We start from the raw sequence: 143,796 nt of genomic DNA on the forward strand, positions 1-143,796 counted from the left end.
AACAACTGGGATCACCTCACCCATCTGTTATTTTTGTGATAATTTCATCTAATTCCATTATTTTAAGAAATAGTGTTCTAAGAGTTAGATATTTATCAAATGTTAAAGGGTGTAACCGTTTTATTCAACCATTTTTCCAGTTAATATTAATACGATTAATTAATATAAGATTCATAAGTTTAAAACGCATTCATATCGATTATTGGTGAAGCCAAAGCGATTCATACTATTTATTTATTTTAGCTGATCATTTAGTTGAATTGGTAGGACTGACAACCGATTCATTGATGCATCGCATGAATCGTTACACTACTATATTTTATATATAAATATTGGTTGGTGTTCTTCAGCGGGCAATACTTCTGTCTTCAGGGCCGAGCAACATTCAAGTGTGGGTGCATGGCAGAGTTTACTCATGCTAGCAGAATTTGCAGGCCGAACCTCATCACTGTGGTTTTCTTTAAATCGAAGACTCGCGTGGTGCATGCAGCTCTGTGTTCGTTGTGTGTGGATAGTCGGAGTGTGTCTGTCTGATAGTGACTGACTGATTATAAGAGCATAGATGGGTGAGGCCAAATGTTGGAGGTTTAAGGATGCCTTCTTTCATCAGGAAGCAGAACGTACATTTTTCTTTATTTGGATCTCAACACAAGCAAAAAATTACAATAATCTGAATTGTTTAAATGATCTTCTTCATATTATAAGCTTTGTTAAATGCTATTATCATTTTGGACTCCTCACTGCTTCGGTTTGTGGCTGCCTGGTGCTGAAACGCTGCAGGGAGGGGAGGGGGGGCTGCTCGGCCAACCACGCACCTATCACAGTACAGGTTGTGTTTCTTGTGTTTTTTTAAAGTTGCGATTCGGAACGCTGATGCTCTGACAGCAAAAGCAGCATTCAAAAAACGTTTAAAAATGCATGTGGTAATATTTTGTATGTTCTGAGCTAGTCTGTCAAGTACTCGTATATTATACTTGTCCTTGTACTCATCTTACTCTCCCTTATTCTGGTACTCATCTTACTTTCCCTTGTCCTGGTACTCTCCTTCCTCTCCCTTATTCTGGTACTCATCTTACTTTCCCTTGTCCTGGTATTCTCCTTCCTCTCCCTTGTCCTGGTACTCATCTTACTCTCCCTTGTCCTGGTATTCTCCTTCCTCTCCCTTGTCCTGGTACTCATCTTACTTTCCCTTGTCCTGGTATTCTCCTTCCTCTCCCTTGTCCTGGTACTCATCTTACTCTCCCTTGTCCTGGTATTCTCCTTCCTCTCCCTTGTCCTGGTATGCGTCTTCCTCTCCCTTGTCCTTGTACTCATCTTACTCTCCCTTATTCTGGTACTCATCTTACTTTCCCTTGTCCTGGTATTCTCCTTCCTCTCCCTTGTCCTGGTACTCATCTTACTCTCCCTTGTCCTGGTATTCTCCTTCCTCTCCCTTGTCCTGGTATGCGTCTTCCTCTCCCTTGTCCTTGTACTCATCTTACTCTCCCTTATTCTGGTACTCATCTTACTTTCCCTTGTCCTGGTACTCTCCTTCCTCTCCCTTGTCCTGGTATGCGTCTTCCTCTCCCATGCCCTGGTACTCGTATATCTCGTACATATATTTGTGTTTGTATCTAATCAAATATGAACAGCTGTTCACTTTGACTTTAGCCTATATGTTGTTGAACATGATGTTATCTGTTCTGACATACTGTATGAAAGCATTTGTAAATTTGTGGCTTGTGGCCGAAGGCTATGGAGCCACGGCTAGTATAACATGCACATAAATGGCTGACTGAAATGTTGGCTGGGCGATTGGCATTATTAATGTGACTACTAGCTAACTTTAACATTGCTATTATTATTGGGTCAGAACTACAAGTTGTCCAATACTTTGACTTGCAAAACGAATGGCACTCCCCTCAGCCTCAGCTGTAGGTTACATGTGCTTATGTCTGCATGCTAACATGTTAAAACAAGAAGCCAAACATTATATGTGCCAAATAGCATATCAAATCGCATGTTACCATGGTGACATTGGCATTTTTGCTGTGACTAAGTACAGTCTCACAGAGACAAGTACAGTCTCACAGGAATCTTACCTGAGCAATTCTGGCTGACAGAGCCAGTTTCCTTATTTGAAGAGCTGCTGTTGATGCTGCTGTTAGGTGGGCTGGTTGTGGACATGGTTGGTGTAGTCTGGATCACAGAGGTTGCATCTGACCCTGAAGTTGAGTGAGATGGTGGGATGGAAGATGCTTGAACTGAGGAGGAGTCCACTGGTGATGAAGCTGGATCGTTGACAGTGCTGGTGGTGCTGGTTTCTCCCATCCTGCCTGTCACTCGGTTGGTGGATTGAGCAGGTACTGTAAAGTTGCCATCAGCATCACTGGTGGACTGAGCTGAATTTGTAGCGGTTACCTCAGCATGTGACGGGGTAGGTCGGGTGGATGAGTACTGGAGAGTTGTGGCCGGTATGACTTGTGAGGCATCCTCTGTCACCTGTTTGGTTGTGTGTTCAAAGTCTGTATCAGCTGTGGGAGTAAGAGAGGTTTGTCGTCCTCTTGCAAATTCTGATGGTGTTGTTTGGACGTTGGAAGCTGCATTCTGTCCCATTGGGGCACGGCACAACAGCAGCCCTGCAAAGTCAAGAGATATCTGTTGATCACAACATTGAAACTCTAGATTGGATGGCTTAATGCAGAAAAAATAAAAAAGAACAGCATATTTTTCAAGGTTTTCAGGTTTCAGGTTTGTGAGAGAGGTAGAATTTGAATCCCAAGGTATTAGATTAATCCAAACACTTATGATGAGCAATCTTATTGTGCAGCTCGCTAACTTTAACAGTGCTAGTGTTTTATCATTAAACTAGTACTGTAAACACAGGCGGTATTAGACGAGGACTGTACTTCTTGAATTGGTGGCTTAACAGTTAATACACAGGAAGCAGCATTACAGTGTTGCTTGCTCCTTTTGTCCAGATTCAAATACCTTGACAACTACTGAGATGGTAGGTCACATCCCTTCCTGTGTCCCCCATAGAACCATATTTGGAAAAATATGTACAGTAATATTTGAACAGTAGTCAACGGTAAGACACACTTTTTTTTTTTTGGATCTTTAAGAAAAAAAATTGAATAACTCCAGCTTTGTCCTTTATGTTTCATAGAAAGAGATTTCCAACATTAATCTTCAGGATGCTTTCATCAGTCACCACAGTGGACAGTGTGGACAGGGTCAAGCTGCTGTTTTAATTTACAGATCACTTAAATCATCATATTTCTTCCATCGACGTGACAGATCTTATTCCTAGCAACCACTACTGCAGCGTTGTTGTCAATTGATACTGATGGCGCCATGGATATATCACTCTCGACTGATTGGTTGGGGCAAAATACCCCAACGGCGTTAATGAACACAAACAATGTAAGACTGAATAACGAAGCGAACAAAATGGCAATTGTGAATAAAATGAACATGTATCACATTAATGTAGGTTCACTTACATTACAAGGAATACTACAGTTGCATGAGACTCATATTTGAACGTATCAACTGGAAATAAAAATTGTGACAGAGGAGAAGGGTGTGTGTTTTTTTTTAAGATGGGGAGGAGGATGTGTGTGTGTGCCAGTTTAGGGTGGAGGGGGGGGGGGCGGGGTAGTAGTTCCTATGAAGTCCCAAGAGTATTTTTAAAATATATATCAGCAGTATTAGAAGTTGGATTTTTTGTTTTAAATGGCAACGTAAGTAACTAATAGTTTACAAAGTACAAAGTACAAACTTGCTTTATGTTTTTTTGCATGTATACTATTTAATTATTAGTATTATATTTCTTGCAGAATATTACATTATTAAGTGCTCAGAAATGTGTGCACAAATCTATAAATATATATTATTTTTCTTTAACATTATTTTCGGTAACAAAACTGAAATGTACCTGCAAAGTAATACTTTAATTGTTAATGGGAATTTATTCAATTGTAGTTTTCATCATAATTTCCTAATACTGGCCCATTTATCTGTAATTCCACCGAAACAAAACTGAAATCAAACTGTGGTTGTGTGGTTTAAAAAGATAAAAGTGAAACTCAATTATAAACAGATAATAGATAAAGATAATTTTACTTGTTTCTTAGCCAAGAAGTGTGAATCGACATGTCAAATAAACAACTGGGATCACCTCACCCATCTGTTATTTTTGTGATAATTTCATCTAATTCCATTATTTTAAGAAATAGTGTTCTAAGAGTTAGATATTTATCAAATGTTAAAGGGTGTAACCGTTTTATTCAACCATTTTTCCAGTTAATATTAATACGATTAATTAATATAAGATTCATAAGTTTAAACGCATTCATATCGATTATTGGTGAAGCCAAAGCGATTCATACTATTTATTTATTTTAGCTGATCAATTTAGTTGAATTGGTAGGACTGACAACCGATTCATTGATGCATCGCATGAATCGTTACACTACTATATTTTATATATAAATATTGGTTGGTGTTCTTCAGCGGGCAATACTTCTGTCTTCAGGGCCGAGCAACATTCAAGTGTGGGTGCATGGCAGAGTTTACTCACATGCTAGCAGAATTTGCAGGCTGAACCTCATCACTGTGGTTTTCTTTAAATCGAAGACTCGCGTGGTGCATGCAGCTCTGTGTTCGTTGTGTGTGGATAGTCGGAGTGTGTCTGTCTGATAGTGACTGACTGATTATAAGAGCATAGATGGGTGAGGCCAAATGTTGGAGGTTTAAGGATGCCTTCTTTCATCAGGGAGCAGAACGTACATTTTTCTTTATTTGGATCTCAACACAAGCAAAAAATTACAATAATCTGAATTGTTTAAATGATCTTCTTCATATTATAAGCTTTGTTAAATGTTATTATCATTTTGGACTCCTCACTGCTTCGGTTTGTGGCTGCCTGGTGCTGAAACGCTGCAGGGAGGGGAGGGGGGGCTGCTCGGCCAACCACGCACCTATCACAGTACAGGTTGTGTTTCTTGTGTTTTTTTAAAGTTGCGATTCGGAACGCTGATGCTCTGACAGCAAAAGCAGCATTCAAAAAACGTTTAAAAATGCATGTGGTAATATTTTGTATGTTCTGAGCTAGTCTGTCAATGGGAGCGTACCTATGTTCCCCGGGTTCTATGTTCCCCTTTTGTTTTAAAAAAGGTCCTATGTTCCCCGTTTTTTCCAAAAAAGCTCCTATGTTCCCCGGTTTGTATGGAACCGGGGAACATAGGACCCTTTATTTAAAAAGAAGGTCCTATGTTCCCCGCTGTTGCCGGGGAACATAGGACCTTCTTTTTAAATAAGGGTCCTATGTTCCCCGCTGTTGCCGGTTGACACACACGCACGTTTTAAGACATGCGTACAGATGTGATACAGTCAGTGGAAGCTTAATAAATAAACACAAAGTCTCCCCCCCGTGTGCAGGTGTGTGTGTGTGTGTGTTGGCGCGTGGTGAGGGCGAGTGAGGGAGAGTTTGTTGGTCTGTCCACACGAGAGACGCCGAGGTGACCACGCCAATCCTCTCCCTCGTCCCGCTTGGCTGCAGACGGACCCGGCCGTGCTGCGTCCAGACGGGCCTTTACAGGGTAACAACACACCATAAATAATCCACTATGATGCTTTGGAATCGCCCCCACACCAGCCGTCCAAACGCCGACTGCCACGGTCCCATTAATGCACCTGTGCGCATTACGCACACAACTTACGGCAAAAAAACAAACAAAACATTCATTCATTCATTCATTACAGGTCCGCACATCCCCGTGCGCAAACGCCAAGGATAATTGATCATGAAAAAAACCTGGGGAGCAAAGCTGCAAATCAACGAGCCCATAGCTCCAACAGACTATAGGCAAAACCCAGTGGATCACTACAAGTTGTTGCAACTTTGGGGAATTTCCTCCGGATAAAAAAGGCTTACAAACAGGGACCAGGACAGCTTTATAATATGCACAAAGATCCAAAGGAAACGAAAGGTAAAGAAAAAACAAACAAACAAACAAACAAAAAAAGCAACAGCACGAAGTAGTTAAAATGTGTGTTTTACGCATGCCTCTGTGTGTCTGCCTGTTCAGCTCCACCTACACGTAAAATGACATTTGGCTCAGCCAAGACGTCCATTGTCTATGCTCACAACCATTACAACAAACAAAATTATTCCAAGCAAATCATTTGGTGATTTGAAAGCCTAACAAATTGACATTTTCATTCTTTAAGATGAAGAAACTTTGTCTTGAGCAAAACTTCTTTCCTGCCACTTCTTTCTGTCATTTTACTGCACGTTTGTTACCAGTTTCCATCATATTTGTATCACAATAAATCCTGAGAAAATGTTTATTATAGCAGCAAAAGGAAATGTGCAATAGTAAATCATATGCATTAGGTTCTCAAATCAGCTGTTAATCTGCAGGGAGGGCAGGAGTCATAAACTGAAAAACAAATGTGTAGACGAACAGGAGGGCTGGTAGGAAGAAAGAAAAGAAAGAGTCAGAGCGCAGCGCATCCTGTGGATAAAGATGCATCCGCCGCGATCTCCGTCTCTCTCTCTCTCTCAGTGACGCGCTGTCATTCATTTCAGCACCGAGACAGCGGACAGCGCGCTTGGTCACAGTTCAGCACTAGACAAAAGATATCAGTAGTTCACTCTGTGGCAAATACATCCATGGCACTGTCCATAAGGCAGAAAGAGAACTCAACACTGTCTTCTCCACAAGTAGAAAAATATAATAATAAAATAATAATATAACGCATTTTATAATGGGCTGGGTTGAGGGTGAGGAAGACAGAGTCCTGTCTGTCTGTGTGTGCCTGTAGGTGTGTGAGTGGGGAGGAGCAGAAGAGGTGAGAGCTGTCAGATAAGTTTGTGTTATGTTGTAGTTACGTCGGTTGGGACGCTACTGCGGAGCGGAGCCAATTTCATTTCTGTGCCGATTGTGCCAGTTGCGCCAGAGCGCGCACCTCTGTGCCAGGCTCGCGCTCTGCGGCGATTTGTGTTTATTCATTTTAACAGAGATGCTGACCAGAGAGGGATTAATACACACATTCACAGGCTACGCACACACGGGCTACCCACAGACTGAGGGGCCGATGCGCAGCACGGAGAATGCCTCTCACTGATAATAAGTCCCTGCAATGCCAGGCTTCGTAGTTCAGCGACTGTTCCTGTTTGAGAAGGTGCACTCGATTTTCTTGTCCAGCTGTCCAAGAATAGTAGCCTATGCTTTATTATTTCGTGCGCACGTTATACCTATTTCGTGGCCACAAATTACTATTTTGTGGGAACTAATTCATATTTCGTGGCCACAACTTTTTCTTATTTTTTGCATGTCATATCTGGGGATCCGTACAAACAGCTCCATAATACACACAAAATTCAAAAGAAACGAAAATTAACCAAAAAAAATAAACTAAACAGCATGGAGTTGTCAAAATTCCTCTGTGCGTCAGGCGTGCCAGACGCACAAACACACCATGTCGAATATAAATAAACTTGAATCATAATGTTTGTAGATCTGACTTGGTTACTTCAAAAGTAGCTCTTAGGCTTAAACAGTGTTAATTTGTTGGTGACAAAATTGTTTGACAAAAAGTGTTGAGAACATGTCATCTATTGAATAATCACTTGGTACACTTTCTTTCAAAAACAATAATTTAATAGTGAACTTGTAAAGGACCATAAATAGTTATTATAACAATAACAATAAAATACGAGTCAAAAACTGGAAACTCCACTTAAAAGTTTTTTTTTCCAAAAAGAAAGAGGGGAAAAACGTCCTCACCAAAAATGAAGGAGGGGCTAAAATGCCTAATGAAATTTTCTGCATCAAAAACTGCAAACTCCACTTAAAAGTTTTTTTGTTTTGTTTTTTCAAAAAAGAAAGAAGAGGGGGAAAACGTCCTCACCAAAAAAATGAAAGAGGGGCAAAGCTGCCTAATGGAAAAATCAGCATCCAAAACGGAAAACTCTCCTTCAAGTTTTTTTCCTTTTTTTTCAAAAAAGTTTTTTAAAAAAGTGATTAAAAAAAAGAATGGGAAAACGTCCGTTTATCACCAAAAAAGAAAAGGGTGGCTTAACTGCCTAATGGAAAATGCTGCGGCTGACAGCCTTCCAATATGATTCCAGATCTCTGTGACCTGCAATGTACTGCCCTCTGAGCCTCTGGAGACGGGCCTCCAACTCCCTCCACTTGCGTCTCCTTGTTGGAGGAGCATCACCCCGGTCTGCCATCTCCAGCTTCTCCTCAGCAAGCTGCTGCTGGTCTTTCAGGTGGCGAAGAAACATCCATAGCGATGGGTGGCGCACTTGAACGGCATCGTTCAGAGTGCGATGATAAGCTAAAAACAAAAAACAACTTGTTTAAAAAATGTTAAAGGGTATTGATTATGCTGATTGTGGCTTTATAAACATGAAAATACATAGGCCTAGCTTTTTTTTTTTTTTTTAGGTGTTTAGGCCGAGATGACGCACAAAAATTAAACTCTCTGTTCATCTGATTATTAGATATAGTTTATTATAAAAGTGCTTTGAGATTGAATGAGCCGCGTTCGATCCTGTTCTGTTTTTTTCATACTGTTTTATACGAATAAATTAAAATAAATAAATAGCCTAAATAAATCCAATCAAATCAATTAATCAGAAAATCAGTCTTAATCACTTACATTCAACATGGTTGTTGGTCCTTTGTTCCATGTTTCTCTCAAACACATTCCACATTGCAGGGGGGAAGGCTGCTCCAGAGTGGACGTAGGTGTTGCGGACATATTGCAAGAAGTCCTGCAGCTCTGGGTGGTCCCGCTGGGCGCGCCTGGTGTTACGTTGATGAACCAGCAGATCAAAGTTGTTTTGGACCAGGGCCAGTGGCAGGTGGCCCAGTGCCATCACTTTACGGATGACTGCTGTCAAACGATTGTTACCGCGAAATGCAGGAGCCAGTCCAAGTCCCTGTACCCTCTTCCACAGGGCCTGGTTAAAATGGAAATAGCATCCACACACTCGAGACCTCGGAAACTCTGTTTCCAGCGCAGTTATCAGTGCCTGTTCAAAGTCGCAGATGACTTTGCGAGGTCTCCAGTGGTGGTGCGTAATTCTCCTGGTTGCTCTCTTAACACAGTTGAACACTTGGCGGTAGTGTCCAATCGTGCGCTGGCTCATGAGGACATGTACCAGAGGGACGACAAAGCCATGCACGTCCCCTAGTACCGTGAAAACCTGGTTGTAGGGGCGTGGGCAGGACTTGAATGTCGCGTCCATGTATACAGTTCTACAGTGTCGCAGCTTCTTCAAGTTGTCGTCTGTGGCAAAGACTGCAATGCCCCAGTCGTCATCTTTGTGGCAGAGAAATTGGTCCCTGCCCCATGTTTCCCCCCATGGCCCTTCAATTCTGACCTCCTCAATTGTAGCTGAGATGGGAGGCATCACGGCTGTACGGGCTCTGGACATGACAGACCTCACTGAGAGGAAGCCCTGAGGTGGTGCGATGTCACCTCCACCCTGGAGTCGACGTTGCCGCCTCTGACGCCGCTGCAGGTCTACTCTTTGGGCGTTGTAGACCCTTCGGATTGGGACCGTGGGTTCTCTCTGCTGTAAGCACTTGCCGGCAACCTGCATTGTGCAACATTTGTCGGTCAGGGGGATGCACGTGCTCTCCAACGTCCTGCACAATGATATGAGGATCGTCCTCATCCACATCGAAGATGTTCGTCCTCAATACTGCCCTGCAGTTTAATCTCCAACATCTCCATCTGATATTTTCTAGGTTGGTGCGGTGCCTGTGGTACCTAAAGTTTTCAAAAACCAACACTTTACCCCCTCGATCTCCAGTGATTAACGTAGCCATCATCTACTCATTGGTAATAAACCATGGCCACAGGAAGTAGGGGTGCTGGGAGTGATGCAGCACCCCTAGTGGCCTGAGTAAATTGAAAAAAGAGAGAAATGTTTCAAATAATTATAAATATGCAGCCTATAATTTATGTTGAGTGTTTTGACTAATTAGATCTTCCATGTTGAACTCTTTTTATAGGCCTAGACCTATGTAATCTTCTTAGTTTTCCCACTGAGAGAAACAGAGCGCACCCTGGCAACTCTCAGTGAGCTGCAGGTGAGTAGGGAGGAGAGCGCAGCACCTTTTTTTTTTTTTTTTTACGGAAGCATCCATAGTTTTCTTTGTTTGATATTCCCACTAGTTTGCACCATGCAGGTACTGGCTTTATAAAACGAATTTCGTCTTTCTTTAGATATCATGTAGCCTACTGGACATACTGTTATGTCGACGCAAATCGGTGATTTCTCTGGTGGTCTAATGAATGAACGTGCATTTCTACACGATAGAGGCTATGTGTAAACGTGCATGGTAGGCCTATGTGTAAAAATTATAAAACATGAACGATTTTTTTTGTGTGTGTGAATTATATTTATTGTATTTGCTGCCCAACATCATTTTAGGAAAAGTCACAGAGTGAGAGCGCCGTTTGTCAAGCTGGATAGACCAGATCGTACCAGACAGGAGGTCGGGCACCGAGGCGAGAGAATCCGGTCGATTTTCAAAATAAAATAAATTAAATTATGATTAATTTATTTGTTGCTTGTCCATCTGTAGCCTAAATATTTGTCAGGTTCGTCTGCACACGACACACACACACACACACACACACACACACACACACACCAGCTGATCCATTTTTTTCCTCATGTTCTTAGTCCAAAGTTTGCACTGCGATGATGCGCGTGCATTTGTGCGTGTGTGTGTGTGTGTGTGTGTGTGTGTGTGTGGGGGGGGGGGGGGGGGGGGTTCGTGTGGGTGTCATAGTGCAGTGGTACTTGACTGGAGTTGAAATATTATCATCAGAAGCTGTAAAACCAGAACCAGTCCCAGAAGCTCCAGGCCCGGAGACCCAGAGAGGGGACCCTCCCAAAGCGCTCAACGAGAATGGTGCATTGCCGCCCGCGTAAAATACGTGAGGGAGAGGGCTGGAAGATTTGACGCTTTTTTCAAAACTCCGATCTAAAATATCAGATTATACCAATTTTCCTTGGTCGATTGAGTCCAGTAAAAAGTATGAGAGAGAGAGAGAGAGAGAGAGAGAGAGAGAGAGAGAGAGAGAGATTCTCCGCGTCCGTCAACCGGCAACGGTGGGGAACATAGGACCCTTTATTTAAAAAAGGGTCCTATGTTTCATAGGGATGATCCCCTGTCAATGCTAGTCACTGGTAAGACTCAGGACTCAGCTGGGTTTGTTGGAAAGTGTTTGAGCCCCTCGGTGCCACTGTGCAGACAGGATTACTCCTTTGCAGTCGCCGTCCTGCAGAGCTTTCCATTTTGGTTTATTGTGATAGTAAAATGACTTCAGATTTGACATGATCAAAGTCGGGCCATTCCGAACAGGATTTCATCACTCTCAGCCTTGTGCATATTGGTAACTCATATTGGTACTCTAAAGGATTCATCAGTCTTATTATTTGACCCCGTGGTGTGCTGGTTAGGCTTCAGACTTTAAAAAAAAAATCATCGGTAGTTCATATTGTTAACCAGAAGAGAGCAGCCTATTCATTTACAATGACTGGCTTGTGATCACAACCAGTGAAGTCATAGGCGATCAAACCCCTCTGTTTTGGTCGCTATAGTATTATCCCCAATGTAAAGACTGATACATTCATAATCTCTCTCAATTATCATTCATGAGGAAAGTCTGTGTGTATGGTGTATCTGTAGGGACCCTGCCCTATGCCTTTATTTTCACTTCTCCCGTTCTTATTCCCAGGTCGAACACTTTACATTTACATTTACATTTAGGTCATTTAGCAGACGCTTTTGTCCAAAGCGACTTACAATAAGTACATTTGTCAAAAGAAGGAAACAAAGAAACCACGACGTATCATTGCCGATGCAGTAAGAGCTAAAAATAGAACAAGTGTTAGGTCCTCATCTGAGTAAAGTAGTACTTCAAGAGTAACAGTGCTACGATCCGAGTTTTTTTTTTTTTTTTTTTTTTTTTTTTGCGGGGGGGGGGGGGGGGGGGTCGAGGGAGGGTGTTAGTGGGTCATGCTATGTAGAGTCGAGGTGAAGTCTGAACAGGTGAGTCTTGAGCCTTTTTCGGAAGATGGCAAATGACTCTGCTGTCCTGACATTGGTCGGGAGTTCGTTCCACCACTGAGGCGCCAGAACAGAGAAGAGTCTGGACTTTGCTGAGCGACATTTGTTTGATTTCAGCGATGGTGGTACCAGCCGGCCAGCTGAAGTAGAGGAGCGGAGTGCTCGCTTCGGGGCATGAGGTTTGACCAGTGTTTGAAGGTAGGCAGGTGCCGTTCCATTGATGGCCCTGAAGGCCAGTGTCATCGTCTTGAATTGGATGCGTGCTGCAACAGGGAGCCAGTGGAGGTCACGGAGGAGGGGGGTCACGTGGGAGAATTTGGGTAGATTGAAGATAAGGCGTGCTGCAGCGTTCTGGATACGCTGCAATGGTTTAATCGCATAGGCCGGGAGTCCGGCCAGGAGAGAGTTGCAGTAGTCAAGGCGGGAGATGACCAGTGCTTGGACCAAGAGCTGCGTTGCATCCTTTGTGAGGAAGGTCCGAATCCTGCGGATATTGTAGAGGGCAAATCTGCAGGATCGGGCCACAGCAGTGATGTTGGGGGTGCAGGATAGTTGGTCATCGAGGATTACACCCAGGTTCCTCGCAGTTGAGGAAGGAAATACTGTGATGCCCTCAACAGTGACCGACAGGTCCATGCGAGGGCAGTCTTTCCCTGGGATGAAGAGGAGTTCGGTTTTATTCAGGTTAAGCTTGAGGTGATGCGCAGTTGTCCAGACAGAGATGTCAGCCAGACAGTCCGAGATGCGAGTTGCAATGTGGGTGTCAGAGGACGGGGGAAAAGAGAGGAACAGCTGGGTGTCATCAGCGTAGCAATGGTAGGAGAATCCATGCGATGTGATAACAGAACCTAGTGATCTGGTGTATAGTGAGAACAGAAGCGGTCCTAATACTGAGCCTTGAGGGACACCCGTGTCCAGAGAGCAGGGTTTGGACATAGAGCCATTCCATGTGACCTGAAAGGTGCGGTTTGTCAGGTATGATGTAAACCAGGTGAGAGCAGAGTCGGTTATGCCAAGTTCAGCCAGAGTGGAGAGGAGAATTTGGTGGTTGACTGTGTCGAATGCAGCAGATAGGTCAAGGAGAATGAGAACGGAGGAGTTGGATGATGTTTTGGCGTCTCGCAGGGACTCGGTCACAGTGAGGAGGGCCGTCTCAGTGGAGTGGGCAGTCCTGAATCCTGATTGGTTAGGGTCTAGGAGGTTCTTCCGCAAGAGATAGGATGACAGTTGGTTGTAGGCAGCACGTTCCAAGGTTTTAGAGAGGAATGAAAGAAGAGATACAGGTCTGTAGCTTTGGATGTCAGTAGCGTCAAGGGTGGGTTTTTTCAGGAGAGGCTTCACGATAGCGGTCTTAAAATCCGCTGGAATGACACCTGAGGTGAGGGAGGAGTTGATCAGGGTGGTGAGGAATGGCAAGATGTCGTGTGAGATGTCCTGGAGAAGAGAGGAGGGAATCGGGTCAAGGGAGCAGGTGGTGGCACGGTTAGATGTAACAAGTGCGTGAACGTCTTCAGAGGTGATGGGGCTAAAGCTGGTAAGACCATCCGAGTTGAGAGTTGGGGGAGATGTCTTCTGGGAGGGAATAGGCGTGAATGAGGAGCTGATGTCATTTACTTTCTTGGTAAAGTAAGTTGCAAAGTCATCGGCAGTAAGGAAGGAAGGGGGCGGAGGGGTAGGAGGGGTGAGGAGGGATGAGAACATGGAGAAGAGTTTCCTGGGGTTGGAGGCAGAAGAGTTGATCTTTGCCAGGTAGAAGGCAGATTTAGCTGCCGAAACAGTTGAGGTGAAGTCAGAGAGGAGGAGGTGGTAGTGAGCAAGGTCCTCGTGCTGTCCCGATTTCTTCCATTTTCTCTCTGACGCTCGCAACAATGATCTGTTGGTTCGCAGAGGTTCAGACAGCCAGGGAGGGGGGGGAGATGATCGCGCCGGTCGTGCGATTGGGGGACAGAGAGTGTCCAAAGAAGAGGCGAGTGAGGACATCAGGATAGAGGAGGCTTCCTCAGTAGGCATTAAGGAGAACTGTTCCGAGGATGGGAGCGAGGAGATAACAGTTGAGGAGAGAGCGGAGGGAGTGAGGGATTTCAGGTTGCGGCGGCTGGTGACCATTCGAGGCGTAGAGGGGAGGGATGTGGTGGGCTTCATGGGGAGGGAGAAAGTCACAAAGTGGTGGTCGGACACAGTGAGCGGGGTAACAGAGATTGCCGAGATGCCACAGGATCTTGTGAAGACAAGGTCAAGTTGGTTCCCGGCCCGGTGAGTTGGTGGAGAGGGGGAGAGCGTAAGGTCAAATGCGGAAAAGAAGTCGATGAATTCAGATGAGTGCAGCTTTCCCGAGTGGATGTTGAAGTCACCGAGGACGACGAGCGGTGTGCCATCATCAGGGGAGCAGCTCAGGAGGGCATCCATCTCATCCAAAAAGTCACCAAGAGGACCGGTTGGGCGATAGATCACTATGATGTTGAGTTTGAAAGGAATGGTGACAGCGACGGCGTGAAATTCAAGCGTAGATCGGGGTAGGTGGTCGAGAGGAAGGACCTGGTAGGACCATGTGGGTGAGATGAGGAGCCCAGTTCCTCCTCCTCGCCCTGTTCGTCTTGGGGAGTGTGAAAATGAGTAGGCAGTTGAAAGGGCAGCTGGAGTGGCAGTGTTTTCTGGGGTGATCCAGGTCTCTGTGAGGGCCAGGAAGTGGAAAGACTGCAGGGAGGCATAGGCTGAGATGGTGTCCGCCTTCTTGACTGCAGACTGGCAGTTCCACAGCCCCCCTAGTACTTCAAGTTCCTTACCGGTGGAGATTGGTGGGTAGCAGAGATTGGATGGGTTACAGCCTCGAATGAAGGGACTTCGGTAAAATCTTCTCCAGTGCGATGTCCTGACTGGGATAAGACACATGGCTGCGAGGGGGGGGGGGTTGAGATGTTATACCTACCTCAATGGGCTTCCTCGATGGACTCCCACAGATAGACTCCCTTGTCTTTGTTCAGCTGTCTTCGTTCTGATGGCCCGACGCTGCAGCTGACGCTGTAGTGACAGCCTTTTGTGCTCAATTTACCGCAAGTTCTGACTGTGGCTCCTCCTTCCCTCTAATCAAGTCTATTCACTTTGTCACGCCCCTCGGAGTACTGAGGCCCACAGACCTCCCAGAGGCTCACAGACAGGCCACGGCAGGGTGAAGCGTGCCTTGGCTGTGTGGATGTATGTGCTTTAGAACGTAACCACCATGTAACAATCATGGTCACACTCTTTCACTCTCTAACTCGTTTCACCACTTCTGTTCTCTCTCTCTCTCTCTCTCTCTCTCTCTCTCTCTCTCTCTCTCTCTAGCTTGTTGAGGAGGGGTGATTGTTGAAAGTGTTAACACAGCAACCCACAGTGTAATTTCTATGCAGATCTATGGAAAAGTTGACCCTTAGGGGTTTGCAGTGCGATGTTAAGTGCATCGCCGTGGACACATGCAGCCACTTTCCCACAAAGTCTTCACCGCAGCAATTTGTTTCTGGTGTGTGTCTGTCAGGTATACCTTAATTACCACCATGGCCCTGTGCATCGTAGCCACTGCTACTGCAACAGCTTGCTCTGTTGGTAAGAGGGCCAAATCAGAGGGCCAAACTCAATGTCCCAAAACAGGTTGCCTATCTGCATGTTACATTAACTATTTACAGTATGTTTGTCTTTTGCTTTGCATGCTCATCAGCGGATTCAACAAATATTTTCTATTGCCGAAACAAAATGCTTACGACCTAACAAGTCCATATACAAAATTAAGCAACAGTTATTTTAGTAATTGATTAATAGATTCTTCCGGAATGTCTAGAGAAAAAATGCCCCGAATTTCCACAAGTAAGACCGGCACTACAATCCTTAAATGCACAGTAATTGTAGGACAATTTGTGCTGCGGGTTAGTATTGTTTTCACTGATAAAGACCAACAATAAAGAGTTTAAATACACCTCAGCGGGAGATGGGAATAATGGACCCCATACAGTGACCTTCCTGTGACAAACTCCCTCTGCTCCCGACCGATTGCCTAATTAACCGGCCTAGCTGCTGATAGCACTGAATTAGTTTGCAAAACAAATGAGGACGGCTGCCGTGCCACTGAAACCTCTGTGGGGAAGGGCAGTGAAGGAGAGGCTGGCTTGGATGAATAACTCCATATTTCTTTCTGTGTTTCATAGTCGTAGAAGGCAGCCTAGATGATGATGACTTTGTTGCATTGATATTTTTATAGGGCAGTGAAGCAGTGGTTGGAGTTTCAGGGTTTGACACCGGTGGACATTTGGTTCTTCCGGAGGTTAAAACGGTACACTACCCGTCATTGCTTTTTTTTTTTTTTTTACTTTTTGCCTAATGCAGCACAAGAGGTGTGGTGCTGCTCCAAAATACAAAGAGGGTAAAACATTAAAGGGATTTTTCAGGTGCCACTTCATCAATGGAATAATGAGAGTAATTATCCCTGGAGTGGAGAAAAGGTCTGCAATGTAAATGGACTGTTTGATTGAGGCTGGAGTTGAGCCATCACTAGATTAAGTGGTGGTGTGTGTGCCCAAACATGCCCCCCATTGAAATCGCTTCCCTATTAGATTTAGACTTTTCTTGAAGCCAAGGTAACGAGACATCATCAACAGCAGGATTCAAATCGAGAAGTCCATTTTAAGAAAGTCGTGCTAAAGATAAAAACAAAATTTCCAGTCTATATGAAAACTGAATCAAATGACAAAAGGTCACATAATTCTGTGCGCGGGACATCATACAGCTGCAGTCTGAGCTGCGAGCATCTTAAAATGATCTGGCAATATTGTTGCTCTTTACAGTCTACGGATGTGTCAACTCACCCTCTTGTGGTTGCTGTTCCGGTCATGGCAATCGCCCCAACTTAATGAGCCAGTGACCTTTCACAGCATCGTTTTGCACAGGCGGTCCTACTCCGAAGTCATAATCCACACAGCCTTACCAGATTGTTTGATTTGCATTTATATTGACGGGAGAAATGTGTTGATTGATGCAGTGGTGGTTGCAGCAGCTGCAGCCTGCACACAGTCAGATAAATTGACATATTGGATCATCTGGGTGGCGTTTGGTCAGCCCAAGTTGAATCCAAACAACTTCATTTTTTTCTGTTTCACACATTGTTCATGATGAAGTCCCAAAGGTCGGTGTGAAGATTGAGGTCGATGGCGATAATCGATCAATAGCTGCTGGGAGAAGAATCCAATAGGAGGGATTGTAGGGACATTTTTGAAGAGTTGTGCTCTTTTTAGCATTTCTAATGGGAAATCAAAAAACGCTTTTGATCAGAAACACAGCAACTTCATAAGAGCACTAATACGGCAGCTTTACAGAGCTTATAGCAAGTTTCAGCTCATTGTTCAGCTGTCTACTACAATGTACTGTTGTGGTTTTATCAATCTCACCGGTCATAGTTTTCTCATTTCATGTTGAAAACATAATGTTTATCCCACATCTGAGTAGCTTGTGTGTTCTTCTGTCACAATTTCACGCTCTCCTGTCAGGCTTTTAGTGGATATTATTTTGTCTGGCATTTAGCATTTAGAGGCATTCATTTTTCACGTATCCAGTGAAGTATCAAATCTGCACTAAATTCTGTACAGATATCCATGCTTCCCCAACGGACAATTCCTCAAGACTTTGGTGAGCCACAGACTTGTGCAGGTCAAATACTAAAATAAATATTGCAAGCTTGTTTTGGTCCAACAATAACGCCAAACCAATTAGAGGATTTATTTTGCTTTTCTCTGTTTAATATTGTTTTAAATTGATTTTGGTTTTTAAATGTACAAAACTAGTTCCTGTTCAATATAAAGTGTGATAAACTGTGATATTTATGAAAAGAAATGTCATGGCTCAAACCTGTTTGTGAAGGTTTCTGAGGTGAAATGCCATGTCAGGATCGTAAATCTAACAATCTAACCTAAAAGAAATAAACACTCACAGGATGTGGGTGATACTTCAGATTTATTTACTTAAATAATGGTTAAACATGACGATTCATTTTGGCCTGCTATTTCACAACCGCTATCAAGAAAGTATATGTAAAAAATAATTAATAATGAACATAAACCCCAAAGCCCTGGGAGCATACTAAGCAGAGGGTTTAAATGTTATCAAATTCAAAATGTAATGTAATTTAAAATGTGTATATGTTTTGTTTTGTTTTGTGCTGCATGTTCATTCTGGTATGCTCAACAGACCATGCGGGTAAAGTGGGGAAAGTCTACATCTGCCCCATTCCATGTGAACAATGGTGTCCGCCAAGGCGGGATTTTGTCACCTTTATTGTTCAATATTTATATGGACGATCTCTTCAAGAGTCTCAATGCATGTCGTACTGGCTGTATGGTCGGTGATTGTCTAATCAATCATCTAATGTACGCAGATGATTTGGTCGTCTTCGGCCCGTGCACTGCTGGGCTACAACAGCTGCTAAGCCTCTGCACCCAATATGGGATGGAGTATGATATTACATATAATGCTAAGAAGAGCAATATTTTGATTGTGCGCAGTAGAGATGATCACCAGTCGAGGTTTCCAGCTTTTTATTTATCTGGCTCTGCCCTCATGGAATGCAATGAAGTTAAATACCTTGGACACGTTATTTCAAATGATCTTTCTGATGATAAGGACATGTATAGACAGTGTCGTAAATTGTACGCACAAGCGAACATGTTGTGCCGCAAATTCAGTATGTGCTCTGTTCCTGTTAAAGTTGCTCTATTCAAGACATTCTGTACTCCCCTCTATACTGCACACCTCTGGTCCAGTTATAGAGTAAGTAGCCTGAGACGACTCACTGTGGCCTATAATGATAGTATGAGGCTGCTGCTCAGAGCACCTAGATGCTCTAGTGCTAGTCAAATGTTTGTTAATGTTGGTGTTCCCACCTGCCCTGCTGTTCTGCGTAATTTAATGTACAAAATGATATGCAGAATTGATGCTTCTGACAATGACATAATATCCGTTATTGTCAACCCAGGACGAAGTTCTGTAAAGTATTCCTCGAGAATGTGGAGGCACTGGCGCTTATGTCTATATTAGGTTTGTCTCGTCTGTTGTCTTTTGTTTTGCTTTTATCTTGTTGTATGTGTGGTTTGTATTATGGACCTCCCAGTGGGTGAGTCTGAAATAAAGCTTCAATCATCATTAATTTGACCTCCATTATGCCAATGACAGTCCTGTTTTATCTGTAGCTATACAATTCTATATGAATGTCATTATCTCTATCAGCGATGTCTGATATTTAATTAAGGTCCCATATTGTCGTATCAGTCGAGCCAAATTACTACTAATTATAACAAACAAGTCCTGTATGCCTACTGGTATGGATACACACACACACACACACACACACACACACACACACACACACACTGCAGTGTTATTTTTACTTTCCCTTTTAATTACTCTGACAGTGTTCTCACATAGCCCATAAAAACTTTACTTTCTTGAATTCCCAGCTTGGGATCAATAAAGGATATCTATCTATCTATCTATCTATCTATCTATCTATCTATCTATCTATCTATCTATCTATCTATCTATCTATCTATCTATCTATCTATCTATCTATCTAATCCATCTGCTTAACAGGAATTCTGTTCAGGAAGAGATTGAATCTGTATAAGGCCGTGTATATAACTCAAATTTTGTGCAAATCATTCGGTAACCATGGTGTGTGCAATGAGCACGGCTGTTTTCTCTGATTAATAGGTCAAACGCTGTTAAAGCTGCCGTGCTTGTATCCGACTTCACTCTGTCAGTTCAACTACTAATCTGCATAAGGCTCAGATGATCGCTCTGTTTGTTTTGCTTCCATATGGAAGTAGATAGGTCTTGCGGGTTTAATGTGAAAACCTGCTTTCCCGTGTCAGGCCGGGTGCAGACCGCCAGATGGTAGCAGTATGTGATACAGTCTGTTTCCCACTTTAGAAATGACTGGAAGGCATCGGGGAGCAGGATATCTTTGAATGACAGGAAGTGGCATTTTAAGCTTATGAGAAGGTCAGGCTTTCTTGCAGCGAAGGAAGAATTTCATGGCAGGTAATCACACTTTTCTTTAGAATAATATAAATTTGAGTACCTGCACAACTTGGGAAAGTTCAGACCTGGAAAATGCCACCGACGGAAGAGGCTTTTGTCTCTCCTTTTTATGCCTTAAGTGGACATGTGTACTTGAGGATGATTCTGTGTCACACAGTCCTTTAGTGGTGCACAAAGGGACAGAATATGAAGAAATTCATAACTTTTTGCTCTTGACAATATTGTAGATGATTTAAAATGATTCAAAACTATATAAAAAAAATGGCAGATCATCTTAATGTCTGATGTTAACTTCTGGGATTGGCCTTTGATTATTTGGGATGTAGTGGAGGCTTAATCCAAGAGTTTCGATGGTGTTGAAATGCAGGTCATTTTTTGGGGGAATCCCCTTAGACCCCTCTGCCAATGATGTATCTTTCCAGCTTTTCTCCCCTATTTTAAAACATAACCAGGGTCCCGTGAGCAGCAGCATGTATGAAGCTGAAAGTAACATAATGTACAACCTCTGTAGTAGATATGAGACGGTGTTACACTCACTCAAAGAGAAAGGAACAATAACAACCTGTCCTGAGTCCTCCCTTGAGCCCCAAAACATGAAAGACACAGTCTGTATCCAGATCAAAGCACTAAACAAATGGAGATATGTATTTCCTCTTGTACAACCAAAGTGATTCCAATGTCCTTTGAACATGTAGCCTACATGTAAGAAGCTGTGACTCTGTTGGTTACCTGCATCATCACGCCACTTGTTGTGGCCGCATTTATGTGCTCATTGTTTGTGCTGAGAAATAAAAGCAACATTCAATAGCAAGGCAAAGCAATTTTATTGATAGAGCACTGTGCAGACTCCAGGCAATTCAAAGTGCTTTACGGGGGCTTAACATATATTCAACGTAAAGTCTTGAAGACAGAAAGCGAGAAAAAGCAAAAAAAGTAGTTAAAGGTTAGAAAAAAAAATGTTTGAAAAAGCAATAGAAATAGAAAGCAAGCAAATAAATAGTTACAGATAAAGAACACGGTATGTATTTATTGGAAAGCCACAGTAAAGCATTATGTTTTAAGCCCTGGTTTAACTTAGCTGACAGTTTCAGCAGACCTCAGGTATTCAGGAAGACTGCTTTACAGGTGGGCATAGAATAATTTCCTAAATAGAGCATTCAATACATTTCACTCCAGTGCAGATTATGTTGACATAGGTCGAGGTGATAGATCCATTGACAGTATGTATGAATTAACACAGAATAAGCTTCATAATAAAACTGAAAAAAAAAATTGTTACTGACCCAAATGTGCTAGAATTCACATTTCATTTTCCTGACCTTTGTCAAGGAACTGTCTGGTATTGAGCATTTAGCACCCTATGATATCTGTGGTCCTTTTATGTACTCTAGAGTGACTTTTAGTCACAAAGACAAAACGTGCCCACAAGAGTATGTTTGCCTAAAATGATCTTGACCAAACTTAATATGCTGGTCAACGCAATTTAGAGAAAAGATCAACAAGCCGTTTTCACTCACAATCATCAAATTCCAATGCTTGGTCAGTAGCCCTCGACATCTGATATCGACGCTCACGGCATCTGTATGACATGCATCAGGCCTCCAACTAACTCCAATGCAAACCCATCCATGTCAGTATTAGACAGATCAACAGACATATCATAAAGGGCGAGAGAAAGAGAAAATCCACTTAGCCAGGTCAGGCTTTACATTTGGGTCGAACACAGGACTTTGAGCAAGGAGAACTCTGTTCATGTTCTGTGTAAATCCATGTCCAGTGTTCACTTATTTTACTGTAGTTTTGTTATGTTACGAACACCATGTGCGTAGGTTACATAACAAACACACCTCATATGTAACAAGCGTTATTTTAACTTAAACCATGATTTCAGAAACCTAAAGAAGCAGTTACCCAAACCCTAACGTTAACCATCGTTGGGAGTTTCTTTTGAAAAGAGACTGTATGCATGTAACGGGCAGAAACTGTACACTTCCTGTAAACACAGAAGTTTATTTTCATAAGGCACTACTACTGTAACGAGTGGACAGTGACACGGCATCCCTGAGTCCACATGTGAACCTAGAGGCCCACCTAGATCATCATTGTGTGAAGCGTAGGGCCACTGACCTATTTGATGAGTTGGGAGAGAGATCTTGTTGTCCTAAGAGCTTTGCAACTTGCATCCAATAAGTTGTCATTGAACAGGAACTAGTTTTTGTATAGCATTTTACAGTGCGGTTCTTTCTCCATGCCATAGCATAAGATGATCTCAACCCTGCGGCCATGATGGATGGCTCTAATGAGCAAGGTCAAACAGTCATTAGTGTGTGATCAATACCAGCAAGTTATGTTAAAAAATACAAGAATAAGAGAGAGAGAGAGAGAGAGAGAGAGAGAGAGAGAGAGAGAGAGAGAGAGAGAGAGAGAGAAGTAGGCTCTGCCTCTGGCTGCTCGATTTGCAGTTTAAAGAGAATGCATTGAACCTGAATCAGGAGTAGAGTTATAATGATAAGAATAACAGTATTAGAAATGTGAGTCATAGTACTGACGCAGCACTCAATGATGCTCTGAAGTATCTTTAGTTGCTCAGAGCTCTAAGAAAATGCCAGATTGAAAAAGAACACACAAATCATATATATATATATATATATATATATATATATATATATATATATATATATATATATATATATATATCATTCTTATTATTCTTGTAGCCATAATTATTGAGGTAATATTCACTAACAGTAAACCTGAAAGAATATCTCAACAGAACAGTTGCAAATATCAAAAAATCTGACCAGATTCAATGGAAAGATTTTTCAGATTAATATAGTTCAACTATTGGAATATCGGTCCAGTGTGAAACAGAGGCTTAAGAGAGCCCGGCAGGTTCATATTCCAAGGCCAAAGTGAGTTGCAGGCTTTTTTTCTCCACAGGCAGACCCCAACGATCACCAGCTGGGCTCTGACTTGAAACGGCAAGAAATAGTCACCTGCCAGGATTAATGTGCTTTAAAAAATACACAAAGAAATCAAATTTACCAACAAACAAAAAAACGGAATTAGGCCTTTGAAAAGTAGTAAGGGAGCAGGATATACTAATTCAGCACACACATATGTCACATATGACAACATCAAAATTAGGATGGCCTTGGTCATCTGCATATGATCGCTTGCAGCACGCACAGCTGGTTTAGACCTACGTTTTGACAGCTGCATTCTGCCAAAGAGCATTCTGGGAAACCGGGAACATGCTGCGAGTCAAAAAACACCAGATAGCCACTTCCATTAACTATAGTGGAAATAAGGCTGCCGCAAACAGTAGCACTCAAAAGAGATGGAAGTTGTGTATCTCTGCACAGTGGTTTTTCATGGTTTGGTCCCGTTAGTTTCAGTGACGTTCAATCTATAAGTTTAACAGTGTGTTTCTAACTTTGTGGCCTGGATTTATCTTCCAGGGGAGAGAAGTATTACAGCTGCACCTCATCAATATTTGTATAATAAGAATGGATCAAATCACCACATGTAATGTGAGGGCTGGTTGGGATTTGAATTGCCCCAGAGGATATTTAGTCTTACAAAGCTGTAATTCCTTAGCCAATAAAAGTAAACAACTCAAGCACTTGAGTGTCATAATCTATCTATATTATCTTTCTGGTATCTACAGCAGATGCAATGAATGCCTCACTGTGCCAAATATCAAACTGCATTTCATTTGTTTTGGGGGGGTTGGTTTGTTTCTTAGATGTAGAACACGCCTTTTCTCTGGTAGTTCTTGAAGGCTGCCACTGGCTGATACATCACTTGCCAGAGAGCTAGCAAGTCAGCTTTCATTTTAGTATTTGGCTCATAGCTTCTTCGTAGTTTTAATATAACAATAGCAAAAGGATTGAAACTTGATTATTTTCTCAGCTGCAATATAGCCGAGGGCGCCCATACATGTGAAAGTAATACAATAACAAGGCTCTGTAGTCTGAAACAAGCCAGCAACTCTTATTGCTCCCAGCAGTTTCACTCTTCCTGTTCTTATCTTTCACAACTTAAGCCCTATAGACATACACATTGCATCACTGCTCACTAGAGGTAACTGAAATTCACTTAGTGGCAAATCTAAGAAACGACTTATTAATGGAAGAGGAGGAGGCAAATCAAGTGGTGTGGTTGGCATTGAAATAACTAAACTGTAAAATATTTAAGTCCCACAACAGCCCCTGAAACAGGGATAAGGCAACCATTTCTCAATCACAAAAGTTTCCTAGGCAATTTCCAGGTAATTGTCAATTTGACTGGAAGAAGTATGTTTACCGTGTTAATGGATTCACTCTAAATCCCTCTAAATTGCAGCCTCAGCGAACACAGACAATGTAAATTCAGATGTCTGGTATCTCTTTTCCCTGCAGCCCTTGTTTTTGCATTCACATTTTATCCCACATGACATTAGATTGAATCTCTTGATGGAGGTCGATCGGCCGTGTCGTGTTTACATTTTCCCGCGCGAGTTCTTGAATTAGACAAACACTCTCACATCCTCGCTTTCTCCCCCCCCCCCCCACCTCCCCTCGCTCCGACCAACGCACACATATGAATACAGAATACAGGGATCCTCAGACAACACACCCAGACAAGCACTGTGGCCGAGATGACTATCATTACAGTGCATCTTCTAAGTATTCCAACTCAATCAGAGGTGATACAAAAAGGCCTTATCGGAGCTGACGAGCTGCCCTCTCGAGTCCCCTTCTTCCTTCTTCTGCTGATTGCAGCTATCAGCGTCTGTGTGGGGGCGAGATGCCGCCTGATAACTCCCCACTCTCAAATGTGCCCATCTTCCCCATTTATGCTGGGAGAGGTAAGGTCCCCGGTTGGTGCCATAGCAAAAAAACGCCCTGTGTGGTGTGCACATGTAGAAGGTGAATTTTAAACACAGTGCACTTTATGGATGGATGTCGTATGCCGGTGGGCTGAGAAATCAGTTTCATCCCATTTCAAATTACTGTTTATATGTACATTTATTGTTTTTGGTGGTTAATCATTTAGAAGGAAATAGGTTGACCTCAGCAAGCTATTATTAATGTATCCATAGGGCATAAACACAACCTTTGATGCCAGATTGATTGTTGCTGTTTCTCAATGTCTAAGAGCCTGAAAAGCTGAACTGAGTCTTCTGACGTTTTTATAAATCAAGTTTTATTGGCCCTCGATCTGAGTAATACTGGTGTCCATAAAACGGCTGGCATAAAGCACTTACCAAAACATGAAGCACATGGATTTAGCAATAATATGTACTAGGGATTGCTGAGGCGCTAAATATTATAACTCAGCTGGTAAAACTAAATTTTATGACACTGGTGCAGAAAATGTAATGTCACATCTGGCCAATACCTGATCCGATCAATAAGGTCACCGTCAGCGATGTTCCAGTTTTATTTATTAATCTCTTCTCCCAGTAAATACGTCACCAGTTCTCAATGTACCTAAACAGAGATGTATGGGACGTAATTACTGTGCACATGTTTATGGCAGTGTTCGTTTCTTTGTCACTTCCGATCGAACCGTCCTGTATGTGATCAAGTGGCGGACGCTGTCATCGGTGATGACAGATAATTAGCAGCCAGTGGGTTTAACAAACCATAGCGATTTTTTAACCTGAGGGTAATGAAAATGATCATAATCATGTTGTCATCGAGTATTGTCCACACAGACAGCGTTGCTGCTGGGTTAGGGTTATTCTTTCACCTTTCATAACGACCAGAATTGTTCATTTTATTTCATTATAAATGTAATTTCTATTTATTTGAGACAGAAAAAAGAATTAAGAATTATGTGTTAATGTAAACAAAAAGAAGAAACTCAGCCTGTTATTTGGCAATCTTTTCGGATTAAGAGCTCAAAGAAATACACTGATGTACATTCGCACATTTAATGACTCCATGTGTGACCACACATCTTGCATTCAGTTGGTTGCTGGATACTCTTCCTTAAATACTTTCTTACTTTTAAATACTTACACTTTTATTTTGTCTTTCATAACAAGTGTTACACAACCCTCTCCAGGCCTCTAATCAGCTCGATCTTTCATGATTGCCAGATCGTTTGAAATTCAGCAGAGGAGGCTTTATCTTCCTCTTCCACCACAACATAGGGTGGCAGCCATTTTTGTATGAACCATTGCCATTGCAAAGAACTGTGACCGTTGTATCGGGCAAACTTCAAACTTCCGACAAGTCACGGTCTGAGGTATGGTTTTGCATTAAAGACCAAATGAGCAGTGGAGTTGTAAGAATCATGGAGAGTCTTTTGTGGCAACTTTCTCTGTTGTCTTGCTGCAAGAGAGGGATTGATTGGTTGATTGATTGATTGATTGATATAGGCATAGATAGAAGAAAGATGTGTAATGTGTGTGTCAGAAACAGTACCCAATAAACACAAATTAGCAAAAAGACTAAAAGGTGTTCATTCATGAGGCCAGAAAGGGGTCGAGTGGGTCATGGAAAATGTCTGGCCCCCAGACCCTTAGTACACTGATAAGGAGGCCCCCTGAACAATATAGTTGACTGCCCAAGCGTCAGGATTTGACACCCTGGAGCTGACAGGAAACCTAAAACATCTCTCGATTCAGTTATCATTTGAACATTCATTCACATTAATTTCAATTGCAATGAAAAATTGCCTCATGCAGCCACTGTCTATATTTTCTGTTACTGCTTTAAAACCCATCAGTCGTCTCTTCTTAATGAGATGTCAAATGTTTCTTTTGCACATCGGTAATTGATCCAGCTCATCTCTTCTTTCACTAATTGACCACATTCATCTTGGTGTGACTTTAAATCAATGGAAACTGATTTTACTATTTTCTTTGGCATCCATAGTCACTATTCATGAGTCTAAGTAGATGGCTTTACTTTTTAATGGATTGTCTCCGTAGATATAGAATATTTGACTGAATGTATAATTTCTCTCTTAAATCAGAAATGTAGTAGCTGAAAACAAGCAAGAGGAAAAATAATTGGTCCTGTTGCCTCCATTTTATCAGTATCATTTAGCAAACTAATTTCACCGATACATAATGGTAAAGTCATAGGATTAAACTAAATTATTTTTTATTTGGGTGACTAAACATGTATGGTAAAGGTCAATTCTCTTTGTATTATTAATTATTGCTAACATTTTTGAAAGAAAACTCTTATTCAATAAAGAAACAATGTAGATCAAAGTAGAAGTTCAGGAGCTACTGTGACTGGATTGCTAGAATTTTCACGCTGGCTAGTGTAAAAGCACCTTTCAATTGTAAAAGAAGATATAAACCAACTCACGTCAAATTCTGCTCAATATTTCATCAGCGCTGCTGCACCCCGAGGGCAGAGAAGAGCGCCGGACTCCTGACACTCGTGGTCAGCCGCAATCAGCTGTGGAGTGCGCCGCAACTGATGAATTTTCATCATCACTCATAGAAATCAAAGACATAAAATAGCATTAAATAATTGCTGAAAAAAGGTCGATAGAGTTCAATAATATCTTCTAATACCACAAGCACCTCAATTTGTGCTGGAACATTCCTTCTCCTTCCTCTCGATGGTAGTGTCTCACCCTAAAGACCCGCTGCTCAGCAGGCTCATCTCTATGCATGAACGTTCAAGAGTTGCTTTGCATCGACCATGTGGTCGAATGAGGGCGGTTTATGAGGCTGAATCACGTGCGGACATTTCCAAGTGGATTCGGGATTCATAACAGGAAATTGCAACACTGGCAGGTGTAGGATAATCAAGAGTATTGTTTTGGTGTACATACATTTCCTCATTTCTACATACGCAAGCCTTTAGAGTAGAATCTGTGCACCGTTTTATAAATGATACCCGCCGGCCGAGCTTTTCACTGCAGCTCCATGTAGACTGATGAGATGGAGCAAGAGATTATTGGACTGTCAAAAAAAAGCAGCCTCACACTCAAGGCAATGTCCCTCACACACTGCATTGCCAGGGTTGCGCTCCTCCCCATGGCATGGCTTATTAGACGCACAGACACACAGAGGGACAGGGGTTAAGGCTGGGGAGGCGGGTCTTTGCCAGGGGCGCCATTTGTCCGACGAACCTCTGTGGGATACAGTTCTACATGGCAGCCGATGAGTCACTTTCATCATTGGCTTGTTGGACTCAGCGACCACACAGGACAAGAAAGCCACTGCAGGTCCTTCTCACTCTATTTGCACAATGCATTTGAACATCTCCCCTAAGAATGAACTACACCTAATGTTTTTCCCCATCAGCCATCATGCATTTGTGTTGTCTGCTGCCATTGCGCCTTCATTTCCCTATAATCTAATCCAGCAGTCTGCAACCCTTTTTGCCCTTGTAATTATGTGCAAGAGCATTATACTAGAAGGCTACATCCTTATGAGAACATTCACACCTGAGTTAAAATCATTCAACCTAGAACAACCTCCCACCAATCGGCAGCTATAAACGTAAGAAATACTGCAAAGAAAGTGTACTACCCAATCAGAGGCTTGCACATGTATTGCTTGTGTGCCATTGACTTACAATGCAGAGTGTATATACAGTACATCTCCCTCTGCATTATTGAATATAACTGCGCATGTGGCCATATCTATATATAATTTATTGTACAGTCCATACACTATTTACTTTAGGCTTTTCTTTATAATAACAGCTCTATATTGATTTATCAGCACAATATTTGCCCCAAACCCCTCACTCTAATTCTGAGTTTATCCATCTTCAATCTGGGCTTTCTTTTGCCCTCTTTGTCTTTCACTCTAGCTAACTCCTCCTGAGCTCATCCTCAGACTACATCTCCATTATATTTCCCCTCACTGTCTACTTACAAGTGTTGTTGAGGCCATGTATGTATGCCCCTAGTGGCCAAATGATCTTAACTGGATGCACATAACATGTTTTCCCACTTGGCCCATGTTTGTCAGACACATTACCATTCTGAACATTTTAAACCACATGACCAAAATCTCACTAAATATCTGTTTCCACGTCAGTTTCAGTGGCATAATCACACCATTCACTGTAACCATAGCGACTAAAAGCATATGACATTTTCTCTCTGTCAGAGCGTTTACATTCCCACTCCTTACAGGACAAAGAATATATATTTTAAGATTACCAAGTCTGTCTGAATAGAAATTATTAAATGGTAGGTTGGACCACTCACTGCCTCGTCCAATCACAGGGTACAAGACCTTTTTACCCTTTGCATAGGGACACATGGAGCCTTGACACTGCTAGACAAACAGTACCTATTGTACATCCCCATCTCTTCCTAGTTTATTTTACTCATGAAATTTGGACACTGGTCAAGTGCAAGTTCAACACCATGCTGCACTATTAACTTCAAACTTTGGCTTTCACTTGTTTTAGTTGCACCATTGCTCCCTTATGGAAGAAGGCAGCTGTAGGCCAATAGAATCCATTATAATGGATTCTATTGGCGACTCATATTCATGACAGAAAATATATCTGCCCCTCAAACAATATTAATATTATACTAGAGACCATCGTGCGATGGAATCACACTAGTCACAATGCCAAGTAGGACCCGGGGTGTAAATAATAATAATAATAAATTGAATTTCTATAGTGCCTTTCAAGGAACCCGTCGTACACAGTCATACACCAAAGAACATAAAAAAATCTAGGGGCCAAAGGCCTCGGTGACCAGAAACCTTTTGAGTGCTGTTTTGAATGTGACCAGGGTGGGTATGTTGCAGATGTCTGTGGGGAGGGAGTGATGGGGCCAATGGCTCCTTGCCCAATTCCCACCCTCACTTCCGGTACTCTTGTTCGGACACCCACCTGCATGGTTATTGTATATTCCAACAGAGGCGGTATTCTGAATTTAACACCTACGGTAGATTCAGAGAAACTGATTGAGTTTGCTCCCAATCACACGTTAGATTCAGAATAGAGTGCCCATCATATTTTTACCTGAAGATGGGCATCTTTTGGTCTACTAACAGAGATGGAGATTTACAAGACAGAATGTAAAAAGTGACCTGTTGGTTTGTTGTATTTGTGACCATAGTACTCACAGTACCTTGTAAAACTATGAATATATGTGTGATAAAGAAAAGCTTTAAAGAGACTAGTTATACTGCAGATGAACAGGTAAATAAAAATCTTGCACTTTATTATTCTCCACAAAAAAAATCATACGTATAGTATGTGTGTGTGTGTGTGTTTGCGTGTGTGTGTGTGTGTGTGTGTGTGTGCGTGTGTGTGTTACTGCATACAAAAGGAGCCGACAGGGTGCTTGCCTGACTGAAAGTGCATCTGAAGTTCTGAAAGTCAGATCAACAGAAAGCCATTTGATTCAGAGCGTTTCAGTTCATTCAGTGAGAAGGATGCGTCTGGCTGGAAATGAGAACGTTAATTGTTTTTTGGTGAAGGTGACTGCAGGTCGGCAGACAGCCTCACCTCGGTGAAACGCAGTCACATGTAGACGCTAGGTGGAAGTGATAAGGTGATCAGGTGATGCATACGCTACACAACGCCATCTACAAGGTAGTTTGGAAAGATTGAACGTAAAGTTCCTTCTTTGTCAGGCATTGCTAATGTAGCCAATTCTCACAGCTTTACAAGTAAAAGCAAAGCTAATAATAATTGATAATGACGGTAAAAGGCCATTTTTTGGCCTGAATGAGCTGCAATTTGATGTCATATATATCCTGTATATTTTACTAGATCCACAAACTTGAGCATAATGATGACGAGTAAAAACATCAACCAGTTCAAAGGAACCTTGACGATAAATTAAACTCTTGACCTCTGCATCACCGCCATGAAATGTGACGCATTTATTAAGCAATTGGATGAGAGGCTAATAAAGGCCTCTTAACCCTCATCTCATCTCCACATTCACGCTAAACCAAGTCTGACACTAACGTCCACTTTGAATCACAAGTCTTGAAACGCGATCCGAAAATACGCACTCCGATCTCTGAAGGTTTCAAGTGACGGAACGATGTGGCATCTTTGACTTTGACCTGATCGTGAGTTAACGATGGATGCTCCCATTTGTAAATGTGGGTTTTCGTACTTCCTCATACTTCCATATATCCTCATTGCAATCATTATGAAGCACGCTAATGACAAAAAGAGAGCAACACTGCACCACAACTAATGTTTCACGTCACAGATTTAATCTCTATTGTCTAAGAAATGGCGACCCTGGCCTCAATGTGTCATGGTGGAGATGTGTTACCACTGCAGTCTTGTGCTCATGGGAAATGGTGTTCATTAAATGCAGCTAAATAAAAAAACTTCAAAATAGAATGACCACCCATCACAGAGAAATCATTCACATCCGTTTTTCCTAATCACTGCTTATTGATAGTGAGTTAGGGAGTTGTTGTAAACCACTTAATAAGAATAAGCTAATAAGAAACTAGTTCATGGTTAATATGTGTTCCCTAATCTAAAGTGTTACCCATTTTTCTTTAGAGGCAGACTTACAAACTTTCTCCGTGTCCAATTACCATCATCTTAAAAATTCTTCTGCAAATGAGCAGATGACGACAAATTACAGCGGGGCAACAAATTTGATGCCCCAAGTGGCATCAAATTTCTGCCAACCACTCTCAATGCCAAAGCTTTGGCCGTGCGTACTGTTGTTTTCCCACACTTGGGGCACTTGGCATTGCGAGTGTGGGGCCTTCTTCACATAGCAGCCTCTTGAGACGAATGCAATTTAAACAGCATTTTAAAACTATTATATCAATCTACTGAATTTAAATTGTAGAAAAATTATAGACATAGGATTTTTTTCTCATAATATTATCTTCTACATAACCCAGTAACACTAAAACTTTTCCTCTGGAAGGTGGATTTTCTGCACTTTCCTCAAATGACGTACTGCATTTTCATTTGTGTACACATATATGCATGTGGAGATGCTTTGGTCACTTAAAGTGGTCATATGTGTTGTTCAAATGTTAATTGAAGATAATTATTATTAATCTAGCTAAGCTATTTTTATACACATAATCCATTGGAACATTTTACTGTTTCTGATGAAACCAGGCACATCCGTACATGTGTGACAGCACTTTTCAATCCTACTGACTTACTGTCTTCTTACTTGTTTTCGTTTTTTTTTTTATTGTATCCGCTCTTATTATTTACACCGTATCACTGATGGAACCCAATTCCATTCCCCTGCATTCAGTATTGTGGATTGAGTGAATGACAATAGATTCCACTTTGAACCTTCCTCATATTGCGTCTCATCTTCGGGCGTAATGACCAGAGCAGCCTCTTGGGGACATTAGCAGGCCGTCTGATCATGTGTCTGTGTGCCTGTGTGGGTTATTTGCTGCGAGTTGAAGTGTTTGGAAGGTGAAACTCTTCAGCGACACGAACGCACATTAAACAGCGGCACCAATTTCCACCCAAGCTGTCCAATGATTGCCATCAAGGGTCCAAACAGCTCCATTCGTTTATTAAGACATTGTCAAGCCATGTTTTGTTTCTTGGTGGGGGGGTGGGGGGTTGATCAGAGATGGACTCTTCACTGCTGCTGACGTCTCCATGACGGACAATTACCTCAAACAACTCCATTCACATCTCGCTTGTCTTTTTTATCCATCTTTACTTCTTCCACTGTTTTCCTCCCTCCTTTATTTCCAATACACTGTAAAAGCGTTGCTGTGAATTTTATTTACTGGCAGCTGGATACCAGACAAAAAAAGCAACTTGGCGGATACAATCTTCAAATGTATCAATAAGGAAAATAATTTGTTACAGTCCTATGTTAGAGAACTGGCAAATCCATACTCCCACTGAACTGCCTGACACTCAGAGATGAATACTAAATATCAATGTCTAGCAAATCAGTGAATCTCCCAAAATGTCAGGAGGGGCTTTTAGATGGAGATATTTAGCTGTGAGCGTGTTTGTGTGGCGGCAGAGCGGTGGCACCCTGACGGCTGGTATGAGCGCAGGACGCTGACTGACAATGAATGTGGACAGTTGAGCGACTGCGGGGAAGCCCCAGACCAGGGTCGTCGTCTGATGACCTTGTGCTGTCTGCCGTGGAAAGCTGATCTGACAGCACGCGGCTCGAGGCGGCAGACGCACATGTGGGGAGTGCAGATGGCTGCCAGGACGCAGACTGGCTGACGGACAGACTTGGTGTCAGAAGGACCGGAAGGCGTCGGGCCGCTGCAAACGACGCTTTCACGTCAATTAAACAATTAGTGTTCTCTTTGAATCGGCAGTCCGGTGAGCAGTCGAGAGACGGCGACGTATTAGTCAAGTCCCTGCAGTCGGTCAGATTTGAGATGGCCAGGAGTGAGATATTGAACTCCGGAGGGGTTAACCATGACTGTGCCTGCAGATGGCTTTAGACCTGCAGATATGTATCTGTTAGCCTTGTGCTGTGTTATTGGGCTCAACATTAACAGACACTTTGCTCATGAGCTGTCTGAGCTCCAGCAATGGCTTTGATTTCCTGATAGCAATGTAACAAATGTATCACAGAGTTTATCATTTCCTTCCATGAACACCTTCTCCATCTATGAAATGCACTTGAAGTATTGACAATTAAAACTCAGCTTGCTGGGGTTGATGCTATTTTAAGGTGGAATTTACAGGGAAATGTCACGTCACCCTGACCCCCTCTCATATATGACAATTACCCCAATTACCCCAATGAAGCACACTGAATTGAGTCTTCTTTCATGGAAAATACTGTATATGCCAGATTATGCAGGCAACTCAAAACATAGGTTTTTTTTTTCCAAAAGCTGTAGGTATCACCTTTGTTTTCAAGCAAACAGTAAAAACCTGTTGAACCAACAAAGCTCCCTATAACATCCATAACAGCAGTAATAGATGAGAATGGGATGCCAGATGAATAAGGCCACAAATTGTGCTAGAAGAGTAATATATTCAATGAAAACAAAAGATCCATTGTTTGTGCCGTTGGATTGCATCTAATTTTATCATTAAATGGTAGAAATTATTTGGAAGCATCATTAAATGTATTAAATATTCATCAGATGGAAGCAGGGCTGTAGCCCCCTCCATTAAGAAATATTTCCCTGGACACCAAATGTGCATTCTAGTTATTAATTTAACCTTTCAGTTACATTTTCTGTATATTTTTGTGATGCTCAAACAATTCTCCACACTCCCACTGTGACAAAAAACAGTTGATTATAAAGCATATTATTATCTTATGACAAGAAAACTAAAGACCAAACATTTGTTGCTACAGACACATAAATCTTACACACTAGAAAATAACTGTTCCTGTAAAGTGACACGTTTTTCTTATACATCGCTGTTTTCTCTATAAGAAAGATGGACGTATCTTTTTTGTTCACTCCCAACCAGAAAAAAGAAACTAACTGCTGCTGCTGCTACTGCACTCTCTCTCTCCTCCTGTCCACTCTTACCTTGCAACCTTGCACGGCAGCTGGATTCTCACGGTGTCACCAGGTGACACCATAATTGCGGGATCACATATCACAAGAAAATCTCAGCAAGCCAGTGACTGGATTGTTTGTTCAAAGCATCAACGGAGGCTCCCGAAGAGCTATAGATGCTGCAATAGCATCAGTTCTGTCAGAATTGGAGAGTGAAGAGAACGGACACTGAATGCTTTCTTCAATAGAGAAGATGTTTTATGCTCTTTTCCTGACTGATTTTTGTAAATGGTGTCTACATTCACCCATTCACACACTGATAATGTAACTCATTCTCACGCCGATGGCACGGCCTCTGAATGGAGCAGAATAGACAACTGTATTCAATGTGGATGGATGACGTCTTGTTCAATATCAGATCCTCTTAATAAGCCCCTTAATGTGCCGTACCAATGGGTCACTTCCATATACCTCCATATTTTGTGATTCTCTTAAACAGCCTCCACACTGTCAGACTTTCGAATGTGATTGTAGTGAGCAGTGTGTAGGGAACAGTGTTGTATTTACCAGTGTAGGCTAATAGTGGATGGCCAGTCAAAGAGCACTTAACAGCTCCCATGGTCGTCTTTAATCATAGACGAAGAAAGACAAAAGTCCAATCACTGAACTCCTACTTCAGCCACATGAAGAGCTCACAGATGGACTGATCATCATTAAGTGGACGACTCTCTCAACTGCTGTCTTTAAAACACTCACAATCAGGTTTAAAGCGTCATCTCCATCCTCATCATCAGCCTTCTCTTCGTCGTTGTCGTCACATCATCATCACACAGAAGATTAATCCCAAACAATAATAATACAAGGATTTATTGCGCTTCGTCCTCAACCTTGAAAGTAGCCAGTTCCAGGTGGAGTGACCTTTAAGGTAGACTAGCTGTTGCAATTTTAGTGAAAAACCACTCCTCCCAGTGTTCATTGTTTCCTTGGAGAATAAAATGCTAATTAATTTAAATAAAAGGAACAATAATCAACACACTAGCCAGAGTCACAGAACAAAACACAGGAACAAAATCACAGAGCCACAGCTGCTTTTTGACTACAAAGCTCAAGGTCCAGTTAAAATTTGACTACAGGATGTTGTCTGGGACCCTGAAAACAATGGCATTGTACTTCTGACTTCTTTGAAAAAAAAATTTGTTTTGCTATTAATGATGATTTGGTATTATGATTTAAACACAACAGGTTCCTTTTCATCCATGAAAACTATACAGCTGCTTGTTGTTTAAAATATGGGGGGAAATGACTGTTAATGCAGGAAAACAAAACGTTCATCCCCTGTCCTTACAACCTCCGAATACCTGAATTTAAAAGGATATTAAGATTATATATATTAAATAAATTAACTGAAGGCACCAGCATGAAGACACTCTATTATTGCCTTTGTGTTTTTAAGAAGAGTAGATCCTGAATCCATTTCTAGAAGGTTGTCTGGGCGGATCACCTCCCTCCCCGAACTACAATTGGGCTTCTGATAACAGATCTTTTAATATTACTCTCCTCTCCAATATCGGAGGAGTGTGAGGAAGCCAGGCAGGGATATTGAGTGAGAGCTAAGAGTTTCTCCCTTTCGGCTTGGCCAGCCATCAAAACTTATTAGACAGATAAATGAGAGCTGGTCTTGCGTCGGAGCGGGCCTCTTTCTGCGCCCGCGTGTCATTTATATGTCCCCTGAATGCCGGCTCAATCAGATAGCAGCCAGCCTTTCACTGCAGCCACCATCTCTCTGCATCTGTTGACCTGCACTGGCACAGCCGGACTAATGTGGGCTGGCTCGTTGGCACTAAAAAACAGACGTTTCCCTTTCACTTTTCAATGCTTTGTTTGTTCATATTTTTCCTCCAGATAACACTCCTATCTGAGGGTCAGATCTGTATATGTGGCTCTACTACTCTCCAGACACTATTTGCTACTTTGTTTTGTGCCTCAACATTTGTCCTACCACTCCAGCTGATATGTGATGGATTTTGTATCCTCCATGATGTGCAATAATATTAGCAGGGATTACAGCCTGTTTGAGAGACAGAGAATAATAAATATCTTTTTTGTTTACCTCATTCCTGAGTTTGTGCTGAAATGAAGCCCTTAAAAAAAAAAAAAGACATCCGTGACCAGTTTCCTGTATCCCTGGCAATAGGAAGTTCTCTCCAATCACATCTCTGTATACTGTGTCAGGGAAGTGCACTGTTTCCTGCTGTTTTCACTGGCTTCCTCCCACTGGTGTTTTGCACTTGGTCCTGGAAATCAACACAGCTTTTAACCAGCGCTCTTGTCGTGTTCAGTTTTTTTACTACACCGCCATCGGATTTGAATGAGGTAGGTTGCAAATTCTTAGTAGCACTTCCAGACAAACATTGAGTTAGTTGCCGTTTCAAGGCAGGTTTTCTTTACAAGTAGCATATTTCTTCTTGTCTTTCTTATATTTTTCCACTAATGATACGCAGTTAATTTGGTCAATTTTGGTCATGAGCTGAATCTGACTCTCATAGCATCGTTTTCAGCCACGGCAGGCAGCTTAGGAAAAAAGCTCTTAAAACCCACTGCCTGCACCAAACTCCAAACAAAAATGTCTGTTTTTAACACTGGGTAATATAAGCAAAATCCTGGGAATAAAGATGGGAAATTACGACATTTTTCTTTATCTGAAGTTAGAAGCTTCATTTGGAAACACGCAGTGATTGAGAGCCTTTTATTTTACAGAGCATCTGACACTTAAAGCCAGCAGGAGACACCTGCCTCACACTTCTCAGAGTGTGTTCAACATGTGGAAGTAATTTACACCAAACAACACTCTTCCCTGCTGGATCCAAACCTGGCAGCGATGCAGGTTGGTCCTCAGGTGACCAGCAGCACGTCTCTCCAGATCCCGCCCCAGCCTGAGACTGCTGGACTCAGGAACCTGGTGCAGGCCATCGTCAATCCTAAGCGAGGCATGGAGGAACCCCTCCAGACACCGCAGCCCGCCAGGACCTGCAGCTCACCTTCTGGGAAATCATGCTGGAGTTTGGATGCCAGGGTGGCCGTGCTTCTGGTGACTCTGGCTGGAGCTGTAATCCTGCTGCTGCTGTACAAACTCTTACAGCTGAGACACAGGTGTGTACATGTCCCAGAGCAATACGTGATATAACGAACCAATATCCCATGAGATCAAACCCCTTTCTCATCAATCAAACAACTTTGTTGTGATCTAATTGCTATAAACAGATAAAGATTTTGCCGAAGTAATGACGATTGGTAAATAGTCAAAAGTCATATGTTGTTAAATCTGTCCACAAGACGATACGCAAATAACTTTTAAAATGCTTGTTTTGGCAATGTCTGTCCGATCGGCAATGCTGACACTGTTGCTGCTCCATAAACACAGAAAATAACGTACATATGGCAGCAACCTTGTTGTTTGTACCACAGACAGTCGGTCACACCAGCCGCAAATTTGAGCCAGATCGCGTCTTTGCATTGACTTCACGTGTAATTTGGTCGCACTTATAATTTGCGTTGCGTTTGGTGTGAACACCAAATTTGAACTTAGCTTCAGCCTCTCGTATGACTTCTGGTTGCAAAAAACCAAGATGGTGACAATCAAAAACCAAGATACAGTCTATTGTTTGAGTCAAGGAAAACCAACTTGCTGCTGGCTTGTGTCACCTTGCTTTGTGTTGTGTCCTGCAGGCTAAGGGTGGCCAGGGCAAGGCACGCACTAGAGTACTACAGCTTCTACCACACAGCAACCTACACGCTCAAACACTCTGCTTCCTGTCAGGAGCTGCCAGCCAAGAACGGGACGGTCCCCGAAGCTACACCACCTGTCCAAACTGTCACCCCGGTGACACCCACCGTCATCACCCCGCTTCCTCCCCCGCCACTGCCTTCTCCACCCCCACTGCCACTCCCCCCACCTCCTGTCCTGCCTCCACCACTGCTCCACACTCCCACACCTCCTGTCCTGGCCTGTCCTCTAGCCCTGCCTGCAATCCACACCACCCCGCCCAGCCCTCACCTGTCGTGGGGCGCCTGCTCGGATGCAGACGTGTACTCCCGGATCGGTGCTTTCAGGCCCTCCAGGCTCTCCAGCCTGTCCAACCATTCGAAAGTCATTCTTTTTGAACACTCGTCTCTCTGACTGGAGATGTCAAAATGGGGGAAGACAGCAGTGACCAAAAACACTTCTGACGGACCCATAATCACCCAGGAATATTCAAGTTTTGATGACTGTATCCTTTACATACGCAGTATGCTGCGTACTATCCTCCCTTCCCCTGCCAGCCTTTGGAGAGTGGGGTTGTTTCTTAATCCAGACTTGTGATGGTCCAGCACTGTGTGAGGGTCCCACTGTGGGTCTTTCTCTCCCAAAATAACTTTTACAACCTCACATCTATTGTGAACCTCGTTTTGGAGGTAAATGAGAAAGTTAAACTTGAAGAAAGGTTGATTTTGAATGCACTGTCTCATCATCATGTCTGGTTTGTCTTTTGGTATTGAAAACTTTACAGACACTGTCAACATTAAGACATTGGGGGAACAATGAAGCTTATTAAGGCATCAGGTTTGGATGACTATGTAGACACATTTCTGCCTTTGAGATTTTCAAATTTAGAATTAGCATTTTGGTTAAAGAGTTTATTGTAAAGCAGTAAAAAGCGAAATCATCATCAGACAGTCAAGATTACATTTCAGTCAATGCATTTCACCTCTTACTCTCCACACGGACTGTTCACCTGCATTCAAAGCTGCTCAAACACGATTGGTCAACACTACTCTGAATATGGTGGTTCATATGGCACCTGGGGCTTTAACGTCTTGTGTGTAAAGACTACGAGGATGAAGTGAATAGATACTAATCTTCATCATTGTTTGTTTAAGTTTGGATCAAAGATCAAGTAACCTCCACCGTGTAACCTTCAAATTAGAGTACACAAGGTTCTCTAGAGAACTTGAACCACAATACAGTTCTTGCTGGGAAGTATGTTAATTAGCTAACAACGTTTTTAACATCTTAATTTGATGAATACAATGATCAGTTGTCGTCTCATTATTTTGAAGGAATAGTTTGGATTCTGGAGGAGATTTAAATGAGAAGAGATTAGATGTGAAGGCAGTTGCCAGGCAACCAACGGGGGACTCCAGGAAGTTACTGGTCATGGTCAAACAACAGCTCGGTGCATAACCACATGTAAATTGGCAAATAACAGTTTTATACTTTGGTTGTTGTTGCCAGAGAGTTGACAGAGAGAGGCAACCTGTTGCAGGATTGTATGAGAGTTCAATCTTCTCATGTAATTCTCCACCAGGAAGCAAATTTACCAAAACAAGACTAAACTGCTGAAGAGAAACCCTGAAAGGGCTCTTGAAAGCGACAATCATATCTAATTACAAAGTAAGAGTAAGTGATGGAAAATGAATGATGAATTACTGAATATATGATTATTACACAAGGCACTGTGAGAGAAACCTGATATAAAGTTATTATGGTGTGAACTAAAAAACAAAAGTTAACTGAACTTTCTGACCAAATACATTAACTGTGAGAGAGTGTGGTCTGTTTTATTCCCTAATTTATTATTTAATGATGAACATTTTTATTCCTAAAATACAACATCTTCCTTTTGACAGTGTACTTGTTGAGAGCTGTTGTTTCCCCAAATGGGAGGCATTTCCTTGGCCAGTTTTCCATGGTGTGGTCCCTCCCTGTTTCACACCATTGTCTTTGCTTCCTCTGAGTCTCTCTCTTTGTAGCTCTTACTTTGCATTTCCCTCACTTACACTCCTATATTATGACTCTGAAGATGCCTTTTTATTCAAACACATGTCACAATTTCAGACACAAGTTTCAAATTGTCCATCTGTCTCTTTAACACATTCAACATCATAGTATAGCGACGCTGTAATTAGTTCAGCAACATCTGAATGAATTGTTCCTGCGTGACCAGACTAAGATATTTTCAGATGAGCATAGATGGATCGTTGTCCGCGGTAGCCCTGTCAACCCGCAGGTAACATCCGTCTGTTGTTGAGCATCCACCTGGGCCCGAACCAGCTTTTAAGATATATTTTCCTTTCAATATTTAACAATGTTTTCCCGACAGGCCTCTCATTTATAATTCATCGGTAGTTTGTAAATTCATGAGGGAAGCCGTTTGAGTTGATGCTTGTTTGTTGCTGCTGAAAACCCGAGACCTTGTGTGCCTTGCCTCCTTTGTCTTTTATCTAAGACTTTTATCTAAGTGTGGCCGCCGTCTCCATACTAAAAGCCAGTTAATTCAATCTGTGCATGTACCGCAGCGTTGTCTCTTAATTGGTTGTAAGCTGAGCAGGAAAGACATTTGTAACAATATACCGCTGCTGCAATTAAATAAATGAATGGTAGGTCATGCGAGGATGATTATGAATTCTGTTCTGGATCTGATTTATATTAATTCAAGGTTTTCATCTCAAAATGTTATTTATGCATTTTAGAATGTGAAATGCTTCACACAGCAGTAAAAAGGCCGCTGTCATCGTATCGGTTATTGCGTGCAAATTTAATCTTTTATTTCATATTGATTTTTTTCTCTTTAAGAATAGGTTGGGATGTCAATTTTCTGTTTTTTGGGCACATTTAAGGCAGTAGCTCATATCCTACAGCCGTCTTGTCAAGCTGTGATGAAATAGTGCACTAGAAGTGCAAAGTTACATCAAATTGAAGTGCTCAATCCAAGAACCTCTAAGCTGTACTTGAATAGATCAACTGAACTTAGTTACATTCCACCACTGCTAGAACGAGAGGAACTTCATAGATTTGGCCTCTTCATTTTCCTCTCAATGCGCACCAGAATGATGTATTCAACCTTAAAATGTACAAAATGATCATCACCCACCAGTCTCACAAAATCCTGCGCATGGTTGACAGTCTGCTGGCTCATAGATCTGTCCCTGACTCCCTGTAAATGACTCTTTATCCCAGAAGCCCTTGACTCAAATTGCACATTCCTGCTAATTGCATCCGCTTCTCATGTCCGCGGCGACAGTGAGAGGAAATGGTCATCTTTCCAGTTGCCCTCAGTGTCGTCACCTCTGCATGCTGAACCAAGTCCTTAACTTGTAAAACAGGGGAGGCAAGTGTGGTGAGGTGGAGACTAATCATCTTCTGATGACTTCAATTAAAAACAGAATGTAGGTTGTTTAATCATTTTGTCTATTCAGGAGAAGAGCTTCCTTTCAAACTATATACAATGTTCATGTTAAATGTCAATAAATGTTGAGATGCACAACCAGATATTGTCTTATTTTCTCATAATAATAATAATAAAAATAGTACTTTTTATAAATGCATAAACCCACTAATTAATCTCTCTCCTGACGCATTATAAGATAAAACGATTTTAAGAATCCAGACCTAAATGTAATGACGTCACTATATTCACATAATCCTCACAACAAGGCAAGGCAGATCTCAGATATGGGTGGAATCATGCAGTCAAAATCTTTGAATTTTGAACAACAAAAATAGACGTCCAACATCAGAATGTCACATAGTGTCTTTCCCGACAGATTCAAGAGATAGATGGAAAATGTCCCGACTCCATCCATCATTAATAACTTTCAGTGAGGACATCTGGAAATTGCTCTGCCACGCGACACACCTCGCCCCTGTTTTTACAAATGATCCTGCTTTCAGCGTTTTAAAATGAGTGGTGGGAGTTTAACATTACAAATCTAGACCATAATGAATGAACAAATCGACTGTGGGATGGATGGTCACTGTATTCATTTGTCTGCATTAGATACATAGTCCAACAAGATGACAACTTTTAAGCCCCACTAGAGTCCCCTAGAGGCTGCAATATTCATTACACCCATGATTAATGGGTACTATATGTTGGATATGAAAAACATACTGATGATTTAACTGCTCTATAGGCGTGTTCGGCAAATTCATGAGATGATTATTTATAAAATCAGTGGTAAGGGACGCGTGGACACTCATTTGCCCAAGACGGTGCAAATTGACACATTAACACAATAAAAAAAATGTTTCATCAGCTAAAATATTGGTTCTGCTCTCAATGCTTTATAACTCCAATTCATTAATATACAAAAGAGCGAAGATGGAGGAAAATAACGCTAATTGGAGTTATGCAATATAAAAAAGTAAAACAATAAAACACCGTTGTAATGATGAATTCGGCATAAATTGCATGTGTTTTATGCCTTTTCATTTGCAACTCCCTTTTGACTCTCAATCAGACCAACTGATGAAGTTGTTTGGAACTTTTATCTTCTTGTGCTTAAATCACCTTGAGAAGAGGAAGAACACCTGCAGAAGGTAAAAAACACCAAGACAATAAACAATGAGCCTCTGCTTGATGCATCACTGACACCTGCAAAGGTTAGGTAGGGTTTAGGAGCCACAAAAGGGAACATGATTTAAGATTTGGACTGGAAAGAGGAGGGAAAGCAGCTTCTGAATTAACAAAAAACATTGAACAATAAACAAAAATCAAAATAATGAAGCCAGTGAACCATACTTGCCTTACTTCACCACAGTTGAAATGAAGGACCCCAAACCGCCCCTTGGTGAAGTTAATTTAATAAAGATGCAAACGCGACCAGTCGTGGCTTCTTTATTTTTGGAAGAACCCTGCGAAGCATCACACAGCAGAGCCTTCACTGACTTGTTTGTAGCTCCAGGACTAGACTAGCAACCACGTCATATACCATCCCATCAATACAACAAGTTACACTTTCAAAACCACATCAATTACATCAAGTTTGCAGAGTTACTTAAAGATATGAATTGTGTTTTAGAGGAGCAAAGTATTAATCATTTTTGATCATTTTTTATTAGAGCCTTTATTCTCTCTATGTATTGAATTATTTTTTGTCGTTCCCCCTATAATGATAAAATACATATAATTACTATTTTAAATGTTAATATTGTTAGGAGAATCATCTGCCACTCCACTCTGCTTTTTTTTCTTTAAGCTTGTTAACAACAACAGTTCTAAGAAGAATACAAAAAAAAAAGACACGGCGGGTTGATCCCTGTGAGGCTGTGGAAGCCCGTAACATAATTCCTCTGACAGCAGAATGCCATCGGCGCCTCTGCGAGGGGAAAATGACTGAACAGTTCAAGAGTGTATGGATGAAATGGAATCCACACTCTTCACCTCCTCCAGTACGCAGGCTGATTCACAGCTAAGGGCACTCGGCAGCCGTCTCGGAGGAAACCTGGGCAACACCTCCAAGTGTTTTCCCTGTTATTTAGTGGTGTAAACAACTGCATTCTCAATACAGTTAAACAGCAATTAATTAACAAAAACAGATGAGCAGCCTGTATCATTCAGCAATATGTCAGTTTTCCCGCATTGAGTCAGTCTACTGGTGTGAGTCGACCTACATTCTGATCACATTCACGGTTAATGAACGACTCACAGATGAAGAACAGACTGAGACTGTCTTCAGAAAAATAAATACGCCAATACGTCTCAGTCTCATTACAACAGATCGCAGTGGATCTACGAGACTCGAAACATTCGTCACATGCATTTTGGAACCGAAGTCAAGTCAAGTGGGCCAGATTTGACACTTTGTCGGTCCAGACGGGCTTTAGAAGTTTAAGAATCGTGCTAATTTCAGGTGACTTCATGGAATTTGAAAGGTTTAACGCACTTAATGTTTGTCCTTAAGCTGTTGCTCTCTGTTGTTTTGAGAAATTATGTTTTGAAATGTCACTTGTCAAAAGAACAAATGTAACTGACAAATACTTTTGTCTGGAGGGAATAAAACTTCAGACAGCATAAAAATTATGTTGTGGGGGAGAAATGCATCAATATGGAATTTGATGTTTTTAGTTTTAGTTTTTGTCTCAGTGTGACAGTTAATAATAATATGGCACCATACTGCAGGGGAATAAGCATTGTTTGACTAATAAACACAATCTGGAAGTCTGAAAATGATCTTTGTAACTGATTTCTCTGTGATGTTGGAGAATTTACAGACGGTGTGAGCAGACAGGCTCAGTGCAATGCTCACTTCTTACACTGAAGTCACATATTTAATCCGCACGAAAAAAAAGGTGATTTATCACGACAATGGGAAAACTGAGGAACAAGTGAAAGCTGTCATCCTGTCAGTGAACCTATAAGATGTTATCACAAAATGGTTCACATCATTCATTGGTATCGCTTAAACACTTCATTTGAGAGCACAGTATATTAAACTATGCACACATTTTTTTCTGTGACACCTTTAACCTTTTTACAATGAAGGTTGCTAAAACCCTGTATGTCCCAGAATAAAAGCATGAAGATATCAGCCTTATTATTTAACCTGTGACCTTTTAGCAGGACAGCACTCAAAGTGTCGTTCAAAGCCACAGAATGTTATTTTAAGTGGACATCCCAATGTGCCCAATGGTGCCAAATATGTAATTTTTCCATTTGTGGCCAAAATTATAACATGGAGTCTGTGGTTTTAATATTTCATTGAGAAATAGAAGATATGTAACAGGATAACAGTCATTATAATATTATATAATAAATATAATATAATTATATTTTATTATAATACGGTAATGCGTAGTAAAGGGAAAAACCAACTTTAAAAAAATGATGTCACTCTTTTTGAGGAGGGTTGCCGGACAAAGAGCTAGTGTACAGCAGTCACTGTGTAACACTGTAAGCCAAGTAAAAGAATAAAAACCACACCTGCTTATTGTCTGCGGTCGCTGCCAGCTGTTGGCCCCTCACACGCACCTCTGTATTGCTGCGTCGCAGCCGGCCTTTGATCAGGTAATTGCCCCTTCGGCCCCCGGAGTTGCAGCCACCATACGTCGCTATGGCGACCACCTCTCGAGCATCCATCTGTATGCCCCCTTCACCGCCTTTTTAAGATAGACTTATATGCTATGAGGCTGTGATTGATGGAGGGAAAGTGCAAAGGCAACCACAAAAAGCACCCGACCACTTCAACAGCAACCTTTTGAAGATTGCTCGTGTCTGTTGACTTTCTGTCTGTCTGTCTGTCTGTTACCCCACCGCCCTCCCCCAGAATGACGAAATGCTTTTTTTCAAATGTAATAAGGATCATATTTGTTTCAAAATCATCCCTGAGATAGCAGCAGATCCGCACATGCATGTTATGAGAGGATCAGAGTGCGGGTGCTGCTCAGGGGGGACACTCCGGGGCTCAAGGTGTTGTTTGAAGACACGTTGAGGAGGGTGACAGACTTCTGTTGCTGCAGATCCAATTCTATGAAGAATTTAAGATGATATAACTATAAGGGCCCACTGTGGTTTATTTAAATTCACAAATACAACACAAGGATTAACCTCTTCATCTTCCCTTCAAGTAACGCCAATTCTTTCCATGCACACCTTTCCATCCAATTGACATATTGTAGCTGTATTGAGCTTCAGTTTTAGATTATTTCCTCCCCAAAATTGGGCTTGAAATATTTGATATGTTAGAACAATCACGTTGCGTTGGTTTAATCAATGCTTACCTGCATGACTTTGAGCTTGTAGCCGCCCCACCAATAGATCAATGGGGGTGAAGAGGTTAATAAAAATCCACATGTGGAAGCAACAAGGCCACATCCGTCACTCTTGACAGTTGCCACAGGAAAAAAAAGAAGTGTCACATTGTGGGCCTTGCTTGAGAGCAATGCCGTGGTGATGGCCAGATTTTCAATGCCATAATTTCGTTCCACATCCATAAGGACGTGGGTGACAATCATGTGCAAAGAAAGAAGAGCAATCCGGAAGAATCACAGACATCGAATAAAAGATTTAAGATTAAAGTTGTAGGTTTTTTTTCATATTTATATGCAGATCTTGAACGGCCTATTCTTTTAATGAGACGATATATTGAATGGATGGAGGAGCTTTGGAATGTGACAAATACGCCTGCCAGGTGCTGCTGCTTTGGATCCTTAATTTGTCAGTTTCTAATTAGCACATTTACAGTATTATGTATTTGAACACGTAGAGTGAAATGTAATGGCAGAGTCGGGCTGCAACTTAGTCATTGTCTATAAATATCTTTATTTCAATCGATGGACTGTGACTTTGGCTGTCAAATTTAGTTCGAAAATAATGAAAAATACTTCCCAAGAGCCCACTGTGACGTCATCGAATGTCTCACATTTTCTGACCTACACTCCCTAATCCAAAGATACTCTCAATGTACACTCATGGAAAAGACATTTTAACTGATTGATTAACCGATTATCGAAACATTCATCGGATCAAGTTCTGAGTATGAGACAGGTTTTCTTTCCCCCCTCATTTTGTCACATATATATATATATATATATATATATATATATATATATATATATATATATATATATATATATATATATATATATATATATATGTATATATATATATATATATATATATATATATATATATATATATATATATATATATATATATATATATATAATTAACAGATCTTTAAAAAAAGTAGCCTATACATTTTAAAATCACGACTTCTGAGGAATGATGAAAAAGATATCTCTTTATTGAGCATTACAGGATGAGGAACAGCTTCAATCCAACGATCACAGCTTTATTACTTATATGCATATACGGACATCTGTGGGAATATTTCAGTACTGATGACGATGGTGATGATCAATAGTAATAATCATTATGAGCCCTCTTTTCAGCTTTAGCATTCTGTACTCAGAACAATCTCTTTGTGCCGCTTTTATAGGCTTGTTGGGGTTTTTTAGAGGTGCGCCTCTTTTCACCTGCTTGAGCGTTTACGGTCTGCAGAAATGACACTTGATTATTTTCTTGAAAGCGCTCTGGAAGTCTTTGTTGAAGTACGCGTAAATGATGGGGTTGAGTAAAGAGTTGGAGTAGCCCAGCCAGTTAAAGACATCCTCCAGCCAGCGGGGCATGTAGCACGACCTCTGGCAAAAAGGCATGACCAGGGCGACGATGAAGAAGGGCAGCCAGCAGAGGATGAAGGTGCCCATGATGATGCCCAGGGTCTTCACCGTTTTGCGTTCCCGCGCCATCGCGATCTTCCTCTTCGCCTCCGTCGCCTTCTCGTGCCTGCTCTCGAACAGCGGCACGGAGCTCGGCGTGTTGGGCAGCGGCAGGTTGCCCTTGGAGTTGCTGTGAACTTCGATGATCTCCAGAGACTCGCCGTCCTCCGCGTGTTTCACCGCGCCGTTGGCGCTCGGCAGCGGCCGGGGCTCCACGCTCCTTTTCCAGGACTTGGCCTGCGCGTCTCCGGGAGACTTCTTGTGGAACAGGGCGGGGGACAACGCCAAGCAGGAGTCGGACACTTTCTTCTTCTCCGTTTTACGCACCGTCCTCCTGATGCGAAACCTGGCAGCTTTGAATATCCGCCCGTATAAAACCAGCATTAGCGTCAGCGGGATGTAAAAAGCCCCGAAGGTTGAGTATATTGTGTACCAGGGGTCTTGCCTGATCTTACACTGCTTGGGGTTCGCCCTGTTCTCTGCCATGCTGCTGGGCTGCGAGCGCATGATTAACATCGGCGGCACCGAGATGGAGAATCCGACGAGCCAGGTGACGCTGATGAGGACGGCGGCTCTCCGCGGCGTCCTCTTCTTCATGTACTCTATGGGCTCGGTTATCGCCCAGTACCTGTCCAGCGCGATGGCGCACAGGTGCAGGATGGACGACGTGCAGCACAGCACGTCCAGGGAGATGAAGATGTCACACGGAATCTCCCCGAGTGTCCACCGGTTCAACACCTGGTAGAGCGCCGCCATGGGCAGCACCAGCACGGACACCGTCAGGTCGGTGACAGCCAGAGAGCCGATCAGGTAGTTGGCCACATTCTGGAGAGAGCGCTCCAAGGCGATGGCTGCAACGACGCACAGGTTCCCAAATATTGCGCACAGAATGAGCGCGCCAAGCAGGAACGAGGTGACCACTTGATAACTCAGCTTCACCTCCTCGTCTTCGGGTTTGGGGGTTTTGCTGGATGAGTTGTCAAACTGCGCCCAGGCCGTGGTGTTGTTTGTGTCCTCCATTGTCGGTGAACTCGGAAGTGTGTTTGGAGAGCCTCCGTTACTCGGCGGGGAGCCTGGCGCGCATCACACAGCTGCACCTCCAAGAGCGCATAGTGGACTGTTGGACCGTCTCGTGCAGCAGAGAGAGTATGAACTGCGAGTGTCGGCTGCTGACGGAGAATGACACTGCGTATTTATACCAGTGATGGAAAATGCGTCATTTGTCTTTGAGGATGTAACGGAGTGGCAGTTTGAGTCTGTGTGTAGTCGACAGCCAAGGCCGTGAAGATGGAGGAGTTATGAAATAGACATGTTTAAAAACTTTAAAATATGTTAATTTATGTATTTATTGCTCCTCAGGCTACAAGTTAAATCAGTTCAAATTTCTTGAAACAAGTGGATTTTGCCATTTTGGTGAGAAAAGAAAAGTGTATTTTGCGTGAAATGGCACTTTGTGACTCGCACATCGACAAACTCCTATTTCTCCTTAATAATAAGGATACTAATTATAACAATATAATAATAATGATAAAAATAAATAAATCATACATGAATTTGAGTATGGAACTACTAAAAGAAAAGAAGAGGATTTCAGTTTACCTTGTTAGCAGGTAATAGGCTGTTGATTATTCTCAAAGTGGTATGACTTTAATCCCATTTAACTTTATATTAAAAAGCGTTGGGGCGTTATTTTCAGCACCATGGTCAGCGCTCTGAAGCTGCCAGGTGTGTCGCTGCCACCTGGCGTTGGTCTGCTTTACTAACAATTATTAAATGGTGATGCAATCCTTCATTATTTTAACTTGCATAAACATTGTAAACTGAATATAGAAATGCAAGGACAGAGCACTATGTCCCAGCATTATGCAACACACACATTTGAGAAAAGTGACAGGGTGATGGAAAATTGTAATGAAATAAAATGAAAGCTTACAAATCTCCTTTCTCTTTTAACTGACAGCTTTTCTTCTTCGGCAATTCATATATTAATATAATATAGCAGTTACAGTTAAATGGTACTTCTACTGTACATTTTCTATTTACAGTAAACATGTATTGTGGATTGATATTTTTTGTTTTAATAAATGTGAATTTTCTAACATGCATGAACATATATTAAAAGTCACAGTTCTGTCTGGTTCATCATGGCTGGATTAACCTGTTAGGCTGCTCAAAAGAAGAAGAAAAAAAGATTTAAAAAAAATCTGTTCCCATTAAGTACAGTGCAAATCCATACAGAACAAGCCAATTAACATTGTTTTTAGTGGTGCAAATCCATTTAAACATCTGGTCCAAAATACAACTCAATAATGTTTGCATCAAAGATATAGTTTGAAATGTTGAAATTAATTTTCCCCGGTTAAATTTAGATCAGAACAAGATGTCTCTTAATTCAAATCTGTTTAATTCATTACTTTTTGGGGTTTTGTTCTTTCCAAGATATGCTTTAGGATCTCTCACAATATTGGTGAACTGTCCCTTTAAGATCTTAATGTTGTAGGGCGCCGCGTGTTTTGGTCTGTTGGACTTTCCGTAGTGTCCCGGTTGACATGACGTCAGAGCGTCGCCAAGTGCTTTTTTGAGCGGAGGATTTCTTCGTATCCACGACACAGAAAGTGTTTCCAGCTGTCGGGTAGGCGAGTGTGTGTCATAAGAATACTCGCATGCTGAATGTCAATATCTTCAAAACGTTATTTGTTGGTGAAAACTCCACAATAGCCTGTTGTTGTGCTTCGCCGAGCTAAGTTAGCAAGACGTGGTTTGTATGCCGCCACCGTGACTGTTAGCTGTGTGTACTGTACAGGCTATGAGAACATGTATGTCACTGTTGTGATTTCAACGGGAAACCTCCTCAACCTCCTATAATATCAATAACTCAACACTTTAACCCGTGCATTTTCACTTCTTAGCCGGTCATTGGAGATACAACAGTGTTATGAGTATCGTACTAAACGTTAATTACTTCCAATGAAGGTAACGATCATATCTAAAAGGAACCTTTGTTTAGCAGTTTCACTGTAAATAAGTGGCTCACAGCAATAGCTGGTCTTGTGCCTGTTAAATGCAACAGAGGTCCAGCCAATATTTAAACATGCTCCAATAATTTAAAGTTGATTAAGAGTTTTCCTGTGCTTTATGGATTCAAAATAAATACACCCTAAACTTTAAAAAAGGAACAAGAAGAAGGACAAGTACTTTTTGCCAGAGTCGATCCTATTGTGTTTTCAGTCGTGTCTTAACTGAACTATTGTCATCAACAACAGCTTGACTGAAAAGACTGAAGAGAAGGAGCCATGCTCCGCTGCAGGAGATGTCGGAAAGGCATCATAGACTCAACACGTTTGTCATTGGTGAGAATTATCTGTATCTTTGTTTGTTTAGTCATTTGCATCTAAAGTTGTTACAGATCTTGCTTTTGAGGATTTATTTACTTTGTTTGTCATAGTTATGCAAGTTTGCAACAACAAATTGTGTCATTCACCAGGAAATTAATTGGCAATGATTTTGACAGTTGTTTTAACATATTTTCATGCAAAAATATGAAACTTTCTGTGTTTCTAGCTTCTTCAATGTATGGATTTACGCTTTTCTCTGTTTTATGTTACTACAAAATGACTAGCCTATATTAATTGTGATGGCCAATTTTAACTATTATGTCACGTTTTTAGGGCTAAATAATCATCAATAAATGCCCCCCCAAATTGAGAGTGATTATGGAAAATATCATTAGTTGCAGCCCTACTCATAGCGAATAGTCTATAAAGTTGTTAGGGGACATCTGGGTCGGGGAAATGTGAAGAGAACAGCTGGAGTTTCAGTCATAAAAATGCATAGCTGCTATCAGTGTTAGGGAAACTGGGTCTAAAGGGAGCTGTTCTCGCTGATTGTGTGACCTTTATTTGGAAGCAGGATGAAGCCACAGATGAAGGCTCAGCTGCTGTTTGCAGTATTTGGCACTTGAACGTTGACACACTGCCAGAGTGGATACTGACCTCAGTTCACCAGGTAAGTGTCTCAGCTCAGTACTTTTTGTCTAATGTACACTTTCACATCCATCCATTGTCTACCGCTTATCCTGTATTCAGGGTCACGGGGGGGCTGGAGCCGATCCCAGCTGTCATTGGGCGAAGGCAGGGTTCACCTGGACAGGACGCCAGTCTATCACAGGGCCGACATGTAGAGACAGACAACCATTCACACTCACATTCACACCTACGGGCAATTTAGAGTCACCAATTAACCTATCCCCATCCTGCATGTCTTTGGACTGTGGGAGGAAGCCGGAGAACCCAGAGAGAACCCACGCTTACACGGGGAGAACATGCAAACTCCACACAGAAGGAGCCCGGGCCAACCGACACTTTCACATTTTTAAGTCGAATTAGTAGAATCTAGTATTAGAAGTTGTACACAGCTTTCAACTTTTGAAACATATAATGATACAGAATAAATCTTATTCACATATTTTACTTACATTTGAATTACATTAGAAACAAAAACGTTTATATATGTACTGTGTGTGTGTGTGTGTTCCTGTTCGCAATAAATTAATCAACCAGTCTGTTTTTATATCGTTGTAAAGTGTCATATTCTCAGTCATCCATGTCCTGGTAATCTCTGAAAACTTTCTTGTAGGCAACTGGACTTGATTTAGGTTTTTGGAGACCAAGAGGCTTCTTCAGTTCAAGCTGGTTTGGATGAGAAGCGAAACGTCTTTAAAAACCTAAAGCAAGTCCAGCTGCCTACGATAAAGCTTTTAAAGGTCATTGTAAAGTGAATGTATGGGGGTTGTGGACTGTTTGGCAAGCAATGTGAAGATGTATGTGTCTGGTTTCTGTCCAGGCTCAGTGGACTGTAGGAAAACTGAACTGCCAGAACTGTGGAGGTCGTTTGGGAGGCTTCAACTTTATTAACAGCAGTGAGTGTCCCTGTGGCCGAGATGCCACCATCCACCTCAACAAAAGCCGCGTGGATCGTGACCACAAACACTACGTTCTCATTGTCCAGCCGAGGAGGATGAGGCCTGGTCTGCTGACAGACGGCCCTCAGAGCGGAAAGCAGAGACCTGAACTCAACAGGACCGCACTGGACGGTTTACAGCTTAACTGTGCTGCTGTCTTGTCCAACATCAGTCCCGCTGAGGCCTCCACTTCACTGAGTGAAAACTCCCAGTCGTTTACTTTCAGTCCTCTGTACTGCATCTCTCATAGGAGACGATGCAGTTTGGAAGATGATGCAACCACCATCAGGTCGTCATGTTTTTGCCGTGCAGGCCCTTCAGTCAAGTCTGCCGTTGAGAGTTTAGTGATGGAAACAAATGACTCTGCATCATCACCTGTCTCGTATCCCATGCGTCAGCAGTTTGACATTGATGATGAAGCCTCATTTGTTTCTGGAAGGACACAGTCACTTCTGGATGGACGGCTGCTGCAAAGTGTGGAGGACATTGAGTCTTCTCCCGTGACCGCAGCTGTCTATGAGCCTGCTTCTGCCCAGTTCCTCAGAGGGAGTTGGATATCTGACAATGTGGCCGAGCAGGATGAGCAAGTTGTGGTATGTTGCTGGAATTTGCAGTTCTACAATTTAGAAAAATCAGCTTTAATTAGGACTGAAGCTAATGATTATTTTCATACATTATGACATCTTAACATCTAACCTTTTCTTTAACCTTTCTATCGTAACACATAAAGAGACATCATGACTGTATATTCTGAAGGAGCCAAAAAACCAGCATATTCAGGGTTTCCTGCAGTGTTTGGACCTGTTGAATCAGTTGGTATCAGGACTCTTGATATGTGTGCATCTCTTACCCTCTCAGCCTCAAGCCATTATGGCCTCTCCGGCCGCAAACAGACTGAGCAAAAGAGAGAAGAACCGTCTTCGGAGGAAACAGAGGAGGAGAGAGCGATGGCTGCTCAGCCAGCAGGAGCAGGTGAGAGAGCAGAATTCTCACTGCAGGATTTATTCAAAAATAAATAATAATAAATTATAAATAATAATAAATAAACTACTTACTGTTCTTAGAAAGTGTTGCACAGAAAACATAAAAAGGTACCATGGGAGTCATTTTATAATTAAAAAAAAGCATTTATATATAATATAATATAATAAATAATATTATACATGGTAAGAATTTTAGGTTTCTGAAATTAAGGAGAGGGTGTGAGGATTTGATGCAATTGTAGCAACATTTGGAGGATGGACACTAAATCAAGGGTTGTAGAAAATCATCAGAAAAAATACGTTTTCAGAAAAACAAATATACCATCAAGATCAAAATCAAAGTATTTGCCTCAACATTACTGAAGTATTGCCACATTGAAGCAAAATGTTACTCTTTCAAAAGGGGGAAAACATTTGTATAGCCTGCTTGTACTGTGAATAAATACCAGGTTAGTGGATCGGAGTTGTTGTTTAATGTGTGTGTCTCCAGGCTGAGAGTGTGAGCGGTTCACTGTTGGACAGTGAGGAGGAGGACAGAGAGGGCCTCACCTGTGCCGTGTGTCTCGAGGTCTACTTCAGCCCGTTCAGCTGTCAGCCCTGCGCTCACATCTTCTGTGAGCCGTGTCTCCGCACAATTGCCAAGAACCAGCCGACAAACACGCCCTGCCCTCTCTGCCGCTCCCTCATCTCACACACCACCTTCCACAGAGGTAAGCTCCTCCCAGGACTTCTGTGACACCGTCTTTTTCCTTGAAATAATCATATTGTTAAATGAGGGACTAGTTTCTTGAATGTGAGGATTTGCTGTTTTTCTCTGCTTGATATTATTGTAAATTAGGTATCTTTGGCTTGTTAGACAAAATGAGATGTCACCTTGGAGTCTGTGAAACTGTGATGTGTATTTTTTACAGTTATATGACATTTTATAGACTAAATGATGAGTTGTTGTGCCCATACTTACAGTCCAAAACATGCCAGAGACTGAATTCTCTGAAGGTGTGAATGTAAGTGTGAATAGTTGTTACACCTGGACAGGTTCCTCTGCCTCCCTGCACGGGATACGTGGGTATAGATAATGGAATTCAAGAAAACTATTGTTTTCTTGAATTCTTGATAGAAATGATCTAGAGTTGAGTAATAAGGAAAAATGGCCTTCAACAAACAGACTCACATCGTGACTGGTCTGTATGTTCTCATTCTTCTTCAGAGCTCAACCAAACAGCGAAGACCTTCTTCCCGAAAGTCTACTCCTCTCGCAAACAGAATTTCCAGAGTGCTTCGTGTGCAAAATGGCCTCTGCCCAACTGTCACAAACGCTTTCGTAACTTCTGGGGTGAGAAAGGGATGAAGTGAAAAAGTGATTGATTTCTGATGCTATGTCCTCCTTTTTACCCGTTCCTCACGTTGGGCCATGACATCGTTTTCTTAGAAAGCAGAACTTTTTATTGCTTTTTCCCTACAATGTATTGTCAATAATACACTTCATCTCTACAGCAGTTGACAGATAAAGATTATTGCATAATAAACGTTTTGTAAACGGTATGGAGATGTCCTACAGTAAAACTAGCCACAGCCATTTAAGACAATGACAGCACAATGAAATTCCAAATAAAAATGTTAGCCTCATAATCTGTGGAGATGCTAATCTTAAAAGGAAAACGTTTAATAAATCATTCCCAAAATGAAAAGTGTGATTTAAAAACTGCAATGGGCAATGTGCAAACTACACTGGAATTTTTAAACCTCAAACTGGACTTTTTATTTGAATTATGTCCATATTTTAGATAATTATAAAGGAACTATTATTTTAAAACAAGGACCAATTCTGCCAATCAGACCTTGTTCCCCCTCACATTTTTCTTTGCTTCAGAAATGGTAACAAAATAATGTAATTTAGCTCTCGGTTAAATTATGTTTTCGGGTAAAAAATGTTGCGATCACTGAAAATCAATCAATTTTTTAAATAAATTCAAATTTTAAATAAATAATTGTGTTGAATTGCTTTGAATACAGATGCTAATTGAATATGTCTATCTTCAGCAGAACAGAGACAGGCGGCGGCGGCCGCAGGGAGACGCTGGCACTTTGCCAACGGAGGTTTCACGCTGGACGCTCTGGACTTCACCGACATGCGCGGCTGGCTCTTTGACGTCGGCCTGGTCATCGTCTACATTCACTCAGTCAACTGGATCCTGGCTTTCCTGTTCCTCTGTTTCCTCATGTACTACTACTTCTTTTGAGATGCTGAGGAGCGTCGAGAGTTTGCAGTGCAAGTTTGTTTTATGTTTCAAGTTTACAATATGTGTTAACTGACTACAAATGAACTTTTCAATGTGATGAAGGTTTATGATGAGTCAAGTACCCATAGTGCAAGTGCAATAATACGCTGTGAGATGTCCTCAAAATACAGGACACGACTGAAGCACAGTAAAATGCCAGTGCCTGAAGCAAAGTGGAATTTCTTCTGTCAATTCTGTTACTTTGGACATCAGGAAAACCTCGTCAAATGCAGGCAGGTTGGAAGTGAAACCTTTGGGTTTTGTGGTAGAACTATCTGGTTATAATGGTAGTGATGATCAGAACAAGGAATAGCTGGACCTTTTTTTTTGGAATTATGCTTGTTTCTTTCCTTTCTTTCATAAAGAAATTGATACTACTACCGTGTGTTAAAAACGGTACAGGAGCCCCAGGGGCGATAAGCATACAGACAAATAATTAGCAGAAAAACAAACAGACAAACAACAAAGTGACTGTGGAGCTTCCTGAAATGTTGTTGTCACCATCACAGGTTTGGTACTAATCTATTTGTATAGAGACCAAAACGCTCACCCAACCGCCAGAGGAATTTCAACTAAGTTCAAGTCTAATTTAATTTAAATTTATTTTAATTGTAAAACACAGGGTTGCACAACGAAATGCAATGTGGAGGGTGAGTCTCACACTCTGAGGAAAGGTGTTGATCTGCAGTCTATTGGTATGGCAGAGGACACTTCTGTATCACTTACCAGATGGCAGCAGGGTGAGCAGGCGGTGGCTGCGGTGGTGAGTGTTGTCTTTTAATATCCTTTGGGCTCAATCCAAGGCATCTCATCGATATCGGTGTCGCTCATAGATTCAGTAGATTTCATCACCTGTGGCAAAGCCCACCTGGACGTGCAAGTCCCATCCCAGTTTGTCACAGTTTTTCCATTCAGGATGCTTTTGATTGCTTCTCTTTATACGTTAACAAAAACTTTGCATTGGAATTTAGCCTTCTTAAGTTTAACCTTTTTTTTTCACCCAGATAGAGATTTTGAGTTTGATGAGCCCAGTATGCAAATGGATAAACTTGTTTGTCAATAAATAATATCGGCATAGAACCAATGAGATGTGTTTTTATTAGTGAGCTTCAGCTGTGTGTTTTTTTTTTAAAACTGAACAGACACTGAACCCCTCCCTGCCTCTTTCCAGTCGTTATGGTAACCATGTCTGACTCAAGCTCTGTACTTGATTCATGAATGGTGGATCTCATCTAACTCTTTAAATGAAGCAAATAAGTGTACTCCCCCCCCCCCCAAAAAATGATTTTTTTTTAATTGAGCACAGACTCAGGAGAGAAACTGGCACTTTACTGAAAAAAATGAAGGGAGAGAAAGTTAAGTCTTTGTGTTTTTTAGAGTGATGCTCATTAAAATGATATAGATGTAAGATACAGTTTGAAGAGAGTTTATCATTTACAAAGTAGAAGGATGTTTATCCTTGCTTGGGATTGCTAACGTGTTAGCTTTATATGATGATAATTATGTTAGGGGTTGGTTGTCTCTTAGGCTACGTTCACACCGCAGGTCTTAATGCACAATTCCGATTTATGGCTCAAATCCGATTTTTTGTTTGGCTGTTCACATTACCTCTTTAAATGCGGCCTGTCTACGGATTGCTGTGTGAACAGCTCACGCTCCTGAAGTGACCCGCATGCGCAGTTGATCATTGATGACATCACGCCACAGCGGTGTTTACGGAAGCGAACATGGCAACGGCAACCGGTAACGTGGGACTGTATGGCTTCATGCTAAAAACAGTGTGTGGCGGCAGCCGGCAAATTTGCTTCGCTGCTGTCCTCCATGTTTGTTTTGGCTCCCGCCCGCTTTTCAATCAACTTTATTTGTCATTCATTTACAAAACAGTGCAGCGCGGGTCAGAATGACGTCAAAGTCGCATTAAATGCGACCTGGCTGTTCAGACTGCGGTCGCATTCAAAAAAATCCGATACGTATCCGATTCAGTACCACATTTAAATGTGGCCTGAATCTGATTAGAAAATGTCAGATTCAATGCGACTTGTGCTGTTCACATTGTCAAAAGCAAATCAGATATGGGTCACATATGAGCGAAAAAATCAGATTCAGGTCACTTGTAACTGCGGTGTGAACGTTGCCTATGTGTATTCTCCCCCTAGTGGCCAAAATAATTCATCAGCTGTTCAGTGTACTTAAATCTGTACACTTCTCCAGAAGAACAAAAACTACGGCTATTTTCTAAATTCCTACATGTTATGTGTGTGTTCTGACAGTTAAAAAATATAATCAAATGTGTGATGTCATCAAGGTGAAAGTGTCAAACTGCTCTAACAGAATGAATTGAGAAAGAAGTTCCTGATGACAGTGAGAGCACCCAGGTGGATGTCCTGAGTAAATGTGAAGATCTTCAGTTTCACAACTGAGAACACTTGTTTGATAACACTCAATTTGATAAAAAAAAACAAAAACATTCTGTGGTTTCACACATAGGCTACAGTATATATTGAACGTCATAACATATTGGATTGGATCTTTAAAGGCTGTAAAAGCCCCAAATGCCCTCCATCATTCTTGATAAAGTCACGTTAATGCTCCTAAACAGTTAATTGTCAGTCGGAGGGTGACGACTTGTTTTGCAGTTGGCTCGTTCTGAATCCTCCTCACACGTGAGCGCGCGCGGCGGAAGACGGAGGAGCCTCCCTCTCGGCCTTCAGGAGGGGCTGAAGGTGACTCTACTCTCGGCTGGGATGCAGAGCGACTTGCTGGGGGTCCGTCCGGCCCGCGACAAGGTCCTGCTCCGGGAATAGCGACACAAAACCTGCTGGAGGTGAGGCTGCAAGCATTCACCAAACCGCGAATCTGCAGCGTCTCGGCGGGTCATTTTCTTTTTTTTTTTATAGAGGACATACGAGGGGCATCTATCTCTCTCTCTCCCCCTCCTCCTCCCCCATCTCCGTCTCCCTCTCTCTCCGTGTGACTGCGTCTGGCTGGGCTCCGGTGGTGGCTGTGCATGCATGTGTTCTGCACCGTACGGGCGGAAAAAGCGCCCAAGATCTGCAGGGAGCATTTTCCCCTCCAGCAAAGTGGCGCAGACGGAGCCGGAGCGCCGGGAGAGCACGGAGGGGGCCGTGTTCGGCAGCAGGATGGTGAGTACAAGAATAAGCCCTTGTCAATGCTGCCCTCCGTGTATTTAGCGTAGCTCTGCACCAAAGGACGGGCTTCTTGTATTTACATGTATACCAAATAGCCGATGTATTATCAGGTGCAGCAGTGTCGCAAAGGGGCAAAAACATAACTGCTGTTGTTTTTTTTTATTCTCGCCTTCCTTCGAAGACGCAGAATGTTCGGTTTGCACAGGTTTTAAACGACAGTCGGTGGTTTGTTTTTCTCCAGACAGTGCAGGAATTCAACACCCTCGTAGCGCTGTACCGGGAGCAGGTGATATCTGTCGGGGAGATCTCGGCAGACTGTCCGTCTCTGCGGGCGCAGATGCACCACACACGGTCCAAAGGTTGTTCCATGGCCCGGGCTGCGCACCAGGACCTCACCGTCATCTCGGTGTCAGGGTAAGAAGGAAACGTGGTCGGATTATTATCATTATCCATCCATTCGTTGTTATTATTTCAAGATGTCCCTCATTAGCTTCCAAGCACGTTTTTAAACCCCCGACAATGAACACGCATTAACATTTTATTCCAAGAAACGATACTAAGTGACGTTCAGTGAAACAGCAGAATGCAACAGATAGAGAACGTATTAATATAAAAATAATAATAATGAGATAACAAGACTGGAAAGGTATGAAAGTTAAAAGATGACTAAATAAAAACAACAAAATGAGGCACAAAACACTGAACAATAAATACAGTGAAACCTGTGTTTTTAAATGGCAAACACTGGCATCTAAATTTAAAGGTGTACACAATGTAAGTCATGTTAAAGTGGATGTTATTAGTGTTTGCAGCACAGACGTTTCAAATAAACCCAGCCACCTTGAAAAAAGTTCCCTCTGCAGGTTAATTGTGTTAATTTGTAACAAACGGAATGAAAAGAAAGTGTTCAAACCTGTGTTCAAGTTGCGGAACTTGAATGTAAACCCTCCTCTGTATCTCTGATTGTATCTTTCTCTCTGTTTCCTTCCTCCCTTTCATCCCCTCTTCATCTCACTCCTCCTCCTCCTCTTCATGCTGCAGTCTGGAGGATGGAGAGATCCACCCTGAGATCTGCCGGCTCTTCATCCAGCTGCAGTGCTGCCTGGAGATGTTCATAACGGAGATGCTCAAATCCATGTGCCTGCTGGGGGTGCTGCAGCTGCACAGAAAAAGTACCATCACAGAATTATCACTACATTATGACCCTGCAACATTTCAAGAAAAGTACTTTTACTGCACTTTTAAAGCCAGTTTCAATATCAGCTTAAGCAGATGTTAATACATTTTTAAACTCTGCAATATTTTGAAACTTTATTGATCAAAATGGATACATAATCAGATAAACAACATTTGTTTTGTATTTGTACGGAAATCCAAAAATCCAGTTATAGGTTCCTTCGTTGGATTTTGTTGAAAGTAGAGCTGTAATCTAAAAAAGTACACGTGTGTAAATACAGCATCCATCTGTTTGGGCAGTAGGCAAGCTGTAGGGGAGCCACGGATCTGGAACCACAGAGCTGAAAACCTGTCTATGTGGACTTCAACATTCTTTTCCCTATTTTTGACTTAAAGTCCAATGGACAATACAATCTAAATATGGTGAAAATGCAGTGTGGCAATAAAATCTCCACTTATGTTTGTTTCCCATTTGGGTCGTCAATGATATTGAAATAAATCAGAGTTCAGTTGAAACACCAGGTGGCAGTAGAGAGTAGTCAATACGGTCAACGTGTACAGATAGGCTTGGATTCATATCTATGTATTTTTAATAAGATATAATTAAAAAATAAATAAATTAAACTTACATTTAATTTAAAAAATCATGTTATTTTCCTGTGTGAAGATATTTTGCCTTTTGAAGAATGTTTTAATCAACACAATAAGAGAAGAAACCATCCATTGCTTTAAAGATGTAGTTGCTTTGAATGTGTTTGAGTTGTCGTTGTTGACGATGCCTCTGTGCTGCTGTTTCCTTTCCGACCTGAAGGAATGGACTCTGAGCCGAGGTTGGACTTCAGGGTGGATGAAAGCTCGGACGTTCCCATCCTGGAAGACCGATCCTCCTCCCCCATCGACTTTCCTCATGAGCAGTGGCTGGTGGGAATGGATATTCAAAATATAGAGAGGTACACAACTAATTTAAGAATTAGTTAAGAATTCTTACGCTGTTCAACTATATTTTCCCACCGCGGTGAATCCAGAGCGATTCATCCAAACTTGTTTTTGTCGTTTCCTTGTTTTCATAGAGATATGCAAGAGATGCGAAACCTACTCAGCAAACTCAGGGACACGATGCCATTGCCACTGAAAAACCAAGGTATGTTTGTGAGGGAGGAAATTCATAACATAATACGTGTTGCAGTCGTGAATACCTTTTGCAGCACGATACCTTCCATGAGTGTTTCTTAAGTTTTCCATTTCTGGATCCATGAAAGAACAGAGAGGTGATGAGCAACTGTGGTTGTTGTTGGATGTTTGGAAAATGAATGTTGTTTAACACGTTCAAGATCTGAAACGAAAGCTCTGTGTTTCCACCATTAAGTGTTTTTCTTTGTTGCAGACGACAGCAGCCTGTTGAATCTGACTCCACATCCGCTGGTCAGACAGAGGAAGAGACGCTTCCCTGGACTCTGCTGCATGGTGTCTGGCTGAGAGTCCGAAGGCAGCACGGCAGGCAACACATAGGAAAGGACATTTGCTTTATTTTATTTTGTAATATATTTTCAATAAGAGATTTACTAATCATATATCATTCTAGTATTTATTTATTTACAGTACCCCCTCCTCCCCCCCACCATATGATCTGAAATTGTAATCTTGCAGTACCTGTTATCTACTTCTATGTCGTTCGTCTTTTTCATCGTGATCTTAACTTCTTTTTTTTTAGTAGCGAAGCCAAAGTATTACATTAACCTGGCGAGCTAACAGTCAGTAAAAGATACAATAAGATACTGTGCAGGTGAGTCATCTTTGCAATTTATTTATTTTTCTTTCTGACATATTCAATCATCCCTCTTTATTGTTTCTGTGTTGTGCCATTTAACATAATGGCAGAATAAAAATGTACATATGCAGACTATGCACTGGCATTTCCGATTTTCAGCTGTCTCACTGTGCTTGCGTCACGCCTCCACGTCTGAATGTGTCACAGAGTGAGATGTTTTAGTCCAAACAGCCTCCTGATATATTTCAACCGATCATTCAGTCGAGTCTTAACTTGCTTGCGTGGTGTGACACCCCATTAACTGAGCAATTCATCTACAGTGTTATGATGCATACACTTCACTGGCTCCTATAATTATGACATTTACTTTTTCTATAAAAGAAAAATAAATTATTTTTGACTTTATTCAACAGTGCCGTGTGAAAATGTGTCAAATTAAACATAATGCCAGATGTGTAAATCTGCTACGGCGCTTTTAGATATTTTAGAGATTGCCAGCCGTCAAATACGTTGGTATAGACTGAGATATTCATCAGCCATCTGGCCAGATTACTATGAAATTTAGTCTGGAGAGAGGATTAAACCCCCCATTATGGATGCTTGTTCAGGACCCCCTTGGCATCAGTACTGTTGCAGTTTTAAACATGTGGTTTACATTGTAAACTTAAACAAAACTACTTGGTTAGGTTCAGGAAAACATTGTGGTTTGGGTTAAAGTCTGTGTTTACATAAGTAAGTAAAAGTATATTTCAATGACCAACAGTCACCTGGGTGAAAGTCATGTGTTTGCCCCTCACCCGACTCACAGTTGCTCTGAGCATCTCATGTTGCAGAGGGCTGTGACAAAGGGTCAGTATTGGGACAACCTAGGAATGAGACCAGCTTGTCTATACTATATGGTATTTTGATTAATTTTGCTGTGGATATTCATGGTCCCTAGAGGCTGAATGATAATAATTCTACTGGCATTAGCATCAACAGCCATAAACTTCCATTTGTACCAGTAAAATGAAAAACGAACTAACATTAATATCTAGAAAATAGTGGACAGATTTACCAAACGCAAGCCTACTCCCCAGAGGATTAACCCCTTTCATTTGAATGACACTATTATGTTATCCTTCAGGACAGGACATCAGAGAATTAGAGTCACTGCAAGAGGGGGAAAGAGTCCTAAAAAAAGAGAATAAAGTTGTAAATGATGTACATTCTTTTAATGCTCCATTACAGTTAAAAAGAAAAGAAAAGAAAAGGGAGGGCATGTATTCTACCCAATCATAACATGATATTTTCTTGATATATAATCTTTTTCTTTGACCTTCTTTGTCATCTCATCAAGACTTTGTCTTGTGGAGTTCCAACTTGTGACTCCAGGTCCCATGAAGAATAGCTGAATCATTTTGTTTAACATTTTAAAGGTTCTTTATACGACATTCAGAGGATTGACATGGAAGCAAACAACTATTTGCTATGTAAAGATATAGTGACGTGATGTCTACCTGAGCAGAGAATGAAGTCACTCTCCCTATGTGTGTTGTAATCTGAGCTTCTCTGTGCTTTGTTTAAAGGCCAGCTGCGTGTGCCTTTTAGTGCATGTGGACTCTAGCTAGCTCATGGCTGCAACTCGCAGTTACAGCTGATAATGTCATCCCGACTGCGGTGCTGTCGAGGAAGCATAGTGCCCACTCTCCTGTCCCCCCTAAGGCTAACACTGTTACTGCTCTGTCAGCACTGTTGCAGTTGTTTGCACTGTTAGCTGCGAGCGGCTGGCTCAGCCGTTGCCCTGTTGAAAGCCACTGAGAAGCGATAGATATACTCTGAATTTCGTATATTGCACCTTTAAAATGTAAGGGTGTTTTGATCATTGAAGGGGGCTTTTAGTCTTGTTGTATACAAATGTTCTCTATCACGAGGGCTTTGCCGATGTTCCACACAAAGAAACAAAACAATTAAAAACCAACACACAAGAAACAAATTGAAATCCACTCATTCATCTGAAGTGCTTCACTAGAGACATTTCCCATTGAATGTAAGTGTAATGTAATTTGTAAATTCGTATTTGTGATGTTTTTTTCTTTCTTTAACGTAATCTAGAGTGGTGATGTCTACATTCCTAAATTCTTTGTTTTGGCATGTATATGACTCAGAGTATGCCATGTGTAGTTAGTGTGTCCTGCAAGTGTAGAGAATCCACAGCTAAACATACAGCTTAGGAAATTTTATAATGTGAATAAAGTTTTATATACAAGAAAGATGATATTTAATTTTCTTCATTGTTTTTGAAATACAGTTATTTACTTTATTTCCAAGAGTGAGATGAGAGGATCAATTTTGGAAAGGTATAATGGTATTAATTGAACTATTCCTTTAAGTTATCATACAAAAGCAGTACACACAAATAAATCATTTACTTGTGAATTCAATATTAATCTAACTTTTCCTTCCAGTGAAGTATTAATTATTGTTAATGAAGTTTAATGTTAAATATTTTTCCATGAAGATGTATTTAATATTTTAACTCTGTTTGTCCCATTTTGCAGAATTACATTTAAAATAATTAATTTGTTAAATTTCAAAATGAATGCACAGCTTTTGAGCATTTCATGTGTGCATACCTTTTGTAAAACTTTGTATACCTTTTTCCTGTATCCCAAAGTATTTGAAAAAATAAGTAACAACACCAAACCAAATAACAATGTTTCATTCAGTTAGTGTGATATATGTCAAAATGTGACAATTAGATAGTTTGCAACAAGCTGTACCACTCACTAATTCACTAATGTGTCTTTTACAACATGGCCAAGCTGTAATTGTGTCGTGCCAGATTGTGCAAATACTTGGACAACTAAAGAAAGTTTTCTCCCCCTCGGTATCTCTAACTGTCAAACACAAAACATCTGGTTTACATCTCAGCAGCCAGGAAACTCCAGAGGTCTTTACTTCCCGTAACAATGAGGGACACGAGGGTTGTGTAAGCACATTATGTGCTGCTATGCTTTGTGATTATTGTTGTTATTAACAAAAAAGCCTGATATTTTTGAACACAGATTGGGCAATTTGAGTCAAGAGGCTACTGGATTCCCAAGAGAGATCACAGAGGGAGGTTTTTATTTTGCTGCTATAAACCCCTCAAGTCAGATTCAGTTCTGCCTCAGTGAGAGGAACTGCTAAATTATATTCTTGACTATCTTCTGAAGAGGACCTCCCTATATGTGGTAAGCATGTTAACTGAACATCACCCTTCATTGCTTTGTACTATTTTATTTCTTTATGATGTTGTTGTTGGTCTTATTCTTATTAATTGCCTTTGTATGCATTTTGTAAATGTTATCAGTATAATACAAATCCCCCTAAAATTTAAAATAATTTAAAAAAAGTAATTTTCATTTTGGTCATTAAATTCTTTTCAGAGCAGTTTGAAGCTCCCTGATGGCTCCTTCTCACCGGTTTGTCCTGCTGCTGCAGCTGCTCAGCTGGATGTCAGTTGGCCTGGCCTGTTTCTGTGATCGCTACCCCTGGGGATCCTGGTCTGCCTGCTCCAAGACCTGCAATCATGGTACACAGCACAGATACAGGTGAGACAGTACAGACGATACATGACATACTCTGATGCAGGTGAGACATCGTAGATAAAGGTTAGACGGTGCACACCACAAACAGTTATGAATGTTGCAAATTGAATGGGTTGTGAAAATAGCCAAAGCAATTGTGAAATACTGTAATCAAGAACTATTTGTCTTCCATCCACTGCTGTATTCACTTATTGTTGTGAAATACAAACAATGTGGATGATGCCTCCAGCTGCTGTATGTAAAAGTGATGTTCATACTTTTTTGATAGGAACAATAATTATAAGGACGATTATTACTGGAAGAGCAGCTGTCATCAGCTGTGTGAGAGACATGACATGAGAGCTTGTAACGAGCAGAGCTGTCCAATCAACTGCCTGCTGACAGACTTCGGGCTTTGGTCTGACTGCTCGCCCTGTGCCAACAAACAGGCAAGAAACCTTGATATGTTCCCTGTAGTAGCTGTGTCTTCATTCTATGCTGAAAACACATTTTTTTGCAGGATTTATACTCCGTGATGTATTTAGACTGGAAAAGTGACCGAAATATCCTGAAACAGTGGCTGTTTTAGGGGCAGGAGTGAAAATGTAAAAAAAAATGGCACCAGCTGTGGTGGAGCACCGTCACCAAGCGCAGTTGGATTTTTTTGTATAAATTTGAGCAGCATTTCTTTTCTTTCATATTTTTAGAAAACGCAAATTTCTTCTGTCTTTTCCAACCATTATTTTCTGTTGTTTCAACCAATTACCACTAAGTTGCTAACATTTTAAACAGTTCAGTGTTTTAAATTAATCAAACATCTTTAATCAGTCTCTCTCTTGTCGGCACAGCTTCGGGCGCGGGCTGTCCAGAGGCCGTCCCAGTTCGCTGGGTTGGCCTGCAGCGCGGAGCTGACAGAGGAGAGGCCCTGTCACCCCTCCACCGAGTGCAAGTTGGCACCTATCGACTGCAGAGGCGACTTCAAGTGTGATAATGGTAAACAAATATGTCAAATACACAACTGACGCCAAGCTCTATATGTGCCGTCCTCTAAATGTGGAGCTGATTTTATTAAATTTTTTTGCATTTGTTTTATAATGTGCAAATATAGATAATTTGTGCTCGTAGTGACTGTAATGTGACCTTAATCTCCTTTTCTAACCACAAACAATCGCTCTCAGTTTGGTGAGTAAAGTAGATAGAAGTGACTCACAGGTTGATACGCTGTGTTTGATATATAATTTAAACGAGTCCACCGAGACGAGAAGAATCCAGGCCAGAATGTGATCAAACACATGTGGGACTGCAGGGCAGAGCGTCGCAACGAGCTCCAAAACTTGGATGCAAATTCATGAACAACACAAGCAAAAAAACACGTGGAACTTTCTTATAAAATTTAATGTTTAATGTAACAAAGTGAACAAGAGAAGGACAATAACAACGGGAATAGTGAGCTGTTTTTAATTTTCACAGCTAATTGAGGGAAGCAAATCATCATTTGTTTTCTGCCCACAGTTTAATCACTGATCTGTTTTCACAACACACACAGAGATAAAGAGAGAGCGAGACACAAACCAACATTTTATCTTTGACAAAACATCCTTTCTGCTGCAGGGCGCTGCATCAACTCGACACTAACATGCAACAGGCAGAACGACTGTGGCGATAACTCCGATGAGAGGGACTGTGGCGATTTAAAAATAGTGTGTCCAGTGGAGAAGAGAGTGGCCCCTGGGGCCGACCTGGTGGGAAACGGGTAAGCTGAAGGTCAAAAGGTCACTACTGCTTTTTCTTAACATTCCTATCCTGCTGTGTTCATCAATTAGCCTACATTCTATTCTGCCAAGTGCTCCTAATGTTTCTCCTGTTAAAAACACATCAGAAATATTGAGTTTGATATCCTTTTAGGAGTATTGTTGTACAACTATTGCAAAGACAAAAAACAATTTTTTTTATTGATTAGAGCCTTAATTTTTTGTTGTTGTTTAAAATAAACAATTGGTGACAAAGGTGTCTTACTTGAGATAATACAGCAGAATAAACAATAAATCAGTAGTATCAAAGGTCACGGAATTGAAATAATTTAAGATAAAAGAAAATTTAAACATAAATCTATATTAACCTCCTAAGACCTGAGCTCTTTTTTTGGTATGCATTTTTAATTTCTCTTTGCTATTTGGGCTTATTTGGACCTGATAAGTCAAAAAACTAAGCATCATCTTTTGACATGATGTAGTTTTATAAGTGTCCACAAATGTGGACATCGGGCCCCTGCAGAATTAAGTATTACGGTATAGAAAACCCCAAATGTGATGTCCACGCATGGGGACACCAGGTCTTAAGAGGTTAAATGCTGCCAAGAAAACATGTCTTGCTCCTCTTAACTGCTCTGCCATTTCTTATTATATAGACGTAATAAACCAGTATATAGCAATATCCAATAATATCCATCTTCTTTTGTATTGTTGGGTTTTCGTGCTCATTGTTGAGAATGAGAGTTGACTTTTCACTGATTTGTGTTTGTCAGGTTTGATGCTCTAGCCGAGGAGCCAAGGGGAGCGGTGCTGGATAACATGTTCATGGGAGGAAGTTGTGTCATCAGGAGGCCTCCGACCACGCAGCTCTACCACCGCATCCCTCACAACTTTGAGAGCTTTGACATTAAGGCAGGATTATTGTCACGAATATGTCATTGTACAAAGCTAGCCTGGGTTCAGACCTCTGACATTTTCGCGTCATACACACAGAGCCTTCAACATTATAATTTGAAGAAAACCATCAGTGGTTTGCAGAGTGTTGGTGATTCTATTGCTGTTCTTCTATGATAGACCTTGATTCAAATATGTGGTTGTGGTTGTGGTTGTAAAGGTTGGTGATTTGGAGGACTTCAACACCGAGCCCAAGCCGCTGCACACCGAGAATTGGAGACCTAAAAAGGAAGCTTTTGAAGCTTCAAAAAAATCGGTGAGTGACTCAAACAACATTTGTAGTGATCCTCTTTTGATGACCTTCTTTCATGATATGTATTCCCTTATCCCCTAATCATAACCTTCACATAAAGAAGTGTGTATCAGATAAAATGTCCTCACTTTGAAGGTCTGAAACACGGTCCCCACATACAAGAGCACACACACACACACACACACACACACACACACATGCACAAGCATGGAGTCTTTCCATTATTCTTCTTCATTCCTTGTCTTTCCTTCTCCAAGGACTCCAAGTTTTTCCGGGTGCACCAGGTTCTGCCTGTATGCACGTTCAAGCTGAGGGACCCCGGAGGCCTCGTCCTGTCACTGCCTTTCCTCCAGTTCCTTCACGCTCTTCCTCTTGAGTACAACTACGCCCTCTACAGGGACATCTTCCAGCGCTTCGGGACTCACTACTACGGCTCAGGGAAACTGGGAGGCCACTATGACCTGTTGTACCAGTACAGCCGACAAGAGATGATCAGTTCAGGTACAACAGCACAGCCGGTGGTCTAAATTCAGATTGACACCTGCAGCGGTATAAAGTCTGGACTGCTTTTTGATCTTGCTTAGATGTTAAACTGGCATTTATTCTTACGTAAATCAGACTCATGTTATATTGTGAGTGCATTGTGATAAAGGTCAGTTAAAAGTTTTTGGAGCTGTCAGTTTAGTGCAGTCAAAATATTCCTTAGTACCACCACCTTTTTATATTACGTCTATATTTAAAGATGTTTTTTATATCAGTGTTTAAGTCCAGCATTTATATGGTCACAGATGAGGTTAAATGTTCCCCTGGTATTAAAACATTACATTCAATGTTTTCTATATGCAAATAGAAAGGTTTTCTTGCATAAAACTAATAATATTAAAATCAAATTCTTGAAATCAAAATCACACTCGAAATCTTAAAATCACAAAGCATTGTTAGCATAAAATTGAATTTTAGAGCATTGTGGTCACTTTCTCTGAACGTTCTATGAAAAATAACATAGAGTAGAAGAACATTTAGTGTACCTGTAATATTTAAATATAAAAGGCCGCTCATATAATGCTACACAATGCTTTGTTGTCAGTTCCTTTGTTTCTGTGCCATGGTGCTTTACTCTTCTCCTCTTCCACAGGTGAAACAGAAGAGCGCATCATAGGCTGCCTTACCAAAGAGACTGCCTGGTCCGTTGTCCTCTATGCACATCGCGGAGCTTTAACTCCATGCACCGACAGAAGGATGACTCAGAAATATCAAGGTTCTTTTTTCATAATTATTTTACTAAAGCAAATCTTCATTATTCCCTATAGCGCATGGCTTAATGACTGTGAAAAAGACATGGTTTTATTCTAAACATGTTCTTTCCTACATTCATTCCATTTCTTCGGCCCAGGCTCGTACATTCAGGCTGCGGAGAAGTCTTTCTCCATGGTGAAAGGAGGTCGCGCCAGAGAGGCAGCTGCTCTGGCCTGGGAGAGGCAGGGCCCTGCTCCGGATCGCACATCCTACAAGAACTGGGCCAAGTCTGTTCTCGACAACCCGGCTGTGGTCGAATCCGAGGTTAAATCAAACACCACTGAAATGTCATCAAAAAAATATATATACTGTATATTTTATTTTTTTTTACAAAAAACAAATATTACTTTCACGTATGTGTGTTTTTCCAGGTGCTTCCCATCATAGATCTGGTTTTGGGGATCCCATGTGCTGCCACCAAGAGGAGACACCTGAGGAAGGCCCTGCTTCAGTACCTAGAGGAGTTTGATGCCTGCAAGTGCGCACCCTGCCCAAACAACGCCAGGCCAGTTCTCTCCAGCACAGAGTGCAAGTGTGTTTGCCAGACTGGCACATTTGGCTTTAACTGTGAGAGACGAGCCCCTGACTACACTTCAGGTACAGCAGGATGGCTGCAGAACACAATTAGCAGACGAGCGAGAAAACGGTAGACAGCAAAAGTGCATGTTCAATGTTTTCTTTTAATGATCTCCTCAGTGATTCTCCTGGATCATTTAACAATACAGAGTTTTATGTTATGACTTTCAGTTTTAATTACTTAATCTTTAGATAACCATGAGCCTCAGCCCTCAGCAACCGTTGCTATGGAGAAGAAGCTCATCTGAATGCTTTACTGTTGTTGGAGCTGGGACCAGAACATAACTTCATAGTTACTGCATTAATCCAAAACTTGAATTTGAAAGTGACTTAAAGTGATTTAAAGGGGACACATCATAAAAATCTCTTTCTTCAGGAGGAGGAAACAAAAAATGTGTAGCTCTTTCACCAGATTTGATCATGGTTCTTTCATACATTAAGATGTGAGGAGCCCTGGAGCCTGTAGTTACTTTAGATATTGAAGCTAAAATGTAAAATCACACAGTGCATATTGATTCTAACTGGGTTTAGTTTTGTTCACATAGAAATGTGGTGTGGTGTGGTTATACCCACAGAGGCGGTGGATGGTTACTGGAGCTGCTGGGGGCCATGGAGTCGCTGCGGAGCCTCAATGAAGAGATACCGGAGTAGGCGGTGTAACAACCCCGTCCCCCTCAGAGGAGGCCAACCCTGCAAGGGTGCTGACAGACAGGAGGATACATGTCACATCTCCATCTTTGAAAAGTAGGATGATCTGTTTGCTTAAAATATGCAACACAGTCACGGAAAGTCAAGTTATTTCCTACGGTTTTCATTTCATACACTCCCATTGAAGAAAGTACTTCAACTCAACACTGTATGATGGCATTCTAGTCCTAAGACTGGGATCTGTATTTGATATCTGTATCAGCCAAAATAACCTATCAAGTAGTATCCAGTCAAATGATATTGCGATTAATCCATTTTGTGCCCCTATTAAATATATTATTTGTTTTATTTGGCATCACAGCAAGCGTTCTTTGATTTAATACGACATGCAGCTAAAACCGTTTCTGATTCTGATTCTAAAAACTACCGGGATTGCCATGCTCATGGCTGTCAAAACGGATTTGTGCTCCGTGTTCATGTTTCCTGTCCAGACAGGAGACCTGTGACAACGACGACGACTTCACTGTAGGCTGGAGAGACGAGCTGCCTCCTGGTGTGGAGGGCTGTCTGAGGCCACAGAGGCCGGCCAACAGCTTCCTCAGGGTAAACACTGACTGTAGCATGACTGAAATGTTCAGGATAAGAGAAACAGGAATACTGTAGTTCATTGCTTATCACTGATAAAAATGTAAGATAACGGACCGAAATATTTCGAAATACTCACTTAAGTTAACTGAAGTTAATTGCTGTCAAAGTTAATGTGTTGTAGTGGAGGGTGTCACTGTATAAAACACCTCTTCATTCATTCATTCATTCATTCATTCATTCATTCATTCATTATTAGATATAAAATATTCCAAAGGCTACATTGTAATTGCATTTAAAATATGCAAAAACATGCTGAGCAAAATAGAAATAAATAAGTAATAAATAATAGGAGGAATGAAGGAAACCACCAAAAAGGAAGGAGCAGTTCAGGGAAAAAAGAGTGAGTTGTAGAAGAGTGGAAGGAGGATGACAAGTTATATTTGTACCCTTCCTCATTTTTCTGGCATTTGTTCCTCCTCCGACAGAAAGCGAAGCAGTACTATACCTTTGGTGAAGATGAGGAGTTCCAGTGCTTCACTGGATTTGATCTGGAGGGTTTTCAGTTCATCAACTGTCTCCCTGATGGGACTTGGAGTCAACCGAAAGGAAGCTGCATCAGTAAGTTTTGTTTTCTCATCAGACAAGTGAAGAGTGATCTGGGAAGGAGGAAAGAGAAGAAACTAATTTGGTACCCACATCCCTGATAACTTTATTATCTGTCCTTTAGGGAAACTGTGCCTTCCTCTTGATATCCCCGATGACATGACGCTGTTCCCCAACAAAGACCAGTACAAAGTGGGGGAATCGGTGGGATTGAACTGTAATGACACCAGCCTGATGCCGCTGCCGTCGGGCTTCTACAAATGCAGCGACAGTCTCACCTGGGAGCCTCCGCTACCTGCTGACCTACGCTGCACTGACGGTAAAGTCGATTGTTCCTTTTGTTTTGTTTTTTAGCAAATAAGGATTCTAACCCTAATACGTTTCATGCAGCTGTGTCAGATTGGAGATTGAAATCTTGACCAAATGTTAACCACAAACATATTTGTGAATCAGTTGCTCCCATGAAATGTGATGGAAGCAGCTGTGTGAAGCTAGAGTCCAAACCCCGGCTGCTTTCTCATCTCCACACAGCTGGCCAATCACAGCGTGAAGTGGCTGTAAATGTCTGATTGTCAGATTCAGAAACAGTCAGACACAACCTCTCCTTATAGGAAAGCTGTTCAAGCCGTTTACCAAATAAGCAGTTCTGAAGAACGCTGACAGCTTTGGTCCTCATACTTGAAGTCTTTTATTCCTTCTTGTAAATAGTTTTTAAAAAAAGCACAAATCTCACCTTCAAGAATGTTGACCTCAATTTGGTTTGCCGAGGTGCAATGGGCTCCACTGCATCTGAATTTGTGGAGAACTCTGGTTGTTGTGGCTGTTTTTTCCATACTGGCCACAAGAGGCAGCATTGAGCTTATTCCTCACATGGATGAGACACCGCAATGGGGATGTTTAATATGAAAAATGCTCATTATGAAGGAAATGACAAATGGTGTGTCTTGCTACTGTGTATTTCCTGTATGCAGAAGAACCATTTGTTCCTGGGGGTCAGTGTGGTCCAGGGGAGGAACTGCAGAATGCTAAATGTGTCTGTATTCAACGGGAGAAATGTCTGTAAGTTTTTGAAAATAATTTTATTGTGTTTCTTCTATTGTTAGTAAACTACTATAATCATGTTATTTCTCAAAATTGGAAATATTTGTACCTTAGTTGTTGTGTTTATCATAAATCAACTCTCAGTTATTGAATATATGTGGAATTTACTTGTAAAAAGTTCAATACATTACTCTTTTTTTACCAGCAGCTGTCTGACGTGTGCGTGTGTGTGTGTGTGTGTGTGCAGTTCACAGCCAGAGACTCTCTGCATCCTGAACGTAGCCGTCGGTGTCACCGTGTCAACGTCCCTCTGCTCCTTCCACGCTGGCCGTTGCCACGGTGATCCGCTCTTCTATGTCAGTGATGGTGCATGTGACGGGGTCGATTTGGCCAAACTGGAGTGGGCCAAGTTCAGAGCCAACATGTCCTCTAAGAGCTCCGTTCAGGAGCCCTGTGATCTTGACACTTGTTATGAATGGGAGACCTGCTCTGGTGAGTTTGTCACCTATGAAACCACATTTGCTTTCAGTTTGCTCTTTGATTAGGTTCATCGTTTTTGTTTAAATTATTTATTACAGAGTATGAAATTATATTTCTTTTAACAGTGATTCTGATCAGTTATAACTTAGATTGCTATAAAGAGAGTCACTGACCCCAGCCTATGGAGGTATTAAAGGCCCAGAGTTTGGAGGACTTATTGACAGATATATAATATAATATACATGTTTTCACTAGTTTTCCTATTAGCTTAAAATTAGTCATTTCTACACGCCAACACTAAGCCTGTTCTACAAGCTATCTTGGAGTCTGGTATGGTATCATCGGAAATAACCCACTACCAAGTAGCACACTTCAGATACATCCACAGAGCAGCCAAGGTGAGACTTTGTATGCGTTACATCTAATTATTTTCCTAATGTTAACTCATATTTGTCCTCAGCATCTAAGAAGTGCGAGTGCAGAGCTGCTCGGGACTGTCCCAGGGTTGAAGAGCACATGTTCTGCATGAAGCTGACCAGGACCCAGAGGAATCGCAGCATGAACCTTTGTTCTATGGCGGCCCTCAAATGTGCCAGCTATCAGTTTGAGATTCTCAATGAAGGCTCCTGTGAGTCCAGATGATCCTTCAACAGCTTTTCTGTATCAATGCACTCAACCCTCTGGATTCATGTAACATCTGAAATAGTAGACATTAGTACTTTTTGCACTACATTATTCTTTAAAAATGTACATCTAGAAAAGAAAACTAGATTGGCAAGCAGGTAAACTGGGGTACAATCTTGGAGCGATGGAAAAGCCAGGAGGATCATTAAATTGTGCTAAAACTGGTGGTTAAGGATGAACTTGTTTGCTTGGAATGGCTGCAGTTCATCTAATACACTTTCAGAGCATTTTTTTCCCCTGAAAAGCACTAGAAGGCAGCAGGAGACCATGGATAAAGGTTTTCTTTGATTTAGTTCCTCAACTTAAGTAGTACCAAGTCCAGACAGGAGATTTTCGCATCGCTTCAGACACATCAGACATGCTAAATATATTTTTGGAGCAACATATTTCTGAGACACTATACGTTGCCCTAACAAAAAAATAAATAAATATATACAAAGTTAAACTAGACCTACTATAAACGAAAGAAAAGTCAGGTTCCAAAGTATGTTTTGACACCGAATTTGTCCAAAAATGACTCCTTTGCAAAAGTTGGTTTCACATAGTCCGCAAAATTGTTCACCGTAAGTGTGTCCACCCCTCAAAAAACCTTAACATGTCACAGACAAACTCATGAAAGCACACAAGTCTTTAATCTTGTGGAAACTGAAGAAGGGAAGCACAATGACAATACTTTTAAAGCTCTGTAGGTCCTGATCTGACGCACTCCTACCCAAAGGTGGGGAAGGCAGTCAAGTCTCATTACAGGCACAGATCGGAATAGTTACACTTGCTTAATGTGATAAATGTAATACAAAATGGAGGATACAGGAAACCAATACAATAATCACTTCAAAAATATGTTTCTTATCGAGTCATTGAGTCATTAGGTTGTAATATTCTCGCAGCACTGACTGATTTAATTTGTTTAAGGACAATAATCAGTTGAATAAGTGTTACATGTTGCAAGTAGTGTGTTCTCCTAATGCTTTCTTCATTTTACGAAAACAGTGGTGCGCAACGGTCCAGGTCCTAGTGCCGGACTGTTTATGCTAAAAACAGTCCATAAAAAGTAATTTAATATTTTGTCAATCCTTTAGAGGTTGCTCCCTTAAGTGCAATTCATTGGCGCATCTACAAGTGATTGATATGTTTGCTAATGCACTTAATGCAGCATTAGCTTGAAACACCACTTGGATGTGCCAATAAATTACACTAAAGGGAGAAACAGTGTGCTGCAATTTGATATATTATATTTTCATTGCTACTGTGGAACAGTTTTTGGATGTACAGGACAAACATATTTTCATAATTGAAAAAAAAATGTTGATTCTATTTACAAGAAAGAGGAAAAAAAACAAGCCGTTCCTCCTTTATGAACAGTGTGAGACTGCTCAGTAAAATAAGAGAACAGCCATCTTTATTCTGCACAAGCTTCAATACTGACAACATGGACCTTCTCCCCACCACACCGTCTGGTCCCCACCTCACATTCGGTCATCACCGTGGCAACGCTGCCCACACTGGAGCTCACGCACAAGGGGGCGGAGTCGTGAGGGCACTCTGACGTATTCTGACATATGCACTTCGAATCTAGAATTTAAAAAATGATTGATGATTATATTGCCATTAAAAATGTATTTACTTTTTTCAATGCCACTGTTCCCATTCTCTGGTCAGGTTTTATTTCCAATGCCAAAATCTGAAAATCACTACATAGTAATCTGGCTAAACTGTTACTTGTGTTTCTTGCCCCCAATTGCACTTTGTTGTGGAGATTGGTACGGTTTTAATAAAAAAAAGGTCAAAACAACATGAATGAAAACCAAGTTGTAATAAATCAAAATAATCCTTTAACAACGGTGCAGCAGACTCACCCTGACAGATTGTCCCTGGTTTGCAGTCGTCGCAGGACGTGGACGTCTCCTCTGGCCAGTTACAGTCGCTGTCGTTGACCAGCTGGAAGCTCCGGCCGATACACTGCAGAGCTCCAAGCTGACAAACGCTAAGCAAACGGGTTTGGCTTGAGCCGAGTCTGGCACACAACAGCAGAGAAGTCCTAAATGAAGGCGAAATGTACAGAAAAACTCAGTTTTTACATTTTTCTGTACTTTCATGCAAGGCATTTCCTGTGTGTGGTGTGGACATTTTTATCAAAAATCATACTCACGGGCACTGAGATGGCATTTTACACACACACTCAGTTTTTCCTAAGTTCTCCCATAGCTTACACTGCAGGCCAGGTGGAGGAGTGGCAGCTGAGGGTGCTGAGAAGAAAAGATATAAACAGGATTCATGTTTTGTTAAATTAAAAACACAACCTTAATGAGACTATAATCAACATTTTACAATAGACTATAACAGATCACATGACAGTACTGTATTGTATAACCTATTATAACTTGACTCCACCTCTCTATGGAGCTTTATAGCCATTTCAGCTCATTGATTAAAGTTTCTGCTCTCATAAACCGACTGTCGGCTACCTGCCAAGCACCGACAAAGTTGGCAACTAGCCGGTGAACATAATGGAGCATTTAGCAGCTAAAGAGCCAGATATTTCCCTCAGGAGTTGGTGGAGGCCAAAAACAGAGATAAAAAAGAATGAATACGGTACTAATATTCACGGTTCATCCCCAAATGAATTAAAAATATTGCTCCATAACAGCTGGAGCTGCGGTAAACCATTAGCTTAGGCATAATTTTGATTAAAGCTGCAATAATTGATTTTTTTTGCCTCAACATTCAAAAAAGCTGACAGAGTCTAAAAAAAAAAAAAAAGCTTGGAGCTGCACAGTTGGTCAAATTTGTATATAGCAACCTGTTGAACATACAAAGCTTTATAACAACAACATACCGGCATTACAATGAGCGCTGGCTGGTGACGGAGACCACTGCAGACTGGGACTGCACATGATCTCTGACACCTCGGCATCCAGCACTGACCCTGCAGGACAGGACAGGGACACTCTGTTTCCAATCTGATAGGATGCATTCATGGGCGTTGCTATAACTGCACTGTTGAGTGGAGGAATCCCACACGTGGAACCTGGGGCAGAGAGAGGGGAGATTTTGAGCAGGAAGAAGTGATTCCTAGACTAACTGAGAGTGAATGTATAATCTGCATTCTGCAAAATTAAAAGAAATGATGATGATGAAATCTGTGACAATGAATCGCTCCTGAGATTTCCTGCTAATGACCAAACATGCATAACATCCCTGGCAGAGTCAACAGAGAAGACATACTTTTACAAACCATCTCTCCTGTCCTCCACTTCTGGGTTTCTGTGCATTCAGCCATAGCGCCTCCACTGAGGTAGTGACCATGTATGCAGGAGTACTCCACCGTGTTTCCAACCAGGTAAAAGTCTCTGGGAGTCTGAGAAAAAAATATGTACTTCATCACCTTCTTTAATATTTGCACGAAAAAAGAGCAACACGTTGAGTACAGTTTTACAACCTTTAGTTTACATACAGCATCAATCACGCAAACACACCTGAATGAATCCGTTCCTGAGGTTTGGAGGCGCTCCGCATGTCTTTGGTGGAGTTACAGAGAGACTGAAGCACTGAGGCTCCATCATCCTGCACACAGTTTACAGTGAGAAAAACGAAAGTACTGCAGACCCCTGCTGCTTATTAAGCATTACGAGTGTACCGTAGTAATCAATCACTTTCAAATCTGTATCTAGAATCAAATCATACAGTATAGCACAAAAAAAGTCTTATACACGTTTGTGGGTGCATGTGTCCTTACTGTAAGTACTGGATGTCTGTGTCCTCACAAGGCTTTTGCTCCACCTGCAGTCCGGAGCAGTGGTGGCCCCCTCTACTGGGGGCAGGGTTGTTGCAGCTTCGGCTCCTCGACCTTTGACCTCCAGAGCAGGATCCCCAGGAGGACCAGCAGCTCCAGCTGCCATGAATCACCCCTGAAAGAGGGAGAGAGAGAAATAAATGTTTGTTGTTTTGTCACTGACCGACCGGCATGGTAACATTAAAATTACATTTTGGATATATTTGACATTTACATGTTAAACAGAACTGATTTTGAATTGTTTGTTTTTCAACCCGAACTAAGACTCTTTTGTCCATTTACCTGGTTGTTCTCCGATCACAGCTCCCACCTCGCAGGCCGGTCCTGAGGTTCCCGGACGGCAGATGCATCGACAGGTGGAGCCTGTCAGAAGAGACCGGCCGTTGTTCCGACAGGGCCGGCAGTGACAGGGATGCTCCTCCGCCAGGTACTCCTCAGTGGCTCTTTTCATGTGGAGCTTCTTCAAACCTGCACACTGTACTTCCTTCACCAGCTCATACAAGGGACGCAGCTGGAAAACAAGTTTATGCTTCATAAATGTGAATGCATAGAGAAAGAAAGAAATACATAGAATACTACACTTCAAACCAGGGATGCCAGGGTGAAATTGGACAGGGGGCCAGATTTTTTTCAAGTGAGACCTCAGGGGGCCGGATTACACTTTCGGACTGAAAAGGCCAAACATTGACTCAACACATGGATAGGTAGGCTATTTGAAATTATTCATGAAGGCCTACACATCAAAAAGAAATTGCATTGGCACCAAAATAGCCTCACAATGAGGCCTAAATGACATACATTACAAAGGAGGATGATTGACAGGCGCTCTCCTTCATACAATCACGTGCACACTTCATGGCTGCACCTGATTGGACGATCGCTTTCACAGCTGTCCTGTCTGCTCCCGGATTTCAAACCGACCAACATGGCGGCTCGTTTGGAAACTTTCTCTTATTTTACGACAATAGTTCACCGAAACGTGTTTCTGAAAACATTTTAGGAGAGAAAGAAGCTATGCAGTTGCTGAATCTGTCTTTATTTTACATGGACAACATTCAGTTTAAAAGATTTTCGAGAGCTTGCGGGAGGCAGCGGCGCACCGTCTGTCCACACTCGCCGTGAGTCGAATGCTTTGCAGGGCATACCGTAAATCCTTTAATATAGCCTCAGCCAAAATCATCGCGACGCGAACCTGACAATGAATGGGAAGGTTGGAAATAACGCTCACTGTCGACACTTGCCCCGGCCAATGTGACTGGCCGGTAATAGAATACAGGCCAGTATCAGAGGATTTACGGTATATATATATATATTTTTTTTTTTAAATATATAAAATAATAATTTAAAAAAATATTCTCCCCTTATCACCCGCGGGCCGGATGTGACGTACAGTCGGGCCGGGCCGTAACCCTGGCATCCCTGCTTTAAAGGGACAGTTCATCCCCAAATCCAAAACACATTTTTGTTCCTGTTACCTGTGGTGCTAATGTCTGCCTTCTCTAGAATATATGTATGAAACTCCCCAAAACAAGGTCTGTGGATTATCTTGAGTAATTGGGTCATGATTATTGGAAAGCGACATTACTTTTGAGTTTTTCAAATGTATTTTTTGGTGCTTTGACTGCCATCTTGTCTCATTGAATTTGAGAGAAAGCAGACCCTGGTTGTCACTTTAAAATTTTGTATCAAGGATTGTTTAAAAAAATAACTGACTTAGTGAATGGTAAATCTGCCACTGTTATCATTGGAAACGCCGACCCTGCCATGGTAAAATAATAATAATAATTAAAAAAAAGACATCCATAGCAACAGTAACTAAAGGGGTGACGGGACATAGAAAAGGGTCAGTTGAAAGCAATGGGAAGCAAAAGGAATCCCCTCCAAAAAGACTTTTATATCAACAAACACTAAGATACGACCAGCTGTGTACCGGCCGACTGTCATACCTTCTGGTCTACAACTTCAGGGAAGTCTTTGACAGAGGAGGCCCAGTTGTGATAGATCTCTCCGTTAGCTTCTGGGTTATCCAGATCCAGAAGAGATAGAGCTCCTATAAAGGCTGGATTTCCTCCAAAAACGTTGACCTTAATGGGCATATTTTTTACTTTGTGGCCTGCAGGCAAATGACAAATTTATTTTTATTTTATTTTATCCAAACTTGACAAAATCCAATTGTACAACTGATTTATTTTACCATCCAGGACCCACTGTGTAGTTTGAAGTTGTAAATAAGAAAGCTTTCACTCACCACCCCTGTATGCAAAAGATTTTGCAAATTTATCACAGCCAGTCTTGACTCTCTTCCAGAAGAGAAAGCGTTTCACCTTCCTCCAACACCTCTGGTAATCTATAGTTGTTGAACCTTTACACAAATAATGAAGGAGCAAAAGATTTAAAAACGGCACCAAATTTCATTCCACTGATATTTAGATACATAATATTTTAGGAGATATTCTAAAGGTTTTATTGGTATTAAACTCATATGCTCATCAATGTAGTTGGAAACTAATATTAATAGCAACATTATTATTACTAGAAACGTTCTTACTGGTCCATGCGAATGCTTGCTGGTCCAACTCCAACAAGGCTTGGTATTCGCCCCCGAGCGAGCCCTTGGAGAGGTAGTGTGTGCCGTACCTCTCAAACAGCTGGCGGTAGGCAGAGTAGTCATACGTGTATGGCAGCGAGGACAAGGCCTTCCAGAAGCCTTCAGACAGAGTCAGATATTGAGGGGCAGAGTTTTGGAACTGGGCCAGCTCCACTTTATTCTTCATGATCAGAAGTCTATAGGCCTGCACCACGAATGTAAAAAGACTGGGATGTCATTCTCAGCAAGTTTGTGAATAGAAACCTTTTTCATCAGGCAACATCAATACCTTATTGTCGGTGACCTCTTTGTGGAAAGTGCGATGGTCATGTCCCGACAAAGCGTTGGCCGTGATGTGCTGCACGTAGGACCAGGAGCTCTCATAGGATTCGTCGCTCTCTTCGTTGTTTACTGTCACCTGGAGCGTGAACGAAAGGCAACGCTTGGTTGTGAGAAGAGCTCTCCCTCATTTACTTTACCAAACACCAATTTCTCGTTCGACTCACCTCAAAGCTGTACCTGAGGATGTTCTGTGGCAGCCTGTAGAAGATTTTATGGTCGCCACTGAACACCTTCCTGCACTGCCCTCCGAAGCTAAGGGTGTTGATCACACCTGCCCTCAGTTTGCCTGTCAACAAGTTGTACCTGTGAAGTGTGATACAACCAATCCATTTGATGCTGTTTTATAGTTAGGACGCAGATGCTTGGTGTTGGACTTAGTAGCTGCTCACCCTCTGCCTGTGATGTCAGAGTTGGGAGGTGTTTTGTCCAGGTCACACGAGTACCCGCTGCCATCCTGATCACAGCCTCTTTCATCCAGGCCGTCCTCACAGTCATGGTCGCCGTTACACACCAGAGACTGGCTGATACACTGGCCTGTTTCAGGGTTTCAATAAAGAGTTTTCATTCCACATTGCAATTTCAGAAAAAAAAGAGGAAGACAAGTCCCTTCTTTTTTTATCTGTAAAGTAATATGTAATCAAATATTGAGAAAACAGACATATCAAGTCGAAAAAAGCACAAATAAATTGGTACCAGAATATTATGTTTTGATTTAAAAAAATGTAATTCATAGTAATGCTATGAAAAAATAACATATGCACATTTTATAACATATGCCGCACCATACCAGTGATGCAGCGGAATCTGTCTCCACAGTCTGTTGCCAGAGGACATCCTTTCTGTGGGACACATGTTTCTGTTTGAGCGGCTTCTCCTGAACATGGCATGCCCCCAAACTGGGCGTACACGTCCACATGGCGAGTCCGCACCTGAAAGGCAAGCCACCGTAAAGGTGAAATTAATTCCAGATGTGATTAAATTAAACGATTTGCAGATTCTGAGTTTATTAATTTTTTACATTTATTTTTTATATTTATATAGGCCCAGTCACACCAGCATTTGAAACCACCATATGATAGTGTCAAGTTCAATGTTTTACTTGTCTATACATGTCATCATAAGTACAGCAGGAGTATTTGTGTGCTTTGAAGTACCTTTGTACTGGAGCAGCCATCACACTCCGTCCACTCTCCATATGGGCCCCATCTGCAGTTCACAGGCTGCTGACAGCTGAGAGGAATGGGAATTTATATTTTTAAAAATGATTTATGTTATATCCCTATCCATATTTTAAGAAAAAGATACACTCTTCCAGTACATTATTATCCAAGTGATAACATTGGAGTAAGACTTAAAGATAGCTTGTGTGGTTCATGTACCTACCGAACCGGAGACAGAAAGACGACCGACAATGCCAAAGACAAAACTGCAGCCAAATCCAGCTGCACACAAATAAGCAAGATACCTGTTAATTTATTCTTCATCGTTTTTGTGTTTTAAGCACACACACACACACACACACACACACACACACACACACACACACACACGCACACAAAGATACTGGCAGCAGTTATCATGCCATAGAAGAAATGACTTGTTTATTTAATTGTTTCAACAAGAGTGAGGGAGCTCTGATATCTTTGAATTGTAATCTGTGATTCATTACAAAACAAGAATGTTCCATAAACTCTTTAGTTGTGAAATGCAGGAAAACCCATTTTCACTCCATGTTTACTTTATCCATTGCACTGTCGAATCTCATAAGTTATAAAAGTTATAAACAAATGTTTTTTTCTTTTTTTTATCAACTCCGTCTGATTAGATAAGTGTGTAATTTTCAAGTTTAAATTGTTTAATAAATGGGTTAACAAAATGCCCAGTGGATCTTTGCACTTTGACCTTCACATCTTCTGCAAACCTGCTTCTAACAAGTATGCAACAACAAATAATTAAAGCAATTCTATCAATCAGAGATTGAGCATTACTCGTGCATACCCTCATATTATCATGCCTGGACTATTGCAATGCTTTATTTCTCTTGTTTCAGTCAAACAGCCCAGTTTGTCCTCCAACTCAACTGTTGAATCCAACCATAGATCCCTTATCACACCAAACATTTACACCACATCTCGACCACAAAGATTATTCTGAATCATACCCATTCTTAATTCAAGTTATCAATAAACAAGATTAGCCTTTTTACATATAATTCCCAGCATGCTTTGCATTAATGTTAAATTCTTCAGAACTCTTTCTTTTTCTGATATGTAGAAAGTTGCATTATGGAGGATGAAATGGCCATCTCTCTGATTGAAATTCAAATAATAATAATAATGAAGAAAAGACACTTCCTGAACTTCAAACATGCATAACATGCATTCCATTTGCTCAATGGCAAAGAGTGATGCAGTTTGGCACAATGAATGACGCATTAAAAGAAATTAGAATCAAAACTAATCTAATTTGACAGCTGGATTTGATTTATATATGGTATAGCATAGATATTTAAAAAAAATCATATTCTAAATTTTAGAATTTAAGATCAATCACCTGACATAAAATGCCTTTTTTTTTCGAGGCATTGAAATTATACTGTGCATTTCTTATATTATAGCATCACCAAATGTGAATGCATGTGGGGTTTACAGTACCTTCATGATGTGCTCCTCAGACTCTGGCCCAGCACTCGAGCACTCAGTTCATATAATCAGCAGTGCAGAGACTATCCCAAAGTTCAGGAATTTCCCTGTTGAAGAAATTCTCATCAATCAAATCTGAATAACCAGATTTTTACTGCCACTGTCCACTCGAGTCATGAACCCAGTGTTGTTGCTTCACCACAAGTTTTGCTCCTCTATCTCCTCTGCCTGGTTGTTCCCAACAACACTTTGAGTTCATTTCCTGTATAAAGTTGGATAATACTGTTTGCGTTGAGTGAGGAAAGTACAAGAAGGCGCATGATGAAATGTTTTTTTTCCTCTTTATTTTGTCTTTTTGGAGTGTGACAGGACAAGTTGCATCACAACTGTTTATCCTGGATAAGGTCACCAGTTGCATCACAACTGTTTATCCTGGATAAGGTCACCAGAAGCTGAGTCAGCATGATTTGGGCAAAGGTAAAAAAAAAGTCTTCATTTGGCCCACATTTAAAATGATTTGTAAAAGTAGGGTTAGGGTTAGAGGATAAGGGGGTAAATGCCACCCCTGAAATGCTTGCTCATTTTGCTGTGAATAAGTGCAAGACTTGAAACTTCGGCTCCCCCCCCCATGTCGGGTACGCTGAGTCCGCCCATACCAGTTTCATTCTGATTGGACGTTGGGAACCCTTCGATCTCAAACAATCAGGTGCTCATTTTTCCCCTTAGGTGCTCATTTGTTGAAACTTCGGCTACCCCTCCATTTGTGGCCACGCGCTTTCCATTGGTACCAGAATGGAGTTTGTACGACACTCCTATCAAATTTAAAATTCTCCATTCAAGTGAATGGGAAACCTTTGATTGGGTGCTCATTGTTTTTCCTTAAGTGCTGATTTGTTAACACTTCGGCTAACCCCCTATTTCGGGTACGCTGAGTCCACTGGTGTCACCCCCAGGTCGCTATGAGTTACGGTTCCTGAGATATAACGGGAAATAAGTTTGATTTGGCTGTATCTCCAGAACGGAAGGTCGTAGAGACACGGTTTAAAGTATGGCGTGTTCAGAATGGTCGAATTATGTCTGACGCGACCACTTTCCAAGTGGCTGCGACCTTCCGTTGTTGAGATATAGAGCAAAACGTGTTCCCCATTGAAATGAATGGGAGCGAAAATGTTGAGGCCAAAATCATTCCCACAGAAAGTGCATAGGAGTACATTTCAGACCATTTGGAGTCGATTAGCATTTATCATTAGCATAATTAGCATGGTTAGCATTAGCATAGTTAGCATTAGCATTATTAGCATTAGTGACTGACTAACTGACTGACACAACTTACTACTGTAGCCCAGAGGTGTCAGGCCAAATACAAAAGCCACAACAAATACAAAAGCCACAACACAAATACAAAAGCCACAACACAAATACAAAAGCCACAACACAAATACAAAAGCCACAACACAAATACAAAAGCCACAACGGAAGTGACCTCAAACACATCTCATACTTCTTTATTGACATCTCGTCCTCATCTTCTCTCACGTAACTGAATCGATTTCGATCCTAGGTCCCGTTTAATGGACATTAATTATCAAAATATAAAGCATGATTAGTATTACACTTAATTAAATATTTCAAAATATTTTTTCAGTCAAATTACCATTGTCAAATGTTTTCTACAGATTTTTATATATGCGCACTCTCACGCTTTCTTCCTCTTACCCGAGTAGCTGCTTTCACTCGCCATCGATCGCGACTATTAAGCAACTATTATCGATCATTAATGTTCATAGATTGTATTATTCCTCTGATCACGCCGCACCAGCACCTTCACCGCGGAGACGACGGAGGAAATCGGCCGTCGGAGGAGCTACATTATTCACATACATGGAATTTGGATTTCCCTCTGAAGTAAGTAATATCACTTATCTGGTTTAAATAAGTTCTTTGATTATTTGATTATCAATAGACAGGCATATGCATGCATAAACAAAATCAACAGACATGTAGGCTAATATAAGCCGTTTTAATATCATGTATGAGTTTAGTGGGATAAAAAAAACAAGTAGTGGGCTATTAGTGAATCATTTATTAGACAAATAATCCATGTTATATATACAGGTTGCAATACGTGTATGATAAGAAATAAGTACTGCTTATCAACAAATTAATAGGAAAACATTCAGAATGAATGTAATATCTTGTGTTTTCAATTAATGTAATATCTTGTGTTTTCTGTTACAGGTTGGTGCCAGAGGTCTGTACTGTATGGGATTAGATTTGTGCCAAAAGAAACAAACAAAAAATAGGAATGTGAGAGAACATAAAACTAATTTCAAACAAAAAATAGGAATTTGAGAGAACATAAAACTAATTTAAAAAATAAAACATCCATCCATCCATCCATCCATTTTCTTCCGCTTTATCCGGGACCGGGTCGCGGGGGCAGCTGCCTGAGCAGGGCCGCCCAGACTTCCCTCTCCCCGGACACTTCCCCAAGCTCCTCCGGGAGGACCCCAAGGCGTTCCCAGGCCAGCCGGGTGACATAGTCACTCCAGCGTGTCCTGGGTCTTCCTCGGGGTCTCCTCCCGGTGGGGCATGCCTGGAACACCTCCCGAGGGAGGCGTCCAGGGGGCATCCGATACAGATGCCCGAGCCACCTCAACTGGCTCCTCTCGATGTGGAGGAGCAGCGCCTCTACTCCGAGCTCCTCCCGTGTGACGGAGCTCCTCACCCTATCTCTAAGGGAGCGCCCCGCCACCCTGCGGAGGAAGCTCATTTCGGCCGCTTGTATCCGGGATCTTATTCTTTCGGTCATGACCCAAAGTTCATGACCATAGGTGAGGGTAGGAACGTAGATTGACCGGTAAATTGAGAGCTTCGCCTTTCGGCTCAGCTCTCTCTTTACCACGACGGACCGATACAACGACCGCATTACTGCAGCCGCTGCACCGATCCGCCTGTCAATCTCACGTTCCATCCTTCCCTCACTCGTGAACAAGACCCCAAGATACTTAAACTCCTCCACTTGAGGCAGGAACTCCCCCCCGACCTGGAGGGAGCAAGCCACCTTTTTCCGGTCGAGAACCATGGCCTCAGATTTGGAGGTGCTAATCCTCATCCCGGCTGCTTCACACTCGGCTGCAAACCGCCCCAGGGCATGCTGGAGGTCCTGGCTCGAAGGAGCCAACAGGACCACATCGTCTGCAAAAAGCAGGGATGAAATCCAGTGGCTCCCGAACCAGATCCCCTCCGGCCCACGGCTGCGCCTAGAAATCCTGTCCATAAAAATAATGAATAAAGGACCGGTGACAAAGGGCAGCCCTGCCGGAGTCCAACATGCACCTGAAACAGGTCTGACTTACTGCCGGCAATGCGAACCAAGCTCCTGCTCCGGTCATACAGGGACCGAACAGCCCTTAGCAGAGGGCCCCCGACCCCGTACTCCCGAAGTACCTCCCACAGAATGCCACGAGGAACACGGTCGAATGCCTTCTCCAAGTCCACAAAACACATGTGGACTGGTTGGGCAAACTCCCATGAACCCTCGAGCACCCTGCAGAGGGTATAGAGCTGGTCCAGTGTTCCACGGCCAGGACGAAAACCGCATTGTTCCTCCTGAATCTGAGGTTCGACTATCGGCCGAATTTTCCTCTCCAGTACCCTGGAATAGACTTTCCCGGGGAGGCTGAGAAGTGTGATCCCCCGATAGTTGGAACACACCCTCCGGTCCCCCTTTTTGAATAGAGGGACCACCACCCCGGTCTGCCAGTCCAGAGGCACTGTCCCCGACTGCCACGCGATGTTGCAGAGACGTGTCAGCCACGACAGCCCCACAGCATCCAGAGACTTGAGGTACTCAGGGCGGATCTCATCCACCCCCGGTGCCTTGCCACCGGGGAGCTTCTTAACTACCTCGGTGACTTCAGCCCGGGTAATGGGTGGATGAACCTCCGAGTCTCCAGCCTCTGCTTCCTCAATGGAAGACGTGTCAGTGGGGTTGAGGAGATCCTCGAAGTATTCCTTCCACCGCCCGACGATATCCCCAGTTGAAGTCAGCAGCTCCCCACCTCCACCGTAAACAGTGTTGGTGGAGGGCTGCTTCCCCTTCCTGAGGCGCCGGATGGTTTGCCAGAATTTCCTCGAGGCCGACCGATAGTCCTCCTCCATGGCCTCCCCGAACTCTTCCCAGACCCGAACCTTTGCTTCAGCGACTACCCGCGCTGCAGCACGCTTGGCCTGCCGGTACCCGTCAGCTGCCTCGGGAGTCCCCCGAGCCAACCAGGTTCGGTAGGACTCCTTCTTCAGCTTGACAGCATCCCTTACTTCCGGTGTCCACCACCGGGTTCGGGGATTGCCACCACGACAGGCACCGGAGACCTTACGGCCACAGCTTCGAACAGCCGCGTCCACAATGGAAGCAGAGAACAAGGTCCATTCGGACTCAATGTCCCCAGCCTCCCTCGGGATCTGGTCAAAGCTCTCCCGGAGGTGGGAGTTGAAGACCTCCCTGACAGGGGGTTCCACCAGATGTTCCCAGCAGACCCTCACAACACGTTTAGGTCTGCCAAGTCTGTCCAGCTTCCTCCCCTGCCAGCGGATCCAACTCACCACCAGGTGGTGATCAGTTGACAGCTCAGCCCCTCTCTTCACCCGAGTGTCCAAGACATACGGCCGGAGGTCAGATGACACAACCATAAAGTCGATCATTGACCTCCGGCCTAGGGTGTCCTGGTGCCACGTGCACTGATGGACACCCTTATGCTTGAACATGGTGTTCGTTATGGACAAACTGTGACTAGCACAGAAGTCCAATAACAGAACCCCACTCGGGTTCTGATCGGGGAGGCCGTTCCTCCCAATCACGCCCCTCCAGGTAACACTGTCATTGCCCACGTGAGCGTTGAAGTCCCCCAGTAAAACAATGGAGTCCCCGGTTGGAGCACTCTCAAGTACCCCTCCCAAGGACTCCTTAAAACATATAACTTGCAATCAAATAATTTGTCAAATAATGTAAAATATTGACATTATTTTGTTTACGGTTCCCTCTGCTTCTCTCTCTAAGCTCAGACCTTTGCGCTGACTCGGCTTTGCGGTCTCTCTGCTGCTCTCTCTCGTTTGCGCTCCCTGATTTTTTGTTTGCAGTTTTGGCACAAACCTCTCGGGTGGGCGGGCTTTCTGAGCAGAGTGTCCCCATTGGCTGATTAGTTTTTGACTGACACAGATCAGTAGGCTCAGTGACCCGGAAGTTAAATGTAGGTAGCTGGTGCGCAAACGGAGAGAAGGAGAAGAACAACAACAAGAGTGACAAGAAGAACAAGAAGAAGAACTAATTAAATGTAAGTATTTATTACATACATATATTGTCTGTGAGTAACATTTTGTTGTGTTATAAGTTATAAGTAAAGCAAAGCAAGGTCTCGGAGAGGAAAGAGGGATTTAATTTAGCTTTCCTGTCAGAAAAGGCTGTATAACGGCAAGGTAAAGCACTGAGTGAGTGAGATTAGTTGAGATACTAAACGTTATGGTGCTTTTTATTCAGAGAGACGCCAGCTCCTCTACTTTTTACTCCCTTACTAGTATTTGTTTACAGGGCTGTATGCCCCTGATCCAATGTAGCGCCGACGGACAATGCGGTGTCTACGGTTACACACGCAAGTGTGATGATGTCATTTGTTAAAAATCACATAATTTACCCTGTGAATCAGGGGAGACTGATGGAGCTGCCTTGTTAATACCTTAACTGTCACCTTCTCTCTGTTGAACAGTGTAACACTGTGGGACCTGATCAGGACCAAACAGGGGGCTACATGCAGTCCCAGTGGGGTTACTGGCCTAGGTTTGTCTCTCTGAGCAGTATTGGTCTAACTTGTTATAACTTACTGTCTTTCAGCCAATGGAGGATCTTTTCAGGGATCAATGTGTTGATGCTGACCCAGATGATGGAGTGGTAGTGTCACAGATCGCCTGCCCCCTGTCAGACCTGAACCTTGCTGTCCTTCAGGGATTAATATATCCCATGACATCGACATTGAGTCATCGGGAGCTTTATATTCAGACACTTCATCTTGTGCACAGACTATGTTCCTGCAGTTGAACTCCCAAAAACATGTAGTTTTTGTATTTTGTATTTTATTTTTTTCCTTTTGTACAATGTAAGGCATATAGAGTTACAACTGACCCTAACTCTAAGTTGAAATGAAAAACTAAACTGCATTAAACATCAAGTTTGTGGCTATGCAAAGTTGTTGCAAAAGTTAATAACTAGATATATCAAAAACAAATCTTAGAAGTTTGGAAAAACACATTAAAATCAAACAGAGTTCACATACCCTTCAGTTTTAACAGTGAACAAAAAATGTAATATACCTTAGATTCTATAAAAGCCTGCACCACATTTGATAGCAGTTTCCATATTTGCCTTGAAATCACAGTAATCAAGACAATGTGCAGTGGGGAATGTGATTGTCTGTGTGCATGCACTAACAACTGGGTAACAAATTGTGTGGTTTGGCATCCGTTCCACACATGTGTGGTCAAAGTGGACAGTGACAGCAAATGTCTCTCTCTCTGAGAGAAGTAGATGTCTGTGTGACTGTCCTGTCAACCACTGCATCACGTCCGGGACAGTGAGTGCATCCTCATCCTCTGCAGTTCCATCTGAGGACATTCAAAATGAGACAATGTCAAAATAGCTGAATCCAATCGAACAAAACCAGACAGACATGATATTACTTTGCAGCATCTATTTTGGGTCTGCAAAATTGCGAGATCCTGTTTACAAACTGGGAAAGGATACATTTTCTCAGCAGCGATCCAGTGGGTGTCAAGAGTTTTATTAAGTAAGTTATGTGCATGCTACAGTATTAAAGATTAATTTATTTAACTGGCTTCATCATTTGAAGCTTCAACAATTTTGTAGTGGTTGACAATAGTAATAGCAGTAATGCTGTACTAGTAAGGTTAATAATAGTAGTATTACTGGCAGCAGCAGACCAAATAATGTAATGGCACAGTGGCTGTAAAAAATATGCTGGATGTAGTTAGGCAAATTGAGAAGCACTGATTTAACCAAAGTGGGGTCTAGGAACCCCCAGGTGCAGCTATACAAAATTTAAGTGGAAGGTGGCACAACAATAAAAAAGTAAATTACAGTGTAAAGGTGCTTTGCTAAGCACACTCACACCCCCTCCTCAATTCTAAGAAGTGTCTGTCCTTTGCTGTATATTCTTCATACAAATGACTGTATAAGTCTCAAACATTTATCTCCCAGTTTTTTCTTATGGTGTAAACACTTGCCTTCAAGCTCATGCAGGAAATCCTGGAAGTTATTTAGGATCTGTGCCTCTCATGCATTCTTCATGGTACCACTTTCACTCACACACATGCAGCTGCAGTCTGCTTCACACCAGATCAACAGTCATGCCACTTTTAATTCCTTTTTTTAAATTCCTCTCATGAATTCTAAAATCTAAAAGCCACACCTGATTTTTTAAAACTAATTCCTCTCATCTCACCTTGCAAGGAGGACACAGGGAGAGGAGGAGAGATGTCACACAGGGGGAGGAGGAGAGATGTCATGAAGGCATGAACATGTGTGTGAGCTCTGTGACTAAAATGTAGTTTCACTTTGGATCACACCAGATCAACAGTCATGCCACTTTTAATTCCTTTTTTAAAATTCCTCTCATTTCAGCCTGGACACAGAGAGGAGGAGAGATGACACACTTTACATGCATCTCACACTGCTGTCAGCTGAACTAACATCCAAACTATTATAACTTCAGTGTTTGTTCTCTGATCTGCTCCAAACTGTGCACACTTGATAAGAGTTCCTTCCTGAACACATCTGCACGTTGATATTCACTCACAGTCAGAGCGCCACCTACTGGTGACAGGAACTGTCATTGATTTAGTCACTTTTTCCAAGTTAAAGCCATTTTTTATAACTAATTCCTCTCATTTCAGCTTGCAAGGAGGACACAGGGGGAGGAGGAGAGGTCACACTAGGGAGAGGAGGAGAGATGTCAGGAAGCAATGAACATGTGTGTATGTGACAGACAGATGGCTTTAAATGTCAATCACTTGTGTCTAAACTCACGCCACGAGGAGGTGGCTGCTGCACAGGTAGGTGGCTGCCACGCGTGTGAATGCAGGCACTCCACGACCGCACGTGAGAGACGGATGCCTTTCGGTGTCCATCGCTTGTGTCTCGACTTGCGCCAGGAGAGGCGGCCGCGCCAAGGGCAGCGTCCACGACACTGCCCTGTGACCGCAGGCACTCCAGGACCGCATATGAGCTCGGGCCCATCACGATACTGCTAGCAGTTTTAATTATCAGTACTCTTACAGTAGCTATCAGTACACTTACTGCAGTTATCAGTACTCTTACAGTAGTTATCAGTACTCTTACAGTAGTTATCAGTACTATTACTGCAGTTATCAGTACTCTTACAGTAGTTATCAGTACACTTACTACAGTTATCAGTACTCTTACAGTAGTTATCAGTACTCTTACAGTAGTTATCAGTACACTTACTGCAGTTATCAGTACTCTTACAGTAGTTATCAGTACTCTTACTGTAGTTATCAGTACTCTTACAGTAGTTATCAGTACACTTACTGCAGTTATCAGTACACTTACAGTAGTTATCAGTACTCTTACTGCAGTTATCAGTACTCTTACAGTAGTTATCAGTACACTTACCGCAGTTATCAGTACTCTTACTGTTGTGACGACCCCACCACTCCACTAGGGGCCTCTGTGTTCTTTGCTGCTTTGCTCTCCCTTTGCAGGTTCCAGGTCGTGGGAGGGTCATTTTCTTGATGAGACACCTGGCTGGTGTGCTGTCTATATAATGCTCACCCTTCTGCAGATCTGGGCTGGCTCTTGCTGCTGCAGCCATTGCTTTGTTCTATTTGTTTGCCACACACTCACACACATGCTTACACTACTGATTACTGACATTTATATATGTTCTGTTGTTTATGGTCTTGGTTGGTTGTGAATAAATGTTAAGTTAATTTCACTCGATAGTCTGGTCTCCCATCTTTGCCACAGTCAAAAGCCGGGCTGTGACAAGTGGGGGCTCGTCGGTTTTCTTGATGACCGGGTTGTATTAGTGTAGTTGGTAAGATCTGCTAGGTGTGACGTCAGTGAGCGGTTGTACCTTGTTAAGTTCAGTGATTGGTGAATGACTTCACATTCTGTTGACGCGGGAGACTTGGACTAGAGTGGTAAGCAAGGCATTTTTTTTGGTTAATTTAAGTGGCTGTAACAGGAGGAAATTGTGCTAATGTTTTCTGTGTTTTGTCCTATGTGTGATCACTAGAGTTGCCGTTGTTTTGTCCCTGATAGGTGAAGAGCAACTTCCCTTGGAAGATTGCTGGGGGGTTTTGTAGTGTGGTGTTAAATGTGGCTGGAGCAGTAGTCTCGGGAGCACGTCCCAAGCTGCTGGTGGGGTCGGCATTTACTGCTTGCTCCACCGGGCTTGCGGGTTTCAGTGCGTAAATACCCACCGCAAAAACGCCTGAAGACTAGGGGGGGGAGTTAGTTAATTTTGATTAGGCAGTTAGAGGGACAAGACCACGGTAAGGTTTTTGTTGTGCTGGAGCTGAGTGATGGCTAGTGTGGAGGATTTTTTGCGGGCTCCATCAGAGGAGTGGTTGGAGCGCTGCTCACGGGAACAGTTAGTGAAAATTGCTGAGTATTATGAGTTGGATGTTGGGGATAAAAGAATGAAGGAAAAATTTAAGGCAATTGTGAAAGCTAATCTGTTTGAAACAGGGGTTCTCAGACCCAAGTTGCATGTTGCTGGTGCCGGGCTGGATGTTTCGGATGCGCTTGTTAGTGAAGTTGGTTTGACGTTTGAGCAGAGGAGGGAATTGCTTCTGCTGGAAACGGAACGGGAGAGAGCGAAAACGGAACGAGAGAAATTTGTTGTGGAGAGGAAGCGACTTGAGTTGGAGGAGCGTAGGCTGAGTTTGGGTGGATCTGAGACAGGGGTGAGTTTTTCTCCTAGGATCTCTGGTGTATTTGATGTTGTGGGTAGCTTGCGGTTGGTTCCTCAGTTCTGTGAGCGTGACCCAGACATTTTTTTTTCACTCTTCGAGCGTGTGGCCGAGGGTAGGGGGTGGTCCGACTCTGATCGCACGTTACTTTTGCAGTGTGTGTTGACGGGTAAAGCACAGGAAGCGTACTCTGCTCTAACTATAGTTGAGAGTAGAGAATATGCGACAGTTAAAGCTGCAGTGTTGCGCTCATATGAGCTTGTACCTGAGGCATATAGGCAGAGGTTCCGGACATGGGAGAAGTCGAGTAGGCAGACACATGTTGAGTTTGCGAGAGAGCAGTGTACTCATTTCAGTCGCTGGTGTTCTGCTGTGAAGGTGGATACTTATGGTGCTCTATGTGATCTAATTGTTTTGGAACAATTTAAAAACTCTGTTCCTAGTCATATTGCTGTGTATATCAGTGAGCATAAAGTGAAGACTGCCGCAGAAGCTGCCACCCTAGCAGATGAGTATGTGCTCACACACAGGATGGAACATGAGTATAGCGGTAGAGATAGCAGGAGCGATGCCGGGTTGCTCAGTACTGCAAGTAAGTGGGAGGAAACGCATTATCATGGCCTGAGTAGACCAGGGCGTTCTGTGCAGGGTCGAGTGCCAGTGGACTTAGGGAAGGTGTGCCACTTCTGCAAAGGCCAGGGGCATTGGAAGAGTATTGATAACTGCAGTAAGAGTATTGATAACTGCAGTAAGAGTACTGATAACTGCAGTAAGAGTATTGATAACTACTGTAAGAGTATTGATAACTACTGTAAGAGTATTGATAACTGCAGTAAGAGTATTGATAACTGCAGTAAGAGTACTGATAACTGCAGTAAGAGTACTGATAACTGCAGTAAGAGTATTGATAACTGCAGTAAGAGTACTGATAACTGCAGTAAGAGTATTGATAACTACTGTAAGAGTATTGATAACTGCAGTAAGAGTACTGATAACTACTGTAAGAGTATTGATAACTGCAGTAAGAGTATTGATAACTACTGTAAGAGTATTGATAACTGCAGTAAGAGTATTGATAACTACTGTAAGAGTATTGATAACTGCAGTAAGAGTATTGATAACTGCAGTAAGAGTATTGATAACTACTGTAAGATAATTGATAACTGCAGTAAGAGTATTGATAACTACTGTAAGAGTATTGATAACTGCAGTAAGAGTACTGATAACTGCAGTAAGAGTATTGATAACTACTGTAAGAGTACTGATAACTGCAGTAAGAGTATTGATAACTACTGTAAGAGTATTGATAACTACTGAAAGAGTACTGATAACTGCAGTAAGAGTATTGATAACTACTGTAAGAGTATTGATAACTGCAGTAAGAGTATTGATAACTGCAGTAAGAGTATTGATAACTACTGTAAGAGTATTGATGACTGCAGTAAGAGTATTGATAACTACTGTAAGAGTATTGATAATTGCAGTAAGAGTATTGATAACTGCAGTAAGAGTATTGATAACTACTGTAAGAGTATTGATAACTGCAGTAAGAGTATTGATAACTACTGTAAGAGTACTGATAACTGCAGTAAGAGTATTGATAACTACTGTAAGAGTATTGATAACTACTGTAAGAGTACTGATAACTGCAGTAAGAGTATTGATAACTACTGTAAGAGTATTGATAACTGCAGTAAGAGTATTGATAACTGCAGTAAGAGTATTGATAACTACTGTAAGAGTATTGATAACTGCAGTAAGAGTATTGATAACTGCAGTAAGAGTACTGATAACTGCAGTAAGAGTATTGATAACTGCAGTAAGAGTATTGATAACTACTGTAAGAGTACTGATAACTGCAGTAAGAGTATTGATAACTGCAGTAAGAGTATTGATAACTGCAGTAAGAGTATTGATAACTACTGTAAGAGTACTGATAACTGCAGTAAGAGTATTGATAACTGCAGTAAGAGTATTGATAACTACTGTAAGAGTATTGATAACTGCAGTAAGAGTATTGATAACTACTGTAAGTGTACTGATAACTGCAGTAAGAGTATTGATAACTGCAGTAAGAGTATTGATAACTACTGTAAGAGTATTGATAACTGCAGTAAGAGTATTGATAACTGCAGTAAGAGTATTGATAACTACTGTAAGAGTATTGATAACTGCAGTAAGAGTACTGATAACTGCTGTAAGAGTATTGATAACTGCAGTAAGAGTACTGATAACTACTGTAAGAGTATTGATAACTACTGTAAGAGTATTGATAACTGCAGTAAGAGTATTGATAACTGCAGTAAGAGTATTGATAACTACTGTAAGAGTATTGATAATTGCAGTAAGAGTATTGATAACTGCAGTAAGAGTATTGATAACTGCAGTAAGAGTATTGATAACTACTGTAAGAGTACTGAGTACCGTTGGCGAGATATCGCTAGATGTCGCACCCCTATAGACTCCCATGTTAAATGCGTGTCCCCCTTGAAAAACTCCTAAGTGTTTTGTCGTTGTATGGAAAGACAACATCCCAGAAACCACTTAGGAGCATGAATCAGGCAATTTCCTTTCCTTGGAAAACGCGGACCGGAAGTGGCCCGGGGAGGGTCCGCGAGCCTCATGTTGGGTGTCCACGTGTAGGTCTGGCCGAGACGAATCCATAGATGCCTGAACCATCCCCGTGGCATGTACCGTTGGCGAGATATCGCGAGATGTCGCTCCATGTCCAGGTGTAATAAGAAAATGAGTGAATCAAGGGATGATAAGTTCCTAACTTTGGACAGGAAGGTGCTAGACTCATGAAACCAACGTGTCTGGATAGCTGAGGACCTGCGCTTTCCGACGACATCAAGTCCGACGCAACTTTCTCAAGATAAGGGGGCGTGGCCTCGAAAAGAAGGCGAAATCGGCTGTATCTCAAGAACGGTAAGTCTGAAAAATACGCGACACACACCATCGTGTTCAGCGTGGTCGAATTATGGGGGAAAGACGTCGGATCCGACAGTGTCCGACCTTCCCTTGGCTAGTTATGGCCGAAAACGCACCTATGCGGTCCAAATAGGACCAAAATTGGTCTTCATATCTCTGGCTAGGAATGTGCTAGAGACGTGGGGAATAGTTCTACGGAAAGCTGAGGACCTAAGCTTTACAACGATACCTCAAGAACGGTAAGTCGGTAAGTCAGCGGCGGCAGCTTAGAGAGTCGCTTCACTGCACTGAAGTACACGAACGAGGTGTCGGGCATGCTGGCCACAGCCTTCAGTGAAGCTCTGGGCAGCATCCCAGTCGAAGAGAGGTACAGGCCCTCCATTCAAAAAAATAATTTGATGGAGCTAGACACCTTCCGTGTCTGCAGGGAGGACCAGTTGTTCATCCTGCAGCTGCTGGATGAAGCTTTGGCAGCTGTCCAGCTTGAGCCGGGGCTGTCTTTTTTCATTACCCTTGGCCAGTTTGGCCAGAAGGACATCGAGCCGCTGTTTGTCAATGACCTTGTGACAGATCTTGGCCAAATCCACAAAATGAGTGTGCACGTTGCCACCAGCATTTACCACGCCGACCCATTAGTGGACCTCATGTGGTCACGTTATGCCATCAATAGACTGTGTGGCCTGAATGCCAACATTTATACTAACATGTCACTGCACGAGGCTGCCAACTACCAGTCATTGTTGGATGGCAAACCAATTGACGTCCACCAGAAGTTGTGGCAGGTAATCCGGGTGCATGAGGGCAACAAGGTGAATTTCCTGCAAATGTATTGCGATGCAACCCACCAGCACCAAACCCCCTTCTACTCCCACCCAGTGAGTGGTGCCATCGCCACCTGTGGGCTCCTTCATCATAACACCACCAAGGAGCTCCTAAAATGGGCCAAGCGGTATGGGCGGCACATGGCAGACCTTGCCAGCAAGGGTGGATATCAGCTGCCAGCCCGTATTGAGGCGGTCATCCTGATGGAGGGCAAGAGGCTGCAAAAGACCCTCACGGCATTGGCGTATTTCCGCATTGAGCGGCTTCAGGAGCTCCTGAGGGAGGAGCCAATGCTCGTGCCTTTCAGGGAGTTGGAGGGTGGGGGTCTGCGGTCGGTGGTCCACATGGTGTTGGAGGAGCTGACCACTGCACTGGAGGCCATGTTGCTGTCGGCCAGAAGCCAGGGTGGTTACGACCCGTCCTGGAAGGCCTACCAGTTAGAATTAGCTCTGGAGGAGTTCTTCCATGGCCAGCCCCGCAGCATACTGAGCCGCCAGTATAGTGTGAGCTTGGGCACAAGCTCGGTCCACATTGAAAGCCTAAGTCGGCGGCGTGGCTTCCTCGGGCTTGCCCCATGGAGCTCAGCGAGTGCGGGGACAGTGCCCCCACCGCTGTACCTTTGGAACAAAGTCCCTCTGCAACAGCTCAGGGTGGAGCGGCTGTTCCCCCTGACTGAATGCATGAGTGCAAATCCGGCAGTCCTGGGCACAGAGCTGGTGCTTGTTCTCCTCAAGGACATATTCCAGACCAACCAATATCTGCCGATCACCCAGCTGCAGGGCAAGAGTGATGAGAAGATCAGACCCAAAGACTCCCTAGAGTACGGGGAGTGTGCGAAGCAGGTGGTGGAGCACATCAGCCACTTCCGCTACCCCTGTGTGCTCCCCCGGGCCATGGAGCTAATGGAGTTGGCCGAGGAGGAGGATCACACCATCTCTCTGGTGGCAGGCTTCGCAGCACTCGAGCTGCAGTACTTCCCGGCCTTGAGGTACCGCACCTTTAAAGGCACCAAAAGGGTTAGGGTTAGGTGGTTAGGGTTAGGTATAGAGGTCAGGGTGATGGTTAGGGTAAGGTTAGAGGTCAGGGTGAGGGATAGGAGTTAAGGCTCCTCTGGGGCCCTCCCCGTCCCCTCCAGCCGAGGAGCGGAGGAGGGGCAGGAGGGCGATGTGACGAGAATGTGAGATGTGAAGACCTAAGAAGCTAAGCCAGAGATAAAGAGGGGTGATGTGTTTACATCAAGAACCCTCCCCCGCCCGTTTAGGCGCCTCTGGGGCCCTACGCGCACCCTCCAGCCGAGGAGCGGACGAGGGGCGTGAGGGCGATGTGATGAGAATGTGAGATGTGAAGACCTAAGAAGCTAAACCAGAGACCATGTTCTGATGTAGCTGGACACATCACTCTTCACACGAGGCCAGAAAAAGTAACGCAAAATATATACATATGTTTTACGCACTCCCAAATGCCCACAGTGATCATGGGCGGCCTTCAGAACCTCAGTGCGAAATTTAGTCGGGACAACAACCTGCAACACTGGATCACCAACAAAATTGTCACCATGTGGCATCCACTTCCTCACCAACAATCCATCCTGCACAAAATAACCATTAGCAGTGCTCCTTCCATCTGCAACAGTGACAACTGTTGCTCTCTGTTCTGCCATGAGGTCACTGCAGGAAACAGACAAAAGAGGATCAGGAAAGGACACCGGGAATGTCTCCTTGTCACCCTTTTCAATCTGGTCAAGGTCCCGTTCAGCATGGCACATGGCCCGTGTTACTGCACAAGCTGTAAACACCTCAGGAAACCCCCGAGCACCTCCATCCAGCTCTCCTGTAACCAAGGGTGAAGTAGTCACAATTGGCGGTGGTGAACTCTTAGCCCACACACAACTGCCTGCCAGATCATTCCCTAGAATGATACCTACGCCATCAATAGGCAATGCGGGGCGCACCGCCATAGCAACCTCACCCTGGACCAACCCACAGTTTAACACAAATTTGTGCAATGGAACAGGTGACACTGTCAAACTCATGCCTCTCATGAGGACATAATCTCCTGTATCAGATTGATGAGAAAATGGCAACACCAGCAACACTGCAGGCAGCTGAAGCACTCACATCAGTAGCAAATGAAACATGTCTAACATTAACCCCTGCAACCACAGGCATTTGACACATCAAATGAAGTCAGTGTTTGAGACACAAACCTGCTGCTTAGCCATCGTCGTCTTGGAAGGAGCTGCCTTCCCACGGCATGCCACCCTCTGAATATTACAAAAACACACACACACACACACACAGTTTGTTCAGAATCAAATTAACAACAACAATAATAACAAATATTATACACAAGACATAACTAAACATTATAATTTTTTTGTAATTACCCTTCTGCTTGCTGGAAGTGCAGTGCACCCCACAGGACTACCGAGGTCCGCCGGCAGGATCACGTCCATCTTCTCCAACATGGCCGGGCTGAAACGAGTGAGTGAAACGAAACACTCCTCCAACTGCACCTGTCAACAAATAAACACACGGAACTATTCACGACAATGTTCAACAAAACCATCTACTACATATAAAAACATAACTGAATCTATTAAATAAGCCACATATTAATATTAAAAACACAAACCCCAGGAACCGCCCTCCTCTTAGACGTATCAGGGGACACGCCATGGTCCGCAGATCGCCGCCTCTGTAATATCAACAGGAACACCTCCTTCATTATTACATTAAACTACTTTAAAATATCAAATTTTATAAATAATCTCAACTGGCCAAGTCCTACCTTCCTGGCTCCTCCAATCACAGTCCAGCGTTGTTCCAGCGAGCAAGCGACGTCTGCCATCACAACAGGGTTGGTGGGTGATGGCAGAGCTGGAGACGCCACTGGCACCGACGGCAACGGAGGAGACACCGGCGGCGACGTAGGAGACACCGGTGGCGACGTTGTCTCCAGCTGCTGGAAGGAGAAGTTCCACATCAGCTGCACCAAGATGCCCATCCCATGGCTGTCGCTCAGGTGGACCTGACAAAAACAAGAAAACACAGATGATTCACAGAACACACAATTTACTGTCATAAAATTCTGCAATGCACTGATTTAATCATTACACGTACACCATCCCTGCTCCACAGCTCACGACGACTCGTAGGGAAGTGCTCAGCAATGCAGAAGTAGCGCACCCCTGAACACACAAATGACATGACATTCTATGAAAACATCAATATATACACTTACATAATACATCATTTAGGTATTAACTATGCATAACGTTTAACCAAACATACATGGCATATACATAACACAACTCTCTCCAAACATACCCATACGAGCAGCAACACGTCGAAACTCCTGCCTGAAGTGGTCCTGCAGATCCACGTCGACAGTCAGGCGAGGAACGAAGTCCAGGACGAACACCTACAACATAAATAATTTATATACAACAAAATGTTACGTGAATAAATATCACTACCATAAACAACATTTCATTAAATAACATAATGCATCTAAAATATGACTATAATCTTACCTTTGGCCATCGGCTGCATGCACTTCTGATGAGCTCACCAAAGTCCTCCCCTGCCTGCTCAACAGTCCTGCTGGCCGTCAGGTTGTTGCTGGGGGCAAGAACACAGACAACATCAGGTGCATTCCTTCCTTGCTCCACATTTTGTCTGGAGCAAGGAAGGAAGCTGCTTTGTCTGTTGTTGGTAAGTCAGAAACTAATTGTAGATTTGGGTTCAGGCATTGTGTGAGTAAAGCTAGTGCAACATTAGTCGTGTGCTGATAGCTTGTTGTTGAAATCGTGGTGAAACTGCATATGTTAAGTGAGTAATCAACTAAGTTTGAGCCATCTCAGGTGTACTGAATAGACTTGATTAGAGGGAGGGCTCACACACAGTACTTACGGTAAACTGAGCACTTAAAAGGCTGTCACTACAGCGTCAGCTGCAGCGTCTAGCCATCTGAACGAAGACAGCTGAACAAAGACAAGGGAGTCTATCTGCGGGAGTCAAGACAGCTGAACAAAGACAAGGGAGTCTATCTGCGGGAGTCAAGACAGCTGAACAAAGACAAGGGAGTCTATCTGCGGGAGTCAAGACAGCTGAACAAAGACAAGGGAGTCTATCTGCGGGTTAGGGTTAGGTATAGAGAAAGAACACATGGAGCTCCCCGCGTCGTCCAACGACTTCGCAGTTGAATGGAGCACCAAGGCATGGCACTGGCCGGCGCTTGTCGTTCAAGTCTCCCCAGCCAGCTGAACTTAGACCTGAGGAGTGAGTGAGGTGTTAAGGACAGGCATGGTGGTGGAATGCTGAGGGTCAGACCACGTTATTGGATGTTGGCATCATACAAGAGGAGTTAGGTTTAGGGTCAGGTGGTTAGGGTTAGGATTAGAGGTCAGGGTGATGGTTAGGATTAGAGGTCAGGGTCAGGGTTAGGAGTTAAGGCTCCTCTGTGGCCCTCCAGCCGAGGAGCGGAGGAGGGGTGGGAGGGAGATGTGACGAAGTTCCCGAGAGGAATGTGAGGTGTGGAGTGTGAGGACCTAAGAAGCTAAACCAGAGATGAGGAGGGGTGATGTGGTTACATCAAGAACCCTCCCCCACCCGTTGAGGCGCCTCTGGGGCCCTACGCGCACCCTCCAGCCGAGGAGCGGAGGAGGGGCGGTAGGGCGATGTGACGTGAATGTGAGATGTGACATGTGAAGACCTAAGAAGCTAAACCAGAGATAAGGAGGGGTGATGTGGTTACATCAAGAACCCTCCCCCACCCGTTGAGGCGCCTCTGGGGCCCTACGCGCACCCTCCAGCCGAGGAGCGGAGGAGGGGCGGGAGGGCGTGAAATGTGCGGGATGTGGTGAAGCAGTGGCTAGGTGAGCGTGCGTGTGTGTGTGTGTGCGCGTGTGTGTGTTCCAGGTCCGTAGTGAGGATGATGAGTAACAGATCCTGCCTTTCCAGATCCAGATGTCCCAGTCCGAGTCCCTCGTGCAGTGATTCCAGAAGAGCAGAGCAGTCATGATTGTGGTTTCCTGTTTGAGCTGCTTTTTCAACCTTTTGGAGGGAATTTACTTGAAGGATTGTTATAAAAATTAATTAAATAAATAATCAATTAAACACTCAATTGAATAATGAATTAAATTAACCTAATGCCATAATCACTACTCAGCAACCGTGCCGACCTGAAAACTGGAGCAACAGAGACGAGCTCTTCGCGGCAGCCGAGCTGACCACGGCCCAGATCCGACATGAACACCCAAGCAACAGAGATTACCTCTTCGCGGCAGCCAAGCTGACCACGGCTGGACGGTGTTTAACCGGAAGCTGAACAGGACGGAAAGTGCTGTATTAACTTAATAATAAATAAAATACACAATTGAATAATAAGCCAATTACTTAAATAACTCTCTTTTTGTTTTGTTGTCATTATTGTTGTTGTTGTCTTTCAGGTTGTTAAGGGTTAGTGTCTCTTCAGACCTGTTAAATAAATCCATTTTTGGTTTTGTTATTGGTTATTGTTGTCTTTAGGGTCGTTCAGTAGTTTTGTTCCTGTAAGCTTGTTGTCCTTTAGTTTTTTCAAATGTTGTCGGGATTGAGTTTTCCTGTTGAATAATTATATAATTTTGGACACATCATCAGTAGTGGATCCCAGGATCATTGGGTTAAGGTTAGGGTTAGGTATAGAGGTCAGGGTGAGGGATAGAGATCCAGATCCAGATGTCCCAATCCGAGTCCCTCGTGCAGTGATTCCAGAAGAGCAGAGCAGCCATGATTGTGGTTTCCTGTTTGAACTGACTTTTAAGTCTTTTTGAAGGATTTTTCTTGAAAGAGATTTTAATGAAATCTGTTATTATTATTATTATTATTATTATTATTATTATGCTTATTATTATTCTCGTTTTCTTTAAACTTGTTGTCCTTTAGTTTTTTCAAATGTTGGGATTGAGTTTTCCTGTTGAATAATTATATGATTTCGGACACATCATCAGTAGTGGTCCCCGGGATCATTGGGCGTTTCGGCCATTTATCACTAGACACCCTCACCCAGGGGTGGCCCTCCCCAGATTGATCAGTTCCGGAGAGTGTGTCTGTCTTATTGCCAATCAGGTGTTATTCTGCTTTTCCTTTTATCCAGAATTAATCATTAAATAATTATTTATTTATTTATTTTTTATAGTTATTTATTAATTGATTTGTTTATTATTATATTATTTTATGATTATATTTTTTATATATTTTATTATAATATTTTTATTTATTTATTATTATTTAGTAATTAATTATTTATTTATTTTTTATTATTTCATAAACGAATAATAGATAGTAGATAAATAAATAAGCCGGGTTGGCGTTAGGCTTTCTGAATCCCATCCCTCCCCACCTGCAGGCCTGTGCAGGAGGGGCGGTAATGTTATGAAGAGTGGCCAGGTGAGTGTGTTCCAGGTCCGTAGTGAGGATGATGAGTAGCAGATCCTGCCTTTCCAGATCCAGATGTCCCAGTCCGAGTCCCTCGTGCAGTGATTTCAGAAGCGCCGAGCAGCCATGATTGTGGTTTCCTGTTTGAACTGACGTTTTTCCTTCATATCCGGAATTAATCATTAATTAATTAATTAATTAATTAATTATTATTTATCATTTCATAAATGAGTAACAGGTAGAAGATAAATAAATAAATAAGTCGGGTTGGTTTTAGGCTTGCAGTCAGGTTATCATCAGTCTGGTGTTTAAACCTCATTTTTAACTGTATATTTAATCTAATTTAAATTGACTTTAATTTAGATTTATTCAGTCTAGTATAAATAGGGGAGAAAAGCTAAATGGAGGTGAATACTTACCTACTGTTTAAACCAGACCAGTTGTTAACACCGCTAGGTAGCCCCGGCCTGGCTGAACAGAGTTGAAGTCTGTTTATTCTCAATGATCCCCATGTGTCCCATACACCGCACGACCACCAGAGGATGCTGTTGATCCATGTCCACTCCAGTGCTTAGTTTCCTTAGGTCAAGTTCTGCAACGTTGATTACAGTCATGGTGCAAGCAGGAAAAATTAGTTTTCTGTTATTTTTTGCAGTTGGTATAAAAGTATTCTTACTTTGTTGAGAGTAGTTTATTTAGCAGTGTAATTGAGGTTTTTTAAATCAACAAATGGTGGTAAAATAAGGGGAAATTAGCGTTTTTGTTGTTTACCCAGCATGCTTTGCTGTTGAAATCTGCATTTTGGGAATAACTTGCTTTCTGAAGGTGCTAGAGGGTTAGAATCAACGCCCACTTGGTATTATGAGGTCCCGTGCATCCAATAGTGTCCGGCTCGTCCTCTTCAGGTTCACCAGAAGTACATTATTCATTGCAGTTGGTATAAAAGTATTCTTACTTTGTTGAGAGTAGTTTATTTAACAGTCTTAATGAGGTTTTTAATCATCAAATGGTGGTAAAATAAGGAGAAATGAGCGTTTTTGTTATTTACCCAGCATGCTTTGCTGTTAAAATGTGTGTTTTGGGAATAACTTGCCTTCTGAAGGTGCTAGAGGGTTCAGATCAAAGCCAACTTGATATTATGAGGTCCCGTGCATCCAGGAGTGTCCGGCTCGTCCTCTTCAGGTTCACCAGAAGTACATATAATGGTCATACAGGGAGTGTTTTACCTTAATAATCTGGGGTAGGTGGACCCTTAAGAGAACCAGGATGGAGTATGTGTCCCAGAAGAGGAGAGTAATGCCAGGTCTAAGTCATTTAGGATTGCAAGGAGACAAGTCAGTCCGAAGGCTCTGGCTGGTTAGGTATAGAGAAAGAACACATGGAGCTCCCCGCGTCGTCCAACGACTTCGCAGTTGAATGGAGCACCAAGGCATGGCACTGGCCGGCGCTTGTCGTTCAAGTCTCCCCAGCCAGCTGAACTTAGACCTGAGGAGTGAGTGAGGTGTTAAGGACAGGCATGGTGGTGGAATGCTGAGGGTCAGACCACGTTATTGGATGTTGGCATCATACAAGAGGAGTTAGGTTTAGGGTCAGGTGGTTAGGGTTAGGATTAGAGGTCAGGGTGATGGTTAGGATTAGAGGTCAGGGTCAGGGTTAGGAGTTAAGGCTCCTCTGTGGCCCTCCAGCCGAGGAGCGGAGGAGGGGTGGGAGGGAGATGTGACGAAGTTCCCGAGAGGAATGTGAGGTGTGGAGTGTGAGGACCTAAGAAGCTAAACCAGAGATGAGGAGGGGTGATGTGGTTACATCAAGAACCCTCCCCCACCCGTTGAGGCGCCTCTGGGGCCCTACGCGCACCCTCCAGCCGAGGAGCGGAGGAGGGGCGGTAGGGCGATGTGACGTGAATGTGAGATGTGACATGTGAAGACCTAAGAAGCTAAACCAGAGATAAGGAGGGGTGATGTGGTTACATCAAGAACCCTCCCCCACCCGTTGAGGCGCCTCTGGGGCCCTACGCGCACCCTCCAGCCGAGGAGCGGAGGAGGGGCGGGAGGGCGTGAAATGTGCGGGATGTGGTGAAGCAGTGGCTAGGTGAGCGTGCGTGTGTGTGTGTGTGCGCGTGTGTGTGTTCCAGGTCCGTAGTGAGGATGATGAGTAACAGATCCTGCCTTTCCAGATCCAGATGTCCCAGTCCGAGTCCCTCGTGCAGTGATTCCAGAAGAGCAGAGCAGTCATGATTGTGGTTTCCTGTTTGAGCTGCTTTTTCAACCTTTTGGAGGGAATTTACTTGAAGGATTGTTATAAAAATTAATTAAATAAATAATCAATTAAACACTCAATTGAATAATGAATTAAATTAACCTAATGCCATAATCACTACTCAGCAACCGTGCCGACCTGAAAACTGGAGCAACAGAGACGAGCTCTTCGCGGCAGCCGAGCTGACCACGGCCCAGATCCGACATGAACACCCAAGCAACAGAGATTACCTCTTCGCGGCAGCCAAGCTGACCACGGCTGGACGGTGTTTAACCGGAAGCTGAACAGGACGGAAAGTGCTGTATTAACTTAATAATAAATAAAATACACAATTGAATAATAAGCCAATTACTTAAATAACTCTCTTTTTGTTTTGTTGTCATTATTGTTGTTGTTGTCTTTCAGGTTGTTAAGGGTTAGTGTCTCTTCAGACCTGTTAAATAAATCCATTTTTGGTTTTGTTATTGGTTATTGTTGTCTTTAGGGTCGTTCAGTAGTTTTGTTCCTGTAAGCTTGTTGTCCTTTAGTTTTTTCAAATGTTGTCGGGATTGAGTTTTCCTGTTGAATAATTATATGATTTTGGACACATCATCAGTAGTGGATCCCAGGATCATTGGGTTAAGGTTAGGGTTAGGTATAGAGGTCAGGGTGAGGGATAGAGATCCAGATCCAGATGTCCCAATCCGAGTCCCTCGTGCAGTGATTCCAGAAGAGCAGAGCAGCCATGATTGTGGTTTCCTGTTTGAACTGACTTTTAAGTCTTTTTGAAGGATTTTTCTTGAAAGAGATTTTAATGAAATCTGTTATTATTATTATTATTATTATTATTATTATTATTATGCTTATTATTATTCTCGTTTTCTTTAAACTTGTTGTCCTTTAGTTTTTTCAAATGTTGGGATTGAGTTTTCCTGTTGAATAATTATATGATTTCGGACACATCATCAGTAGTGGTCCCCGGGATCATTGGGCGTTTCGGCCATTTATCACTAGACACCCTCACCCAGGGGTGGCCCTCCCCAGATTGATCAGTTCCGGAGAGTGTGTCTGTCTTATTGCCAATCAGGTGTTATTCTGCTTTTCCTTTTATCCAGAATTAATCATTAAATAATTATTTATTTATTTATTTTTTATAGTTATTTATTAATTGATTTGTTTATTATTATATTATTTTATGATTATATTTTTTATATATTTTATTATAATATTTTTATTTATTTATTATTATTTAGTAATTAATTATTTATTTATTTTTTATTATTTCATAAACGAATAATAGATAGTAGATAAATAAATAAGCCGGGTTGGCGTTAGGCTTTCTGAATCCCATCCCTCCCCACCTGCAGGCCTGTGCAGGAGGGGCGGTAATGTTATGAAGAGTGGCCAGGTGAGTGTGTTCCAGGTCCGTAGTGAGGATGATGAGTAGCAGATCCTGCCTTTCCAGATCCAGATGTCCCAGTCCGAGTCCCTCGTGCAGTGATTTCAGAAGCGCCGAGCAGCCATGATTGTGGTTTCCTGTTTGAACTGACGTTTTTCCTTCATATCCGGAATTAATCATTAATTAATTAATTAATTAATTAATTAATTATTATTTATCATTTCATAAATGAGTAACAGGTAGAAGATAAATAAATAAATAAGTCGGGTTGGTTTTAGGCTTGCAGTCAGGTTATCATCAGTCTGGTGTTTAAACCTCATTTTTAACTGTATATTTAATCTAATTTAAATTGACTTTAATTTAGATTTATTCAGTCTAGTATAAATAGGGGAGAAAAGCTAAATGGAGGTGAATACTTACCTACTGTTTAAACCAGACCAGTTGTTAACACCGCTAGGTAGCCCCGGCCTGGCTGAACAGAGTTGAAGTCTGTTTATTCTCAATGATCCCCATGTGTCCCATACACCGCACGACCACCAGAGGATGCTGTTGATCCATGTCCACTCCAGTGCTTAGTTTCCTTAGGTCAAGTTCTGCAACGTTGATTACAGTCATGGTGCAAGCAGGAAAAATTAGTTTTCTGTTATTTTTTGCAGTTGGTATAAAAGTATTCTTACTTTGTTGAGAGTAGTTTATTTAGCAGTGTAATTGAGGTTTTTTAAATCAACAAATGGTGGTAAAATAAGGGGAAATTAGCGTTTTTGTTGTTTACCCAGCATGCTTTGCTGTTGAAATCTGCATTTTGGGAATAACTTGCTTTCTGAAGGTGCTAGAGGGTTAGAATCAACGCCCACTTGGTATTATGAGGTCCCGTGCATCCAATAGTGTCCGGCTCGTCCTCTTCAGGTTCACCAGAAGTACATTATTCATTGCAGTTGGTATAAAAGTATTCTTACTTTGTTGAGAGTAGTTTATTTAACAGTCTTAATGAGGTTTTTAATCATCAAATGGTGGTAAAATAAGGAGAAATGAGCGTTTTTGTTATTTACCCAGCATGCTTTGCTGTTAAAATGTGTGTTTTGGGAATAACTTGCCTTCTGAAGGTGCTAGAGGGTTCAGATCAAAGCCAACTTGATATTATGAGGTCCCGTGCATCCAGGAGTGTCCGGCTCGTCCTCTTCAGGTTCACCAGAAGTACATATAATGGTCATACAGGGAGTGTTTTACCTTAATAATCTGGGGTAGGTGGACCCTTAAGAGAACCAGGATGGAGTATGTGTCCCAGAAGAGGAGAGTAATGCCAGGTCTAAGTCATTTAGGATTGCAAGGAGACAAGTCAGTCCGAAGGCTCTGGCTGGTTAGGTATAGAGAAAGAACACATGGAGCTCCCCGCGTCGTCCAACGACTTCGCAGTTGAATGGAGCACCAAGGCATGGCACTGGCCGGCGCTTGTCGTTCAAGTCTCCCCAGCCAGCTGAACTTAGACCTGAGGAGTGAGTGAGGTGTTAAGGACAGGCATGGTGGTGGAATGCTGAGGGTCAGACCACGTTATTGGATGTTGGCATCATACAAGAGGAGTTAGGTTTAGGGTCAGGTGGTTAGGGTTAGGATTAGAGGTCAGGGTGATGGTTAGGATTAGAGGTCAGGGTCAGGGTTAGGAGTTAAGGCTCCTCTGTGGCCCTCCAGCCGAGGAGCGGAGGAGGGGTGGGAGGGAGATGTGACGAAGTTCCCGAGAGGAATGTGAGGTGTGGAGTGTGAGGACCTAAGAAGCTAAACCAGAGATGAGGAGGGGTGATGTGGTTACATCAAGAACCCTCCCCCACCCGTTGAGGCGCCTCTGGGGCCCTACGCGCACCCTCCAGCCGAGGAGCGGAGGAGGGGCGGTAGGGCGATGTGACGTGAATGTGAGATGTGACATGTGAAGACCTAAGAAGCTAAACCAGAGATAAGGAGGGGTGATGTGGTTACATCAAGAACCCTCCCCCACCCGTTGAGGCGCCTCTGGGGCCCTACGCGCACCCTCCAGCCGAGGAGCGGAGGAGGGGCGGGAGGGCGTGAAATGTGCGGGATGTGGTGAAGCAGTGGCTAGGTGAGCGTGCGTGTGTGTGTGTGTGCGCGTGTGTGTGTTCCAGGTCCGTAGTGAGGATGATGAGTAACAGATCCTGCCTTTCCAGATCCAGATGTCCCAGTCCGAGTCCCTCGTGCAGTGATTCCAGAAGAGCAGAGCAGTCATGATTGTGGTTTCCTGTTTGAGCTGCTTTTTCAACCTTTTGGAGGGAATTTACTTGAAGGATTGTTATAAAAATTAATTAAATAAATAATCAATTAAACACTCAATTGAATAATGAATTAAATTAACCTAATGCCATAATCACTACTCAGCAACCGTGCCGACCTGAAAACTGGAGCAACAGAGACGAGCTCTTCGCGGCAGCCGAGCTGACCACGGCCCAGATCCGACATGAACACCCAAGCAACAGAGATTACCTCTTCGCGGCAGCCAAGCTGACCACGGCTGGACGGTGTTTAACCGGAAGCTGAACAGGACGGAAAGTGCTGTATTAACTTAATAATAAATAAAATACACAATTGAATAATAAGCCAATTACTTAAATAACTCTCTTTTTGTTTTGTTGTCATTATTGTTGTTGTTGTCTTTCAGGTTGTTAAGGGTTAGTGTCTCTTCAGACCTGTTAAATAAATCCATTTTTGGTTTTGTTATTGGTTATTGTTGTCTTTAGGGTCGTTCAGTAGTTTTGTTCCTGTAAGCTTGTTGTCCTTTAGTTTTTTCAAATGTTGTCGGGATTGAGTTTTCCTGTTGAATAATTATATGATTTTGGACACATCATCAGTAGTGGATCCCAGGATCATTGGGTTAAGGTTAGGGTTAGGTATAGAGGTCAGGGTGAGGGATAGAGATCCAGATCCAGATGTCCCAATCCGAGTCCCTCGTGCAGTGATTCCAGAAGAGCAGAGCAGCCATGATTGTGGTTTCCTGTTTGAACTGACTTTTAAGTCTTTTTGAAGGATTTTTCTTGAAAGAGATTTTAATGAAATCTGTTATTGTTATTATTATTATTATTATTATTATTATTATTATTATGCTTATTATTATTCTCGTTTTCTTTAAACTTGTTGTCCTTTAGTTTTTTCAAATGTTGGGATTGAGTTTTCCTGTTGAATAATTATATGATTTCGGACACATCATCAGTAGTGGTCCCCGGGATCATTGGGCGTTTCGGCCATTTATCACTAGACACCCTCACCCAGGGGTGGCCCTCCCCAGATTGATCAGTTCCGGAGAGTGTGTCTGTCTTATTGCCAATCAGGTGTTATTCTGCTTTTCCTTTTATCCAGAATTAATCATTAAATAATTATTTATTTATTTATTTTTTATAGTTATTTATTAATTGATTTGTTTATTATTATATTATTTTATGATTATATTTTTTATATATTTTATTATAATATTTTTATTTATTTATTATTATTTAGTAATTAATTATTTATTTATTTTTTATTATTTCATAAACGAATAATAGATAGTAGATAAATAAATAAGCCGGGTTGGCGTTAGGCTTTCTGAATCCCATCCCTCCCCACCTGCAGGCCTGTGCAGGAGGGGCGGTAATGTTATGAAGAGTGGCCAGGTGAGTGTGTTCCAGGTCCGTAGTGAGGATGATGAGTAGCAGATCCTGCCTTTCCAGATCCAGATGTCCCAGTCCGAGTCCCTCGTGCAGTGATTTCAGAAGCGCCGAGCAGCCATGATTGTGGTTTCCTGTTTGAACTGACGTTTTTCCTTCATATCCGGAATTAATCATTAATTAATTAATTAATTAATTAATTATTATTTATCATTTCATAAATGAGTAACAGGTAGAAGATAAATAAATAAATAAGTCGGGTTGGTTTTAGGCTTGCAGTCAGGTTATCATCAGTCTGGTGTTTAAACCTCATTTTTAACTGTATATTTAATCTAATTTAAATTGACTTTAATTTAGATTTATTCAGTCTAGTATAAATAGGGGAGAAAAGCTAAATGGAGGTGAATACTTACCTACTGTTTAAACCAGACCAGTTGTTAACACCGCTAGGTAGCCCCGGCCTGGCTGAACAGAGTTGAAGTCTGTTTATTCTCAATGATCCCCATGTGTCCCATACACCGCACGACCACCAGAGGATGCTGTTGATCCATGTCCACTCCAGTGCTTAGTTTCCTTAGGTCAAGTTCTGCAACGTTGATTACAGTCATGGTGCAAGCAGGAAAAATTAGTTTTCTGTTATTTTTTGCAGTTGGTATAAAAGTATTCTTACTTTGTTGAGAGTAGTTTATTTAGCAGTGTAATTGAGGTTTTTTAAATCAACAAATGGTGGTAAAATAAGGGGAAATTAGCGTTTTTGTTGTTTACCCAGCATGCTTTGCTGTTGAAATCTGCATTTTGGGAATAACTTGCTTTCTGAAGGTGCTAGAGGGTTAGAATCAACGCCCACTTGGTATTATGAGGTCCCGTGCATCCAATAGTGTCCGGCTCGTCCTCTTCAGGTTCACCAGAAGTACATTATTCATTGCAGTTGGTATAAAAGTATTCTTACTTTGTTGAGAGTAGTTTATTTAACAGTCTTAATGAGGTTTTTAATCATCAAATGGTGGTAAAATAAGGAGAAATGAGCGTTTTTGTTATTTACCCAGCATGCTTTGCTGTTAAAATGTGTGTTTTGGGAATAACTTGCCTTCTGAAGGTGCTAGAGGGTTCAGATCAAAGCCAACTTGATATTATGAGGTCCCGTGCATCCAGGAGTGTCCGGCTCGTCCTCTTCAGGTTCACCAGAAGTACATATAATGGTCATACAGGGAGTGTTTTACCTTAATAATCTGGGGTAGGTGGACCCTTAAGAGAACCAGGATGGAGTATGTGTCCCAGAAGAGGAGAGTAATGCCAGGTCTAAGTCATTTAGGATTGCAAGGAGACAAGTCAGTCCGAAGGCTCTGGCTGGTTAGGTATAGAGAAAGAACACATGGAGCTCCCCGCGTCGTCCAACGACTTCGCAGTTGAATGGAGCACCAAGGCATGGCACTGGCCGGCGCTTGTCGTTCAAGTCTCCCCAGCCAGCTGAACTTAGACCTGAGGAGTGAGTGAGGTGTTAAGGACAGGCATGGTGGTGGAATGCTGAGGGTCAGACCACGTTATTGGATGTTGGCATCATACAAGAGGAGTTAGGTTTAGGGTCAGGTGGTTAGGGTTAGGATTAGAGGTCAGGGTGATGGTTAGGATTAGAGGTCAGGGTCAGGGTTAGGAGTTAAGGCTCCTCTGTGGCCCTCCAGCCGAGGAGCGGAGGAGGGGTGGGAGGGAGATGTGACGAAGTTCCCGAGAGGAATGTGAGGTGTGGAGTGTGAGGACCTAAGAAGCTAAACCAGAGATGAGGAGGGGTGATGTGGTTACATCAAGAACCCTCCCCCACCCGTTGAGGCGCCTCTGGGGCCCTACGCGCACCCTCCAGCCGAGGAGCGGAGGAGGGGCGGTAGGGCGATGTGACGTGAATGTGAGATGTGACATGTGAAGACCTAAGAAGCTAAACCAGAGATAAGGAGGGGTGATGTGGTTACATCAAGAACCCTCCCCCACCCGTTGAGGCGCCTCTGGGGCCCTACGCGCACCCTCCAGCCGAGGAGCGGAGGAGGGGCGGGAGGGCGTGAAATGTGCGGGATGTGGTGAAGCAGTGGCTAGGTGAGCGTGCGTGTGTGTGTGTGTGCGCGTGTGTGTGTTCCAGGTCCGTAGTGAGGATGATGAGTAACAGATCCTGCCTTTCCAGATCCAGATGTCCCAGTCCGAGTCCCTCGTGCAGTGATTCCAGAAGAGCAGAGCAGTCATGATTGTGGTTTCCTGTTTGAGCTGCTTTTTCAACCTTTTGGAGGGAATTTACTTGAAGGATTGTTATAAAAATTAATTAAATAAATAATCAATTAAACACTCAATTGAATAATGAATTAAATTAACCTAATGCCATAATCACTACTCAGCAACCGTGCCGACCTGAAAACTGGAGCAACAGAGACGAGCTCTTCGCGGCAGCCGAGCTGACCACGGCCCAGATCCGACATGAACACCCAAGCAACAGAGATTACCTCTTCGCGGCAGCCAAGCTGACCACGGCTGGACGGTGTTTAACCGGAAGCTGAACAGGACGGAAAGTGCTGTATTAACTTAATAATAAATAAAATACACAATTGAATAATAAGCCAATTACTTAAATAACTCTCTTTTTGTTTTGTTGTCATTATTGTTGTTGTTGTCTTTCAGGTTGTTAAGGGTTAGTGTCTCTTCAGACCTGTTAAATAAATCCATTTTTGGTTTTGTTATTGGTTATTGTTGTCTTTAGGGTCGTTCAGTAGTTTTGTTCCTGTAAGCTTGTTGTCCTTTAGTTTTTTCAAATGTTGTCGGGATTGAGTTTTCCTGTTGAATAATTATATGATTTTGGACACATCATCAGTAGTGGATCCCAGGATCATTGGGTTAAGGTTAGGGTTAGGTATAGAGGTCAGGGTGAGGGATAGAGATCCAGATCCAGATGTCCCAATCCGAGTCCCTCGTGCAGTGATTCCAGAAGAGCAGAGCAGCCATGATTGTGGTTTCCTGTTTGAACTGACTTTTAAGTCTTTTTGAAGGATTTTTCTTGAAAGAGATTTTAATGAAATCTGTTATTATTATTATTATTATTATTATTATTATGCTTATTATTATTCTCGTTTTCTTTAAACTTGTTGTCCTTTAGTTTTTTCAAATGTTGGGATTGAGTTTTCCTGTTGAATAATTATATGATTTCGGACACATCATCAGTAGTGGTCCCCGGGATCATTGGGCGTTTCGGCCATTTATCACTAGACACCCTCACCCAGGGGTGGCCCTCCCCAGATTGATCAGTTCCGGAGAGTGTGTCTGTCTTATTGCCAATCAGGTGTTATTCTGCTTTTCCTTTTATCCAGAATTAATCATTAAATAATTATTTATTTATTTATTTTTTATAGTTATTTATTAATTGATTTGTTTATTATTATATTATTTTATGATTATATTTTTTATATATTTTATTATAATATTTTTATTTATTTATTATTATTTAGTAATTAATTATTTATTTATTTTTTATTATTTCATAAACGAATAATAGATAGTAGATAAATAAATAAGCCGGGTTGGCGTTAGGCTTTCTGAATCCCATCCCTCCCCACCTGCAGGCCTGTGCAGGAGGGGCGGTAATGTTATGAAGAGTGGCCAGGTGAGTGTGTTCCAGGTCCGTAGTGAGGATGATGAGTAGCAGATCCTGCCTTTCCAGATCCAGATGTCCCAGTCCGAGTCCCTCGTGCAGTGATTTCAGAAGCGCCGAGCAGCCATGATTGTGGTTTCCTGTTTGAACTGACGTTTTTCCTTCATATCCGGAATTAATCATTAATTAATTAATTAATTAATTAATTATTATTTATCATTTCATAAATGAGTAACAGGTAGAAGATAAATAAATAAATAAGTCGGGTTGGTTTTAGGCTTGCAGTCAGGTTATCATCAGTCTGGTGTTTAAACCTCATTTTTAACTGTATATTTAATCTAATTTAAATTGACTTTAATTTAGATTTATTCAGTCTAGTATAAATAGGGGAGAAAAGCTAAATGGAGGTGAATACTTACCTACTGTTTAAACCAGACCAGTTGTTAACACCGCTAGGTAGCCCCGGCCTGGCTGAACAGAGTTGAAGTCTGTTTATTCTCAATGATCCCCATGTGTCCCATACACCGCACGACCACCAGAGGATGCTGTTGATCCATGTCCACTCCAGTGCTTAGTTTCCTTAGGTCAAGTTCTGCAACGTTGATTACAGTCATGGTGCAAGCAGGAAAAATTAGTTTTCTGTTATTTTTTGCAGTTGGTATAAAAGTATTCTTACTTTGTTGAGAGTAGTTTATTTAGCAGTGTAATTGAGGTTTTTTAAATCAACAAATGGTGGTAAAATAAGGGGAAATTAGCGTTTTTGTTGTTTACCCAGCATGCTTTGCTGTTGAAATCTGCATTTTGGGAATAACTTGCTTTCTGAAGGTGCTAGAGGGTTAGAATCAACGCCCACTTGGTATTATGAGGTCCCGTGCATCCAATAGTGTCCGGCTCGTCCTCTTCAGGTTCACCAGAAGTACATTATTCATTGCAGTTGGTATAAAAGTATTCTTACTTTGTTGAGAGTAGTTTATTTAACAGTCTTAATGAGGTTTTTAATCATCAAATGGTGGTAAAATAAGGAGAAATGAGCGTTTTTGTTATTTACCCAGCATGCTTTGCTGTTAAAATGTGTGTTTTGGGAATAACTTGCCTTCTGAAGGTGCTAGAGGGTTCAGATCAAAGCCAACTTGATATTATGAGGTCCCGTGCATCCAGGAGTGTCCGGCTCGTCCTCTTCAGGTTCACCAGAAGTACATATAATGGTCATACAGGGAGTGTTTTACCTTAATAATCTGGGGTAGGTGGACCCTTAAGAGAACCAGGATGGAGTATGTGTCCCAGAAGAGGAGAGTAATGCCAGGTCTAAGTCATTTAGGATTGCAAGGAGACAAGTCAGTCCGAAGGCTCTGGCTGGTTAGGTATAGAGAAAGAACACATGGAGCTCCCCGCGTCGTCCAACGACTTCGCAGTTGAATGGAGCACCAAGGCATGGCACTGGCCGGCGCTTGTCGTTCAAGTCTCCCCAGCCAGCTGAACTTAGACCTGAGGAGTGAGTGAGGTGTTAAGGACAGGCATGGTGGTGGAATGCTGAGGGTCAGACCACGTTATTGGATGTTGGCATCATACAAGAGGAGTTAGGTTTAGGGTCAGGTGGTTAGGGTTAGGATTAGAGGTCAGGGTGATGGTTAGGATTAGAGGTCAGGGTCAGGGTTAGGAGTTAAGGCTCCTCTGTGGCCCTCCAGCCGAGGAGCGGAGGAGGGGTGGGAGGGAGATGTGACGAAGTTCCCGAGAGGAATGTGAGGTGTGGAGTGTGAGGACCTAAGAAGCTAAACCAGAGATGAGGAGGGGTGATGTGGTTACATCAAGAACCCTCCCCCACCCGTTGAGGCGCCTCTGGGGCCCTACGCGCACCCTCCAGCCGAGGAGCGGAGGAGGGGCGGTAGGGCGATGTGACGTGAATGTGAGATGTGACATGTGAAGACCTAAGAAGCTAAACCAGAGATAAGGAGGGGTGATGTGGTTACATCAAGAACCCTCCCCCACCCGTTGAGGCGCCTCTGGGGCCCTACGCGCACCCTCCAGCCGAGGAGCGGAGGAGGGGCGGGAGGGCGTGAAATGTGCGGGATGTGGTGAAGCAGTGGCTAGGTGAGCGTGCGTGTGTGTGTGTGTGCGCGTGTGTGTGTTCCAGGTCCGTAGTGAGGATGATGAGTAACAGATCCTGCCTTTCCAGATCCAGATGTCCCAGTCCGAGTCCCTCGTGCAGTGATTCCAGAAGAGCAGAGCAGTCATGATTGTGGTTTCCTGTTTGAGCTGCTTTTTCAACCTTTTGGAGGGAATTTACTTGAAGGATTGTTATAAAAATTAATTAAATAAATAATCAATTAAACACTCAATTGAATAATGAATTAAATTAACCTAATGCCATAATCACTACTCAGCAACCGTGCCGACCTGAAAACTGGAGCAACAGAGACGAGCTCTTCGCGGCAGCCGAGCTGACCACGGCCCAGATCCGACATGAACACCCAAGCAACAGAGATTACCTCTTCGCGGCAGCCAAGCTGACCACGGCTGGACGGTGTTTAACCGGAAGCTGAACAGGACGGAAAGTGCTGTATTAACTTAATAATAAATAAAATACACAATTGAATAATAAGCCAATTACTTAAATAACTCTCTTTTTGTTTTGTTGTCATTATTGTTGTTGTTGTCTTTCAGGTTGTTAAGGGTTAGTGTCTCTTCAGACCTGTTAAATAAATCCATTTTTGGTTTTGTTATTGGTTATTGTTGTCTTTAGGGTCGTTCAGTAGTTTTGTTCCTGTAAGCTTGTTGTCCTTTAGTTTTTTCAAATGTTGTCGGGATTGAGTTTTCCTGTTGAATAATTATATGATTTTGGACACATCATCAGTAGTGGATCCCAGGATCATTGGGTTAAGGTTAGGGTTAGGTATAGAGGTCAGGGTGAGGGATAGAGATCCAGATCCAGATGTCCCAATCCGAGTCCCTCGTGCAGTGATTCCAGAAGAGCAGAGCAGCCATGATTGTGGTTTCCTGTTTGAACTGACTTTTAAGTCTTTTTGAAGGATTTTTCTTGAAAGAGATTTTAATGAAATCTGTTATTATTATTATTATTATTATTATTATTATTATTATGCTTATTATTATTCTCGTTTTCTTTAAACTTGTTGTCCTTTAGTTTTTTCAAATGTTGGGATTGAGTTTTCCTGTTGAATAATTATATGATTTCGGACACATCATCAGTAGTGGTCCCCGGGATCATTGGGCGTTTCGGCCATTTATCACTAGACACCCTCACCCAGGGGTGGCCCTCCCCAGATTGATCAGTTCCGGAGAGTGTGTCTGTCTTATTGCCAATCAGGTGTTATTCTGCTTTTCCTTTTATCCAGAATTAATCATTAAATAATTATTTATTTATTTATTTTTTATAGTTATTTATTAATTGATTTGTTTATTATTATATTATTTTATGATTATATTTTTTATATATTTTATTATAATATTTTTATTTATTTATTATTATTTAGTAATTAATTATTTATTTATTTTTTATTATTTCATAAACGAATAATAGATAGTAGATAAATAAATAAGCCGGGTTGGCGTTAGGCTTTCTGAATCCCATCCCTCCCCACCTGCAGGCCTGTGCAGGAGGGGCGGTAATGTTATGAAGAGTGGCCAGGTGAGTGTGTTCCAGGTCCGTAGTGAGGATGATGAGTAGCAGATCCTGCCTTTCCAGATCCAGATGTCCCAGTCGGAGTCCCTCGTGCAGTGATTTCAGAAGCGCCGAGCAGCCATGATTGTGGTTTCCTGTTTGAACTGACGTTTTTCCTTCATATCCGGAATTAATCATTAATTAATTAATTAATTAATTAATTATTATTTATCATTTCATAAATGAGTAACAGGTAGAAGATAAATAAATAAATAAGTCGGGTTGGTTTTAGGCTTGCAGTCAGGTTATCATCAGTCTGGTGTTTAAACCTCATTTTTAACTGTATATTTAATCTAATTTAAATTGACTTTAATTTAGATTTATTCAGTCTAGTATAAATAGGGGAGAAAAGCTAAATGGAGGTGAATACTTACCTACTGTTTAAACCAGACCAGTTGTTAACACCGCTAGGTAGCCCCGGCCTGGCTGAACAGAGTTGAAGTCTGTTTATTCTCAATGATCCCCATGTGTCCCATACACCGCACGACCACCAGAGGATGCTGTTGATCCATGTCCACTCCAGTGCTTAGTTTCCTTAGGTCAAGTTCTGCAACGTTGATTACAGTCATGGTGCAAGCAGGAAAAATTAGTTTTCTGTTATTTTTTGTAGTTGGTATAAAAGTATTCTTACTTTGTTGAGAGTAGTTTATTTAGCAGTGTAATTGAGGTTTTTTAAATCAACAAATGGTGGTAAAATAAGGGGAAATTAGCGTTTTTGTTGTTTACCCAGCATGCTTTGCTGTTGAAATCTGCATTTTGGGAATAACTTGCTTTCTGAAGGTGCTAGAGGGTTAGAATCAACGCCCACTTGGTATTATGAGGTCCCGTGCATCCAATAGTGTCCGGCTCGTCCTCTTCAGGTTCACCAGAAGTACATTATTCATTGCAGTTGGTATAAAAGTATTCTTACTTTGTTGAGAGTAGTTTATTTAACAGTCTTAATGAGGTTTTTAATCATCAAATGGTGGTAAAATAAGGAGAAATGAGCGTTTTTGTTATTTACCCAGCATGCTTTGCTGTTAAAATGTGTGTTTTGGGAATAACTTGCCTTCTGAAGGTGCTAGAGGGTTCAGATCAAAGCCAACTTGATATTATGAGGTCCCGTGCATCCAGGAGTGTCCGGCTCGTCCTCTTCAGGTTCACCAGAAGTACATATAATGGTCATACAGGGAGTGTTTTACCTTAATAATCTGGGGTAGGTGGACCCTTAAGAGAACCAGGATGGAGTATGTGTCCCAGAAGAGGAGAGTAATGCCAGGTCTAAGTCATTTAGGATTGCAAGGAGACAAGTCAGTCCGAAGGCTCTGGCTGGTTAGGTATAGAGAAAGAACACATGGAGCTCCCCGCGTCGTCCAACGACTTCGCAGTTGAATGGAGCACCAAGGCATGGCACTGGCCGGCGCTTGTCGTTCAAGTCTCCCCAGCCAGCTGAACTTAGACCTGAGGAGTGAGTGAGGTGTTAAGGACAGGCATGGTGGTGGAATGCTGAGGGTCAGACCACGTTATTGGATGTTGGCATCATACAAGAGGAGTTAGGTTTAGGGTCAGGTGGTTAGGGTTAGGATTAGAGGTCAGGGTGATGGTTAGGATTAGAGGTCAGGGTCAGGGTTAGGAGTTAAGGCTCCTCTGTGGCCCTCCAGCCGAGGAGCGGAGGAGGGGTGGGAGGGAGATGTGACGAAGTTCCCGAGAGGAATGTGAGGTGTGGAGTGTGAGGACCTAAGAAGCTAAACCAGAGATGAGGAGGGGTGATGTGGTTACATCAAGAACCCTCCCCCACCCGTTGAGGCGCCTCTGGGGCCCTACGCGCACCCTCCAGCCGAGGAGCGGAGGAGGGGCGGTAGGGCGATGTGACGTGAATGTGAGATGTGACATGTGAAGACCTAAGAAGCTAAACCAGAGATAAGGAGGGGTGATGTGGTTACATCAAGAACCCTCCCCCACCCGTTGAGGCGCCTCTGGGGCCCTACGCGCACCCTCCAGCCGAGGAGCGGAGGAGGGGCGGGAGGGCGTGAAATGTGCGGGATGTGGTGAAGCAGTGGCTAGGTGAGCGTGCGTGTGTGTGTGTGTGCGCGTGTGTGTGTTCCAGGTCCGTAGTGAGGATGATGAGTAACAGATCCTGCCTTTCCAGATCCAGATGTCCCAGTCCGAGTCCCTCGTGCAGTGATTCCAGAAGAGCAGAGCAGTCATGATTGTGGTTTCCTGTTTGAGCTGCTTTTTCAACCTTTTGGAGGGAATTTACTTGAAGGATTGTTATAAAAATTAATTAAATAAATAATCAATTAAACACTCAATTGAATAATGAATTAAATTAACCTAATGCCATAATCACTACTCAGCAACCGTGCCGACCTGAAAACTGGAGCAACAGAGACGAGCTCTTCGCGGCAGCCGAGCTGACCACGGCCCAGATCCGACATGAACACCCAAGCAACAGAGATTACCTCTTCGCGGCAGCCAAGCTGACCACGGCTGGACGGTGTTTAACCGGAAGCTGAACAGGACGGAAAGTGCTGTATTAACTTAATAATAAATAAAATACACAATTGAATAATAAGCCAATTACTTAAATAACTCTCTTTTTGTTTTGTTGTCATTATTGTTGTTGTTGTCTTTCAGGTTGTTAAGGGTTAGTGTCTCTTCAGACCTGTTAAATAAATCCATTTTTGGTTTTGTTATTGGTTATTGTTGTCTTTAGGGTCGTTCAGTAGTTTTGTTCCTGTAAGCTTGTTGTCCTTTAGTTTTTTCAAATGTTGTCGGGATTGAGTTTTCCTGTTGAATAATTATATGATTTTGGACACATCATCAGTAGTGGATCCCAGGATCATTGGGTTAAGGTTAGGGTTAGGTATAGAGGTCAGGGTGAGGGATAGAGATCCAGATCCAGATGTCCCAATCCGAGTCCCTCGTGCAGTGATTCCAGAAGAGCAGAGCAGCCATGATTGTGGTTTCCTGTTTGAACTGACTTTTAAGTCTTTTTGAAGGATTTTTCTTGAAAGAGATTTTAATGAAATCTGTTATTATTATTATTATTATTATTATTATTATTATGCTTATTATTATTCTCGTTTTCTTTAAACTTGTTGTCCTTTAGTTTTTTCAAATGTTGGGATTGAGTTTTCCTGTTGAATAATTATATGATTTCGGACACATCATCAGTAGTGGTCCCCGGGATCATTGGGCGTTTCGGCCATTTATCACTAGACACCCTCACCCAGGGGTGGCCCTCCCCAGATTGATCAGTTCCGGAGAGTGTGTCTGTCTTATTGCCAATCAGGTGTTATTCTGCTTTTCCTTTTATCCAGAATTAATCATTAAATAATTATTTATTTATTTATTTTTTATAGTTATTTATTAATTGATTTGTTTATTATTATATTATTTTATGATTATATTTTTTATATATTTTATTATAATATTTTTATTTATTTATTATTATTTAGTAATTAATTATTTATTTATTTTTTATTATTTCATAAACGAATAATAGATAGTAGATAAATAAATAAGCCGGGTTGGCGTTAGGCTTTCTGAATCCCATCCCTCCCCACCTGCAGGCCTGTGCAGGAGGGGCGGTAATGTTATGAAGAGTGGCCAGGTGAGTGTGTTCCAGGTCCGTAGTGAGGATGATGAGTAGCAGATCCTGCCTTTCCAGATCCAGATGTCCCAGTCCGAGTCCCTCGTGCAGTGATTTCAGAAGCGCCGAGCAGCCATGATTGTGGTTTCCTGTTTGAACTGACGTTTTTCCTTCATATCCGGAATTAATCATTAATTAATTAATTAATTAATTAATTATTATTTATCATTTCATAAATGAGTAACAGGTAGAAGATAAATAAATAAATAAGTCGGGTTGGTTTTAGGCTTGCAGTCAGGTTATCATCAGTCTGGTGTTTAAACCTCATTTTTAACTGTATATTTAATCTAATTTAAATTGACTTTAATTTAGATTTATTCAGTCTAGTATAAATAGGGGAGAAAAGCTAAATGGAGGTGAATACTTACCTACTGTTTAAACCAGACCAGTTGTTAACACCGCTAGGTAGCCCCGGCCTGGCTGAACAGAGTTGAAGTCTGTTTATTCTCAATGATCCCCATGTGTCCCATACACCGCACGACCACCAGAGGATGCTGTTGATCCATGTCCACTCCAGTGCTTAGTTTCCTTAGGTCAAGTTCTGCAACGTTGATTACAGTCATGGTGCAAGCAGGAAAAATTAGTTTTCTGTTATTTTTTGCAGTTGGTATAAAAGTATTCTTACTTTGTTGAGAGTAGTTTATTTAGCAGTGTAATTGAGGTTTTTTAAATCAACAAATGGTGGTAAAATAAGGGGAAATTAGCGTTTTTGTTGTTTACCCAGCATGCTTTGCTGTTGAAATCTGCATTTTGGGAATAACTTGCTTTCTGAAGGTGCTAGAGGGTTAGAATCAACGCCCACTTGGTATTATGAGGTCCCGTGCATCCAATAGTGTCCGGCTCGTCCTCTTCAGGTTCACCAGAAGTACATTATTCATTGCAGTTGGTATAAAAGTATTCTTACTTTGTTGAGAGTAGTTTATTTAACAGTCTTAATGAGGTTTTTAATCATCAAATGGTGGTAAAATAAGGAGAAATGAGCGTTTTTGTTATTTACCCAGCATGCTTTGCTGTTAAAATGTGTGTTTTGGGAATAACTTGCCTTCTGAAGGTGCTAGAGGGTTCAGATCAAAGCCAACTTGATATTATGAGGTCCCGTGCATCCAGGAGTGTCCGGCTCGTCCTCTTCAGGTTCACCAGAAGTACATATAATGGTCATACAGGGAGTGTTTTACCTTAATAATCTGGGGTAGGTGGACCCTTAAGAGAACCAGGATGGAGTATGTGTCCCAGAAGAGGAGAGTAATGCCAGGTCTAAGTCATTTAGGATTGCAAGGAGACAAGTCAGTCCGAAGGCTCTGGCTGGTTAGGTATAGAGAAAGAACACATGGAGCTCCCCGCGTCGTCCAACGACTTCGCAGTTGAATGGAGCACCAAGGCATGGCACTGGCCGGCGCTTGTCGTTCAAGTCTCCCCAGCCAGCTGAACTTAGACCTGAGGAGTGAGTGAGGTGTTAAGGACAGGCATGGTGGTGGAATGCTGAGGGTCAGACCACGTTATTGGATGTTGGCATCATACAAGAGGAGTTAGGTTTAGGGTCAGGTGGTTAGGGTTAGGATTAGAGGTCAGGGTGATGGTTAGGATTAGAGGTCAGGGTCAGGGTTAGGAGTTAAGGCTCCTCTGTGGCCCTCCAGCCGAGGAGCGGAGGAGGGGTGGGAGGGAGATGTGACGAAGTTCCCGAGAGGAATGTGAGGTGTGGAGTGTGAGGACCTAAGAAGCTAAACCAGAGATGAGGAGGGGTGATGTGGTTACATCAAGAACCCTCCCCCACCCGTTGAGGCGCCTCTGGGGCCCTACGCGCACCCTCCAGCCGAGGAGCGGAGGAGGGGCGGTAGGGCGATGTGACGTGAATGTGAGATGTGACATGTGAAGACCTAAGAAGCTAAACCAGAGATAAGGAGGGGTGATGTGGTTACATCAAGAACCCTCCCCCACCCGTTGAGGCGCCTCTGGGGCCCTACGCGCACCCTCCAGCCGAGGAGCGGAGGAGGGGCGGGAGGGCGTGAAATGTGCGGGATGTGGTGAAGCAGTGGCTAGGTGAGCGTGCGTGTGTGTGTGTGTGCGCGTGTGTGTGTTCCAGGTCCGTAGTGAGGATGATGAGTAACAGATCCTGCCTTTCCAGATCCAGATGTCCCAGTCCGAGTCCCTCGTGCAGTGATTCCAGAAGAGCAGAGCAGTCATGATTGTGGTTTCCTGTTTGAGCTGCTTTTTCAACCTTTTGGAGGGAATTTACTTGAAGGATTGTTATAAAAATTAATTAAATAAATAATCAATTAAACACTCAATTGAATAATGAATTAAATTAACCTAATGCCATAATCACTACTCAGCAACCGTGCCGACCTGAAAACTGGAGCAACAGAGACGAGCTCTTCGCGGCAGCCGAGCTGACCACGGCCCAGATCCGACATGAACACCCAAGCAACAGAGATTACCTCTTCGCGGCAGCCAAGCTGACCACGGCTGGACGGTGTTTAACCGGAAGCTGAACAGGACGGAAAGTGCTGTATTAACTTAATAATAAATAAAATACACAATTGAATAATAAGCCAATTACTTAAATAACTCTCTTTTTGTTTTGTTGTCATTATTGTTGTTGTTGTCTTTCAGGTTGTTAAGGGTTAGTGTCTCTTCAGACCTGTTAAATAAATCCATTTTTGGTTTTGTTATTGGTTATTGTTGTCTTTAGGGTCGTTCAGTAGTTTTGTTCCTGTAAGCTTGTTGTCCTTTAGTTTTTTCAAATGTTGTCGGGATTGAGTTTTCCTGTTGAATAATTATATGATTTTGGACACATCATCAGTAGTGGATCCCAGGATCATTGGGTTAAGGTTAGGGTTAGGTATAGAGGTCAGGGTGAGGGATAGAGATCCAGATCCAGATGTCCCAATCCGAGTCCCTCGTGCAGTGATTCCAGAAGAGCAGAGCAGCCATGATTGTGGTTTCCTGTTTGAACTGACTTTTAAGTCTTTTTGAAGGATTTTTCTTGAAAGAGATTTTAATGAAATCTGTTATTATTATTATTATTATTATTATTATTATTATGCTTATTATTATTCTCGTTTTCTTTAAACTTGTTGTCCTTTAGTTTTTTCAAATGTTGGGATTGAGTTTTCCTGTTGAATAATTATATGATTTCGGACACATCATCAGTAGTGGTCCCCGGGATCATTGGGCGTTTCGGCCATTTATCACTAGACACCCTCACCCAGGGGTGGCCCTCCCCAGATTGATCAGTTCCGGAGAGTGTGTCTGTCTTATTGCCAATCAGGTGTTATTCTGCTTTTCCTTTTATCCAGAATTAATCATTAAATAATTATTTATTTATTTATTTTTTATAGTTATTTATTAATTGATTTGTTTATTATTATATTATTTTATGATTATATTTTTTATATATTTTATTATAATATTTTTATTTATTTATTATTATTTAGTAATTAATTATTTATTTATTTTTTATTATTTCATAAACGAATAATAGATAGTAGATAAATAAATAAGCCGGGTTGGCGTTAGGCTTTCTGAATCCCATCCCTCCCCACCTGCAGGCCTGTGCAGGAGGGGCGGTAATGTTATGAAGAGTGGCCAGGTGAGTGTGTTCCAGGTCCGTAGTGAGGATGATGAGTAGCAGATCCTGCCTTTCCAGATCCAGATGTCCCAGTCCGAGTCCCTCGTGCAGTGATTTCAGAAGCGCCGAGCAGCCATGATTGTGGTTTCCTGTTTGAACTGACGTTTTTCCTTCATATCCGGAATTAATCATTAATTAATTAATTAATTAATTAATTATTATTTATCATTTCATAAATGAGTAACAGGTAGAAGATAAATAAATAAATAAGTCGGGTTGGTTTTAGGCTTGCAGTCAGGTTATCATCAGTCTGGTGTTTAAACCTCATTTTTAACTGTATATTTAATCTAATTTAAATTGACTTTAATTTAGATTTATTCAGTCTAGTATAAATAGGGGAGAAAAGCTAAATGGAGGTGAATACTTACCTACTGTTTAAACCAGACCAGTTGTTAACACCGCTAGGTAGCCCCGGCCTGGCTGAACAGAGTTGAAGTCTGTTTATTCTCAATGATCCCCATGTGTCCCATACACCGCACGACCACCAGAGGATGCTGTTGATCCATGTCCACTCCAGTGCTTAGTTTCCTTAGGTCAAGTTCTGCAACGTTGATTACAGTCATGGTGCAAGCAGGAAAAATTAGTTTTCTGTTATTTTTTGCAGTTGGTATAAAAGTATTCTTACTTTGTTGAGAGTAGTTTATTTAGCAGTGTAATTGAGGTTTTTTAAATCAACAAATGGTGGTAAAATAAGGGGAAATTAGCGTTTTTGTTGTTTACCCAGCATGCTTTGCTGTTGAAATCTGCATTTTGGGAATAACTTGCTTTCTGAAGGTGCTAGAGGGTTAGAATCAACGCCCACTTGGTATTATGAGGTCCCGTGCATCCAATAGTGTCCGGCTCGTCCTCTTCAGGTTCACCAGAAGTACATTATTCATTGCAGTTGGTATAAAAGTATTCTTACTTTGTTGAGAGTAGTTTATTTAACAGTCTTAATGAGGTTTTTAATCATCAAATGGTGGTAAAATAAGGAGAAATGAGCGTTTTTGTTATTTACCCAGCATGCTTTGCTGTTAAAATGTGTGTTTTGGGAATAACTTGCCTTCTGAAGGTGCTAGAGGGTTCAGATCAAAGCCAACTTGATATTATGAGGTCCCGTGCATCCAGGAGTGTCCGGCTCGTCCTCTTCAGGTTCACCAGAAGTACATATAATGGTCATACAGGGAGTGTTTTACCTTAATAATCTGGGGTAGGTGGACCCTTAAGAGAACCAGGATGGAGTATGTGTCCCAGAAGAGGAGAGTAATGCCAGGTCTAAGTCATTTAGGATTGCAAGGAGACAAGTCAGTCCGAAGGCTCTGGCTGGTTAGGTATAGAGAAAGAACACATGGAGCTCCCCGCGTCGTCCAACGACTTCGCAGTTGAATGGAGCACCAAGGCATGGCACTGGCCGGCGCTTGTCGTTCAAGTCTCCCCAGCCAGCTGAACTTAGACCTGAGGAGTGAGTGAGGTGTTAAGGACAGGCATGGTGGTGGAATGCTGAGGGTCAGACCACGTTATTGGATGTTGGCATCATACAAGAGGAGTTAGGTTTAGGGTCAGGTGGTTAGGGTTAGGATTAGAGGTCAGGGTGATGGTTAGGATTAGAGGTCAGGGTCAGGGTTAGGAGTTAAGGCTCCTCTGTGGCCCTCCAGCCGAGGAGCGGAGGAGGGGTGGGAGGGAGATGTGACGAAGTTCCCGAGAGGAATGTGAGGTGTGGAGTGTGAGGACCTAAGAAGCTAAACCAGAGATGAGGAGGGGTGATGTGGTTACATCAAGAACCCTCCCCCACCCGTTGAGGCGCCTCTGGGGCCCTACGCGCACCCTCCAGCCGAGGAGCGGAGGAGGGGCGGTAGGGCGATGTGACGTGAATGTGAGATGTGACATGTGAAGACCTAAGAAGCTAAACCAGAGATAAGGAGGGGTGATGTGGTTACATCAAGAACCCTCCCCCACCCGTTGAGGCGCCTCTGGGGCCCTACGCGCACCCTCCAGCCGAGGAGCGGAGGAGGGGCGGGAGGGCGTGAAATGTGCGGGATGTGGTGAAGCAGTGGCTAGGTGAGCGTGCGTGTGTGTGTGTGTGCGCGTGTGTGTGTTCCAGGTCCGTAGTGAGGATGATGAGTAACAGATCCTGCCTTTCCAGATCCAGATGTCCCAGTCCGAGTCCCTCGTGCAGTGATTCCAGAAGAGCAGAGCAGTCATGATTGTGGTTTCCTGTTTGAGCTGCTTTTTCAACCTTTTGGAGGGAATTTACTTGAAGGATTGTTATAAAAATTAATTAAATAAATAATCAATTAAACACTCAATTGAATAATGAATTAAATTAACCTAATGCCATAATCACTACTCAGCAACCGTGCCGACCTGAAAACTGGAGCAACAGAGACGAGCTCTTCGCGGCAGCCGAGCTGACCACGGCCCAGATCCGACATGAACACCCAAGCAACAGAGATTACCTCTTCGCGGCAGCCAAGCTGACCACGGCTGGACGGTGTTTAACCGGAAGCTGAACAGGACGGAAAGTGCTGTATTAACTTAATAATAAATAAAATACACAATTGAATAATAAGCCAATTACTTAAATAACTCTCTTTTTGTTTTGTTGTCATTATTGTTGTTGTTGTCTTTCAGGTTGTTAAGGGTTAGTGTCTCTTCAGACCTGTTAAATAAATCCATTTTTGGTTTTGTTATTGGTTATTGTTGTCTTTAGGGTCGTTCAGTAGTTTTGTTCCTGTAAGCTTGTTGTCCTTTAGTTTTTTCAAATGTTGTCGGGATTGAGTTTTCCTGTTGAATAATTATATGATTTTGGACACATCATCAGTAGTGGATCCCAGGATCATTGGGTTAAGGTTAGGGTTAGGTATAGAGGTCAGGGTGAGGGATAGAGATCCAGATCCAGATGTCCCAATCCGAGTCCCTCGTGCAGTGATTCCAGAAGAGCAGAGCAGCCATGATTGTGGTTTCCTGTTTGAACTGACTTTTAAGTCTTTTTGAAGGATTTTTCTTGAAAGAGATTTTAATGAAATCTGTTATTATTATTATTATTATTATTATTATTATTATTATGCTTATTATTATTCTCGTTTTCTTTAAACTTGTTGTCCTTTAGTTTTTTCAAATGTTGGGATTGAGTTTTCCTGTTGAATAATTATATGATTTCGGACACATCATCAGTAGTGGTCCCCGGGATCATTGGGCGTTTCGGCCATTTATCACTAGACACCCTCACCCAGGGGTGGCCCTCCCCAGATTGATCAGTTCCGGAGAGTGTGTCTGTCTTATTGCCAATCAGGTGTTATTCTGCTTTTCCTTTTATCCAGAATTAATCATTAAATAATTATTTATTTATTTATTTTTTATAGTTATTTATTAATTGATTTGTTTATTATTATATTATTTTATGATTATATTTTTTATATATTTTATTATAATATTTTTATTTATTTATTATTATTTAGTAATTAATTATTTATTTATTTTTTATTATTTCATAAACGAATAATAGATAGTAGATAAATAAATAAGCCGGGTTGGCGTTAGGCTTTCTGAATCCCATCCCTCCCCACCTGCAGGCCTGTGCAGGAGGGGCGGTAATGTTATGAAGAGTGGCCAGGTGAGTGTGTTCCAGGTCCGTAGTGAGGATGATGAGTAGCAGATCCTGCCTTTCCAGATCCAGATGTCCCAGTCCGAGTCCCTCGTGCAGTGATTTCAGAAGCGCCGAGCAGCCATGATTGTGGTTTCCTGTTTGAACTGACGTTTTTCCTTCATATCCGGAATTAATCATTAATTAATTAATTAATTAATTAATTATTATTTATCATTTCATAAATGAGTAACAGGTAGAAGATAAATAAATAAATAAGTCGGGTTGGTTTTAGGCTTGCAGTCAGGTTATCATCAGTCTGGTGTTTAAACCTCATTTTTAACTGTATATTTAATCTAATTTAAATTGACTTTAATTTAGATTTATTCAGTCTAGTATACATAGGGGAGAAAAGCTAAATGGAGGTGAATACTTACCTACTGTTTAAACCAGACCAGTTGTTAACACCGCTAGGTAGCCCCGGCCTGGCTGAACAGAGTTGAAGTCTGTTTATTCTCAATGATCCCCATGTGTCCCATACACCGCACGACCACCAGAGGATGCTGTTGATCCATGTCCACTCCAGTGCTTAGTTTCCTTAGGTCAAGTTCTGCAACGTTGATTACAGTCATGGTGCAAGCAGGAAAAATTAGTTTTCTGTTATTTTTTGCAGTTGGTATAAAAGTATTCTTACTTTGTTGAGAGTAGTTTATTTAGCAGTGTAATTGAGGTTTTTTAAATCAACAAATGGTGGTAAAATAAGGGGAAATTAGCGTTTTTGTTGTTTACCCAGCATGCTTTGCTGTTGAAATCTGCATTTTGGGAATAACTTGCTTTCTGAAGGTGCTAGAGGGTTAGAATCAACGCCCACTTGGTATTATGAGGTCCCGTGCATCCAATAGTGTCCGGCTCGTCCTCTTCAGGTTCACCAGAAGTACATTATTCATTGCAGTTGGTATAAAAGTATTCTTACTTTGTTGAGAGTAGTTTATTTAACAGTCTTAATGAGGTTTTTAATCATCAAATGGTGGTAAAATAAGGAGAAATGAGCGTTTTTGTTATTTACCCAGCATGCTTTGCTGTTAAAATGTGTGTTTTGGGAATAACTTGCCTTCTGAAGGTGCTAGAGGGTTCAGATCAAAGCCAACTTGATATTATGAGGTCCCGTGCATCCAGGAGTGTCCGGCTCGTCCTCTTCAGGTTCACCAGAAGTACATATAATGGTCATACAGGGAGTGTTTTACCTTAATAATCTGGGGTAGGTGGACCCTTAAGAGAACCAGGATGGAGTATGTGTCCCAGAAGAGGAGAGTAATGCCAGGTCTAAGTCATTTAGGATTGCAAGGAGACAAGTCAGTCCGAAGGCTCTGGCTGGTTAGGTATAGAGAAAGAACACATGGAGCTCCCCGCGTCGTCCAACGACTTCGCAGTTGAATGGAGCACCAAGGCATGGCACTGGCCGGCGCTTGTCGTTCAAGTCTCCCCAGCCAGCTGAACTTAGACCTGAGGAGTGAGTGAGGTGTTAAGGACAGGCATGGTGGTGGAATGCTGAGGGTCAGACCACGTTATTGGATGTTGGCATCATACAAGAGGAGTTAGGTTTAGGGTCAGGTGGTTAGGGTTAGGATTAGAGGTCAGGGTGATGGTTAGGATTAGAGGTCAGGGTCAGGGTTAGGAGTTAAGGCTCCTCTGTGGCCCTCCAGCCGAGGAGCGGAGGAGGGGTGGGAGGGAGATGTGACGAAGTTCCCGAGAGGAATGTGAGGTGTGGAGTGTGAGGACCTAAGAAGCTAAACCAGAGATGAGGAGGGGTGATGTGGTTACATCAAGAACCCTCCCCCACCCGTTGAGGCGCCTCTGGGGCCCTACGCGCACCCTCCAGCCGAGGAGCGGAGGAGGGGCGGTAGGGCGATGTGACGTGAATGTGAGATGTGACATGTGAAGACCTAAGAAGCTAAACCAGAGATAAGGAGGGGTGATGTGGTTACATCAAGAACCCTCCCCCACCCGTTGAGGCGCCTCTGGGGCCCTACGCGCACCCTCCAGCCGAGGAGCGGAGGAGGGGCGGGAGGGCGTGAAATGTGCGGGATGTGGTGAAGCAGTGGCTAGGTGAGCGTGCGTGTGTGTGTGTGTGCGCGTGTGTGTGTTCCAGGTCCGTAGTGAGGATGATGAGTAACAGATCCTGCCTTTCCAGATCCAGATGTCCCAGTCCGAGTCCCTCGTGCAGTGATTCCAGAAGAGCAGAGCAGTCATGATTGTGGTTTCCTGTTTGAGCTGCTTTTTCAACCTTTTGGAGGGAATTTACTTGAAGGATTGTTATAAAAATTAATTAAATAAATAATCAATTAAACACTCAATTGAATAATGAATTAAATTAACCTAATGCCATAATCACTACTCAGCAACCGTGCCGACCTGAAAACTGGAGCAACAGAGACGAGCTCTTCGCGGCAGCCGAGCTGACCACGGCCCAGATCCGACATGAACACCCAAGCAACAGAGATTACCTCTTCGCGGCAGCCAAGCTGACCACGGCTGGACGGTGTTTAACCGGAAGCTGAACAGGACGGAAAGTGCTGTATTAACTTAATAATAAATAAAATACACAATTGAATAATAAGCCAATTACTTAAATAACTCTCTTTTTGTTTTGTTGTCATTATTGTTGTTGTTGTCTTTCAGGTTGTTAAGGGTTAGTGTCTCTTCAGACCTGTTAAATAAATCCATTTTTGGTTTTGTTATTGGTTATTGTTGTCTTTAGGGTCGTTCAGTAGTTTTGTTCCTGTAAGCTTGTTGTCCTTTAGTTTTTTCAAATGTTGTCGGGATTGAGTTTTCCTGTTGAATAATTATATGATTTTGGACACATCATCAGTAGTGGATCCCAGGATCATTGGGTTAAGGTTAGGGTTAGGTATAGAGGTCAGGGTGAGGGATAGAGATCCAGATCCAGATGTCCCAATCCGAGTCCCTCGTGCAGTGATTCCAGAAGAGCAGAGCAGCCATGATTGTGGTTTCCTGTTTGAACTGACTTTTAAGTCTTTTTGAAGGATTTTTCTTGAAAGAGATTTTAATGAAATCTGTTATTATTATTATTATTATTATTATTATTATTATTATGCTTATTATTATTCTCGTTTTCTTTAAACTTGTTGTCCTTTAGTTTTTTCAAATGTTGGGATTGAGTTTTCCTGTTGAATAATTATATGATTTCGGACACATCATCAGTAGTGGTCCCCGGGATCATTGGGCGTTTCGGCCATTTATCACTAGACACCCTCACCCAGGGGTGGCCCTCCCCAGATTGATCAGTTCCGGAGAGTGTGTCTGTCTTATTGCCAATCAGGTGTTATTCTGCTTTTCCTTTTATCCAGAATTAATCATTAAATAATTATTTATTTATTTATTTTTTATAGTTATTTATTAATTGATTTGTTTATTATTATATTATTTTATGATTATATTTTTTATATATTTTATTATAATATTTTTATTTATTTATTATTATTTAGTAATTAATTATTTATTTATTTTTTATTATTTCATAAACGAATAATAGATAGTAGATAAATAAATAAGCCGGGTTGGCGTTAGGCTTTCTGAATCCCATCCCTCCCCACCTGCAGGCCTGTGCAGGAGGGGCGGTAATGTTATGAAGAGTGGCCAGGTGAGTGTGTTCCAGGTCCGTAGTGAGGATGATGAGTAGCAGATCCTGCCTTTCCAGATCCAGATGTCCCAGTCCGAGTCCCTCGTGCAGTGATTTCAGAAGCGCCGAGCAGCCATGATTGTGGTTTCCTGTTTGAACTGACGTTTTTCCTTCATATCCGGAATTAATCATTAATTAATTAATTAATTAATTAATTATTATTTATCATTTCATAAATGAGTAACAGGTAGAAGATAAATAAATAAATAAGTCGGGTTGGTTTTAGGCTTGCAGTCAGGTTATCATCAGTCTGGTGTTTAAACCTCATTTTTAACTGTATATTTAATCTAATTTAAATTGACTTTAATTTAGATTTATTCAGTCTAGTATAAATAGGGGAGAAAAGCTAAATGGAGGTGAATACTTACCTACTGTTTAAACCAGACCAGTTGTTAACACCGCTAGGTAGCCCCGGCCTGGCTGAACAGAGTTGAAGTCTGTTTATTCTCAATGATCCCCATGTGTCCCATACACCGCACGACCACCAGAGGATGCTGTTGATCCATGTCCACTCCAGTGCTTAGTTTCCTTAGGTCAAGTTCTGCAACGTTGATTACAGTCATGGTGCAAGCAGGAAAAATTAGTTTTCTGTTATTTTTTGCAGTTGGTATAAAAGTATTCTTACTTTGTTGAGAGTAGTTTATTTAGCAGTGTAATTGAGGTTTTTTAAATCAACAAATGGTGGTAAAATAAGGGGAAATTAGCGTTTTTGTTGTTTACCCAGCATGCTTTGCTGTTGAAATCTGCATTTTGGGAATAACTTGCTTTCTGAAGGTGCTAGAGGGTTAGAATCAACGCCCACTTGGTATTATGAGGTCCCGTGCATCCAATAGTGTCCGGCTCGTCCTCTTCAGGTTCACCAGAAGTACATTATTCATTGCAGTTGGTATAAAAGTATTCTTACTTTGTTGAGAGTAGTTTATTTAACAGTCTTAATGAGGTTTTTAATCATCAAATGGTGGTAAAATAAGGAGAAATGAGCGTTTTTGTTATTTACCCAGCATGCTTTGCTGTTAAAATGTGTGTTTTGGGAATAACTTGCCTTCTGAAGGTGCTAGAGGGTTCAGATCAAAGCCAACTTGATATTATGAGGTCCCGTGCATCCAGGAGTGTCCGGCTCGTCCTCTTCAGGTTCACCAGAAGTACATATAATGGTCATACAGGGAGTGTTTTACCTTAATAATCTGGGGTAGGTGGACCCTTAAGAGAACCAGGATGGAGTATGTGTCCCAGAAGAGGAGAGTAATGCCAGGTCTAAGTCATTTAGGATTGCAAGGAGACAAGTCAGTCCGAAGGCTCTGGCTGGTTAGGTATAGAGAAAGAACACATGGAGCTCCCCGCGTCGTCCAACGACTTCGCAGTTGAATGGAGCACCAAGGCATGGCACTGGCCGGCGCTTGTCGTTCAAGTCTCCCCAGCCAGCTGAACTTAGACCTGAGGAGTGAGTGAGGTGTTAAGGACAGGCATGGTGGTGGAATGCTGAGGGTCAGACCACGTTATTGGATGTTGGCATCATACAAGAGGAGTTAGGTTTAGGGTCAGGTGGTTAGGGTTAGGATTAGAGGTCAGGGTGATGGTTAGGATTAGAGGTCAGGGTCAGGGTTAGGAGTTAAGGCTCCTCTGTGGCCCTCCAGCCGAGGAGCGGAGGAGGGGTGGGAGGGAGATGTGACGAAGTTCCCGAGAGGAATGTGAGGTGTGGAGTGTGAGGACCTAAGAAGCTAAACCAGAGATGAGGAGGGGTGATGTGGTTACATCAAGAACCCTCCCCCACCCGTTGAGGCGCCTCTGGGGCCCTACGCGCACCCTCCAGCCGAGGAGCGGAGGAGGGGCGGTAGGGCGATGTGACGTGAATGTGAGATGTGACATGTGAAGACCTAAGAAGCTAAACCAGAGATAAGGAGGGGTGATGTGGTTACATCAAGAACCCTCCCCCACCCGTTGAGGCGCCTCTGGGGCCCTACGCGCACCCTCCAGCCGAGGAGCGGAGGAGGGGCGTGTAGAAGAAATTGTGTTACCTTACAATTCTTATTTGGTTTTGGTATAATGTTCCTTTCTCTCTAAACATCAAATGTCCTGCTGAGCTGCATTCATTGTATGTAAGCCTTGTCATGTTGATGAAAAGACCCTCTGGTCTGTCCCCCTTCCTGGACCGTCCCCGAAACACCTTCACCTCACATACTTGATCAAGGCCTTCATGAATGGCCCCTGTTGTGACACTATGTAGAAAGAACCCAGCTGTTCCGAGGGAAGTCACACCTTTATATTGTCTCAGGATGTCTCTTCCAAGTTGGGAGAGACGCGTATTGAATCTATGTAAATCCACTGTTTAGACCTGCCCCTTTGGTTCTGTATAAGTTGTCTCTTGCCTCACATCATTGCAGAATGGACTGTGTGGCAGCGCGACATTGTCTTTTCTCCACTGTCAGTGATTAAACCTCATTTGAACCAGCCACTGAATTGGACCTGAAGAGTTTTCTTCCACAATATGGCGTTGTCGGCATCTCGCTAACCCTGGGCTAGAGGACGTCTGGACTGGAGGGAGTCATTCTGAATATTAGCAATCGGCGCCAAATTCAAAGGGTAAAGGAAGCCTCTTGTAAAATTCCTAACTTTTGTTGATATTCACAATGCTCTGTTTCAAGTCCGGATCTTCCATAGACCCAGGTAACGCGATTTAAATTTTCAAATAGCAGCGGTTGACTGCAGGCTGTTCTGGTGAGTTTTAAGCAAAAAGGCCTTATGTAGTATAATAACAGATTGCATGGTGGAATTCTCCGTCACCTTATGGGTTTGAGTTTTTCTCGGTGTAACAGATTATTATATGAGGTTGATGATATTGAAGTTGGGGTAACCAGACCGCCGCTCGTATTATCCTAAATCCTATTGGTAGTATAATGACAGTTTGCATAGTAGAATTCTCTGTAAATTAGGATTTTTCTGTGTGAGGGATTATTATATGAGGTTGATGATATTGAAGTTGGGGTAACCAGACCGCCGCTCGTATTATCCTAAATCCTATTGGTAGTATAATGACAGTTTGCATAGTAGAATTCTCTGTAAATTAGGATTTTTCTGTGTGAGGGATTATTATATGAGGTTGATGATATTGAAGTTGGGGTAACCAGACCGCCGCTCGTATTATCCTAAATCCTATTGGTAGTATAATAACAGATTGCATGGTGGAATTCTCCGTCACCTTATGGGTTTGAGTTTTTCTCGGTGTAACAGATTATTATATGAGGTTGATGATATTGAAGTTGGGGTAACCAGACCGCCGCTCGTATTATCCTAAATCCTATTGATAGTATAATGACGGTTTATAAAGTGACATTCTCTGTGATTGAGGATTTTTCTATATGAAAGATTGTTATGCGAGGTGGATGACATTGAAGTTGGGGTAGCCAGACCGCCGCTCATGTCATTGTAATCCCTACTTGGAAATGTAATGACGATTTGCATGGTGAAACTCTCTGTGATCTTATAGATTTCAGTATTTCTCTTTGTAAAAGATTGTTATAATGAATGAATGGGATGTGTATAACCGGTTTGAAAGTTGTATGAGCTCATTGTAACGTCTTGTTTGTCAATGTTGTGTATTTGTGTTTTGCTGTGATTTAAGGCCCGCTGTGGCCATAAAAATGTTGTTTTCTTGCTGTGAGAAATTATTGCTGGAATTGAGTAGTTGTTCAGGAGGTTACAATTGATCACAACATTCCAGCTCTAATTCCTTATCCGTTAGTTAATAGCCTTTTGATCAATGTGATTCACGACTGCTGTTTTGCGATAAACCACGTGGCTAAGAGCACTTTATTTTCATGTAAATACACATTTTTCTTCCCTGTGTAGAATCACTTCTTTAGCTAGTTGGGTTGTAAGTCTGTTTTACTAAATTTTCCCCAACCTACTTTAGTTTTCTTTTTAAATACGTTATATTCTATTTTTTATTTTTTTGTTACTCAAGACTGTTAGTAACTTGCCCTTTATCCCTTCTCTAACTAGTTGGTTTGTCTCCCTGATTTAATTAGTTTCCCCCACTCTGCCCTTTGTTATTAACTCTTTTGTTCCTTACTGTAGTTAAATTGTTGGTTTTTTTTTAGTATTCTGGCTTCTCTTTAGCCTGTTGAATTGTTATTTTTTTTAACTCACTTCACCCTACCTACATTCTATTATTTTAGTATTTTTTGTAAATAGTTCATTCTTTTTCAATTTTATGATTTCTTGTTTCTCATAACTAATACTGTACCTTATCCTTCTAGTATTATCACTTCGTTTGAGCTGGTTGTTTCTGTATCAATTAATTTGCCCCCTTTTATTTTTTTGTCAAAATACTGATCTCAATATTTAGTACTATTATTTTTTTCTCGTTAATCATTTTATAATATTTTTGTTTCAATTGTATTTTTATTTTCATTGTATTTCATTTTTATCTTTATTATTATTTTTTTCATTTTCGCCTGGTTTTTGCCTGGAATGCTCTATACAAATCTGGCACCCTATTGAACGGAGTTAAACTGAGAGAGTGTTCAGAGACACCAGGATGAACGCATTCACAGTAGTGTTCATCAGGCAGAAATACAGTACGTTCAGTTCACGTTCGCCCAAAATATGAACGAGTTCAAGAACTATCGTTCAATGAACAGGTTCAGGCACAACACTGTTTAGCAGTATTGCTTCTGTAACTAGTTGGTTGTCTTTCTGTTTGATGCATTTTCAGCAACGTACCTGTTGCTATTTTAGTCTTTTTGTAAATACATTATTTTTCTATTTTATTACTTCAGGTTTCACATACTGTTAGTACCTTGTCCTTTAAGTGTTGTTGTTTATCTTAACTAGTTTGCTGTTTTTTATTTGTCTATATGAATTCATTTTTACCTTTTGTTAATATTAGTTTTTTTAAATTTTTTAAATTTATTATTTTCATTTTTAAATTTCTCGTTAATAATTATGTTGGTTTTATCTTTCATCTTATTTTTTATTACGGTTTCATTATTATTTTCGCTTGTACATTTCTATTTTATTTTTTCTCTCTTCTAAAAAAAAAAAAAAAAAAAAAGAGGGATAAATTAACTGAATTATATGACTTGCCATCAATCCTAAAGACTTGAATTGTAACTTGAAACTTTGAATTGTCCTCTGAGGTTGTAAACACAGTAGGTGTCTCCGGCATCACTAAACAAAACCCAGTAAGTGCTCCAATGACAGTGGAATTAGGCCCCCTATCTAGAGAACATGCCTTTCAAATACTGATACCCCTCTGAACTTACTGGGTCGTGATTTATTATGTAAATTTGGCTGCACCATTAAATGCACCCCTGATGGGGTATATATTGATGTACCTGATGCTAATGTTAATACTGTGTTTTCTAGGCTACAACAGGTTTCCCGATCCGTGAGCTATGCTTGGCAGTTGCCCTCTCCTCAACTTTCTTTAAAACTTCAAACAATCTATAATCATATAACCAAACAACCCACTTCTCCTTTCCTTTCTTGGCTGATTTCTGAAATATCTGACTCTTTGCTCTGGTTTCCCTCACTCCATTGTCTAGCTCATCACGATGCAGTTCCAAATTCTGAGTATACTCAAAAAGCTGAGCAAGATGAAAGAGCAACCTCCCTCTTGCATGATAATGATATATATTTTGGTCATGAAGGGATTGCACTCAATGAAAAACTATCTCTCACTCAACAACCTATGTTTCAGAAGGATGACGGTGTTCCCCATATCGCAGTAGCTACCGCTAACAAATACGACACCTTGGAGCTGGGCAAGATGGTAAAGTTATTCCAATGTTGTAATGACAAAACATTTTGTGATACTGTAGCCAGTTACCCACTGTACAAGGTTGGCTCTTTGGGGTACATCCTGTGTGTCTCCTTTGACCCACAACCTGTTATCTTTTCAACTCTGTCACAGACAGAACCACACCTAGCCCCCCCAGCCTATTTCTCCATCTACGACCTCCTTCCATCTTCATCCCAGATCCCTCCTGCTTTGTGTTCCTCCCACCCTAATGATTTGGGACTGATTCTTTCTGCTTCTAGTGTAAAAAATAATGTCAACCCAGAAAAACCACTCCCAAAGAAACGCCAGTATCCCCTTAAACTTGACGCAGAACTTGGAATTGCACCTGTGATAGAGTCCTTGTTAGAACAAGGAATAATAATAGCTACCTCCAGCCTCTGTAACACTCCCATTTTGCCCATACAAAAAAACAAACAAACAAACAAATAAGACAAGTTATAAGATCTCAGTGCAGCTAATGATGTGTTAACCCTATTTTTCCTGTAGTTCCAGATCCAACCATTATCCTCTCCTCCTGTTCTGTTCATCCCAGATCACTGTATTTTTTTTATTTCAGTCACGCTGTAGAAACTACTTCCTCCATGCTACTGAGATCTCCACTAAACACTATTTGCCCCCACTCTGTCTCCCATGTTGTCTTCCGCTCTGAAACGCAACATTTTTCCTCCTCTAGACAGACTTGTTATGAGTTCACCCTTCTTTCCAAACCTAACCTTACTATTGAATGCTGATCACCTCTTATCCCTGTTTCCCTCCTTCCTTCCCTAATTGATGGCAAGCCATATAGTTGTGAAAGTTGATCTTAGTTGATCATTATGCTCGCCCCATCCCGAACCACTAGACAAACCACTTGCAAGACCTGAGTTAATTTGTTTGTAGATGGTAGCTCATACCGCTCTCCCACTGGAGCACTTGACTAGACCCTATGAAATCCGTTTTAATTTTTAAGATTCCATTTATTTTTCTGGAATTTCGTGCTCTCCGTTTTATTTTTTAAATTCTGTTTTCCGTTTTCATTTATAGAAATTCAGTATTTTACAATTTTATAGCATTTTTTTCATCAAATAGTGTCTAATCGTGTAGGTGATAGATCAAAATAAAGAAATTTCTAGCAGTCCCCTGCCCCTGACTTTCGCTGTGTCTAAAATCAGCGTACCTGTCAATCCACTCGCTGCTATTTATGTTTCACTTTTCAGACATGCTGGATGAGGCGGTGTTCCCGTTGATTACACAACGTTTAACCCCCCCCCCCCCCCCCCTTTTCCCTTTTCTTTCAGCTTAGGTATGGTAACAAACTCTTATAATGTTCGAGAAAACATTGATTTTCAGATTTTGACAAATTCCACGAAATTCCACGTTTTACAGGTATTCTTGTCAGATTCTGCGTTTTAGTCTATGCGCATTGTGGGAATCAGAGAGCCCTACACTTGACTCAGGTTATGCAATTGGTCCCCTATTTGAGATCCTAGAATCTCACCCACCCCCTCCCACCCCCCATGCTCAGCCCCGCAAGCTGAGCTCTTTGCTTTAACGTGGCTACGTTACAAGCTGCCCCCGACACCTCTGAGCGTTCTGCCTGGTTGTGTTGTTTTATGAATTGTGGAGCTCCTGCGACGGCCGCGCATTAGCCACACATTTCCTGCTTCCTCAACTTGTTTGTGTGACACATGGTGTGACTCACAGGAGCAAATGGGGAATGGTTGCTGCAATAAGCAGATTTACGTTGCTCCTGTTACGTCCCTAAATTCAAACAATTTTGTCGACACAAACCAAGAAGCGCATTCCCCCCGTGGGGACTCTTTTGTAAATATGCTGATTGACTTTGTACAAAGTCATATGTTCACATGTTATTGTTATTGTTTTTTTTAATCATATGTTTTCAACATAGACTGAAGTTTTTGCAAACAGAAAAGCAGACACCACAACAGTGATTACTCTGCTCCTCAGAGACATTGTCTGCCTGTTTGGGATCCCACGCTGGATTAACAGCGATGACGGCACCCATTTCAACTCCTCTATCACACGAGAACTCTGCAAGGAACTGTGTTCTTCTGTCTAAGCTCTGCACTAACAGGTGATCGCAGCGCACACGCCTCCCACTGACGGGGACTATCACAACCTTCAGCCTGGTGATTTCAACCCTGAAGCAGTTCAAGCGAAGGAACGCTCTCCAGCCCAGGTGGACTGGTCCATCTCAAATACTGCTGACCAACAACACTGTAATGAAGTGTGTGACACCCCACACACAGATCCACTCTTCACACCAGTGAAGATCAACAACCCAGCAGGATGCCAACATGGACCAGTGAAGATCAACAGCCCAGCAGGAGAACAACCCGGAACGGTGCTGTTCTGACCAGATGCTGATGAACGACACCAACATGGCTGCTGCTTGTGACCGGATTATCACTTCTGTGGCTCCCTTGCAGTACCAGTATTAAGCAATGGGGACAGAAGGTTGCTTTGGAACATCCCCCTCTTACTACTGCAGCTATGGAGCCACCAGAAAGAAGCATATCAGGGATAGCTCATCCCTCCTCGAATGCAGTCTCCAGCCTTCGTCAGAAATGGGAAACTGGACCAAATACAATCTCCACACACGACCAAATGATTTCCACAAACACCTATATCAACCTGACTAGGATGGTAGCTTATCACAGCTCAAATTCTACCAATTGTTACGTATGTGGTTTCATCCCACATAGCACAAATGAGGGCCTCCCCCTGATGGCTCTGCCCATTTCTGACTGTGACACGTGCCATTTACTTCACCTAAATACACAGACATCTTACACCCATGAACTGTGCCCAGTTACACCTGAACTAAGACCTTTACCTTGCAAAACATCCACAAGCAAGTGTCAGACATGCACTGATGTCCCTGCTGCCATCCCTCTTAGGGTAGTTCCACGACCATTAAAGTGGTGTATTAAAGGTACCGGAGTTGGTCATGACATGGGACATTCGAACTGTGACTCGCTGTTTTATCCAATACCAAGAAGTTCTCCCAGAATATGGACTTCAGGCTTCAGCCCTTCACCTACAGCTTGTTCGACACTTGACATTAACTTTTCTAGGTTAGCCACAGCGGCTTCTTTTTGTTCCGTCCCAGCTGGATGTACTGGATATGTGGACAAAAAGCATATGAATATCTTCCTACGGGTTGGAGCGGAGTGTGTGGCCTGGGCTACGTAGTCCCAGCAATGCGAGTTGTGGATAAATTGCCTACAATTCCCTCAGGATTAAGGTCAACAAGATCTAAGCGAGATGTGTTAATCACCCACTCACAGACATATTGGAGCCGTCTATTCGGCATGCTCATTCCCAGTTATGGTGTATTGTCTTCCCTGAATCAGATAAGAGATCTTTCCAAACGTATAGAGGATTTAGCTAATACCACTTCCCTAGGTTTGTCTCTCTTATCAAAAGAGCTGGCTGCAACCCGTCTAGTTGCCTTACAGAATAGAGCAGCTTTAGACTATCTTTTAGCATCCCAGGGTGGTACTTGTGCAGTGATTGGTGTTGAATGTTGTACTTATGTGCCAGATTATAATGCTAGCCTTTCTGATGTCATTGCACATGTTAAACACATTGCTGATGAAGTGCACACCAGCGATATTAGTAGCCCGTTTGAATGGTTGGAAACACTCATTGGTCATTGGGGTACAAATATAGTTCAATATGTTTTTGTTGGTTTAATCTGTTTTATATTTTTTGTTGTTATTTTTTCTTGTATCAGAGCAATGTGTAAAATGATTACAGCTAAGGTGACTACTAAAATGATCATTCAACGAACTACTCACAACGTACCTAAAGAATTATTTCATGATGTTTTCGACAATTTGTGTAGAATTGATGTATTGTAATTTTCTTACTTCACTTGATTACATTTTCTTGTGTATTTAGTGTTGTCCTATAGGACAAAATGGGGAATTGTAGAAGAAATTGTGTTACCTTACAATTCTTATTTGGTTTTGGTATAATGTTCCTTTCTCTCTAAACATCAAATGTCCTGCTGAGCTGCATTCATTGTATGTAAGCCTTGTCATGTTGATGAAAAGACCCTCTGGTCTGTCCCCCTTCCTGGACCGTCCCCGAAACACCTTCACCTCACATACTTGATCAAGGCCTTCATGAATGGCCCCTGTTGTGACACTATGTAGAAAGAACCCAGCTGTTCCGAGGGAAGTCACACCTTTATATTGTCTCAGGATGTCTCTTCCAAGTTGGGAGAGACGCGTATTGAATCTATGTAAATCCACTGTTTAGACCTGCCCCTTTGGTTCTGTATAAGTTGTCTCTTGCCTCACATCATTGCAGAATGGACTGTGTGGCAGCGCGACATTGTCTTTTCTCCACTGTCAGTGATTAAACCTCATTTGAACCAGCCACTGAATTGGACCTGAAGAGTTTTCTTCCACAGGCGGGAGGGCGTGAAATGTGCGGGATGTGGTGAAGCAGTGGCTAGGTGAGCGTGCGTGTGTGTGTGTGTGCGCGTGTGTGTGTTCCAGGTCCGTAGTGAGGATGATGAGTAACAGATCCTGCCTTTCCAGATCCAGATGTCCCAGTCCGAGTCCCTCGTGCAGTGATTCCAGAAGAGCAGAGCAGTCATGATTGTGGTTTCCTGTTTGAGCTGCTTTTTCAACCTTTTGGAGGGAATTTACTTGAAGGATTGTTATAAAAATTAATTAAATAAATAATCAATTAAACACTCAATTGAATAATGAATTAAATTAACCTAATGCCATAATCACTACTCAGCAACCGTGCCGACCTGAAAACTGGAGCAACAGAGACGAGCTCTTCGCGGCAGCCGAGCTGACCACGGCCCAGATCCGACATGAACACCCAAGCAACAGAGATTACCTCTTCGCGGCAGCCAAGCTGACCACGGCTGGACGGTGTTTAACCGGAAGCTGAACAGGACGGAAAGTGCTGTATTAACTTAATAATAAATAAAATACACAATTGAATAATAAGCCAATTACTTAAATAACTCTCTTTTTGTTTTGTTGTCATTATTGTTGTTGT

The 143,796-nt window shown here is 42.2% G+C and overlaps 7 protein-coding genes across 11 annotated transcripts; 4 read left to right on the forward strand and 3 right to left on the reverse strand.

The window, feature by feature from the left end:
• Nucleotides 1–36,834: 36,834 nt before the first annotated feature.
• On the forward strand, nucleotides 36,835–41,928 carry LOC311029979 (uncharacterized protein). Its single transcript, XM_084035417.1, has 3 exons — nucleotides 36,835–36,918; nucleotides 37,303–37,695; nucleotides 38,272–41,928. The coding sequence occupies exons 2-3, from the start codon at nucleotides 37,424–37,426 to the stop codon at nucleotides 38,720–38,722; spliced, it is 723 nt and encodes a 240-aa protein (XP_083891543.1). The 5' UTR covers nucleotides 36,835–36,918; nucleotides 37,303–37,423; the 3' UTR covers nucleotides 38,723–41,928.
• Nucleotides 41,929–47,158: 5,230 nt separating this feature from the next.
• On the reverse strand, nucleotides 47,159–48,681 carry htr1ab (5-hydroxytryptamine (serotonin) receptor 1A b). Its single transcript, XM_084034850.1, has one exon. It carries the CDS (start codon nucleotides 48,602–48,604, stop codon nucleotides 47,354–47,356), a length of 1,251 nt encoding a protein of 416 aa, XP_083890976.1. The 5' UTR covers nucleotides 48,605–48,681; the 3' UTR covers nucleotides 47,159–47,353.
• Nucleotides 48,682–50,121: 1,440 nt separating this feature from the next.
• On the forward strand, nucleotides 50,122–56,882 carry rnf180b (ring finger protein 180b). Of its 5 annotated transcripts, none has more exons than XM_084035017.1 (8): nucleotides 50,122–50,216; nucleotides 50,848–50,934; nucleotides 51,491–51,589; nucleotides 52,427–53,137; nucleotides 53,403–53,516; nucleotides 54,018–54,237; nucleotides 54,735–54,860; nucleotides 55,568–56,882. In XM_084035017.1, the coding sequence occupies exons 2-8, from the start codon at nucleotides 50,878–50,880 to the stop codon at nucleotides 55,765–55,767; spliced, it is 1,527 nt and encodes a 508-aa protein (XP_083891143.1). In that variant the 5' UTR covers nucleotides 50,122–50,216; nucleotides 50,848–50,877; the 3' UTR covers nucleotides 55,768–56,882. The 5 variants fall into 5 exon arrangements, with proteins under 5 accessions (XP_083891143.1, XP_083891147.1, XP_083891145.1 ...); XM_084035021.1 differs by having other exon boundaries at nucleotides 55,571–56,882; XM_084035019.1 differs by having other exon boundaries at nucleotides 51,494–51,589.
• A 1,597-nt stretch (nucleotides 56,883–58,479) lies between these two features.
• LOC311029590 (regulator of G-protein signaling 7-binding protein B-like) lies at nucleotides 58,480–61,748 on the forward strand. Its single transcript, XM_084034811.1, has 7 exons — nucleotides 58,480–58,630; nucleotides 58,704–58,949; nucleotides 59,197–59,369; nucleotides 59,997–60,127; nucleotides 60,943–61,081; nucleotides 61,202–61,272; nucleotides 61,516–61,748. Exons 2-7 carry the CDS (start codon nucleotides 58,818–58,820, stop codon nucleotides 61,605–61,607), a joined length of 738 nt encoding a protein of 245 aa, XP_083890937.1. The 5' UTR covers nucleotides 58,480–58,630; nucleotides 58,704–58,817; the 3' UTR covers nucleotides 61,608–61,748.
• A 3,231-nt stretch (nucleotides 61,749–64,979) lies between these two features.
• Nucleotides 64,980–75,140, forward strand: c6.2 (complement component 6, duplicate 2). Its single transcript, XM_084035458.1, has 18 exons — nucleotides 64,980–65,114; nucleotides 65,310–65,474; nucleotides 65,740–65,899; nucleotides 66,299–66,443; nucleotides 67,062–67,203; nucleotides 67,975–68,113; nucleotides 68,316–68,411; nucleotides 68,666–68,909; nucleotides 69,544–69,666; nucleotides 69,802–69,968; nucleotides 70,076–70,301; nucleotides 70,856–71,024; nucleotides 71,420–71,531; nucleotides 72,002–72,134; nucleotides 72,244–72,438; nucleotides 73,091–73,178; nucleotides 73,408–73,652; nucleotides 74,101–75,140. Exons 2-18 carry the CDS (start codon nucleotides 65,329–65,331, stop codon nucleotides 74,280–74,282), a joined length of 2,712 nt encoding a protein of 903 aa, XP_083891584.1. The 5' UTR covers nucleotides 64,980–65,114; nucleotides 65,310–65,328; the 3' UTR covers nucleotides 74,283–75,140.
• Nucleotides 75,141–75,292: 152 nt separating this feature from the next.
• On the reverse strand, nucleotides 75,293–83,788 carry LOC311029992 (complement component C7-like). The gene is made up of 18 exons (XM_084035457.1): nucleotides 83,701–83,788; nucleotides 82,430–82,488; nucleotides 82,201–82,276; nucleotides 81,834–81,975; nucleotides 81,436–81,580; nucleotides 81,211–81,349; nucleotides 80,994–81,122; nucleotides 80,666–80,909; nucleotides 80,366–80,479; nucleotides 80,064–80,230; nucleotides 78,400–78,628; nucleotides 78,061–78,232; nucleotides 77,801–77,888; nucleotides 77,550–77,682; nucleotides 77,161–77,352; nucleotides 76,474–76,570; nucleotides 76,181–76,362; nucleotides 75,293–75,896 (listed from the first exon to the last, which is right to left on the reverse strand). Exons 1-18 carry the CDS (start codon nucleotides 83,704–83,706, stop codon nucleotides 75,724–75,726), a joined length of 2,487 nt encoding a protein of 828 aa, XP_083891583.1. The 5' UTR covers nucleotides 83,707–83,788; the 3' UTR covers nucleotides 75,293–75,723.
• A 15,431-nt stretch (nucleotides 83,789–99,219) lies between these two features.
• On the reverse strand, nucleotides 99,220–101,069 carry LOC311029611 (uncharacterized protein; the record flags this gene model as incomplete). Its single annotated transcript, XM_084034835.1, has 7 exons — nucleotides 99,220–99,276; nucleotides 99,833–99,955; nucleotides 100,081–100,143; nucleotides 100,237–100,476; nucleotides 100,569–100,636; nucleotides 100,776–100,869; nucleotides 100,982–101,069. Coding segments are annotated over 7 exons (733 nt in total), but the record flags the coding sequence as incomplete, so codon positions are not given.
• Nucleotides 101,070–143,796: the final 42,727 nt, after the last annotated feature.

Source organism: Eutrigla gurnardus (assembly GCF_963514095.1).
Source record: "Eutrigla gurnardus genome assembly, chromosome: 19".
NCBI classification, from domain to species: Eukaryota; Metazoa; Chordata; class Actinopteri; order Perciformes; family Triglidae; genus Eutrigla; species Eutrigla gurnardus.

Coding starts and splice junctions, on each gene's coding strand:
- rnf180b (XM_084035017.1), top strand. CDS start 50,878: ATGCTCCGCTGCAGGAGATGTCGGAAAGGCATCATAGACTCAACACGT. Junction 53,138..53,402: donor AGCAGGATGAGCAAGTTGTG/GTATGTTGCTGG, acceptor TTACCCTCTCAG/CCTCAAGCCATTATGGCCTC. Junction 54,861..55,567: donor ACGCTTTCGTAACTTCTGGG/GTGAGAAAGGGA, acceptor GTCTATCTTCAG/CAGAACAGAGACAGGCGGCG.
- htr1ab (XM_084034850.1), bottom strand. CDS start 48,604: ATGGAGGACACAAACAACACCACGGCCTGGGCGCAGTTTGACAACTCA.
- LOC311029992 (XM_084035457.1), bottom strand. Junction 81,123..81,210: donor TCCTCAGGTACAGCTTTGAG/GTGAGTCGAACG, acceptor TTCACGCTCCAG/GTGACAGTAAACAACGAAGA. Junction 77,353..77,549: donor AGGAGAGATGGTTTGTAAAA/GTATGTCTTCTC, acceptor TCTCTGCCCCAG/GTTCCACGTGTGGGATTCCT.
- LOC311029979 (XM_084035417.1), top strand. CDS start 37,424: ATGCAGGTTGGTCCTCAGGTGACCAGCAGCACGTCTCTCCAGATCCCG. Junction 37,696..38,271: donor CTCTTACAGCTGAGACACAG/GTGTGTACATGT, acceptor TGTGTCCTGCAG/GCTAAGGGTGGCCAGGGCAA.
- LOC311029590 (XM_084034811.1), top strand. CDS start 58,818: ATGTGTTCTGCACCGTACGGGCGGAAAAAGCGCCCAAGATCTGCAGGG. Junction 60,128..60,942: donor GCTGCAGCTGCACAGAAAAA/GTACCATCACAG, acceptor TCCGACCTGAAG/GAATGGACTCTGAGCCGAGG. Junction 61,273..61,515: donor ATTGCCACTGAAAAACCAAG/GTATGTTTGTGA, acceptor TCTTTGTTGCAG/ACGACAGCAGCCTGTTGAAT.
- c6.2 (XM_084035458.1), top strand. CDS start 65,329: ATGGCTCCTTCTCACCGGTTTGTCCTGCTGCTGCAGCTGCTCAGCTGG. Junction 65,475..65,739: donor GGTACACAGCACAGATACAG/GTGAGACAGTAC, acceptor CTTTTTTGATAG/GAACAATAATTATAAGGACG. Junction 73,179..73,407: donor ATTCAACGGGAGAAATGTCT/GTAAGTTTTTGA, acceptor GTGTGTGTGCAG/TTCACAGCCAGAGACTCTCT.